We start from the raw sequence: 144,179 nt of genomic DNA on the forward strand, positions 1-144,179 counted from the left end.
TGGAAAGGCTCACCTAGAATCTCCATCACTTTGTTATTCACTCTCTATTTAATAGTTCTAACCACACATGGCCTTGGAAGTATGCAATTATGTACTTGTCCTTGCTTCATATTTGACTGTAAATGCTAGAAAAGTTGCATATAATCATCTTGACTGATACCAATATTATCTAGTATCTTCTGCACTAACTCAGTATCCAAAGAATAATCCTTTATAAATGACTTTAAGCATTGTTTCTTTGCCTTTTTAAATTTCTTCTTCTCCAAAATATTGTTTGAAACTACCAAAGAAAGAAGATGATAATAAAACTGAGATGCTTTCAAAGAATCTCTTTCACTTGTATTGGATTAAAGAAGAGACCTAAACAAAATCAACATCACAAATCAATACAACTAATTATAAACAAAGTCATACTTAATATTTTTAAAGTGTAAAAAAGTACCTTGCTGCTTGGATTCTTTTACTACAACCACCTCCTCCTCCTCTGAGACTCTCAATATTTCTAAGAGCCTTTTTCGATTTCGAAGGCCTTAAATAGTCTGCTTTCATTGATAAGATTTGATGTGTCTCTCCAACAAACGAATCCTCTATTAATAGCCCTCTAGCTTCTGTAGCAACTTGTTGTTATGTTTTGATAAAAGATGATTCTCCAATTTGAGGACATCCTTTTCTGCAACCAAGTTAAGTGTATAACCTACAAACCCATTATAACCATCACCAATGAACCTCAACAATGAAGAGCTAGTATAGAAAGGCAAAGTGCTATTTTTGCTAGGATCTTTGGGAAATAGCTTACCATCTAACCAAAGATCAAGATTCTTCTTTCCTTCAAACCTGAGTATATGTTTCGTAGACTCTGCAATAGTAATGGGTTTTGTTCTCTTCCTTATTGGTTCATATTGTAACGGGCCATAGGAACCCTCCCCTGTAATTTCAAAAAAAAGAAAAATCTATTACCTTAGTACAAATTTTTTTACTCCCCCCACTCTCCCCGCCAATAGCACATTGGGGGGGAGAGAGAGTGGGAGTGGTGGTGATGGAGAGGGAGGCATGCAACCTCCAGGTGGGAGGGGTGGCCGTGCCACGTACCTCCTCCCCTCCCCTTAGGCTTCTCCCCTCCCCAAAAAAAAGACAAAGGCTACACCCCCCTTCCTTATGTTATGTCCCTCCCAGACTGCTGTTGTGCAGGGCCCTTCGGCCTCTGTTGAAGGTCGTCTCCCCCTCCATCCGCAGTGACTGCCATCCCCCCCTGGGCCTTCGTCCGTACCCACCCATTGTCAATCGTTGTACCACCCCCCTAGCCCTCCGATTGGCGTTTTCCCCTGCGATCGCTGCAATGGCAGTCATGGGCTGACGGCTAGCCAACTGCCCACCACCCTGGCTGACGACTCAATTGCTCCCCCCCCCCCTGTGCTAGCTGGCGATGACACTCTCCTCCGACGTGTTCTGCGGGCCGACGTGTGAGGGAGGAAGAGTAAGTGAGAAAGTAGGAAGAGAAAGAAGGAGGGAGAGAGTGAGTGAGGGAGAGAGTGAAGAAGGGAAGTAGAGGGAGAGAAGTAGAAGAAGAGAAGGAGTAGGAGAGAGGTAGAGGTAGAGGAAGAGGAAGAAGAGGGAGAGAAGGAGAAGGTGAGAAGGAGTGAGGAGAGAAAAGAAGAGGGAGAGAAGGAGAAGGAGAGAGGAAAAGAAGGAGTGGGAGAGTGAAGAAGAGGGAGAGAAGGAGAAGGAGAGAAAAGAAGGAGTGGAAGAGAGAAGTAGAAGGAAGAGGGAAAAAAAAGGGGTAGAAGGGAGGAGAGGAGAAGAAGAAGGGGAAGGAGAGAGGTAGAAGAAGAAGAAGAAGAAGAAGAGAAGAAGAGAAGAAGAGAAGAAGAGGGAAGGAGGAGAAAAGAAGTGGGAGAGGGAGAAGGAGAGAGAGAGAGAGTAGAATAAGAGAGAAGGAGGAGAAGAGAAGGAGAGAAAGAGAGTAGGAGAGTAAGAGAAAAGAAGAAGAGAGAGAGAGAGAAAGAAGGAGAAGAGGAGAAAAATAAGAAAAAGAGAGAGAGAGAGAAAGAAAGAAGGAGAGGGAGTGGGAGTTGGTAAGTAACCACAACAAGTCACCCAAACCACTCCCTCGACGAAGGACCCCATCCAGTGGTCTTTTCTTCCAAACATGTCAACCCGAAACCCGTCAAGGTCCGAACTGCCCAATCTCCGCAAGGCGAATGGCTCCCAAGAAGAAAGTCGTAGGAAGCATAGGCGCCCAAGCCACCGGTAATGCTGGAGGGGCGAGTGGAACGACCAACGTAGCACACACGAATCAAGCCCAGGTTCTATGCTTTAAAAATTAATCAGGTATTATTTCTCGTGGAAGAGATGAAAGGATTGGTGACATGCACGGAACAAGAACGAGTCTTAGGGCTCTATTTACTCTAAGTACTAATTTGCATGCGCGAAACGGTAGAGTTTGGAAATCACATAAGATTTTATGCATGAAATGATAGCTTTTACTCACATAAAATGATAAGGTTATCGCCTTACTTCACATAAAATGATAGCTTTTTAACTAGTTCAGTGCATGAATAGTCATTTAAAATTCACGTTTTGCAATCATGGTTAAAAGAAACACATGAAATGTTAATTTATGTTCATGAGATATACTTGCCTCGTTAGACAAAACCGTAGACTTCCATATACGCAAGTCACATGTGATCCGGTGCATTAGAAATAAGTACTCGTTGCCAGGATTAAAGAGAGATAAAAGTCGTTTGGAGGTACAACTATACTAAATGCACAATGTGCACGATGGTTAAGGTTGATTGGAAAATCCTGCATAAAACTACACTAAGAGAATTGGAAGGATCGCATGCATCTAGATGGCATCTTGAAAGTCTAAACGAAGAATCATGTGTTGCCATGTGTGTTTTACTGAGCTTGGTTGAAATTAGAGATTAAAAGACCCTTGGTTGGGTTGCGAATAAGGCATGTCCATTGCCTTGACTAACCAGCTAATGCTTGAGTTAGGGACTAAGATACCCTAAGGTAAAACCCAAGGGAAAATGGAAAGTATAAGTCAACTTACCATGACCATTTGCTTGCGTATCTTGTTTGAAATTATTGGGATCTTTACAAGTCGCGAAAGGACCTAAGATCGGATGCTGGGAGCATCCGGGGAAAAATGTGTCACACCTTAGCAATCGGTCATACAAACGACCTCCGAAATGTTCGTGCTTGTACTTAGGTACATTAATTGATCTCTTTGCTCAAGGAACTAATTCAAGGAAATCACTTAATTCTTCAGGTTGAGTGAGTGCTAGGCGGAGCCTTCTAGACCCTCCTCCTAATGGGCTGCTACAACGTGTCCCGTAAGCGGACAAGCGGACACATGACAGTTGGTATCAGACCGAACCAACGGGATCTAAGATTTACAAAGGAACTTAACGAAGAAAGGTAAAGGAAATATGGGGACAGCCATGGGAAGGCGAGTGGAATAGAACAGTGTTTTTTGTTGAAAACATTTCCTTACTCACTTATCAATGCTGGGTTGCAGAGTCACGAAGCATGGAGCAAATTCTTGGTGTTTCAGGTCATGTTCATGACTGCAATGCATGCTTCGGATTATCGTCAGAGGCTAGACATGATGAATATTGTGGACTGCATCTATAATCCTTCACCCCTATATGCGGAATGGAGATGGACAAGAGAATTAGGAATTTACTACATAGCAGCCTATCGACTTGCGTATCTTCAGACCAACTTGAAGAGAATCAAGTGGATGGAGAATTTAAAGATCGTGAAGTTGTTCATCTTTGTCGAAGCTCACGCAAACGAAACCCTGCATGTTAGCGGTCGGCAAGTCAAACAGAACAAGTATGTATATGAAGAAGTGACTCGGGTGATCCCTGCCGACAGAATCAAAGTGCTAGGGCACTATGAGAAGAACGGGTATCAAAGGAAGGGATATCCCAAGCTTCCTATGACTTATCGATTCCTAAAAATCCATGACCCCACTCCATATTATTACTCAATCCCTGTAGCCAATTGTAACACAATCCTATGTTCTACTTTCCCAATATAAATATACTCAAAGGGCTATGCCCTCATGAATGAACTAGATTTTTACTATTATCTATCCTAATGGTAAATGTTGGCAAAGGTGTTAAGTGATTAAGTCACTTGGCTAAAAGCTGTGCAAGTTATAATAATGTGATATGGGGAACGAGTGATAAGTTGTTAACATAAAGAATCTTATTGTCCAGGCGCAACCCCAAGTGTAGGTTCCAAGTCCGACCCCTACACTAAGTACAGTTGTGATTCAAGAGAAGAAGTTCCTTCTCAAACAAATTAAGCCACCTGAGTTAGATGGCAAGGGAAGGACTGTTCAAGCTGACACCGAGATCTGGATCGAGTCCATGGGGACTATTTTGAGGCAGCAAGAACTACACCTGCTAACCAAGCTATGCTCGCCAAACTTAAGCTTACAAGCGAAGCAAGACTTTGCTGGAAACAATGGTGCAGAGATCAAGCGATCTTGGAAGGGACAGTCACTTGGGAGAAGCTTAAGGAAGCTGTGTGAGGGAGGTATCTGCCACCTGCCTACCGCACACAGAAGATGAACGAATTCTATGAATTGAAGCAGCTTGGACTATCCCTTGATGCATATTATTCAAAGTTTGTCTCTCTCTTAAAGTACGCGCCACCAATGGATATGACATAACAGATGTCAAAAAAGTTTTGTGCTGGGTTAAATCCACCCATAAACACCCGCTTGGAATCAATGCGCCCAACGGACCTACAAGACGCACTCATTCGAGCTGCACCAATAATACAGGAGGTGCAGACCAAGCCAAGGAACAAAAGGACTTGGCCTTACAAGGATCTAAACAAGGAAATGTATAGGGCTCAAACTAAGAGAGCGCAGGGTCAGAATCAGGGACAAAGGAAGAAAGCTAGGACCAATGCTATCAACAACTTTGTTCCTACACAAGGTAATGACCGCAATCTATGTTGCTTCCATTGCTATGAGCCCAGACACTTCAAGAGGCAGTGTCCCAAGCTTAGCAAGGGACATTGCCAAAGGCCATTCCAAGGAGCCGCCCATGGCCAAGGAGCCACCGTCATGGCCAGAGGGAGAACCTCCAGTATTGCCAACAAGGAGTTGGGCGATGAAAAATATCCCTCCATGGATGCTGACATTGAGAGGGCAACGGTTCACGCTGCTCTTCACAAGAAGGGTTCGAATCACCAATTCTCGATGATCCAAACTCCATAAGATTACGAAGATAAAAGCTTCAAAACCCTAATTGATTGTGGTAGTACACATTCCTTCATTTCACCGATCTGTGCAAAAAGGCTAGGGATAGCCACAATAGATGCACCTACTTTACTTGTGGAATTGGCCAATGGTCGTGAGGTCTCTTGTACTAGGCAAACTGCTAAGGTGAAATTCGTACTGGGTGGGAAGCCAACTTCGGTGAGATTCAGGATAATGAACTTAGGTGTCCACGAATGTTTACTTGGAATGGATTGGCTAATACCCAATGATGCCCACATCCACTATGGAAAGGGCCAAGTCTCCTCCCGAAATTCTGAAGGGGAACTAGTAATAACTCACGGAGAGGTTGGTAAGCCAATAATTCAACTGGCAAAAGCAACACATATAATAAAAGGAGTTAGAAAAGGCCTACCTATCTATCTGATTAAACTGAATAAGCTAGATCAGAATCAGGAATCTGGGGAAGAACCTTCATGGTTAAAGGAATGCATAGATGTATTTCCTGAACAATTGACAGAACTTCCTCCTCAAAGGGAAGTTGACCACGAAATCAAGCTGGCACCAGGAGCTGCACCAGTCTCGCAAAGAGGCCGTATAGGATGTCCATCCTGGAAGCTATTGAACTGAAAGAGCAACTCAAGCAACTGTTAGACCAAGGCTACATCCATCCTAGCAGTTTGCCATGGGGAGCTCCAGTACTGTTCCAAAAGAAGAAAGATGAAACGCTTCGGCTATGCATTGACTACAGAGGGTTGAATCAATCAACCATCAAAAATAAATACCCCATTCCAAGAATAGATGAATTACTTGACCGTTTTCAAAGTGCGAAGATATTCTCTAAGATAGATCTTAGATCTGGATGTTATCAGATAAGGATCAAGGAAGAACATATCCCAAAGACTGGATTCAGCACAAGGTATGGACATTTTGAATTCCTAGTGATGTCATTCGGGCTTACAAATGCTCCTACTACCTTCAACAGGTTAATGCAGGATATCTTTAGACCCTATCTTGATGAATTTGTACTCGTCTTCTTTGACGATACCCTAGTCTACTCTAAACAGGAAAAAGATCATGAACCCCAGCTTTGCATTGTTCTTGAAACAATGACAGCACACAAGCTTTATGCCAAGAAGAAGAAATGTGTATTTTTCAAGTGACAGATTGAATATCTGGGATTCATTGTATCACAGAAGGAATTTCAATAGATCCAACCAAGGTCAGAGACGTTCTGGAATGGCCAACACCAACTTTTGTCAAAGAAATACATAGCTTTCTTGGATTGACAGGATGGTACAGGATCTTCATCAAAGATTATGCTTTGATTGCAATGCCTCTAACTGATCTACTAAAGAAGCAAGTAGCAATTGTATGGTCACCTGCCGAATAGACCAGCTTTGACAAGCTAAAGCAAAGCTTAGTATCAACACCCATCCTGAAACTTCCTAATCTTAATGAGGAGTTTGAAGTGGTAACTGATGCTAGCTCACTTGCCTTAGGATGTGTGCTTATGCAAGAAGGTCATCCCATAGCATATTCTTCAGGGAAATTGAAGAGCCATGAAAGGAATTATGCTACCCACGATCTGGAGCTGTTGGCTGTCATCCATGCTCTCAAACTTTGGAGACATTACTTGCTAGGTAACAAATTTTCCTTAGTGACGAACCACAAGAGTCTTAAATGGATCTTCACCCAGAATGAGCTCAACATGAGGCAACGTCGATGGATCGAAGTGCTGGAAGAATATGACTTTCAAATCAAATACAGGCCTGGAAAAGAGAATGTAGTTGTCAATGCACTCAGTCGCAAGGCATTTCTAAACTCTCTTATTTTGCAAGATCCATCAACAACAAGATCACTAGCCACAAAGGTATCAATGCCAAACAACCCAATTCTTGAGCTAGCTAAAGAAGAGGCATGTCATGACCCAGTCTACCAAAAATTGCTAAGGGAGATCCCCATCAAGGATCAAGACCCGAAGCTAAAGACGAAGTATCAAGAATTCTCTGTCAGTAGTGGACTTGTCTACTTTAGGACAAGATTATGTATCCCTGCAAGCCAATCTCTCAAGCAGAAGATACTTTGGGAAGCCCATGATTCCCCTTTCGTAGGACATCCTGGCTATTCCAAGACCCTTAATGCGATCAAGAAGAGCTATTATTGGGATAGGCTCAAAGGTGACGTTCTCAAATATGTCACAGAATGTTTGTCTTGTCAATGCATTAAGACGGAACATGTCAAAATGCCTGGGAAATTGCAACCACTTGACATTCCCAAATGAAATGGGAATTCATTAGTATGGACTTTGTTTTTGGCCTACCCCAAGTTCAGGGAGGATACAACTCTATTATGGTTGTAGTAGATATGCTCACCAAGGTTGCACATCTCATCCCTGTCAATACAAGCTATAAAGCCTCAAACATCGCAAGATTATTCATCATGGAAATATTCAAATTGCATGGGTTACCCAGAAGAATCATTAGTGATCGTGACTCTCTCTTCACATCACACTTCTGGAGGGCTATCTTTGAGGCCATTGGGACTCAACTCTCTTTCAATGCAGCTTACCATCCCTAAACTGATGGTCAAACGGAACGAGTCAACCAAGTCATTGAAGATATGCTTATGGCATACTGCTGTCACGAACCCAAAAAGTGGATTCAATATTTGCCACTGGCTGAGTTTGCCTACAATGCTTCTTACCAACAAAGTCTTCAGATTGCCCCTTTTCAAGCATTGTATGGGCACGATTGTCGTACTCCTTTGAGCTTCTCGAATCCAACCTTGAGGGTAGAAGCTTGGAGGCACATGCTGGAAGATATGGATGACCAAATCAAATCAATAAGACAAGGCATCCAAGCCACCAAGGATAGACAGAAGGCTTACACGGACTTGAAATGGCAAGACAGATCCTTCATTGAAGGTGATATGGTCTTCATCCGCGTACGCCCTAAAAAAAGTTCATTGTCCTTGGGAGAGTACAAGAAGCTAAGTCCAAGGTATTGTGGACCTTCTAAGATCACTAAGTGCCTAGGACCTAATGCTTACAAACTACAGCCGCTCGCAACCCTAAAGGTTCATAATGTATTCCACGTTAGCCTATTGAAAAAGTATCTACCTAATCCGAATCATGTACTTGATGATCAACAAATTGTAATCCCTAGCCAAGGAGTCCTTGAGCTATGGCCTGATAGAGTCCTAGATGTCAGGGAGAGGCATTTGAGGTCAAGGACCTTAAGAGAATACCTCGTCCAGTGGAAAGATTATCCCGAAGAGGATGCCACCTGGATGGACGAAGATACTCTCAACCAACAATACCCCCAAGTCCTCTTGAGATGACGACATCTCGATTCCTCTAAGGGGGAGAGAATGTAACGAGCCATAGGAACCCTCCCCTGTAATTTCAAAAAAAAGAAAAATCTATTACCTTAGTACAATTTTTTTTACTCCCCCCTCTCTCCCTGCTGACAGCACGTCGGGGAGGGAGAGAGAGTGGGAGTAGTGGTGATGGAGGGGAAGGCATGCAACCTGCAGGTGGGAGGGGTGGCCGTGCCACCTACCTCCTCCCCTCAGGCTTCTCCCCTCCCCAGAAAAAAGACAGAGGCTACACCCCCCCTTCCTTACATTACGTCCCTCCCAGACTACTGCTATGCAGGGCCCTTGCGCCTCTGTTGAAGGTCATCCCCCCTCCATCCGCAATGACTGATGTCCCCCCCTGGGCCTTCGTCCGTAGCCACCCACTGTCAATCGTTGTACCACCCCCCCTGGCCCTCCGATCGGTGTTTTTCCTTGCGACCATTGCAACGACAACCGTGGACTACATCCTGGCTAACGACTCAGCCGCTCCCCCCCCCCATGCTAGCTGGCGGTGGCACTCTCCTCCGACGTGTTCTGCGGGCCGACGTGTGAGGGAGGAAGAGTAATTGAGGAAGTGGGAAGAGAAAGAAGGAGCGAGAGAGAGTGTGTGAGTGAGGGAGAGTGTGAAGAAGGGAAGTAGAGGGAGAGAAGTAGAAGAAGAGAAGGAGTAGGAGAGAGGTAGAGGAAGAGGAAGAAGAAGGAGAGAAGGAGAAGGAGAAGGAGAAGGAGAAGGAGAGAAGGAGAGAAGGAGTGACAAGAGAAAAGAAGAGGGAGAGAAGGAGAAGGAGAGAGGAAAAGAAGGAGTGGGAGAGTGAAGAAGAGGGAGAGAAGGAGAAGGAGAGAAAAGAAAGAGTGGAAGAGAAAAGTAGAAGGAAGAGGGAAAAAAAAGGGGTAGGAGGGAGGAGAGGAGAAGAAGAAGGGGAAGGAGAGAGGTAGAAGAAGAACAAGAAGAGTAGAGAGAAGAGAGGAGAGAAGTAGTAGAAGAAGAGAAGAAGAGAAAGAGAGGGAAGGAGGAGAAAAGAAGTGGGAGAGGGAGAAGAAGAGAGAGAGAGAGTAGAGGAATAAGAGAGAAGGAGGAGAAGAGAAGGAGAGAGAGAGAGAGAGTACGAGAGTAAGAGAAAAGAAGAAGAAGAGAGAGAGAGAAAGAAGGAGAAGAGGAGAAAAAGAAGAAGAAGAGAAAGAGAGAGAAAGAAAGAAGGAGAGGGAGTGGGAGTTGGTAAGTAACTGCAACAAGTCATCCAAACCACTCCCTCGGCGAAGGACCCCATCCAATGGTCTTTTCTTCTGAACCTGTCAACCTGAAACCCATCAAGGTTCGGATTGCCCAATCTCCGCGAGATGAATGGCTCCCAAGAAGAAAGTCGTAGGAAGTGTAGGCGCCCAAGCCACCGGTAATGCTGGAGGGGCGAGTGGAACAACCAACGTAGCACACACGAATCAAGCCCAGGTTCTAAGCTTTAAAAATTAATCAGGTATTATTTCTCATGGAAGAGATGAAGGGATTGGTGACGTACACGGAACAAGAACGAGTCTTAGGGCTCTGTTTACTCTAAGTACTAAGTTGCATGCGCAAAATGGTAGAGTTTGGAATTTGCATAAGATTTTATGCATGAAATGATAGCTTTTACTCACATAAAATGATAAGGTTATCGCCTTACCTCACATGAAAAGATAGCTTTTACTCACATAAAATGATAAGGTTATCGCCTTACTTCACATAAAATGATAGCTTTTTAACCAGTTCAGTGCATGAATAGTCATTTAGAATTCACGTTTCGCAATCATGGTTAAAAGAAACACATGAAATGTTAATTTATGTTCATGAGATACACTTGCATCGTTAGAAAAAACCCTAGACTTCCATATACGTAAGCCACATGTGATCCGGTGCATTAGAAATAAGTACTCGTTGCCAGGATTAAAGAGAGATAAAAGTTGTTAGGATGTATAACTATACTAAACGCACAATGTGCATGATGGTTAAGGTTGATTGGGAAATCCTGCATAGAACCGCACTAAGAGAATTGGAAGGATCACATGCATCTAGACTGCATCTTGAAAGTCTAAACGAAGAATCATGTATTGCCATGTGTGTTAACTGAGCTTGGTTGGAATTAAAGATTAAAAGACCCTTGGTTGGGTTGCGAATAAGGCATGTCCGTTGCCTTGACTAACCAGCTAACGCTTGAGTTAGGGACTAAGATACCCTAAGGTAAAACCCAAGGGAAAAGGGCAAGTATAAGTCAACTTACCAGGACCATTTTTTTGCGTATCTTGTTTGAAATTATTGGGATCTCGCCAAGTCGCGAAAAGACCCAAGATCGGATGTTGGGAGCATCCGGGGAAAAAGGTGTCACACCTTAGCAGTCGATCATACAAACGACCTCCAAAATGTTCGTGCTTGTACTTAGGTACATTAATTGATCTCTTTGCTCAAGGAACTAATTCAAGGAAATCACTTAATGCTTCAGGTTGAAGCCTGGAGGGAGAGGCTGGAGCAGTTACCTTCCGACTATCTGCCTGGCCCTATTCAAGGGGGTTATTAGCCGTGCCGGGTATATGGACCTAACCCACCGCGAGAGGTCTCTCCGTGGGTACTGCTTGGAATGGGAGGATGCCTGGGTGCCAGGGGAGGCTTTGGCTATAAGTCCCTTGCCTCCGGATCCCACACAAGAGACCGGCGTGACTCAAGATGGGATCTCGAGGCCCATGTACTAGTCAAGGGGTGAAACTTGGAGCACCAATCCGGTAGATTGTTGGAATAGCCTTTGGGCGTGATATTGGATGTACTCCAAGATTTTGATAAATAAATATCAATTATTGGAGAAAAAGAAACTTGCTTGGCATTGTTTTTGTGTTAGTGCCTAAGTTACATGAAAGAACCCATGATTAATTTGTTTAATTAAGAAAGCTGATTTTGCATGTCAAAATGTAATGTGTTAGGTAATTAGATAACTAAAGCAAACTGAGGATAGTGCGGTGGACGTGATTTAGGTCCATCCTATGGAAGGGTGGTCCCGGTTAGCTAGGAACTTTTCTCAAATGATGAGATAATAAGATACTAGATGTAGAATTTTGGGTTTATTCTGTTTTAGGGAAAAGGAATGGGACTATGCCGTATGGCAGAGAGATTGACCTTCGCATCCCTCTTGTTTCCCATTCTCCATGAACCAAGTGCAACATGAATCTGCTTCGACTCTATTATTCCTATGCAAAGTGGTACATCTGGAGCTCGACGCTAGCTCCTTCCTAGAGACTTTGTTGATAGGAAAGGAACCCTGACCTCAGGTCAATCCCAAGTGAGATCGGCTGGACACTTCCGCTCGGGCAGACTCAGGAAGACCTAGATCGCAAACCCTGTGTCATTCCCTGCGAGTGCCAGGTAGAGCTTTCTAGCACCTCCTCATGATGGGCTGCTATGACATGTCCCACAAGCGGACAAGCGGACATGTGACACATACTCACTATCCAACTCAATACGAAGATGATAGAGAGGTCTTTTACTAGAGCTACAAAGATCTTTGGATGTCTGATCCATAACTAAGGATTTGATTAGAAGTTTGGATTGAAAAACTATGTGAATTAGAAACAAGAAGAAAAACGAAACTAGTAAGGATAGGAAAGAAAGAAGAGAGTGAGAATGGAGGGAAGTAATCAAATGTCAAAAAAAATTCAAATTGAATATTGCTTTTTACTTTAATGAGGATGAGTAAGATCTTCATTATGACAGTCTTTGTCACCTTTATGGCGGCCTAGATTTCTAGGTTTGATGTGACCATGAGAATATCACGACAATGACTTATTAACAATTTTTTATATATTTACTTACAAATATAATTTTTTTTTAAAATCTAAAAATTATTTTATTTCCTAAAATATTTTCTCTTTCTAGGATCACTTACAGGGCATTTTTGAGACCTCAAAACTCCCTAATGCTTACCTAATGAATCCAAAGCATGCTCACGCCGTCAAGGAAGAGATCGATAAACTATTGAAGACTGAATCCATCTATGAGATTGAGCACACTAACTAGGTATCAGCCATCGTGATTGTCCTGAAAAAGAATGAAAAAAATTGAGTGTACGTAAACTATAAAAAATTCAATGCCACAACTAAGAGAGATAATTATCCATTTTCCTACACAAAGCACATGCTCGAGAGAGTAGCGGGAAAACAAGCCTATAGTTTCTTGGACGACTTCTCAAGCTATAACCAAGTTCAAGTGCACCCTAACAATAGACATAAGATGGCATTCACCATTGAATGGGGTGTATTTGCTTACATAGTCATGCCATTTGGGCAGACTAACGCACTTGCCACCTTTCAGCGTCTAATGTCTACCATCTTCAAGGGCATGCTTAAGCGAGAACTAGAGGTATTTGTTGACAACCTATGCATACACTCTAGTTAGGCGGAACACCTATGCATACACTCTAGTTGGGCGGAACACCTAAATAAGCTTCATGCAATCTTTGAATGGTGTAGATTATATAGTCTTTCTTTAGACCCCTTAAAGTGCCAGTTTTGGGTAAAACACATATGTATCTTAGAGCACATGGTATCTAAGAATGCCATTTCCATTGGCTTCTCCAAAATCAGGGTTATTGTCGACTTGCCACCACACCGATAAACTATAAGGGAGTTCATTGCTTCTTGGGACACATAAGGTACTTGAACTATGCATTGATTGCTAAACCACTTTATAAGCTGCTAATCATATTCAAGTGGACCGAGGAGTGCCAACGTGCTTGTGAGAAATTAAAAAAGGATCTCACTACCACACCAATTCTACAAGCCCTAGATTGGAGCATAGCATTCCATGTGCACATTAATGCAGTTTACCATGGGAGCTATTTTGTGCCAGCCCCTAGTGAACACAATCTTGACTATCCGGTGAGCTTTGCTAGCAGAAAACTCACGAATATGAAGATGAACTACTCCACAAGGGAGAGGGGAAGCCTAGCCATGGTATCTGTTGTAAAGAAGTTTTGTTATTATCTTTTGGCTAGGCTTTTCACCTTCTTTGTGGACCATCAAACTTTTCTTTATCTTGTAAATAAACCTTGCATGTATAGGACGCTGAAGTAGGAGCTCACACTCATCTTTTGAGACCCACAAACCACTTATTGCTTCAAGCGTTTCAAGGAGCACATATGGCTATCTCTCACCTAGTCGATGTGCCTTCGATTCTACAAGGGTGTATTGAGCTTATCTTGATGCCTGAATGAGTAGCCTCCTCCTTTAAGCAAGCCACTAGCTCCATGATTCGAGATGCGAACTAGAGTAACCTCAAGCATCCTCCTTTGAGATCCATCCTCCATAGACGTGCATGAAACAAGAGAAGAGGAGAGAAGAGAAGAGGAAGAGAGGAGTTGATGGAGAGCTTCTCCACACCACGGTCCCTCACCCTCACACACTCACTCCCTCACACTCCCTCTCTCAAGCACACACAAGCAAGCAAGAAGGAGAGAAGAAAAGAAGAAGAAGAGACCACTTTAGCTACACACCAAAGAATGAGCTCCTCATTCACTTTTTGAGTTTATATACAAGCCCTATATCCCTTGGGCGCTAATCTCCTTTTTACATGATCAGGCATCTTGCCAAGGTCCTCTTTGCCTATTTCCTTCTAGTTACCTTATCCCTTCACCTATAACACCATATTGTGGAATATGGGAATTTTTCATAAGTTTGGGAAGTGTGGTCAAATCTTTGGATTTGTCATAACTTAAACACTATAACTCCAAATCGAGCGTTGTACAGCTCAATAGATTCCATTTTTCAAGCGCTTTCCAATGATAGGCCGTATCATATGGTTTTGAGAAACTTATGGACATGTTATTTGGGTGCCACCTTTTCAGTATTCAAAAAATGGAAATTAGGAGATTCCCAATCTCACTAATATTGTATTCTATGCACATCTATGTTTTACCATTTACACAACAGGGAGCCTAGCGCTCTTTTACAAAATTTTAGTAGCACCTTTGCATTAAAAAATGTGCCTTTGCCTTTGACTTGACTTTTGCAATCACCCTTGCACTTTTGGCATTTCCTCTTTTATTCATTGTGCCTGGCTACCTTTTTTTATATTTTTTCATTTTTTTTCCCATCTTGTATTGGAGTTAACTGATGCATAGCTAGATGGCTACTTCTACTTTTAGAGTTTGACTTCTCTGTGGTTGTATACAAGGGCAAGCAACATTACATGGCTGATCACATGTCCCACATATCCATAGGGGAAGCCGCTGGATAGAGGACTATAGACAACCTACCTGATGCACACTTGTTTAGCATGTCCACCAGTGAAAAAGACTTGTTCAGGGGGTGGCAGACTTAATTCCATATTGGGAAAATGACATAGTCCAAATGTTGGAACACATATTACCTGAGAGACCTATCAAAAAGGCCATGCTAAAGCACCTTATCCTTAAGATTTAGCCCTATCAATTAATTTCCAACCAGCTCTATAGATTGGGACAGGATGACTTATTTCAAATATGCATGTGTGAGCAAGAAATGTATGATGTGCTAACTAAAGCACATGCTAGAATCTCTTGAGGGCACTTCCGTGGAGATACCACAGCCCATAAGGTGCTACAATCTCAACTGTGGTGGCCCATCCTATTCCTCAATGCTACCAAATATATAAATCATTGTGATGAGTGCCAAAGGACCAAGATCCTTGTTCAAAAAAATAAGATGGATTTGATCCTGAACCCTTTGAAAAATGTGGAATCGACTTCATTGGGCTGATCAGTCCCACGGCATAGTACTCCCAGGCTAAGTACATCATAGTGGCCACTGACTATCTCATGAAATGGGTTGAAGCTCAAGCCACTAGGAAGAATGACACTAGGATTATGGCTAAGTTCATTTAGAAGCAGGTGATCTCACCATTCACGGCTACCCCATCAAGCTAGTTAGTAACCAAGGCATGCACCTCATTAATGAAGTGATTTCTCATTTTCTATCCACATTCCTGATCATCCATAGGAAATCATCACCTTACTACCCTCAAGCCAATGGTGAGGCAAAATCCAAGAACAAAATCCTAGTGAATGTCCTGACTAAAGTTGTCTCTACCTCATGCAATGGCTGGGATAACAAGCTCATGGCAGCACTATGGGCCTATAGGACAGCCTACAAGACGACAATAGGGCAAACATCCTTCAAGATGACCTACGAGACTGAAGCGATCCTAGTAGGAGAGTTTTTCATTCCAACTTGAGAGTAGCAATGCAAGAGAGATGGGATGGGAAGGAGGCATGGACAAAATGCCTAGTAGAGCTAGAACATCTTTCTAAGACTCGGCTCTTAGCTTCCCATGCATTAATCTGTGAAAAAACCCAATGCAAAAATTGGTTTGACAAGCATGTCAAATAGCATGGCTTTGAGCAAGGCGACCTCGTGTTGTTGTACTCCGTTGAAGGGCCATAATCAGAAAATGAAGTTCAGAGGATTAGGGCCTTTCAAATTCCACAATGTTAGTCAAACCAGCAATGTCAAGCTCAAGACCTTAGAGGGAGAGGGCAAATGCCTCTTCAATGGTAGTCACCTCAAGAAGTATCACCCTCCAGCCCATCTGTTGCATGAGCTATACCAATGCTGCAACCCCTTATAAATGTAAGAGTGGCCTCTATCATAGAGATCGAGGATACAGATGAGGAAATAGTAGCACCTGCTTACTTGTGAATAACAGTCACTGCTCAAAAAATACACACCTTTGATATGCTTATCAATGAGGGAGCTGACTTCAACATCCTTACCAATGAGCATTAGACTCTCATTGGTCAGCCCCAATTGTAGTCTACAAATGCTAATCTCAATCCATTTGTGGGCAGTCCTACCCAATGCTGGGAAAGTGCAAAATAGTGGTCTCTATCAAGACTAAAAGCCTCCCTATGATCTTCTATGTGTTGCCTAACACTAAGGCCGTTGGTAGGGAATCGATGTTTGCTAGTTCGCGCCTTCAAGAAGCAAGTCCATTGCAATGTTGACTACGACTCACAACGCAATCTCCTTATTGTTGGTAGTGTTCGCATAGTAACGGCCTTCAACAAGGATAGCGTGGCTCCATCTATGCCCACAAAGCCATCAGTAGGGGAACCTAGTGCAAAGTTTAAGGAGGGGGTTGTGACTCGTCCCACCCCACCAAGATAAATCAATCGCAACCCAAAGAATAAATGACCCAAACCATTGAGCTGCAGTTCAAATGGGTACCTAAATGACAACCACGGTCACCTAAATCCAACCTACACAAACCCATAATTTCCGAACATCACACCCAAGCTTAGGAGACAGAGCCAGCAGTATAGAACCAAATGAACAGCCAAGCCGCAATGGGTGCCTAAAGCCATGTTGCATGCTCAAGGCTATTATGAAGGCAAAAATTGGATTTGGTTGCCTAAGATCATGAGTGGCATGCTTGTCCCCCTTAGCCGCCAATCTCCAAAACCTTCTAAGCTACTTGAACTAAAAGCCACCAAACCCATAGAGCCTCAATGGGTCTATCGACCAAAACCGCATCCTATTGTCCCTAAAGTGACGCAACCCAAAACTCCTAATATCCCTACTATTCCACAAGCAGGAAGTCGTGTAACCTTGAAGCCCCAAGAGAAGCCCCTCACAAAGTCGCTGATGAGCACTCTACTAACCAATCCATGCACCAGGCATCAATTATTAAGTTATCTAGCCCAATCAAACCCCAACCTCCCACAGGATGCCACCTTCACTATGCTTACTAAAAGCTACAAGTGATTGGACTTAGGTCTCCTAGAAGAGCCTTTAGCAACTAATGTACACACATTGCCATGCACCTAGGAAGAATCTAAATTCATATTCATTAAAGTCTCCATGGCAGCCAAAGAACTGATCGCCAATGAAATTTCTCGAGAGCAAGCTCATAAACGGAGGCTAATCACCTCCTATAGCAAGAGCAAAGTCTCTGCCACAAGCCAGGATCTAGAAGGACTTAAAAAGTTAGCTAACATCGACTCCTCTATTCTACATAAATGGTATGCTCTCCATCTCTAATGGGAACAAGAGGCTACCTAATTATGACCAATGCTAAGCAAAGATGCGCCATCAAATTGCTCAGTACGATCCTACCTATGTAGCTCCTACCTCGTTCAAAGTCTTGGCCATCATGTGCAAATGACCTTTATAGGAATATATCATGGCCCATCCCTATTTCGATCGAATCCCAACTGAGGAAGAACTACATATTGCTATAGCAGAATGAACTTTGGTGACTTCCTAGCTGATGTCCTAACCTACATTACACATGTAGGCATTCGACCTCACCACATGGACCAACATGCTCATTTGGAGTATAACCCACACTTCTATGCTTGGCTCATGCAAAAGCAACACACCACAACACATGTGCTTAATGCCCTTAACCCTTCATCCTCCAATCCTAGGAAGGATTCACATCATTCCTGAGGGGGAGGGGGTCATGGTGAAAAAGAAGACATGTCTTAAAATCTCAACCGAATTTTAAAAGCTAAAAAGATGAACAAAGGTCAACTAATGATCAAGGAAAAATTCATGAATTTTTGTTGGAATGTGTGGACTACTTGAAGCAAAAGTTTTTATTCTATACGTAAGCATTTCAATTTTCCATAGCTTGCATTCATTATCTACTTATCTTGTCACAAAGAGTTGCCTCAAGAAAACTAACGGGAGCTGTGATGTCATGACAGGAATCTGACATGGCAGGTCAAGACAAAGGTAGCAAGCTTCCATTCAAGAAAGAAGAGTAGGGAAAGTACGCCGAAGGGTAGAAATAAGGGCCTACAACCACTTTAAGTTCAAGAATATCCTAAACTTGGAAGATGTAGTCATGGAAGAACATGCTGTGAAGCAGATTGTCAACCAATGCAACTTGAGAAAGTATGTAGAGAAGGTCAGACAAGCTATGGATTAGAGCAAGTGCGTGGAATTCCTACGAACTTTTCATGCTAACAGGAACCACGGCACTGTAATGGTAAGACAAGGAGAAGAAACATGTGGTCAAAGTTGAATTGAGCCACAAAATGGTGGAAAGAGTGGTGGGCTTGGTCAACAAAGTTGGGAGGTGGCCTAAAAGAGATGTCTATAGTATGCTAGGAATGGACAAGGCCCTAGCCTGCACCAGTAACCAAGTTAGCCTAGTGGACATTCCAAACCACCATGAGGTCAGCAAGCTATAGGCGAAGACAATCCATGCTCTATTCTTCGGTCAAAGGCACAACGCTTTAATGAGTAGGGTTGGAGTACCATTGCTAGAGAGCCTCATGACAAAGTCCTTAAATGAGGTGAATTGGAATGGCTATGTGCGGAAAACCGTTGAAGCTTCAACAAAGGCACTAGCCACAAATGCAAGACCGAAGCAGGTAGGGAGTCCCCAAATTCCACAGCAAGGAAGGCATGGAAGAAACCTTTGGCCAAGGCTTCAAGCATAGGATTTAGAGGTGTGCTCACCGCAATTATCTAGGAGGCCATTGGAGACCTCGAAAAACCTAAAGTAGTGGAAGACTCCAAAGCGCTCCCCTGCCCATGAATCACCAACTCAATCACCACTACAAATGCAAACACTGGTCTCCTTCTCTACAGGAAACCTAGGAGATGAAGAAGCAGCAAGGGTGCAAAGAGAATAAGTTGATCAAGCTGCAAGAAAGAGGAAGCAACTAGGGGAGGAGGAGAGGTTGAAAAGAGAACACAATGAGCAGCTGGCCCTAGCCATGAGGCTGTCAATTAAGAAGGCCTCCCACCCTTGAGAGGTAACAGAGAGAATCCCAAGGGAAGAACTAGGATCAAGCACCACTACAAAAGAGAGGTCTTAAGAACCCATCGTGGTGGGCAAGGGAAAGGCCCCATTGCACCCACCACCTCTAGCCTTGACTAGTCACACCTATTGCCACTCAAGAGACCTCAGAAGTACAAGTGGACCAAAGCAATGCAGTGGCATGGGTGTAGTACTTGTGGAGCTCAAAACAACTAGGCCCATTGCATAGTGGTGGAGCTCCCATGATAAGGACAAAAAGGTCGGCCTTGTAGGAAACGCTAAATCTAGAAAGGACCCAAAGAAGCCCAAAGTAGAAACATCAACAACATCCATGCCTCTAGCCTTGCCACTAGTGGCTAATTATGATGAATATGTTCAAGAGCTCCAAGGATAGCTCAAAAAAATGTCAAGATTGTGGGAGAGAAGGAAGGAGTCTCACTTGTAGCTTTCTTGCTTGCACAATGGGGGAATACACACAAGGGTAGAGGCTGAAAACAGTTTTTCTCTTCTTAGTTGTGTAAGCCAAAGGAACTCTCATACAAAGAAATAGAGGAACCCTATATATGGGTCTCAAACCGAACTCAACTAACTAAGGTGGCATACTAACTAAGCCACGAACTAGAGTAGATAAGGATAGCTGTCATGTAGCTATTATTCATTTGTACCAACCGCATCTGCAACTGACAAGTCGGTGACATAAATGCACAATGGTCACCTAGGCATATCACGAGTGGAGCTCGATATCTCAACACTCCCCCTCGAGCTCAATCCCAATTCCTACACACCAAGTAGGTCTCTGAACTTGCGCAGCTTCTCTGCGCCCAATGCCTTCGTGAATATGTCAGCTACCTGATCCTCTGTGCTGACATAAACTAGATCAATAAGACCTAGTAAAACCCTCTCCCGCACATAGTGATAATGCACCTCAATGTGCTTTGTTCTAGCATGATAGACTGGGTTATTTGCCAAGTGTATACTACTCATGTTGTCACAATAAATGACAACTGGCCCATCTGTAGGCTGATGCATATAATAAAGTAGCTTATGCAACCAAGCTACCTCACATGCAGCCATTGCTGCGCCCCTGTACTCAGCCTCTGTGCTCGACAAGGCAACTGTAGGCTGTTTCTTGGTGCTCCAAGTGACTGCATCACTCCCAAAAGAGAACACATATCCACTGGTAGATCATCTATCAGAAATACTACCAGCCCAATCAGCATCAGTGTATACATGCAACTGTATCTGAACCCTAGTCTCATAAAGTAGTCCATATTGCAATGTGGACTTCACATACCTGAGTATGCGCCTAGCTGCATCCAAATACGGTTTCCTTGGAGCCTGCATAAACTGACTTACCAGTCCAACAACATAGCTCAAATCTGGCCTGGTAATAGTCATATAAATCAAGCTTCCTACTATGCGTTTGTACATAGTAGGGTCTTCCAGAAGCTCACCTGCATCTGCGCTCAGCTTCACATTCTGCTCCAAAGGAACTAAAATAGGCTTACAGCCTGTCGTCCCATATTTGGATAGCATGTCCAATCCATACTGCCTCTGCAAGAGCTGTATCCCACTTGGTGATCTAATCACCTCAATGCCCAAGAAATAATGCAGCTCTCCCAAATCCTTCATCTCAAACTTCTGCTTCAATAGCATTTTCACATGAAGGATATCTTCATCACTGTCACCTATCATAATCAAATCATCAACATAAATGACAAGTAGCATAATACATTTCTCTGTTTTCCTCACATAAAGTGAGAAGTCTGCCTTGGAAATCTGAAAGCCAATAGTGACAAGATACTGTCCTATCTTGTCAGACCATGCTCTAGGTGCTTGCTTCAAGCCATACAAGGCTTTCTTCAACCTGCAAACAAACTCAGGACGAACAGCATGCACATAACCTGGTGGCTGCTCCATATAGACCTCTTCTTGCAAATCACCATGCAAGAAGGCATTCTTTACATCCATCTAATGTAAAGACCATTCCTTTGATGCAGCTATAGCAATGACTACTCTTACGGTTGCCATCCTTGCAACCGGACTGAATGTTTCTTCATAGTCAATGCCATATGTTTGTGCATACCCCTTAACTACTAATCTTACCTTGTATCTGTTCACAGAACCATCTGCATTGTGCTTCACCTTATAAACCCACTTACAGCCAATTGCATTCTTACCTTTAGGCAAAGGTACCAATTCCCATGTAGCATTTGCTTCCAAGGCACCCATTTCTTCATCCATGGCTTTCTCCCATTTTTCTTTTCCCATGGCTTGCTCAAAAGAAGTGGGTTATGGTTCCTGTATCACTTTGACCATATATGCATAGTGAATAGCTGTAAATCCATCATATTTCAGCCTATCCACAGGATACCTAGCTCTCGTAGACCTGCGCAAAGTAGGTTCACTCCCAGGTGCTCCCAAAACATCCCTGGTCTTCCTTACTCTAGGTGTAACAATAGAAGGAATACCCAACTCATCATCAATGCTCTGTTCTGAGCCATTGGATTCACCATCCACATAAGAGTGACCTGCATTCACATCAAACATGGGCTGATCTACATTCTCTTTTCCTTTTCGTGATACTTGCATACCACTATCTACATTGCTTTGAGAAGATTCTCCTGATCTCAATCTGCGTGTCCATGGCGAAGAATGTGAACCACTGCTAGAGGACGCTCCAGGTCCACTAATATTTTGTGACTGCTGCTCTGAATTCTGTGCAACATTACCACTTTGTGCATCTACATCATCAATCACATTTACTGGTTTATACCAGCTACTCATCTCATCAAAAACAACATCTCTGCTCACTGTAAACTTAGGAGTAGAAGGGTTATAGCATCTATACCCTTTCTGCTGTAGAGAGTAACCAATAAAGATGCACTTCTCAGCTTTTGGATCCAACTTGGATCTCAACTCATCTGGCACATGAACATAGGCAATGCAACCAACAATTTTCAAATGAGAAATATCTGGTTTCCTACCAGTATAACTCTCCTCTGGAGTCATCCCATGTATTGCTGTAGTGGGAGTCCTGTTCATTATGTAGACTGCTGTAGCAACTGCTTCAGCCCAGTAAAAATCTGGCAAGTCTTTTTCGTTGAGCATGGCACGAGATACCTCTCCAATATGCCTATTTTTTCTTTCTGCAATTCCATTTTGCTATGGGATATGACTGCATGAATATTGTTGCTTTATGCCATGCTCTTGCAGGAACCTTGCAAACTCATTTGAGAGGTACTCTCCCCCTCCATCTGACCTTAGACATTTTATTTGCAGGCTTGTTTCTTTTTCAATCATAGCTTTAAGAGTTTTGAAATGCCCAAAAACTTCACTTTTCTTTTTCATAAAATACACCCAAACTTTTCTAATATAGTCATCAATAAAAGTGACAAAATAATGACAGCCTCCAAGAGATCCAGCTTTAGTAGTCCACACATCAGAGTGGATTAATTCCAATGGCTTCTTACTCTCTTGAACATGTCTAGGAAATGGTTTCCTTGCCTGTTTTCCAAACTGACAGGCTTCACATACCTTATGCATTTCTGCAACCTTGAATTTAGGCAATCCTGCAACAATATTTTGGGCCTGCATTGATTTAAGTCGATATAATTAATATGACCAATGTGTTTATGCCAGATATCAATATCTGCAACTACACCGGTCCCATGTGCAAACATTGCTGCACTCAATTCAGACATGTCTGCATCCAACGTAAACATTCTGCCCTTCTTCTTTCCTTTTGCTATCAAGCGACCTTTATTTTTCATATCCTCAACAAAGCATCCATGAGGATTAAATCTGACCTGCAAGCCCTGCTCAACCATTTGACCAATAGAAACCAGATTCTTGGTGATATTCGGGACATGAAATACATCGGACAGGTATTTCTTTTTCCCATCCTGCATAGACAAAGGAATTTTTCCAATCTGCACAATAGGATGTGCAGTATCATCACCAATCTCCACAAATCCTGGTTTTTCCATTTTCCTTGCATCCTCCATCCATTCTGCATGACCTGTCATGTGGTTTGATGCACCTGAGTCAACATACCACACATCGTTGCTTTCTTCTGCACTTGTCACAGAATTGTTCATGTGCTGCACCATAAACAAATGCTCATTTCTGTCATCACCCTGTCTACTAGAAGATGCATAATTCCCTTTTTGCAATTTTTCATTCATGATGTCATTCTGCTTTTTATAGCAGTCTTTAGCCATATGACCCATTTTACCACAGTAGTAGCATTCAACATTACTGTTTGCATTTTGGCCTCTTTGCCATCCACCACGACCTCTTTGGCTCCCCCTGCCTCTAGAGTTACCACATCCTCCTCCATAGGACTGGTTTTCATGAGTTTGCTGCATATTCTGATTTCTATCACGGCCTCCAAATCGGCCTCCTCTACCTCTGCCTCTACCTCTTCCAGCATTTGAGTAGAAGACAGCTTCTTTTGAAGTTCCTCTTGAAGAAGATGCACCACCATTTCTCTGCTCCTCAGAAATTAGAAGAGCAATCAACTCCTCAAAATCAGGAAATCTTTCACGGACAGAAATGGATGTTCGGAACTATGCATAATCCTTTCCTAGACCATTCAAGGTCACTGAGACTAAATCATCATCTTCCACTGGCGACCCAATGGAAGCAAGTGCATCTGCAATCTTCTTCACCTTCATGTGGTAGTCATTGATGCTCATACTTTCTCTTTGCACATTGTGCAACTCTTGCTTGAGCTACATTTTCCTGGCTTGCGTATTTGTGCTATACATTTTTGACAAAGTATCCCATGCCTCCTTTGGCGTACTTGCATCCTGAATATGTACAATCATAGAGTCTGAAATGCTGATAGACAGCCAATACATAACTTTCATGGCTCTCTCATGCCATGATTTAAATGCCTGCATTTGCTGTTGATTGGGAACATCAGGAAGAACTGGTTCTTCTTTATTTCCTGCAACAAATTCCCAATATCCTTTTCCCATAAGGAAATTCGTCATTCTAAACTTCCATGCTTGGAAGTTGTTCTTGTCAAGCTTTTCAGTGACAATCTGTGAAAGAGAATCAGATGCCATTACAGAACACTGCAAAAAACACAGCTTCACCCTCATAAGGGCAAATCTGTAAAACTGGTGAAAGTGGTATTTGACCACATAGTCACTTCCTAGTGACGATTTTGCATAAACAAGAACCAAGGATGATTTTGTAACTCCCAATGTCTCTGCACACAAGCATACGATGCAATTTCTGTGGTAACTTTTCACCGACCTGTAGAACAGTGGCTGCACAGCATAAAACTGGGCCTTTTCCTGAGTGCGTGCAGAAAACTTTCGCCTCCAAAATAGGCCCCGAAATGGCCTCAAATCAAAAAAATAGGGTCGCCAAGGGCTAAAGGTCTTTTCCCGTAGCATATACTGCCCTCTTGCTTCACCGCGAAGGGCGTCTCAACCTAAGACAATGCACTCTTGCAATTTCCGGCTGTGCTACCTGCAGAGATCTGCTCCCAAAACAGAAAATGAAAGCAATACTGCTCCTCTTACCAAAACACCGCGAGCTTGGCTTGCTTTCTTGAGCTCCTTACCACGAACAAGGCTCTGATACCATGTCAAGATTGTGGGAGAGAAGGAAGGAGTCTCACTTGTAGCTTTTTTGCTTGCACAATGGGGGAATACACACAAGGGTGGAGGCTGAAAACAATTTTCCTCTTCTTAGTTGTGTAAGCCAAAAGAAATCTCATACAAAGAAATAGAAGAACCCTATATATGGGTCTCAAACCAAACTCAACTAACTAAGGTGGCATAATAACTAAGCCACGAACTAGAGTAGATAAGGATAGTTATCATGTAGCTATTATTCATGGGGGGTGTACCAACCGCATCTGCAACTGACAAGTCGGTGACATAAATGCACAACGGTCATCCTGGCATATCACGAGTGGAGCTCGATATCTCAACAAAAAATAAAAGAGGAAAGAAATGCTACTATGGCAAAGCTGGAGATTGAAAAGGAAGCATTCACTACCTATTAACTTGAGAAGACAAAGTAGTTGATTATTTATTAGCTGAATGACCTGAAGGAGTTAGAAGCAAAGAAGGAGGTGGAGGTGAGAAAAGAAGAAGGCACACAAGAACTTCATTTGCAAAGAACAGAAGAGTAGTCTGAGGAGCTCTAGTTGGAGAAGGTAGAGGATCAGCTTGGAAATGGGATTTTCAAGTCTCATGTAGGGACAGAAGGACATGGAAGAGATCCTTGAGCAACAAAGGAAGACCGCAGATGATCTCACAGAGGAGGTGAAAAGAGTAAAGACTTAAGCTCATGCACAATACCATAAAGAGAGAAGGCAAAAGAAACACATGCTCAAGGAGTTGCAGGAGGCCAATGCCCAAAAGGACAAGGAGTCGACCAAAAAGCTGCTAGAGAGGCAGAGAGCTGACTCCTTGAGACTCCCCAAGAGTAGGAAAGACTAGAAGAAGACTTGAACTGCCATAAAGAGAAATCTTGGAAGGGTCAAAGACCTAGCTGAATGCCTTGCTCTAGCACAAAGTGGAAGGATCATGGCAAAGGCAAGGACTGAAGCAATAGAGGTGGGGCTAGAGGTCCAACAACAGGCCTTCTTAAATTCTGTGCTTCATGTAACTCAAGCAAAAGATGAGGATGACGTAGAAGGTCTAAAGAAGAAATGGAAAATCATAAGAAGAGCCATAAAGTATGGGCTTTAGGATCACACCCCAGAACCATCTCAAGCCCAAGTCTAGAACAACAAAGATAAATTCTGCTACAAGCAGAGCTCTCTAGAGAAGACTTAGAGGAGCTAAGAATTGGATGCCAAGGAAAACAGGAACAGCCGACCACAACCACCCAAGTAGAACCACCAACAGAGGATGGCCCTAATTTGGAGCCACTTGATGACCCAAAAGGGAAATTTGCTAAACAAAGCCCACCCCCACTTCCATCAATAGAAGTAGAAGGCCAAGAAGAAGACCTGACTGCCATGGGAAAAATAATCTAGGCAAAAAGGAAACGTAGGGAATTTTCTTATCTCACAAGGAGAAAATTTAGTGCCATGCCACAAGCAACACCCGATGTCCAAATGATGGGAGAATAGGTGCACACCATTCAAATTTGAATTCTTCTACCCTGATGCTTTGAATAAGATTCTACCTCCACAAGTGGTTGAAGGGGCCATACACATCTCCAAGAGGCTAGAAAAGTGGTGGCAAGATAAGAGAGTTAAAAATCCCACATTGTGGAGGAGAGAACCTACCCGATATACTAGGAGGATAAGGTGATGGAGGAGCCAAGAAGAGCCAAAGTCTAGGAGTCCCAGCCTAAATGGCACCAAAAGATCTGGGACAACAATTTTGAGGCATGGACTCTCCCATATGAAAGGAATGATCCCACCTACATGGCTTACCCAAAGTGCCATGGTGTGGATTTTGACATGGGGAAGCATGTACGAATTCCCTTTGATCTATAATGTCAATGCCTCCAGCCCTGAAGAGTGTCTCATTTTTTGAGCTCGAGACATCCGACCCTCCATCACTCACTTTCCAGATGAATTCATAGCATGCCCTGGCCCTGCCTTCCTTACCACCTATAATTACCTCCGTCTCTTGCGAATCCTATTAAAATAGAAGCCAATACCATAGGAAGAGTGCTTGCCATTGCTCTACTTTGATGTCAATGCCGGAATAGATAGCTATGCAATGACTCACCTCATGCTGAGGGCCGCTCTCTCTGCCAACATTTTGCATGAGTCTCTTAGAAGATATGAGTGGTAGTAGGTTCTTGAAATGTAACCATCCTTTTCTCTCTACTACCCCACTCAATATAAGGATTAATCAGAAGGGCTATGTACTAAGCCATGCATTCCTTAACAAATCCCTTAGGCCCCCTCGTGAAGCTCCTAAAGAGCATGAGGATGACATCTAGCTTATCTCCTCCTACTTGTATCAAAAAGAAAAAGAAATGAGAAAATGAGAAAAAAGAAAAAAGAATAAATGAATTCCACTATAACATCAAAGTGCCACAACCACTGCACCTACTAGGGGTTCTCAAGTTAGGTGCATCATGTGGCCTCAATTGACCATCTCCATGCCTAACCCCCTAGCCCCTTTTGTTCCCCCACTTCACACTTAGGGCTCATCAAGGGCAGGACGACACACCTAAGGAGGTTACACTCACCTATGGTTAGACCTATCTCCCTAAGCTACACCCACCAAACCTCCATTTACATGAATTAGGTTCTCAAGTGTGGGACAACACCCTAGGCTTGCAACCCAACTCCCATTTCCTCTTGCATGGACACAATGCACTGTACGGCAAGGTAGACACACCCCCTAGACAGTGCACCTTATTTTTCTTTTCAAGTGAATTCGACTAACCATGATAACCCATCAACTTCGAAGGCCCCATCACCAACTCAATCCACTCTCGGCCTCCATAACCCACATCCAATCCCCACAAGGCCCCATCATCAACCTCCATGACAACCCTTCAACCACTGAGCCCTCATCAACAAAGTCCACGAGTGCTATGGGACCGGCACCCGACTAGGAGGGGGATAATGTTAACCTCAATTCAAGAAAGGAAAAAAAAGATTAAAAAAAGAAGTAAAAGAAAATTTTAAAATACAAAAAAAAAATGGAAAAAGGTGGTCCAATAGTAGAAATAAGAGGAAAAAAGATCAAAAGTGTAAAGACACCTTAAAAACCCAAGGCGAGTGTAAAAATGGAAGAGGCCAATTTGAAAATGCAAAGGCACCCCTAAATCTTTATAAAAGATCGCCAGTCTCCCTCCTGTGTAATTTGTAAAGAGTAGATGGGCATGGGTGAAGCCACAATATAAAGAGAAGGGAATAGGAAAAGAGGACCTAGGCTAAAAGGGCTGGTCAAGTAAAAAAGGGGTGGGTACCCAAAAGGGATTAGGGTATGTAAAAGGGCTTGAGGATTGATCTTGCTTGAACCTTGCACTTGGATCATGGAGCTACCGGAGTGCCTAAGGGAGGAGGCAACTCGATCAGGCATGGAGGTAAGCTCACTATACTCATAGGTGTGAGAGTGCGTACGGCTATGTGAGAGGTAGCTATTTCACTTGGCTTGAAACACTTAAAACAATTAGCAGTCCATGGGTCTTGACTATTGAGTATGAGCTCCCACAGTCATATGATTAGATACACTTGAATTGACATATCATACATCATCATCTACCCCTTTCCTATAACAGCAATCATCATATGCTGCATAACAAAAAGATGCTTATTTTTATCTTCATTCTATCATGAACACTATAAATTTGAAAATTTTCCAAGTTTCATTTTTAAATAAGTGATAAATATTTGACCACGCGGCTAAATCTTAATCCATATTTGAAAGTGGGATTTGAAAAGGTAACTTATATAGCATTTAGGGTAGACTCCATCTTTAAGTAAGACAATAATATTTGACCATGTGGTCAAATAATAAAGGTATTGGGGGTTCCCAAAGTGCATGGAAATTCCCAAATTCCCTAATATAGTGTTCATGAAGATGATGCATAGTTTCCTTATGCAATTTACCACTACGGATATCATCATTCTTTGCATAGCAATGGTGGACTGCAATATGACCAATTTTTTCACAATAATGACAAACAATACCAGAATTTCTAGAACCTCTATTCTTCCATCCACCTTTTCCTCTAGAGCTCCCCCTGCCGCTAAAGTTTCCACGACCTCCTGAAACTTCTATTTCACTGAATTGTTGATTTAACCTATTTTACTAGTTATCACCGAAAAAACTTGCATTTCACCAAATTTCTTATTCAATCTGTTTTGTTAGTTATCACCAGTAAAACTTGAATTTCATTGAATTGCTAATTTAACCTATTTTGTTGGTTATCACCAGCACGTCTCATACCACAACCTCTCGAAGAGGATCTGCCACATCCACTTCATGAACTTGAGTAAAATGCTTGGACTTTTTTACCATTTATTTTAGATGAGTCACACTACATATTGATCTCTTCAATAATCATAGTAATCATGAGAGAGACCAACTCGTCAAAATCTGAAAATGGCTTCCGTACATATACGGAAGTGACAAATGATTTTCAAGCCTTCTCATTATTAAGGCCACCCAAAGTAGATAAAACCAAATCATTATCATCGAGCATTGCATCAATTGATATTAAAGCATTTACAATGCTCCTCACCTTCAAAATGTACTCATTAATAGACATTTTTCCTTTGTTCAAGGTATTCAACTCTTGCTTGAGTTGAATATTCTGTACCTTTGTATTTACTGAAAACATGTCCTCAAAAATTATCCAAGATGCATGTGACGTTTCTACATTCCTGATATATCCAAGCATAATATTATCAATTACTGTATATAGCTAATACGTTATCTTTTTATCCTTTGCATTCCATTCCTTCCATGCCTTTAATTCATCTATAGTCATAGGGTTACTCAACTCTAGATCCTTTTCTTCACATGAAACAAACTCATAAAGGCCCTTTCCAATAAGAAAGTTCGTCACACGAAACTTCCATGATGGATAGTGGTTATTGTTCAGCTTCTCAATGATGGAATTTCCACTATTCTCTGCCATTATCACAAAAATGATACAAAACAGCAAGCAAGTCTTCTGTAACCTTTCACAACAAGTGCACAACAATACACCAAGCAACCATTTTCGCTATGACTGCTCAATAGTACATGTAATCTGTGACCTATTTACAAATAAAAACTTATGTTTCCTTCCTAGAAAACACCTCAAAAATTACATATTTGAAATCTACAACCTGTACATCAACTTTCAATCGACACAGTCGAAATCGCCGTATACCTTGAAATTGTTGTTCATAACCTTGCAAAAAACAAGGCTCCTCAGATGTCCAAAAAATCAACAGGAAAGTGCTAAAGGATACATCTGCAGAATATACATTGCTCTACTCGCACACCAAATCTCATGGCAATCTAAGATTTTCACTCTACTACTCTGCTTTGGTGCTCCACAAGCACTATCTAAGAGAAAGAGTGGAAGAATGGGAGAGCTTCTTATCCATTGCTTGCTTTCTCGAATCCTTACTTCTTCTCCTTCACTTCAACCTTCAAAGCTAGTCTCTCTCAATGGCATCGCTCTGATTCCATGTCAAGAATCGGGTGGTGGGGGGACTTGCTTGATTTGCAGCACCAAACACACACTATACACACAAGAGAAATCTCACTCAAGAACACAAGAAGAGAGATGGAGGCCAAAACATTTTCTTGCTAGTTTCTTCTTATTCTTCTACTATGCACAATAAACTAGCACTATAATTATACTACTTGTAGGTAGGTGCAACAAACTAAATATAATAAGTGATAAGTCAGTGGCCATGTGAGAATTATAATGACCACTGACGTATTAAGTGTAGACTTGCGGACCCATCTAGCCAAGCAGTCTATCATCAATATCCCCACGTGCTGAGATTGCCATCTCAACATGTTTTCTTTGGTATGCATAGCATGTTATCCAATATAAAGTTTCCATCCCTTGTGTGGACCAAACTCCAATGCTTTCCTTTTCAGCAAAGTATGGCCCATGCGCCTCAAGGATATGCTATAAAGACACATGACATACATGGATAAAAATATGCTCAATAGTTTATACAATTCATACACTTCTAAAATCTTGACTTAGTACACACCATAATGTGTGATAAAACTTTTACCCAACACTTGTACCATTTTTCGTAGAAGTCGTTGTACAACATAAATAAATTCTATTATCTCCATAGTCAAACACCATCTTTCAAAACAAGGGAGCCAATTTATTGAGATTCATCCAAACCTTGGCTTTTTCCAACCTTATTTTTGCTCCATTACTTTAATCAAGAACCACAGCATGTAGCTTTCTTTACCTGTCATAGTCTTGCAATCTACGAACTATGACATTCTCTTCCTCATTTATAGATGCTCAAAGAAACTTTCGAACCTTCACTCCTCCAAAGCAAAGATTTTTTGGCAAGTGATTACATTTTCTTAATCTCTTGTATTCCTTTTTTATTATTACTTGATGCTTGTGTAGCCCAATCTCTAATAGCACTCACTCCATATTCTTGCATATTGCAATGGCTTCTTTTTTTTATTGCATCCTATATGGAAAGCAAATATATCCATTTATAATTTTCTTTATAATTCTAACAAAAGTATGCAATTGAAAAATCTAAACACAATCCAATGGGATTTTAAAGATGGGCTTCCAAGTGGGATCTTCTTTATCACATGTTGATGCAGCAATTGCCACCCTTTTCTAGCTCTTCTTCCCATCCTTTCCTTCCACCCTCTGTGTCAAGCAATATAGACATGGATATTTTGCATATACACCATTGGAGATTCCACACATGTGTTTTAAATTTCAATTCTCCTGTAAGATGCCATTCAACTAAGTACTCACCATACCCTTCAATTGAGAGCATCTTGCCATGTTCCTGATAATGGATGATATTTGGAATACTTGTGTATGTAAAAAGTAATTGTAGCATTTCAAATGATTGCTTCAAAACTTCACTCATTATGAGCAAGAGAGGTCATGGTAGTTCACTGTGTAAGGAGGTTGCATAGACACAAAGAAGTCACAATAGAGCTATGAGAGAATAATGAAATAGAACAAATTAGTTTAGAGAGAAGAGAGGTGCAAGAGCTTTCGAGTCTTAGAAAATTTAATTTTACATCCAATAACATTTTCAAAAAATGGAAAATTTGACCAGCATCTTTGTTTTTTGACCAAAATTCATAATATATAGAATCCCCATAATATCTTTAAAAGAGCTCTTGAAATTTTATTTTTATCATTGTTGATAATAAAATGAGTTTCTTTGTATTTAGTAATCATTTTGTATTGAAAACCAACCACACTCCTATAACTAACTCCTTTTTTAATATAAAATTTGGTTGAAAAAGGATTCTTGAATGAGAAAAGAGAAGGGATCTAAGGAAATCCTTTGTGGATAATATAAAGAAGGCAAAACAAGATTACAAAAGTGGAGAGAGAGAGAGAGAGAGAGGATTATTTTACTATTCTTCTTTCCACCTTTTCTTGGTTTAAGGGGGGGACTAAAAGGCTCATTTCCAAGTTTTTTTTTTCCTATTGGGCAACTTAGCGGAAGTCAATATAAAATCCTTACAAAAGTCATAAAAACTTCTTGAGCATTAACTAAAAAGAATTACTTTCCAATGTTTGGTTGTTTGTCTTGTGGCTAAATTACATGTGATGATATGTTCTCACACTGTGGTAACATGCTTTGCCTATTAGATAATTAAAACAAACCATCAAGAAAAATGGAAACTTTTAATCCAGACGATTGAGCATCTAAGGTTGGGTGGACCCAATCAGTTAGATGGCTTTCATACACACTAGATAGAGTTGCTAGAATATGACTCCCCTTTTGTAAGATAAAACCCCCATCTTAACACCATTTTAGAGGATTTGAGTATAGTTGAGTACTAGTCCTAATAGTCGTGGAAGTTAAAAAAAAGATATCCACTCTCTTTGAGCCACATATTATGTAAGCCCACTCTCATCATTAATTGGTTACGAAGTGACCCTTCTTAAGTGAATATTTAGGAGGCCTTTGTAGTTCAAGAATCCTCAAGTCAATCCTTTTGGTTGATTCCATGACATTTTGCCTACAAGGAAGACTTAGAGTCGACCAACTAAGTCCATGTATTTTATGGAGTCCAGACACTACTACTCATAGAGAAGTGATCTTATAAACATCAATATAACCATAGTTAAACTCTAAGAGAAGAAATTCCTTCTTAATAGATAAAAGTGATTAACTTCAATGGTGAGGGTACTAAAGTCAAGGTGGATGCAAAAGTTTGGATTGATAATATGGATAATTATTTGTTTGTTGTTGCTAGAGCTAGTGAAGCTAAATTATGGCGGAAACAATAGCATCTTGATAATATGGTGTCAAAAGGATCAAGGACTTGGGACTAAATAAAAATTGTAGTAAGAGGAAAGATACCTTTCGCCCTCTTTTGAAACCTTGAAGATGAATAAATTCTTTAGCCTCCAACAACTTGACCTAACACTTTAGCAATATTACTTGAAGTTTGCCACCCTTTGAAGGTATGATCCATGCATGTCCACTACCCAATAGATTGCAAGGTTTTGCCAAGGATTGAATTTTCCTCTTAATCACTATCTTGAATCAATGGGGCCTGTCATTTTAGAAGATGACTTGATATGAGCTAAGTCCTTGGTCAAATAGATTATTAAAGATCATGGGAATGCTTACATTTCAAGAGGGAATGCTAATTATTGTGGTGCAAGATCTACCTCACAAAGTGGTTATGTTTATATGGTAGCAAAGACTCAAGGGAATCGCCAATGCTACATTTGTGCTAAAGTGGGTCACATCAAGGTAAAAATCCCAAAAAGAAGATGCTACAATTGCAATGATCTTAGCCACTACAAGTTCAAATGTCCCAAGAGAACTACCAATTTGGAAGATTTTCTTGGAGGGAAAAACTCACCTAATAGACATAGTATAGGCTATATTATAAGCTTACACCATCATTGTAAAGCTAGGAGCAAATTGAACCTTGGAAGATTAAGTTAAATTTTTATTATTGGCTTACTTAAGTGTACATCCTAGATCATGGATATGTTGGAAGTATTGGGCTAATTGTAATGCCTCCACCAATATGTACTAGAATATTATACTTGTGGTTGTCTTTTTAATAAAGATATCAAGTTCTTTTTTAAATCACTTTGACAATGTAATGGTAGCCGGTAGCCTTTATTGAGATAAGAACATCTTGATTTCTTTGAGGGGGGAGAGGATGTGATTTGTCTAAGTCTTATGCATGTGAACACCCTTCTATTAAAGAATTAAGCCTTAGCAATCAAAGTTGATATATTAAAGTCATCACACACATGAGCGCATACATCCTTCATAATATTTGATCACCTCATGCACAACAAAGACTTCAAAACATTTGAGATCACCTCCACTAAATTATAAGCCTTATTTATCTAATATATTACATTTTTTAGGCTTGAACAAAGGAAAAACTATGCAATATAGCTCACAAGCATGAAGTTCTAGAAATTACTTACATTCAATTAGTTAAGAGGCATGTAGACTGCTCAACTAGTAAAATCCAAATTGTACTAGATATTACTTTATTCTACTCTTTAAGAAGTAATATTGAAATGCTCATCTAGCAAAGTTTAGACCTTTTGTAATACTTGAGCAAATACTATAAGTAGCTTCCCATACTAAATCTCCCTTTCAAAGATTTCCAAGGATAGATTGTAATCTTTGTAGCATATTTTACTAGGTACACTAATTTGTAGTAATCTTGTAAATCATAGGGTTTATTTGTAGCTTAAGATCGAGCATTGTAATGCACTTCATTCACATGGCTTTAGGTTATGTAGCCAATGTATTTACATTAACAATCAAGTTACTTATTAAAAAAAGGCTTACATTTACTTACAAGAGTATTAAAGCTTAGATCCACATAATACAAAGAGGGCCAAAAGTCTATCTTGTTGCTTAAGAATCATAAGAAATTTCTCAAAGCAACCTATAAGCTACCCATGCAACTCAAACTAAAGGCATCTTTTCCTTTAGATACATTTGTACACAACATTCTACACGAAAGATGTCCTATGAAAAGTTGAATTTTTCATATATAAATATCATTTCCATATGGTATTTGTATCTTAGCCTTCTACTTTACTATATACATTTTGATAGAGGCAACAAATTGTGATTTTGCAAAGTTTGTGAAGATGTGCATGCTATGAAGCACAACCCCAAGGTAAGTCATCAACCAACCTGATTAAGAATTAAAAAACTACATTCTTAACCCATCAAAAGACAATCAACCCACAAGTAGTACAAGTTAAATTTAAGTGAGCTCTTCACAAATTCAAGGTTTAAAGAAATTATACATGTTCCAAAATTATAAAGTGAACTACCCAATAGGTGCATTTCCATTCCACATTTCCTTCAAGGGATACTTATATTTCTACAAAACTAATTCATGAAAGATGGGCTAGACCCTTAATAAGTAGTCCAATAATAAACCTTTAACAATACTAACTAGTCAACTAAATTGATGGTATGTGAATTTACATAGAAAGTTCTTATGCGGGTTGCAAGCTATGTCTCTAGCATCGTAAGAGACCAAAAAGAGACATGGTAAAATAAATGTACTCTACGTAAATTTAGATTATTAGATGTCTAAAGAATTTTATACAATACAAATTTCCTAAAGAAGGCCAACAAGAGCCTAAGGGGGGCTATAATGCAATGGTTACATTATTGCAAAAGAATAGACCAAAGGTCTAAAGTATACTATATGAAATTTAAAACATCCCTTCCACAAGTCTATAAAGGTCATGCCAATAGATCAATGCATATAGCAATGCAATATATGATTGCAATAATCAAACCATATAAGTGGTTAACCTATTGTAAGTGTTTAAGATGTCAACAAGGCTCTACTTATGGAACTCGTGTTGATTTGTACCTATGATATTAGCATAGTTGCACACAACCCAATATAGTTTTGGATTTGTTATTCATAGACAGCTACACACAAATGTATACAAAAAATAATAGCAACCAAATTTTTAGTAACCCAACACAAGATGGGAAGGATCGGCTCATTAGAGTAGCAAATGACTGAAGAAAGATTGGGCATATCCACTTACAACCAGCTCTATAATGATTTTTACGTAGGTGTGAAGGGCTACAATAACTCAAAACTATTGCAATTGGCCAAAGATACATAAGAGATGTACATCGAGTCTTTATGAAACATTTTTGTGCGATTGTGTGTAAGATATTCCTCAAGGAGTAGCCCATAGTTTATGCAATATATTCCAAAACACATAAATAGATGCACTCTCAGTCGAAGCACCAAACACTAGATGAATAATGATGTCTCTATTAAATCTAGCTACATCAACCAATGTGTCATACCTAGTTGCAAAAGCAACAATGATTACACTCATTGTATAGCTGCACAACATGGTGAGACTAATCATCTACAAAATATGTCACATCATAAATTCTACAACAATTACAAGCATAAGCATCACATCTTGGATCTATATTTCACCTTCTTTTGCAGTTAATCACCATTAAAAATACATAGGAGCCTTGAATTTGCTACGAGACGTATCACTTTGCCACCACTCATCAAGCTATTGGAGCACATTAGTATTGATCTAATGATAAGCTTAACCTTGATCACATTTAAAAAAGCATTAGCAAATCTTTCATGACCTAAACGTCCCACTAAGAATACAAGTAGATGTAGAAACCATAAGATAATAAGACTAGATTAGGTGTCAAAATTCCTCCTCTCTTAATGAGTGGTTCTAATACTTCACATATTTAGAAAAGGTGATCAAAAGCCTTTAATGCAAGTCCACATGAATATTACATATTTTTAGACCTTCAATGAATATTTTTTAGAGCAACCAATTGACTATTAATATTTTTAAGAGCAACCAATTGACTAGTATTAAGTGTGTGTATTTGTAAGTGTATAAGTGCATGTAAGCATTTTTCACAACATAAATAGCAAGCTACAACCACTACTCCAATACTAGTGTCCATGTGCATACACATGCACGCATGTATGTATGTTTATTTTTGTGCCTCAATCACAACAATTATTAGCAATGTAAAGGGAGAGAATTGGGTCTACTAAGTCTATGCCATATAGACCAAAGTTCAATTCCAAGTGTATGTATATGTGTAATGGAAGTGATGAGTGTGAGCATATGAGTAAGTCCGAGTAAAGTGACCGATTTAGGATACGATCTACAATAGCCACTATTTCAACTCATAGATACTAAAGTGTCCCTATCAATGCTCCATCATAGTCCGAGCAACTCGATCACACTCTTATTCTTCCACTCCAATATGCCATTCTCTTAAGAAGTGCTGATGTTCACATACTCTTGATGAATTACTTAATTCGCACAAAATCAAGCTAATTCATTGGAGAAATCTCATTGTCTTAAGCATCCACCTTGAACAATTCTCCTCGAAGATGAGCCAAATCCTTAAAGCGAGAGAGTGCTTCATATTTCAATGCCAAAAAATACTCCCATCACATCATGCTATAATCATCCATGATCAACATAAAGTAAAGACTTCCCTTAAGGGACTCCATCCATATAGGTCCATACAAATTTATAGAAGCAAGTTCCAAGGGCTCCTTTGCCCATGTTGAAGCCTTACTAGAAATCGCATCTCTATGTTATTTACCCTAGATACACAATACACACGGCAAATGGCTTGCCACAATATATTGCAATCTATACACGTAAACTACCTTCCAAAGGTACTCACAGTTGAGATGGCTAATTTAGGCATGCCACAACTTGATCCGAGACTAAGAAGTGAAAAGAAAACCAACAAGTGCTAAAGAACTCTACATCTTGCAAACACCATTCTCCTCATGCCCCTAGCAAAGGACATGTTTAATCTTTCCATCAAGAACCCAAAAGGAATCCCTTTTAAACTCAACACCAAGTCCATAAATCTTACTCATTGAAAAGAGATTATAGCCTAAGCCTAGAATATAAAGAACCTCTAATGGCCAAGTACTGCTATACCCATCTACGATCAACTTGGCCTATATCGAAATGGAATAACTTTCAACACTAATCAAAATCTTTCCATGGATCAAATGCATATGGGCAATGCCATGTAAAGAAGGGATAATAACAAGAAGTCCCATTGATTGTAATCCACTCAAGGTTGTGAGGCCATCAACACTACATCAAACAAATCCTATATAGAAGACTCAATCACTTCTAAATGTAGAAAGACTACTAATGAAGGAATAACCACTGCTTCTAAGTCCTTTGTAGTCTTCTCCTCCTCCTTGGTATTATTAACCTTATCAAGGCAATCTTTCTTCCAATGACATGTCTTACCACAAATGTGGCAAGTGGACTTTTGATCCTTCTTGTTCTTGTCTTCTTTCTTCTACATCCACTTCTCCTTCTTTTGAAAAACTTGACTTGTAAGAGCCTCAAATTGCTAAGGGCATGTATTCTTTCAATTGTTCCACCTGGGCCAAGACCATAAGAACCAACTCATCCCATTTAAGAGTCTTTATCTGCCCTAAACCAATCAAGGTAGAATAGAATGCATTGAATTGAGAGAGACAACTACAACAACTAATCCCCGTGTCCTTGGAGGCCTTCACCTTGCTTGCATTCTATACTTGCATCTGCAACTATTCATATACCTCCAAAGAACCCCTCTTTGTGATATCATCCTACTATAGAGTTTATCCAACTCCAACCATATCTCATGAACACTAGTCTAATGTCAATCTCAACAATCATGGCTAGGTGCAAGAGAAAATAAGAATGAACTAAAAGTATTCAACTTGTCCAAGTGAACATGTACCTTCCCTAAGCCTACTTTTCATAACCAAGAAAAGTTTGGAAGAAATCATTGAATGGCCTCAATCACAAGCTCTACCAAATCATTAGACTCCAAGATAGAAAGCATCATCACCCACCAAATGTGGTAGTTCTCACCATCTCACTTTTCATCCTATGGAAGAGCCAGTAGCACCGAGACCTTACAATCCATGATAGCCTAAAATTGCATGTCAATTTTTGAAGACAAGATTGCTTGAATCATCTGCACAAGAAAATGGGCAACCCACTTTGAAAGATAGCTTGCAAGGGCTTCCTCCGCTCATCCCAAACTTGCAATAGCCACCGAAGGCGATTAAAATCTGAAATCTGCTGCAAACAGCTGAAAACACAATCTTACTCCTTACAAAACAGCAAATCCTACACAAAACCAGTAAAATCACTTCCTTTCCCACGCATCTCCACTCACTTCAGCCTTGTGTCGATGTGCAACCCTCGTTTGCCCTAGAACGCTGAAAACCTAACTTTTGTGTCATGCTGAAACCTGCTCTTCAAATTTGCCCACCATTAATCAACCCTTCAGCATTTCTCTAATACCATGTCAAAGTGCAACAAATGCAAGAGTATAATCAAATTGAACTAAAGAAGTGAACATTAAGAGAAAGAGAGAGAGAGAGTCGAAAGCTGAAGATAGCAGAGAATGAATGTTGAATCATAAAGCCAAATATATACAAGGGTTGTGTGAGTATGACCAGCCAAAGATCTCTATCAACCTGTATGAAAACTGTGTGACCAAGGGTAGGCCAACCTAAATAGGCCAAAAATAACAAAATAATCCAATCAACTTGGTTAGTCAAAACTGGGCGACTGCTGCACATACAGGCCAACTAAAAAGAAAATAATGAAACGATGAAAAAATGCTGCGACAAAATGTAATGTGCCACATGGAAGATCTGTCCACCCTGCCTCTCTTAATCCCCCTATCCAAATCACTGCCCAAACCTGTAGCAAGTGTCCAACACTGCTGCCTGATGTACTTGTATACAACACAATGTTGTATAAACTGCCCTAATCTGCCTTGTACATGCCTACGCCCATCATGAAGGTGACCAGATCTCTAACAGGATCTGTCTGAGTTACATGCCAACATTTTGATGCTTCTAAAAAGCCTTAGGAAAACAGATCACGCCCATAAGGAGGCTCTAGCCTGTTTCAAAAAAGTCCAACTGTAAAAGCCTTACCCAGCCTGGATGATTTTAAGTAATATCTAGCCTATATGCTTTGGAGTTTTCTTCTGGAACTTGGCACTATCCTCTACACTTAGGATCCATAAATACTTTCATTAATATAAATCTTACATTATTAAAAAGATTGTGCACCTATATATTTGGACCTTCTACCCACTCAAGAACAAGTTCAACAACACTGTTGTAGTTATATCATTTAGAAACAATGGCAACTGACATGACATAAATCTATTTATTAAGTATCAATAGCAACTTACTGACATGCATCAACTGGGTAATGACAGCCAAAACATCAAAGACAAAAGCCAGAAATCTGAAACTCTCAACAAAGAGGCAATTGCAGCTGCATCTCTTTTGGAAATCATATGCAGGTCAGGCAAAGAATTGGCATGCATCCTCTGGTTGGAAGATAGTGACATTATCCAAAGTAAAAGCACAAATACACATTCTTCGACCAAAAGATGGCAACAAAATCCAAATTTTAAAAAGGCACAAACCCACACTCAATAATTAACAAGAAGACAGAATAGAAACGCCCACAACTATCTACTTTAAACAGCACCTTTACTTGGTATTAGCATTTTTTAACATCTCAACCCAAAGAGAGTAATGGTTCCTGATTCACTCATTACTCCTGATACATTTCAATACAAACGCTTCATTACATAGCCAAGAACATGGAAGCATCAGTAAGACTTTTTTGAGTATACAACTGAGATAAGAGCATCTCCAAAAAAAAAAAACAGTGCTCATATGATTTCCTTTAGAACCTGTAGCTCTTCAAAATATGAGTTCTCCGATATGTAGGTGCATCATGTTCCCTTGGCTAATTCCACACCATTAGGTAGTGGATCAGAACAGTCATGCTGAATTCTGGAGTCTCTAAGACCTGCAACCACACAGATAGTCTTTACTCCTCTTTATACATCATACTGTCCAGACGCTAACATCTTTGCTTCGTGCACTACCAGAAAAACCAACAGTGCAAACAAGCCTGAGTCCAAAATGGGAAATTGCAAAGTCTTGGCGTCTCTTTTTTGTTGTCTGTGTCAAGTGGAGTGGACAACGTAAACTGTTGGCATAATTGTCTTCTTTTCTCTTGAATATGGTTTCTATAATCTTGTCACGTGTGACATCAGTGTCTCTCTAATACTGTGAGCAAATTAGACAGTTGCAAACTACTCACATACACATGGATACAGCTGAAAACTGTACATTCAACAAGTTATGCCATCTATAGCAAAACACAGCTTTCAGTACATAATCATAGTTGAACAGAAAATCAGCCTTTGCCAACAAAAATAGTACTGCATGAAGAACCTCTCATGTCACCAGTTCCCTTGAATAAATATCTGCTTGTTCCGACAGCCTACACTGCCCGATAGTTTCCCCCTCCCCCCAACCCTCCACTGTGCAGCAAACGCAACAAGCCAAAATAGTTGAATCTAGCAAGGGAGAGCCCATGCACAGACCTTATCAGAAATTGATGGGAATTAACACATCCATGAGTGCATAAAGAGCTATATTTGCCATCACAAAAACAGAACTTCCAGATCCAGAGCGTGATAACCAAAAGGAGGGCAGGCAATAGCCCTTCAGAAGGAAAAGCTACATTGAACATAATTTCCTATACTACAAACCATGACATTCAAAAATGTTACATTGCCTTGAGCATATACTAATAGGTGTCTGGAGGCAAGTCTTACTATATCGATGACATAAATGTCCTAAACCAGCATGTTTTTGATTTCTCCATTAAGTTGCTGGCAATGGTGGCTAAAAGCCTAGATCTGCAGATGTTACAGAGCAAATAATGAACCTAAGAAGATTAAATCAGACAACTTTCTCAGAAGTTCTTCAAGCAAAAGGTGAGCTGGATATAAGTACTATAATATGGACAGAAAGTAACTTGTAGAACCCTTCTCTCCAAGAGTGTCCCTTAGCATGCCCTCAAGGATAGAAAACATAAAGAAATTTTCTGCTGTCCTTCAAAACATAAGAATGGAATGTTTACCTTTCAAAAAAGCATGGTAAATTCGTTTCTCGTGGAGGCCAATGTCTGATGGAATCAAACCACCCTACAACACAAAAACAAGAACTTGAATCAGAGAGGTGTGTACCATGAGCTACAAGCATCTACTGCAGGTGCAGGCCTTTACGCTGCTTTTCTGCAGCTAAATTTGATATGTGTCTGCAAATTCATAGATCAAAGTTCATGCACACCATTAACACACGTTAATAAGTAAAAAGGAATACTCACCTCCTTAGCCATTAACTTTCTAACATTGTTAGCATAAATTTTAGGATCTGATTTTTCTTCTTCGCTCGGAACATAAACTGGGAGCCATGTGACTTCCAAAAAGTTTATGACTTGGCATAGGAGAAGAATTACATGCCTAACCTGCACATATTCATTCAAAATCATATTAAACCACAGCTTGATTATTAAACCCGAATAGTTCTAGCAGACACTTCAAAGACCAATTATTATTACCCCTGAAATGGTATCCCAGGCAGGACTGAATCGGCTGTATGGATACTTCAAAATGACTGGCTGTACAGGAGTCCGAGCTAGGAATGCTCCTGTCTTGAATGGAAGCAAATAGAAACCATTTGTTGTTGTTCCCTCTGACTCACAGAAACATTCCTTTGAGCTTGCAGATAAATGTCAATGGGAATGGCTATAAAAAACAAAGACATACTGATTTACAATAATTGTAAGAAAACGAGACAATAATCCACACAGCTTACCAGGGAAAAGAAGCATCAAAGGCGCATTCTTATCATGGTGAGCTGCTCGTATCCGTTCTGTAATGATGCCTGAAATCACATGCATGCAGATCATATGACATAGCAAAGCACAGGTTTTCAAAAACAATGTCTGAAAAACGTTTTCCTACAGTCAACAGAAATAGCAAAAATCAATGGACCTAGCACTCAGCTACATTAAACATGTAAAGAAATAACTATGTTCATTCATTGCCTACGCAAGTAATAACCAATTTTCACTATGTAAGGCTGGAAAAATATCAAACTTGAAAGAAACAGACGTTACAATTACCAAATTCACTCATGACACTACAGCACAGGATTAAATAGATAAGTTTAAAACAATCATACCAATAACCTGCTAATTCAAACCTACTCACGACACTACAGCACACGATTAAATAGATAAGTCTAAAACAATCATACAAGTAAACCTGCTAATTCAAACATGGAAAACACAGCGAAAGTGTCAAGTACTTCAATGTTCAAACATCCAACACACGATATTGTAGATACTAGACTCTAGAACCAAATTTGCAACTTTAAACACAATCTTCAGGGTTGCTTTATGAATCCTAGCACAGAGCTGAGAACCATTCCTGGTTTTCTACTCATGTTACCAGAGTTTTCTTTTTCATGGCCTTGGATGGATGGAAATGTATTTTGTATATAGGAAATCTTTTGCATGTTTACTATGTGACAGAGGCATGTTACTGTGTCACAGAGGCAGCAGAAAAAAAAAAGAGAATGCTAAAATTTGATATTGATGTTTACAATCCTCGAGAGCTTGGGCATGCAAATGGTACATCATACAATGCCCACTGGCAGAGTACTTCCCGACACGGCAGTGAACCGTACTCTACACGAGCTAGGCTAGGGGCAAAATCACACAAATCATAAAGAGGGCTGTCATAATCTGATCACAGTCAATCTCTCTCCATAGGGATATTAGAGGCTCTATTCACCATGATTTACAATATTTCATTGGGTTGGTCACTTTGAGCATCTCCCTATGTTCTCATGTCTTGTACATGTGTATGCCCAATACACAGACACACATAGTCCATTGTTCTTTGGCAATTTTGGCCATCTTCCTCCATGAACAGGCAAGTTACAACTCTCATCATCACCCTCATCCTTACCACCATTGTATCTCATGAGTCCTAATTATTTTTCAAATACATTCATTGCCTTCATTCCCTCATCTAGGGCTTTCCCACCACACAAGTGCACATTCAAAACCCATTGGGCAGTCATCCACACTCTGAATTTAGATGTGTGATGTTGAGCACCATCACACCATAAGAAGTGAACATCCATGGCATAACAAGGATCATGTCCACATTACCTTAGGGTGCAAATTAGTATGGTTGTCATGTCAATACCCTATGCCAATTTCTAGGCACCCTCTAAGAAGGGGATCAAGAAGGGTCCCTCAATGATCATCTACTCCTAAGGATAACTGGCCAACCAAGCAGCTCCTTTGACATCTTCTTTGAGCCATTTGGACAAGCCTCCTTCAAGTGACCCTTGTTTCCCAATAGGATTCAAGTCATCATCCAACTTCTACTCTACTGTGACTATTACTGGAAGTCCTTGAGAAGCCATGGCTAAACCAGCCAACTATATAGTATAGTCCATGCCATATGATGGAAAAACTAGACTAGAGGCCCAATTTTCCTCTAAAGCATTTGGATACACAATCTCATGCTACCAATAAAGCAAAAGACATATACAAAATTTTGTTCTTCTCTATAAGGTCCAATGCAAATTTCTAATCCATGTACTTCTTTAGTTCTATTACATCGTTGTCTTAAATACATATACTTCTTTAGTTCTATTACATCATTGTCCTAAAAATGTAGCCTTAATTTTACAAGTAGACGAAATAGTTTTAAGTTGCAATTTTCTAACTACATTTTCTAAAATAAAGCTATGCATACTTCCCTCATCATGCAAAACAGTCATTTCATAATTAAAAATTTTACATCTCATTTTCAATAAAGCATGGATAGAAATTTTACCAACAAGTTCGTCAATGTAGAGTTTTCTCCCATAAGTGTAGCTTCATCAAAATCAAACATTGCTACAAGGCCTTCAATTACTTTGTTACTCCAAGATAATTTAAAATGTGCAGTGAGCTTTTTCCAGTCAAGTGAAGGAGTGAACATATGCTAGGTTTTCACAAACGAGTAAAACACAATAGCTCAAACAAACACACAAAAACCAAAAAAGAGAGAAGAAGTAGAATCTAATGAATGAATGAATGCTCGATATGAAAGAGTGAAGAAGATGATACAGATATGATGCTGAAGGAGCAGAAATGTCCAACAACCATTGACACTCATGGAATTGAGCTACAAAAGAACGTTAGAGAGTGTCATCCTTGTACGGATCCCAAGTGCGACAGTACCACCAAATCTTATGAAAATGCACCTAACTGCAGCCAAAGGTGATGTCACACAGCAACGGAGGGCCAATGCGAGTCAGAATAATGTAAATCTCATGCAGAGTGACTTAAATCTGATCAATTACCTGCTAGATGGGGCAAAATGTGGATCATCCTGAGAAGAATGAAAAATGCAGCTGCTGATGATGAATGCACAGATCAGGATGATATCACTTGGCTGGAAACAGATCACAGATGCTGCAAAACAGATCACCTAGCTAAGAAACTAGTCACAATAGCAATAGGCAGGTTGCCTAATGTTACATCCTTCAACGTCTGGATGGGCGCTAGTAGAATTGGTCATAGTGGTCATGAAGTGGCTTAGTGCAAATTGCACTAAGGGCACCTAAAACTCAAGGCCCTACTATGCACATTATTGTGTGATCACCACTATTGGACCCGAACACCAAGACAGACTGGGCTAGTGGTGTGGGACGCCAACCGTTGGGATGCGGTCGTAAACCCAAAGTGTTGCAAGCTCCCAAGCTAGGGGGTAAGCCCATTTGGCTCAATGGCTAGGAAGTGAGTCTGACGTCCAGTCCTTTATGTTTGTGGATATGGCTTGCGTCCTATCTCATGCACATGTTGATGGGAGGCGTTTCATTGGTATCAGAGCATCAACTTGCAATTGGACACAATATCGGATGACGTGCACAAACCACTTTTTCTCACAAAACCATGATGGTTTACACCGGGCAAGCATATGCTTATATCTCATTTTTAGGGTGATATGGGGCATTGCTAGCCAGAGAGATGTGCACAGGGGGCCCATGTTGTGGATGGTGGGTACGACAAGGTATGTTTCTTGTCCGATAGTCGTGCTCAGTTTTATGTTGGGGTGATGTGTGTGAGTTTTGGTGGTACTAACAAAGGAGCCCGAGGAGCTGCCACTTCGAGGCTATGGCAAACCGTCACCAATAGCCAAATCTGAAATTAAAATTCATCTCTTGGTTATTGATTTGACATTTAATGTTAGTGTTATCATCCATGTTAATATTAATGTAACATTAAAATGTTGCTATGGCTTTTTAACATTTAACGTCAATATGATGGTACAATTAATCATAATACTAACATTGTTATTGATCAACATCTATTATTTCAAGGGGGGGAGAGAATGTTTTTTATGTTAAGAAGAGAGAAAGACAAAGGAGTGAAATGATGATGTCAAAGATAAAGGATTTTCACAGAGAGAGAGAGAGAGAGAGAGGCAAGTTGCAAGGACCGTGGACTGAGCGAGGGAGGCGACTATGGACCAAGCAGAGGGAGGCAAGAATGCAGGCTGCCATGTGGGCACTCCTAGATGACAAACGTAGCACCCACTAATCTCGAAGGGGAGAGAAGTGTTTTAATTGCATGAAGGCCAACCTGAACCGTTGACCTACGTGGTCAAAGTGTAGCATATCCCTCTCACAACACGTGGGGACCACAATTAGAAGAGAAGGAAGAGAGAAGTAAGAGCCCAATGCTCGATATATTTTTCCTCCTCCTTTTCTTCTTATAAGCCTTCTCTTAAAACCTTCGATTTTTTAGAAAGCTATGCCCTTGCTTCCCTTTATTTTTATTTTTGTTAAACTCACCATTCAAACTTGCACTTAATACACTCTACTTATAGTCTTGTCTCCATTAGCACCCTGACTCTCTCTCGATTCTAAACAACACAAACTCTTGCCCTCAATCTTTTTACTTTCTCTTGGTCTACTTTTTGTTTCTTGTGGAGTATCTCCTTTAGACACACCTACGAGCACAAGCACAAGTAGCGTCCCAAAGCATCTTCTTTCATTAAATATGATGGAGATTCATCACTAGTGGCGATTCTCCAAGCTCAATTTAAGAACATGCAACAGCAATTAGCCAAGATACACACTCCCCATATTCCATTTGTGGTCATGAGGACATTGCCTCTTCAACTCCAACCTAATCACTTTAAGGGAAGAAGCAGGAATGTGATGAGACAAACATTGAGGCTGTCCAAATGGACGGCTTACTTTGATATATATCGATTCAATGATGCTCAACATATCGAATAGATATGAATCATGTGACAAAAAAATACATATATTGATGACTAGATAGAAAATTTCTATAAATTGTTTGAGTTGGATATGGGAAAGAAGACCTTGGATGCATATTCACAAGACTTTAAAGTTCTTTTTACACAAAACAAAATCCTTGGACAATCCTCAAGCATTGCTCTACATGTGATATATATCTTTTTGGATTGCCACCGAAACACCAAAATGAGGTGTTCCATAATCCATTACATTCACTGAAGGGCATCTACAAGTATATAAGAAATTTTGATAATACTTTGGCTACAAGTAAAGGGAGCTAATCGATGAGTGGTCCCCATTGAGTTGCCTCCATCTTTAAGCCGACAAAACATTCTACCCGGTCAACAACTTATCAATCATCTTTGGAGTTGTGTAAGAAAAAAGACGTAAGTGCAAAGTCACTCGTAGCAAGGATCACTCGAAGGCTTATTACATTGCCTATCATCAAACAAGCCACTTTGATTGAGAGTGTCTCCAAAATAAGAAGGTGAAGTCCACTTCCAAGGCTCTAGTAAACACTATTGAAGCTCCAGGTATTTCTTCTGAATTTTTATCAAAATACTATTTTGCTAATGCAAGTAGTTGAATGGTTGCTCCATGAATAAAATTGCATTTGACTCACATGCTCGTTTAAAGGTTAACGAGCATATTAATGGCCAAGAAGTTACAATTTTGTTTGATAATGGCTCTACTCATGATTTCCTTTTTTCTCGATTGGTGCAAAAGTTGCAACTCCATGTGATAACTGCTGACTAAATTTATCATGTCCGTTATACGGAGGGCCCTACTACGGATCGCAAGCACTAGATGGTATCACTTTGGATCTTTCAAGTTTCAATCCAATATCACTAAAACTCATGTACTCTCTATTGACCTTGATTGTCAATATCATGTAATCGAGGGTTGTTTACCCTCCAAACTCAGAGAAATTGATGTATATATAATTTCAGCTTTGAAATTTAGTAGATGTTTTTTTGATCCAAATATTGTTACTTCTATTTGTTTCGTTGAAAATGTTCAATCATTTAATTCGCAATGTAATTTATATCCTTTTAATCATAATATTAATATGAATTCAAATGTGTGAGAATATTTTGATCCAACTCTATATGAAAATACTGATGTCTTTTCGTCTAGATTACCTCATGGACTTCCATCGTCTCATAATACTTTAGAAAACAAGATCAAGTCATTGTCCAATAGCAATTCCGTCTCTTGGCAACCTTATAGGCTTGGCCAAAAAAGGAGGACAAGATAGCTAAGCAACTTCATAATTATCTAGCTAAGGGTTTTATTGAGCCAAATATATCTCCATAGGGCACACATATTCTTCTCGCTAAAAAGAAAGATGGCACAATGTGCTTCTGTGTTGATTATAAAGGTCTTAATGAGGCGACCGCCAAGAATAAGTATCCCTTACCTAGGATGGATAACCTTATAGATTGACTTTGTGCTGCACGATATTTCACTAAAATCTATCTTAGATCCAATTACCATCACATATAGATAGCCTTCAGAGGATGTCCCAAAAATTGTGTTTCGAATGTAGTATGGACATTATCAATTTTTTCTCTTATCTTTTAGATTAACTAATGCTCCGCAACTTTTCAGCAAATTATGAATGATTTATTTCATCCGTATCTCAAAAAGTGGATAGTCGTTTTTCTTGAAGGTACCCTTTTTTATAGTAACTTATTGGAGAAACATACAAAATATTTGCATATCATCTTATATCTCGTAAGACAAGAGCAATTGTTTACAAGACTATCCAAACGCAAAAAAAATTCATAGAAAGCTATCGTATCTTGAGCATGTCATCTTGATTGATGGCATCTGCATTGATCCCGAAAAGCTTCCAATAGCACTTGATTGGCGTATTCTAAGGATCATAAGGCAAATAACTTCTTTTTACGTTTTACTGGATTTTTCTGAGAGTTTATAAAGGACTATCCTTGTATTACTAAACCCTTAACATATTTACTTAAGGATATGATACATCCAAAGTTAAAAAAAGCACATTGATCCACCAATGGTTTAGACTAGTGAGTGTCAAGATATGATTAATAGAAGAAGGGGTGAAGAATGAAGTGGTGTATGAATGAATGAAGTGACTATCTATTTATAGACATAAACTATCTAGGATGCCGCACCACTGAGGGAGCGGCCACTGACGAAATGACCAAATGTGAACACCAATTCTTTTTGGGACTGTCAATGTGAAACCCTAATTGAAGTGTGTAAACTAAAGAATTGGTTTCTTAACACCCCCTCTCAAGCCCAAAAAGGGAGGAAGAAAGAGGAGCGAAGAGAGAGACGATGAAGATGTAGAGGATCTCGGAGATCCAAGATTTCCTCCTGAAAAGTAGCCTGTAGTAAGGAGCAGCAAACAGATACCCAAAGTTATTGTCTTATCCTTCTTCGAAATTTCAATTGATTTCTCTCTCTCTCACAAGGGCACTGCCCTTTGGTAAGATTTAACAACTAGTTAAAAAGAAATCTAGTAGCCTAGGAATCTTTGCCGGTCCAGATGCTCAAAACCTGGCTACTAAGAGAAAGATGGCTGAAAAATATTACATTCGTAATGGATTATTTTTTAAACAAGGTAAAGTATGTGTTCCCAATGATCAAGATATCAGCAAGAAAATTTCATACGTGTGTCGTGATGCACAGAGCATTGGACACACTAGCATACATCAGACTTTAACCTAGGTTCCAGATTTTAACCTAGGTTACTCGCTTCTTTTATTGGCCGCACATTAAGACTATGGTTGATTCTTACGTGCGTATGTGCTCATAGTGTCACCTTAATAAAGCTGAACAACACAGACAATCAAGGATGTTACATCCTTTACAAATTCCTGATAGAAAATGAAGTAGCATTTTTATGTATTTCATAGTAGGATTATCCCATATGAATCGAGGTCATGATGTAATCCTAGTCATGGTTAACCAATTGACGAAATTGGCTCAATTTATTCCTACAAAGACAACTGTGAAAAGCCGCAAGTTGGCTTATCTCTTTGTTGAACATCTTTACAGACTTGATGGTTTGCCTAACAAAAAAATCAATGACATGGATCCTAAGTTCACTGGCCATTTTTGGTAAATGGCTACTGGTTATATTCTGTTTATGCTTATTATGTACGGTTATGAGGCAAAACAATCAATTGCAATCGAGCTTAAGGGGGCGAAAATGCAATCCATAAACGACTTTTTGCATGATATGTAAGAAATAGTGATGATTGCTAGGGAAAGCATTAAAACAACCCAAGATTATGCTACATTTTATGCTAAATAACATTGTACTCCTCCAAAGCTCCAAGAGGACGTGTGCATTTATCTTAAATCCGAAAGGACTCTAATTCGATAATTACCAATAAGTGCTATAAATTATCTTTGAGATATTACAATCCCCTTTAAATTAGCAAGAAGATAAGTACTATATCCTATGAGTTGGATTTACGTTTGAAAATTCAAGCTCACTTGATGTCCCACGTTAGTTGTTTGAAAGAACACTTGGAACAAAGAACTAATTAGAGTAGATACATTCATCAAAGAGTCATTTTTCCCACTTCATTCCCAAGGACATTGTAGAGGATGGTAATCATTCATAAGGGAAGTAAGTGTTACATCCTTGGACATCCATATGGGCTGTGGGAGCTTTCACTCAACCGCCAAGACCCACGGACCGCTTATTGTTTCAAGCGTTTCAAGGGAGCTCTAATGGCTCTCTCTCACCTAGCCGACACGCCGTCAATCCGACGAGTGTAGTGAGCTTACATTAATGCCGATTTGAGTTGCCTTCTCTCTCGCACACATCGGTAGCTCCACGATCCTAGATGATAGCTCAAGCATCCTCAAGCCTCCTCCATCTCCAAGCTCCATCCACCATAGCCGCGCGCACAAGAGAAAAGAAGAGAAGAGAAGAGAAGAAGAGAAGAGGAGATGATGAAGAGCTTCACCCTCTTGATCCCTCACTCTCACACACTCACTCTCTCACACTCACACTCCCTCTCTCAAGACCACACACAAGCAAGGAGAGGAGAAGAAGAGAAAAAGAGAAGAGCTCTTGTTAACCACACCCAAAAATGAGCTTCCATTCACTTTTTGAACTTTATATACAAAACCCTAAATTCCCATGGCCACCCATCCCTTTCTTTTACATGACCGGCCATTGTGGCAATGTCCTTTGTCTATTTCCTCCTTCTAACCTTGTGCCTCTAGCCTACACCCATTTAATACTTTACAATTAGCATAGGAGGAAGCCTGGCGCTCTTTTACACGAACTTTTGGAGTTTTTTGAGGCGCCTTTTATTTAAAATTACGCTTTTGGCCCCAGCTTAGCTTTAGAGGCCGCCTGCGTGTCTTTGCTATTTTTCCATCTTCTTTCCGCTTTTTCATTCATTCTTCCGCCTTCTTGACTTGGGTTTAACATTACCCCCCTCCGAGACGGGTGTCAGTCCCATGACGCTCTTGGTTGTTGTTGGGGTTTAAGAGGCAGTTGGCAAAGTAGTCGTGTAAGGGTAGGGCCACGTGTAAACTCGAGTGCTCATGGAAGGTTGGTGACAAGGTTGGTTGGAGAAGCCAAATGGATAGCAAGTGGGTGACAGGGGCCTCTGAAGTCGATGGTTTGTCGCCTTTGTGATACTTGGAAGGAAAAGATATGGTGCTCTACCTAAAGCGGGGGGGGTCGATCGTATTGTGTAGTGTATTATGCTCGTGCTGGTGGAATGGGGAGTTGGATCTAACCACAAGCTAGCTTGGGTGATGTCCCACACTTGAGGACCCCTTTCGTGCAAGGGAGGTGTGGTGCAAGTAGCTTAGGGTGACAGGTCTAACCATAGGCGAGTGGTACCCCCCTAGGTATGTCCTGTCCTTAATGTGCCCTAAGCGTGAAGTGGGGGAGCAAAAAGGGCAAGGGGGTTAGGAGCGGGACCAGTCGACCGAAGCCACCGGGCATGCCTAGCATGAGGCCCCTAGGTGCAGTGATTGTGCTTCATGTGGTGCTAAGTGTTTCTGTAAGTGAGCTGTTTTGTCCATTCCATGCGTAATGTTCCTCTTGCTCTTCCTTGGATGCTTGTTCGTTTTCTTTTTTCTTTTTCTTTTTTTTTTCTTCTTCTTATTATTCTTCTTCTTCTTCTTTTTGAATAGTATTACAATAGTAGAACGACAACCTATACCTAATTTTCCTCGTCTGATTTAGGCGGAGAAGGGGATCGGATGGATTTGCTCAGAAATTGATGGCTTTGCATGTATCCTTTGAGATTCATGCGGACGTGGAGGGAGGTGGTGGAGAGGAAAGGATGGTTGCATCTAGTGAACTGGTCGTCATTCATATCCTCTAGGAGAGCTAGGCAAAAAGAGGGAAGAAGGCTAGCCCTCATCATCAAACGCGCCATGGCACAGCTGTCGATGGCGTTAGGGTCAAAAAAGAGGGGAGGCAGGCCACGTTCTTGTGGGATCGAGTCCTGCTTGAGTAGTAACTTAAGTAACCTAAGATAATTACATGTAGTTACAAAGGCTGGATCAGGGTATGAAGAGAAGCCCGCGAGGAAACGCGTCATGGAATCATTTACGCGAGGAGGGCATGTTTAAAGCAAGCAGCATTCGAGTTATAGATGATAGAAAAATCATGACGCCCATGGAGGGTAGCAACAAAATCCACACCTACCCTACGAGGATACATCATGAACGTGGGGTCATTCCTCTCATAGGACAGGGTATTACAAAAAGCCATCCAGGCGAGCATGCTGATGTAGCACACTCGCCTCCTCCATAGGGGTTGGCAGTTGTATCCCTGTACAGTATGTAATATTTCAAACACCTTGTTTTGCCAAAACTCTGCTTCTTCCTTTCCCCACAGAGTGGGGGTCCTCTCCCTTTCTTCCAGCCACTTCTGTACTAGTCGGCTGCTAGTTGCGATCACCTCTTCCATCACCTTGAGCAGTAGGATCCTCCGCAGGCTGTTGGGCATGAGGAAGCTAAAGGTGAATGGGTCTATTTCTCTTTCCTGCCACTCCCACATCACCAACTCCACGTGGAATCCAATAGGAAGGTCATCCGGACACAGTGGGAGGGGTACGAACGGCTGCACGACCGGTTTGGCTCTTAATTACTTCCTGGTTTCTTCAACTAACTTTCTCCGTCTCTCCCTTAGTGCGGCTTGTTTCTCCGCAGATGGATCAACCTATTGATGTTCTTGGACACGTGGCGAGGGGGGTTGTGGGATCACCTCTTCTTTGAATCTCCCCATAATGAATTCAAGATCAGCGTCCTCCCCTTGCCGATCTTCTTGTTGTGCTCCTTTTTCAAAGCCCATTGCATCCATTTCCTGGGGGGTTAGGCCGGCCAATTGTAGGTATTTCCGTTGCTCTTGTAGGCTCAGCCTAACCTCCGCAGGTTGGGGTGGCATCTGCAGCCCTGCATGCAAGGCTCTGCATGCGATGCTCGGTTTTTTCTGTACCACCTTCAATGACTCCTTTCCCTCTGGGCGGGTCGTGTCCAATAGTGTGTTAATGAAGGCCTTTTGCTAGGCACTGAAGGCTGTCTGGGCGGCATCTGCTTTACTCTCTGCAATGATTTTTTCTTTCTCCACCAAAGCGAGGCGCCGTGCCAATGTCTTCACCCTTTTTTTGTTCTACGCTGCCCATTCCTCTGCTCTCTTATTCATTTCTTTCATGCTTTCTCCCTGCTTCTGTACCAGGGTTATGAGCTTCTGCTCTTGGGCTTTCAGTTCCCTGCTCATGTTCTCTTGCTCTTCCTTTCCCAAGTGTAGTTGATCGGTCATAGACTCGATCTCCTTTTGCTACTGCTCCCTCTCCTGCTTTCTCTTCTCTTCTTTGGCATTCAATTCCTCCATCATTTGCTCGATGTTGATAGTTTTCATCTCCAATTCCCCATGTTGCATCAGGAGGAGCTTATACTCTCTCTGCATCTGCACCAATTCCTGATTCTTATCCTCGAGCCGCTGCTTGTAGCTCTCCTCCATGTCCTCCTTGGCCTTTAATTCCTATTGAGGTCAAAGATCTATCATTGCTGCATGGCTATTCTGCGGGTTTTTTCAAGCTGGAAAGCGGCTACCAACTCTCTTTCCGTCACCAACTCAGCCACAGTCATCTTCTTTTCCTCCTTAGCCTTCTCCAATTGGGAGAGCAACTCAACGATGTACTCGTCATAATTGGCTGGTGGCTTCACTATTGTGTGGATTAGGGTGGTCGAGGCTTCCACTCTCTGACGCTTCTGGTCCTGTCTCGACTCAACATCCGCGGCTGATCTCTTTTGCCCCATGGCCGTGGTCTCCGTGCTCTTTCCCTGGGTCATTTCTTTATTGATAAAATATTGCATCCATGCCATGAAGTTGGAGACCTCTACGCTGGTGGGGATGCTAGGGGTAAGGGTGGTTGGTTCGGTGGGGAGGCACCATGAGGGTGGAGATAGGATGGAGAAGGGCCTTGCCTTTGCCTTCAAGGACAGCAGGCGGTGTGACTTTTGGTACCTGCGTGCTAGAACTAGGCCCTTCTTCCCTCAGTGGGCTCCATGCTCCCAAATCATCGGCCCTACTTTGTTGCGCAATGAACTGTCGTGTGGCTTCAGCCAAGTGCTCCTCCTCCTTCCTTCTTAGTTCCTCTTCTTCCTCAGCAGCTCTTTTTTGTCTTTCTTATTCAGTTTTCCTGTACTCTTCCTCCAGTTCCTCTTTTTCTTCCTGTTCTTTCCTTTTCCTCCTCTCGGCCTCTTGTTTTGACATCTTTTTAGCCCTGTTGACTTCTTCCTTTGCTTTTTCTTCTTTCTGTTTCTTCTTCTTCTCCCTCTCCTCGGCCTCCTTGAGGGATTCTCTTTTTGCCTTTTCCAAATCCTTTCTCCTTCTTGCCACCTTCATCCGGCTTCTTTTTCTTTTGTGCCATCTTCTTCTTGGGTTTCTTGGCTTGCTTTTTGCCTGATTGTTCTTCTTGTTCCTGCCCTTCCTTATCAGTCTCGGTCCTGTCGCTGGATCTCTCTTAGTCCTGGTGAGAGGGTGACCTGTCAGGCGTTTCTCCTTCCCCTTCTTCTACATCTTGTGTCTCCTTCACTGCCTCCTGGATGAGCGCAGTCAAAATGCTTCCATAGGCAATAAACGAGGACTTCTTTCTTTCCGTGGCCTTGGAAGCTGGGGACTCCCCTCCTGCTAGTGTGCTTCCTAACGCTACTGCTTTAGCCGCCTAGTCGATGGTTTTACGTACATAACCGTTCCAGTCGACTTCATGCAAGGTGTGAGCCGCTACGTTCTCCAGCACAAGCACGCTAATTCGATGCATTAAGGCGTTGTAGCGCTGACTGGAGAAGAGCGCGTGTACTAGCTTCGCTTGCAATGTGATTTCCGCATCAAGAATGTCCTGGATGTTGATGCCGTCATTAGTTAGCACATCCTCCTTTTTCATTTTCGGCATGACGTACACATCCCTCTTCTGCTTCTTCTCTATCTTTGGCTCCAATCCCAACGCCTTCTCCACCGAGGCACGGTTTAAGTAAACCTGTACATGTTTAGCGTTTTCTCCCCTTCTTACTGTGACGGTGCCGCACTCATTGTCAGGGTCGTACGTCCTGAGAAACTCCACACACTTCGTGTGGTCAAGTTCTTGTGCAAATTTCTCGAGGTACTTGGTGAGGTTGCATTGCTCGATGACTCTTAGCCGCTTCCTCCTTGGCCACCACACCCTCTATGTTGTGAATGGTTTGGAACTTGAGCTGGTTGTAGGCGCAGCTTTCAAGAGTGATGCGGTATTGCACTCTTTTCTCCTCCATGAACGGAAGTTGGTGAGCGCGGTCTTGCTGTGACATCTTTTGTTCCTGTCATAATCCCAAGTTTCCATTAGTGCTTCCAAATTAACAATTCGCAAAAAAAAAGTCATAGTTAAAAAGAAAGACTCTATATGTTTATTGAATGAAAGCATTAAAATCCCATCCAATGTAGAATCTTCCCTTCCGACTTTAACTTTTTGCCCTTTATTTCAAAGTTCTCTTGTCATTTTTCTACCTCGCTTGTTGTTTACGTGTTTATGCATTTTGCTTGATTTTCCTTGGTTTTAATTTGATTCACCTCACTCCCCTCCCCTCCCAGCTCGAGAAGAATCATTCCTAGGATTGAAGGTTTTGGAGGTCAAGGACAGTTTGCAATGGGTCTAGGAGTTACCGGCGTGGGATCCAAGTGTAGAAATTGGGGTTGTACTCTAACTTAGCTTCGCGGTCTAGATCAAAAGGTCGAGTGCCCACGTGTGTGATGTAAGTAAGAACATCCATTAGAAAGTCACCGAAGGCGAGGCGGCTAGCAATATGTAGCTCTTCCTCAATTAGTAGGCGATCGAGATAAGGGTGTCCCTTGATGTGCTCTTCCAAGGGTCGGCCACGAAGAGTAGTTAACACTCTATACGAGGTTAGCACAACATAAGTGGGATCGTACTCTGCTGTTTTGATTGCGCGGCACTGCTCAACATTTGTCATGACTTGGCACCCTTCTACTTCCCATTGCAATCTAAGAGTGTACCAGTGCCTCAAGAACGGGGATTCAGTCTTAGTAAGTTTTGATAATTCTACAATTTCTTGGTCAGTGATGGCAAAAGAGGTTCGTTGATTATATGACGTGATGAGGCGTTGTTTGAGGGCTTGCTCTTTAGAGATCTCGCTGTTGAGCAATTCAACAGCGGAGTTAGCTGCCTTTGCGAAGGCAAGTTCAAACGTCTCCCAAGAACAAGGCATCGTACGAACTTCGATTGCAAAAGGCTCGGGCAACAAGTCTAAGTCCAAGCGGTCGTAGCTCAAAGCTAGCTCTCTGAAAGTGACATCTAGCCAACTAATGCAATTAACCACATCATCCCCCGTGTCTTCAGCTAGATCTGAGGCCAGTATCAAGAATGATTTCCGCTCGTAGGAGAGTTTGAGACGTGCTGGTAGTTGGGGTTTGATAGCACTAGAGCCTTTGACAATGAATAGTTGTGGTTGCGGGTGTTCTTGAGGTTGCGGTTGGACTTCCTCGCTTAGGGCTAGGGAAGTAGCAGCTACTTCTAATGGACTGCTGCCTTCAGAATGGATCATTGTAGTCGGATGGGCTCTAGTGGGTGATGGCTCATGTGAAGATGTCTGTCGTTTGGGCTAATAGGCTTGTTCGACTCTCTTGGGCATGTGCGTGGATGAGCTTGATGGATGTGGGCCTGGGGAGCACTGCGGTTTATGGTTTTGAGATTCTATGGGACTTGGGATAATCAAGCTTGGGGGCGGCGTACGAGTGGTGCACTTGGCCGTGTGGGCTTTAGGGATCCATATCCAGGCATTCCCCTCATAGTAGTCTTGCGCGTGCAAGAGGGCTTTAGAAACCTACGTTTACTTGATCATGCGCCGATTTCTGTAACTACGCTTTGGTTTCCTAGGTTTAGAGCTTCGGATCTTATGAGATTGTATGCGTCGGCTCCTAGACGTTGGTTGCAACTGTCTAGGCCTCCATTGAAACCTAGGCTGTTGGGCCTTAGCTTTTGCTGCCATGAGCAACGGTTCTTGAGAGGTGATGGGTGGTGGCCAAGCACTACCCCTTTCCTTAGATTTGGCTGCTAATATTTCTACCGGTGGCCGTGCGGACTAGGGTGAGATCGCGCAGCCCTTGCTGAAAGCTGTAACAATGCGGATGTTGCCTATGGCGAGGTGAATGCGCTGCACCTCTTAATCAACATTGCAACGAGTTTGCTTTTTGAAGGTTCGCCCTAGTAGCATCTTCGTGCCTGCGTCCTTGGCGTCTGGCAGCACGTGGAAGATCATTGGTACAGTCTTAGATTCGATAGAAACGGCAGCCTTGCACTTGCCGAGAAGTACGTATGAGCGGCCCCCCACATGGACTTAATTTGGCGTTAGTGGGTTGTAGTGATGGTTTGCCAAGTTGGGTCCAATGATCGTGAGTCAAGACATTGAAGTCCGCTCCCTCGTCAATCAGAGCATTGAAAACGCATGTTTGCTTAGCAGTGACTGTGATATGCAGGTACGCAGGTTCTACAGTTTCCTAATTCTCATCATCGATTTCGGTGATGGTGGCTACTTGTACTTTGACAGGCAGTTCCAACATTGGTGGCTCCTGCAAAGGATGCGTGGAAGGATAGTACTTCTTAACATGACTGCCATTGAAGAAGCCTAGTCCCTCATCGTGTAGAGTCTCGAGCTCGACATTGCCCATTCGGCTGATTGCACGGACTTTGAAAGATCCAAGACCCCTAAACTTCATTTTTTGCTTATGCCCCTTAACTGAGTATAGGAGCATTAAGTCGCCCTGTTCGAAGTCGCATTGCTTGACGTGCTTGTCACACCAGCTCTTGCATCATGCCTTCTCACATATGAGTGCATGAGTGGCTAGAAGGCGAGTCTCCGAGAGGCGTTTGAGTTCAACTAGTCGTTGCATCCATGCCTCCTTTCCTTCCCATCGCTCCTGAAGTGCAATTCGCAAGCTAGGCACGAAGAATTCTACAGGGAGAATTGCTTCGGTTTCGTAGGTCAACCTAAAGGGAGTCTGGCCGACAGCCATTTTATAAGCTATGCGGTAAGCCCACAAGGCTGCCATCAACTTGTTATCCCAGTCACTACGCGAGGCAAAGACCACCTTGGTTAGGACGTTGACAAGAATCTTATTCGTGGATTCTGCCTAGCCATTTGCTTGAGGGTAGTATGGAGAGGATTTCCAATGGATAATTAGGAAGGTGGATAGGAGATGCGCTATCACTTCATTGATGAAGTGTGTCCCCTAGTCACTGACTAGTTCGATGGGACAGCCGAATCATGAAATCACCTACTCCCACAAGAACTTGGCAGTCGTTCAAGCATCGTTCTTTCGTGTTGCTCTCGCCTCTGCTCACTTCGTTAGGTAGCCTGTGGCCACAATGATGTATTTGACCTGCGAATACTATGCGGCGCAGCTGATGGGTCCTACGAAGTCGATTCCCCATTTTACGAAGGGTTGTCGTACAATGATTGGAATCAACTTCATTTGATCCTTGTGAATCGAGACCTTCATCCGCTGATACTCGTCACAATGCTTAACAAATCGTGCGGCATCACAGAACAGCGTTGGCCACCATAGTTGAGATTGCAGCACCTTGCGGGCCGTCGTGTCTCCGCTAAAGTGTCCACCAGCAATACCATTGTGTGCCTCTAAGAGCACGTCGTGCATCTCATGCTCGCACACGCATCTGCGCAACAATCTATCTTGCCCTAAGCAATACAGCTGTCCTACTATCAACTGGTAGGGTTGAATTTTGAGAATGAGTCGCCTCAGCCTTGCCTTCTCTATCGGTCGTTCAGGTAGACCGTGCTCAAGCACTTGGACTATGTCATCTACCCAATATGGTGTTAGATTGGCCTTGAATAAATCTCTCGTTGGAGAGATTAAAGAGATGGGCATCTGGCAATTCGTCGGTAATGCCTTCTCTAGCGGCTTCTCTTGTGGGGATGTGTGGCATATAATCAGTCATGTACTGTTGTTTTCCCTTGCGTACAACAAGTTTATTCACTAGATATAGCAAGGCTTGATGGTCCACAAAAAAGGTAAAGGATGTAGCCAACAGATAATGCCGAAACTTCTTTACAGCAAACACCATAGCCAAGCCCTCTCTTTCTGTCGTAGAGTAGTTCATTTCCGTCTCAGTGAGTTATCTGCTAGCAAAACTCACTGGATAGTCTAGGTTGTGCTCGCCAAGTTGGCACAACACTGCTCCCACAGCAAATTTAGAAGAATCGATATGCACGTGGAAAGTAATGGTCCAAAATAGGACTCGTAGAATTGGTGTTGTGGTTAGGGCCTTCTTCAACTCTTCATATGCTTATTGGCATGCTTCAGTCCATTCAAAGACAATCAGCAGCTTGTATAAAGGTCTGGCTATCAATGCGTAATTCAGCACAAACCGCCAATAGTATCCCATATGGCCTAAGAAGCATTGGACTCCCTTGTAGTTGGTTGGGGGGGGAAGGTTGACAATAACCCTAACTTTCGAGAAGTCAACGGCAATGCCGTTCTTCGACACCACGTGGCTGAGCATCCATGCTTCACCCAAAACTGGTATTTCAAGGGGTTCAAGGAGAGACGATATAGGCGACACCGCTCAAAGCACATGAGACGTTGGAAGGTGGCAGGAGCATTAGTCAATCCAAAATGCATGACTATGTAAGCAAAGATGCCCCACTCGGTGGCGAAGGTAGTCTTATGCATGTCGGCAGGATGCACTTGCACCTGATTGTATCCTGAGAAGCTATCCAGAAAACTGTAGGCCTCCTCGCTCGCCACTGTTTCAAGCATATGCTCGGTGTATAGCAATGGATAATTGCCCCTTTTAGTAGCAGCATTCACCTTCTTGTAATTGATGCACTCTAATTTTTCCATTTTTTTCATCACGATGACTATGGATGATACCCAGTTCGTGTGCTCAATTTCGTAAATGAATCCCGCTCTCATCAGCTTATCAATCTCTTCCTTGACAGCATGAGCGTGCTTTGGATTCATTGGGTACGATCGCTGCTTCACCGACGTTGCGTCTGGTGTCATGGGTATATTATGAGTCACTACACTCGGATCTACCTCTTTAAGCTCTTCCAAGGACCAAGCGCATACGTCTACGTACTCTCGCAAGAGAGCGACAAGACTCGTTTCTTCTTCCTCAGTCAAGTCATTGGCAATGAAGGCTGGTCGGAGTGTCTCCTCTTCCTAAGCTAGATTCACCTCCTTGACCTTGGCTGGTCCCTCGATTGGTTCGCTCGTTTGGGTGCCCAGACCAAGCGAATACGTCTACGTACTCTCGCAAGAGAGCGACAAGACTCATTTCTTCTTCCTCAGTCAAGTCATTGGCAATGAAGGCTGGTTGGGATGTCTCCTCTTCCTTAGCTAGATTCACCTCCTTGACCCTGGCTGGTCCCTCGATTGGTTCGCTCGTTTGCCCTTGCCGTTTGGCACCTGACAGGATCACTATCCTATCTCCTTTCTTGAATTTTGTAAGTCTTTTAGGGAGATCCCGCAGTTTTCGTTGTTCATCTGTTTGTGTGTCCCTGGGTCGTTTGGCCCTTTCTTGCTTCAATCGTCTGCGTCTCAGGTGGATAGGTAGGTCTCCATTGGTGCGTCGGGTCTTGGGCAGCCTAGGTATTTTTAGGTCACTATCCGAGCTTACCTCCGACTCAGAGTTAAACTCGCCGTCTTCGCTAGACGAGGGGGTCTCCCTTGGTAGTCGCAGTTCAAATGGTGATTCTGTCCTAAGCATCGGTATCGCTCCCGGTTGGGCTAGGCCTGCTTGCTCAAGGTCTATGGCTCCTACGTGTTCTAACCAAGCGCGATCACAATCCATGCGCATGATCCCTCGCTCTATCTTGTAGACACTCCTTTTCTATGGCTTGGAGTCCATCCGTATTTGTTCTATCTCATGTCCCTCAGTGTCGTACTCTACTGTGTCTATCTCACCCTCCCTTTTGTCACTGAAGGATTGGCAATCTTCGTACTCGTTATCAGAGGCCTCTGCATCAGACCGCTCGTCATCTCCTAGGGCTTGGTATATCTCTTGCCGTTGATCAAGGACTAGGGCTCAGTTGTACATAAGATTCACGTCATGCACCCTGGTCCATTGCCACTTGGATTCGCCTAAGAGATCCTGGAGTGGTTTGAAGTTTGCTGCTGAATTGTCAGCTAGCTTGTCCGTTAAGTATTCCAAAGCCTCCTGGAGTTTTCTTTTGTTGCTTGGCACTTGGAAGGTGACAGGCTTAGGTCTCCCAAGAAGGGTTTCTTCCATCATGCAAACTCGTACAGAGGGCGTGCCGTCAGACGTGCCCATTATCTTGATGGCTTGCTCATATGCCTCTTGATCCGAGAACGGCAGGTGGACTGTAGCAAGGACATGCATCCAATCTCACTCATCCTCTGGGCATGGGATATACTTGGTCAAGGGCCCATAAGACTTCTTGACTTGAGCGTTACCCTTGAGCATCGCGGAGATGGCATCCAAGTCGACTAGTGAGGTCTTCCAAGTGTCCATCTCTACCCTCACAGCTTCCGTTCTGTTGCCTAGGAAGATCAAGCCGTTACCCCAATCTTCAATAGCTCTAGCATTGCGCATCCAAGATCGGCCTAACAGGATATCTAGTTCACCCCCTTCATGACTATAAAGTCGACAGAGAATGGGACATCCATGATTTTCACCGGCCAGTTTTTAAGTACCCCAAATGGCTTCACTCTCATGCCGTTTGCTAACGTGACATTAAACCGCGCGGTCTCAACAGGTGGGTTCCCCCAGGTCTGTAGTATTGCGTGGCTCAGCACACTAACCCCGGCTCCCGTGTCTCGATCCCCTTTCTTGTTGTGTCCCCTAAGGCTAGGGCTGATAATACTGCATGCATCTCAATGCCTTCCCAGAAAGCATTAACGTGCAAGGATTTTGACACAGAGTGCAGCATTAGACTCGGTTTTTGTGTTTCTACATCATGATCGTGCAGATCCGCAGCTTATTCTCATAACCCCTCAACCCACTACTTGAGGTCTTGCCATAGGGTGGAATACTGCTTAAGCAGGTCTCCTAGGCTTGACGTCAGAGGGGTGATCACTAGTATGGTAAGGAGGCTGTCGGCTGCTCGTCTCTCTCCTAAACCGGATTGTTCTAGCCAACGGCTGTGACTGATTTGCGGGCCTGCAACATCAAGGCTTGACCTAAGCAGTGCTGTCTTCGGTGAGGTTGCATCTCCTGATTTTGGTCGAGGGGGTGAGACCGCCGTGCTTATGCTGGTGAGATCATCGATCTCGTCCTCTAGGATGGGCTCAACATCCCTTAAGTGCTCTTGGGCCTCTTTCACCCAGTCCTTCACTTTCTCTATGGCCTCGAGTCGGCGCTTCGGATGCGGGTATTCCCCTACCTTGGCACTTCCCTTTTCGGCCGTCTTGGGGCTGAAGTTTCTACCTCTGCATCCGTGACCTTCTTTCCAACAAGTAGAGTCGTAGCACTCTCAGTTTTCAATGCGATCCTATCTTCCAACCTCTTCTTCCTTCGCTTGCAGCTCTTCTTCCCTATCGAGGCTGCATCGAGGTTGCTAGGTCGTGGTAGTGATATACCGGCCTGCTTCCTCTAGGTACGGGTCATGACCCGCAACGGGATAGGTGTGGCCTTCCCATCGAGGTTCTCAACATCAAACAGCCCCAATGGAACAGATGGTACGTTGGCTGAACTTGAAGAAGGTTTCCGCTTTGGGCAATCGACGAAGAGATGGGTGATTCCGCACTCAAACGCACCTTAGATCAGCTTTATCTCTGTTCTGCTTTTTCCTCTCGGGGCAGCGTGATGAGACATGACCTGGGTGACCACAAGTCCAACAGATTATTGGATCCTGTGTCTGCCCTCCTAGGCCTCTACCTCGTCTTCTCCCCAACGCTATCACCCGTACTGATCGATAATCCATAAAAACTGCCTTGCCCTCGTCGTCGTGAGAGACATAAGGGTATAAGTAAGTCTTTTCCTCATTTGGCTCTTCCACGTAGTGGACTGGAGCGTCACTCAGTGGATGGATCACATAGGGACCAGGCGGTCTAGGTACGCCTGTAGGGTTTATGTCTACCCTAGGGACAGCCGGCTTAATGTCGTTAGGCATAGGAAGGGCCAATGAGACTTCCCTTCCAAAGAGTGGCTACGGCCTGTTCGCTAGGTAAGACTGGCCGTATGGTTGGGAGTACAGAAGTCTTCCGGGCAATCTGCAATGCACGATATCGTGACCGAACCTGCCGCAGTTAGCGCAAGGTCTCGACCGAGGGTCTTGACACTCGGCCAGCAAATGGTTTCCGCCACAGTACACACATTGGACGTGTGGGCGCATTGGTCGTCTCCACATGTCTTGCAGCTTGGGTATCTCCATCTTGACATCAGCCAAGTCTTGGTTCGTCTCGGTGGCTTTCCCCTTATCTTGGGATGATGGGGCTGGTCGTTCACTAGAGGCTGACGCTCTCTCTGAACTTCAAGAGTTGGTTTCTTTTGAGTTGGAGCTCCTAGAGCTCCGCTCTTTCAGCTGATTATCAACTCTGATGGCTTCCTCAAAAACCCTAGCTAGCGCGTCTCGCTGCAAGCTCGAGTTGGCTGCCAAAGCCTTGTACAGTTCCTCGTTTCGAATTCAGCTGATAAACATAGTTGAAACTGCTCTTTCAGTTGGTTGTTTGCCCGTAGGGATTCTCTTCAAGAGACTCCTCACGTGGGTTACGTAATCGCGAATGTCCTCTTTCTGCTTGACATTCATCAGTCGTACTAGCAGATTATCGGAGTATCCAAGCTCGGCAAATCTCTTGATGAAGAGATTCTTGAGGCTATTAAAATTTGCTCGCTCTGCGACATCTAAGCTTGTATATCAAGTCCTGCCCTTGTCACCTAAGCAGAGCCCAAATGCTTGAGAGCGCTCAGTCAGGTCGCTGAGACCGTTGGCTTCACAGACTTGCTCGAACTGCTCTACAAAGCTGTATGGATCGTCGTGGGGTTGGTACATGTCGAGCTGCTTTGCGACTGTTGGGATTTTAGACTGGCTCTTAGAGCCTTGGGTTGCTCCTAATCATGCCAGTAGTGAGGTCGCCAATGCTGCAGCACTTTGCTCTACTGCTGTGTTGTCTAGTAATCGCTTTATAAGAAGCTCGCTCAGCATTAAGCCTCCTTCTAGAGCTCTCTTGTGATCCGTTCGGTTTCTGCCGGCTAAGTTCAGCACTCGCTGCACCTCACGCAACTCCGTACTTTGCCTTTGACTCCTGGCTTGCTGGTCTCTATTATATGCGACTATGCTTTGCAATGCTTTGTCGGCTAGCTTTCTCTCTTCTTCTAAGTCTACGATGATAGCATCTGTTGTTCAGCCGCGTGCTCATACCGGGTGTGCGCATCGTAGCTGCTAACCAGCTACTGGATAGCCTTTGGGAAGACGCCTAAGTCGAGTTCCTCGTTAGACCTACGATCTCAGTTTTCTTCTACCATAGTCGAGTTCTCGTGCTCCCCCAAGCTATTCATCAGGATGAGTAGGTTTATCAAATCCACTTCGTTTGCGCCGCTTACTTGGTCCTATTTCGCATGTTGGTGGTTTGTCTCCGTCTATGGGTTCTCTCCTATTCGTGGGTTCCTTGAGTGGTTTATCAAAGTGAGTTCCTTGACTTATTAAATACAGTCCTCAATCTATCTCTACTCAGTGCGTGTGTTCTTTCTAGTGCACTTGTGCTCAATCACGCTTTCAATTTTTCTTAAGTGCACTTCAAGTGTGGAAATTCAAGGTGAGTGCGGCAAACAACCTTTAAGCGTCTTACGCACCCTCGCTTCATGTTGGGCCTGATAGGCTTTGTCGATCAATTCTCTGGCTGTCTTGACGGAATTTAGGGCTTTTCAGTTATGTTGCCTTGCCCGTTTTTGGGTCCAATCAGGGTTTTATGGCTTAGCGGGTTGCCTCTAGGTCTCTAAGTTTCTAGGTCTTGCAACAGCCCATTCAAACTGCTAAGCAACTACGCCTTACGATTTTGTCTATTCCGCACACCAGAATCAAGTTCTGAGCGTCAGGAGGACTTGCAACAGATTGCACTACTGAGCTCCAATTGGGTCAGGTCAAATTTTTGAAAAGTTAAGGCAAATACACACTCGATCCAACTGGTCCGAATTGCAGGGGCCGAGTGGGTGACTCAAACAGGCCGAATCACACTGATCCGAGGACAAAAGCTTTTCGCGGGCCAAGGTCCGAGTGCCGTCACTCGAACAGGGCGAGTCAGGTCTCAGGCCGAGGACCGAACTGGTAAGTGGGGCCGAGTGGACTACGAGCCGAGTGTCGAGTTGGTCAAAGGGCAGAGTGCCATCACTCGGACGGGCTGAGTGGACTATGGACAGAGGGCCGATTAGGGTTTCAGGGTCAAGCCAGCCAAATGGCAAGGTCCGAGGGCCGAGTCTGAGACTTAACCTAACAACGGCCGCTCAGACAGGCCAAACGCGACGCAACGAATGCCGCACAACAACGATTTCGATCAAATCTCACAATTTAGACAATCACTCCAAGCACAAACTTCCAAATCCCAACTAAGACACCAAGGGAAGTGATTGGTATACCTGAGGTGAGCGGTAGACTCTCCAATGACGAGATCGAATCGAATCTTAGCGGGGGCTCTCTCTCTCTCTCTCTGTGTGCAGTGGTTGCAATGAGCTCTCCCTTGGCCTCTTGGCTCTTAAACCCCCTCCCGGGTAAGGTTTTGATGCTCCCAATCACTCACTTGCCGACATTAAGCATTCCAAGCAAGCTTTTTGCCAATTTTTGCATGATTCATGCATTGTTTTGCCTTGTTTTGCAACAGTAAACCCTACCCTTTCCCGATTCGATTTCCTAATCCTATCCTACACTAAATGTAACAAGAATCAAAAGCAACAAACTAAAATGATTTCTCCATGTCTTCCAATCATCAAACTAACTAACTAACCCAAAATACTTACTTGTTTTGAAGATCAAAACACCCAACATTCCTACCTATCTCAAGCTCCGTTTCGGGGATAAATCCCTTACTTCGATGCTCAATATGAGGCGCGCAAGCGCTCAAGCTTAAATCCGTTGGTCCGACAACGGAACCAAAATGTGGAAGCTTTCGCTCAACCGCCAAGACCCACGGACCGCTTATTGTTTCAAGTGTTTCAAGCGAGCTCTAATGGCTCTCTCTCACCTAGATGACACACCGTCGATCCTACGAGTATAGTGAGCTTACCTTGATGCCGATATGAGTTGCCTTCTCTCTCTCACACACCGGTAGCTCCCCGATCCTAGATACTAGCTCAAGCATCCTCAAGCCTTCTCCATCTCCAAGCTCCATCCACCATAGCCGCGCGTACAAGAGAAGAAAAGAAGAGAAGAGGAGATGGTGAAGAGCTTCACCCTCTTGATTCCTCTCTCACACACTTACTCTCTCATACTCTCACACTCCCTCTCTCAAGACCACACACAAGCAAGGAGATGAGAAGAAGAGAAGAAGAGAAGAGCTTGTTAGCCTGCTCTTCTTCAGTCTCAGTCTGTCATCTCCTGGTTGTGAGCTCCTGTCAGAGTCTGACAGGAGACAGAGGAGCTCTGTCAGGACATTTTTGTGGCTGCCCTAGTCAGCATGCAGTCCTGGGTTTGTTACAGCCCAAACTGGGCTGTTTTTGTCCAAACTGCCCATTTTTCTGGGCAGTCGGCCAGATCTGGCCAAAGTCGGCCAGATCTGGCTGGTCGGCCAAATCTGGCCAGGTCGGCCAGTTTGGCTGGTTGGCCAGTTTGCTGGCCTGGGGGCTATTTATAGCAGCCCCCCCAGTCAGTCCAGCATTGTTCTCTGCAGGTACAGCACTGCTCCCTCCGTCTCCGTCTCCGGCATTGGTGCTGCCACTGCGTCCAGTCTGTCCTGGTTCCCTCACTGACACTCCGGGCTGCGTGCAGGGACTGTTCTGTCCTTTCCAGTGTATTCAGCATTCATCTCAGTCAGTGCAGACTTTCTTCCTTCATTCTCTGCTTTCTCTCTCCTCTCCTCCGTGTTCGTGTTCTTCTTCCGTTGCGCACTCTCACATGGTATCATCGCCTGATTGAGAGCACGGAGGACACACCTTCAGGAGAGAAATACCTTACTGCTGCTGCCAACAGATCAACCACAGCCGGGCGACTTCATTAGGAGGCTGTACAGCCTGCGTTTGCTGCCCACGCTGACTGCAGAGGCTGCCACGTCATCCAGTGACGCAGCAACCCTGCGTTTTCCACCAGGCGGCCTCTCCTGCTGCTGGGCGACCTCCCTACAGGCTGCGTTTTGCTGTTTTGTAGGTCGCTTCCACCTCAGGCGGCTCTTTTCCTGCTGGCGACCTCTGTCCGGGCTGTTTTCCTGGTGCTGGTGGTCTCTTCTCTGGTGTTCGACATCAGTTCTCTTTGCGTTTTGCAGATCCAGGTGTTTGTAGGCACTCTCTGCCTGCGTCTTGGTGGTTGGTGACCAGATTGCTGGTCCTATTTCGACAGCGGCACAACTTTCTTTGGTATTTTGCAGATTGGAAGATGTCTTACCAGTTTTCAGGCCTTGAAGACTCAGAGGATGAGCTTCTCTCTCATCATTCCTCTGAGCGGAGGCGGGATTATCGCGAAGTTCGACATCGGGAAGAACCTCCTCGCACTCGTCCTTCTTCAGTCCATGCATCTCAGAGGGTTCCATCTACTACGAAGGTTTCTTCAATGAAGACTGCTTCAGATGTGCGGATGCCTTCCTTGATTCCCTCTATACAGGTGCCGATTCTCCCTTCCTTTCCGAAGGAAGATAAGTTGGATGGTTCCAACTACTCCCTATGGTCCTGCAAGGTGGCTTGCATCCTTGATACCTTTGACCTTTGGGAGCTTGTTTCTTCGCCCATCGTCCGACCCCCCGTGGATTCGTCCGATGGCACTTCTATGGACCGTGCAGCCTTATGGGATAGGCTCAACTCTCGAGCCCGTTCCTTTCTTTTTATGAGTCTACATGATTTTGTTCTTGTACATGTTCACAGGTTACAGACCGTGGCGGAAGTGTGGACAAAGCTTGCGTCTTTGTATCAGCACAAGACATTTGCTCACAAGATTTCCCTGGAGAAGAAGTTGCGGATGCTCAGTCTTGATGGTTCTTCTTCCATGAAGGAGCACATCACGAAAATAGAGGATATGCGAGGCGAGCTAGCCTCTCTTGGTCGTCTAATATCGTCTGAGGATATGGCGATGATTCTGTTGACTCAGCTGCCATCACCCCGTTATGATGTCTTCTACACCAGCCTCATCACTTCGAGGACCCGTGAGACACTCCTATGGGAGGAGCTTTCCCCGCTTGTCTTGGAGCATGACGAGCGACTCAAAGAGGTGGGAGCCAGTGGCTCCACCAAGGCATTTACGGCCGGCACAGGTGGCGGCAAGAAGAAGAAACAAAAGAAGGAGAAGGCCAAGGACAAGAAGGAGGAGGACAAGAAGGATGCGAAGGAGAAGAAGCCCAAATGTCCCCATTGTGGGAAGGGCACTCATCCCGAGGAGAAGTGTTGGCAGAAGTATCCCCATTTGAAGCCTAAGGAGAAGGACTCGAAGGCAGCCCCAGCCACAACAGAATCTACGTTTGTGCATCTCTTTGTTGAGGAAGACACTGCCCTAGCTTCTACCACTCAGGAGAAGCCTTGGCTCGTCGACAGTGGAGCATCTTCACATATGACCTTCCGTCAAGATTGGCTTCAGGATCTTCGTTCCAGGGGGGGTACAGTCACCATTGGTGACAATTCTACAGTTCCTGTTCGAGGCGTGGGGACTTTACCTATGTTTTCTAACAGGCGGTCTTCCTATGCCAAAGTTCTCTATGTCCCTGATTTGGGTTTTAACCTATTATCTGTGCATGGCCTTACTCAGTTAGGTACCCGAGTCATTTTTCACAGGATGCAGTCACAGTGGAGGATGCTTCTACAGGTGATGCTCTTTGGACAGGTACACAGGAGGGTGGGCTTTATACGCTCACAGCCTTGGCTGCGCGGACTTCCCATGAGCTTGGGCTGCTTTGGCATGCTCGGTATGGTCATTTGAACCTCGATTCTCTTCGCCGGGCTTCTAGGAGGAAGATGGTGGAGGGACTTCCTGATTTCCCTCCTCTTCACACTTTGTGCCCTAGCTGCTTGAGGGGCAAGCAGCACCGGCAGCCTCACCCGCAGGTTGCTTCTAGGCGGGCTACTTCTCCGCTTGAGTTGGTTCATACCGACCTTTGCGGACCGATGGGCACGGCCTCCCTTGGGAAGGCTAAGTATTTGATGCTGATTGTGGACGACTTTAGTCGTTATGTGTGGCCTTATTTCTTGGAGTACAAGAGCGAGGCGTACTCCCGTTTCTGTGAGTGGCAGGTGTTTGTGGAGACCCAAACAACTTCCAAGGTTCGTGGTGTTCGAGCTGATCACGGTGGCGAGTTCACTTCTCACCTTTTCTCTCAGTTTTGCAGGGATCATGGTATTCGGGTGGAGTATTCCCATCCGAACACACCATCAGAGAATGGTGTGGTGGAGCGTGCAAATCGGACCATGATTGAGATGGCCCGATCTATGCTGGAGCATAGGAGTCTTCCTCATTTCCTTTGGGGTGAGGCGGTGGCTACAGCGGTGCATATTCGCAACCGCTCTCCGACTTCGGTATTACAGGACATGACTCTGTATGAGGCTTTCTTTGGGAAGAAGCCTTCTGTGTCCCATTTTCGCATCTTTGGGTGCGATGCTTTTGTCCATGTGGACAAGAAGAAGAGGAAGACAAAGTTCGACTCTAAGTCGCAAAAGCTTATCTTCGTTGGTTATAGTACGACCACGAAGGGATATCGGCTCTATGACCCGACGACGCGGACGATTGAGGTGAGCAGGGATGTGATCTTTGATGAGGCTTCGGCCTCTGAGGATCCGATTGATGGTTCTATTACAGATGGTTCTTCATCCTCGACGGACCCCCCCCCCCCCCCACCTTCTCTCCCTTCCCTTCCTTCCAGGATGCCCCTTAGCACCCCCCCTATTCCTCCTCCTTCGGCTTCCCTTTCCCCTTTGGTGGATGTGCCTTCGTCTTCTACGAGCTCTTCTACCGCCACTTCGGGATCTTCACGGGATATACAGCCTTCTTCAGATGCGGAGGATCTACCTTCACTCGGTGAGGGGGAGTCCCTCTCCGATATGGGTGCTTTACAGGTTCCGGAGACCCCCCGGTCTCCCTCACAGCCGCAGGAGTCTCTCAGGGTTCCTTTATGGTATCGCCGGCTCATGCAGGATTCAGGTGTTACTCACTTTCCTGCTTCTTCTTCAGGTCCACGTCGATCAGCACGTTTACAGGCCCAGCGGGACAGTTCACTATGTGTGAACTATGCTCTTATGTCACAGATTCTTCAGGATTCCGAGCCTTCCACTGTGGAGGAGGCTCTTGCACAGGATATTTGGAGACACGCTATGCAGGCCGAGCTCGATTCCATCGAGCGAAACCATACGTGGGAGCTTGTTCCGCGTCCCGCGAAACGGAAGGTGATTGGTGCCAGATCTGGCCAAAGTCGACCAGATCTGGCTGGTCGGCCAAATCTGGCCAGGTCAACCAGTTTGGTTGGTCGGCCAGTTTGCTGGCCTGGGGGCTATTTATAGCAGCCCCCCCAGTCAGTCCAGCATTGTTCTCTGCAAGTACAGCACTGCTCCCTCCGTCTCCGTCTCCGGCATTGGTGCTGCCACTGCATCCAGTCTGTCTTGGTTCCCTCACTGACGCTCCGGGCTACGTGCAGGGACTGTTCTGTCCATTCCAGTGTATTCAGCATTCATCTCAGTCAGTGCAGACTTTCTTCCTTCATTCTCTGCTTTCTCTCTCCTCTCCTCCGTGTTCGTGTTCTTCTTCCATTGCACACTCTCACAGAGCTCTTGTTAGCCACACCAAAAAATGAGCTTCCATTCACTTTTTGAACTTTATATATAAAGCCCTAAATTCCCATGGGCACCCGTCCCTTTCTTTTACATGACCGACCATTGTGGCAAGGTCCTTTGTCTATTTCCCTCTTCTAGCCTTGTGCCTCTAGCCTACACCCGTTTAATACTTTACAATTGACACATGAGGGAGCCTGGCGCTCTTTTACACAAAACTTTTGGAGTTTTTTGAGGCCCCTTTCATTTAAAATTACGCTTTTGGCCCCAGCTTCGCTTTAGAGGCCGCCTGCATGTCTTTGCTCTTTTTCCATCTTCTTCCCACTTTTTCATTCTTTCTTCCGTCTTCTTCACTTGGGATTAACATGGGTACTAGTAGAATTGGTCACAATGGTCATGAAGTGACTTGCTACAAATTGTATGAAGGGCACTTCGAGGTTAGTATAGCCAAGTTCTATTTATATGACTCAAGTCCCTATTATGCTCATTATTGTGTGATCACCACTCTTGAGACTCTTGGCCCATTGATCAATGCATCCGTATACTGGGATGGTGTGGGCTGGTGGTATGAAATAACAACCCTTGGAATGTGATTGTGACCTAGAGTACTGCTAGCTCCTAGGCTTAAGGGTGAGCCCATTTGGCTCTATGGCTGGGAGATAAGTCTAATGTCAAATCCTTTATATTTGTGGATATGGCTTGTGTTGTGTCTCATGCACAAATTGGATCCTAGGGGGGATCTTTTACCTACTATTTGACAGTGATGTGGATGCTATAGACCAAGACATAGCAATTACAGCAAGGTGAGCAAGCCTCTAAATAGTAGTAGACTAATAGGTGATGTGGATAATGATGACAATGACAATTGTGGATGCAAAGGATTGGAATATGATGAAGAGTGAGGTCCACATTGAGTACCTTTATAGAAACTATTGGAGATAAAAGAATCTTATGTGTCGCACAAAATCACTCATGCATTTTTGAGTCCGTTGTGGATGCAAAGGATCGGGTTATGAGGGATGAAGAGTGGGGTCCACATTGAGTCTCTTTTATAGAAACTGTTGGGGCCAAAAGAATCTCATGTGTCACACAAAATGGCTCACATACCTTTCTAAGGCTGAATGAGTCGAAACGTGCTAAAAAAATATGAAAAATTAGAGGCAAATTTATGTACCTCAACAAAAGCACATTTCAAAGTCCTTGTTGTATTAACACATGAGACTTATGATGCATATCTAGTATCATCCACGTATTCTGAGCACATAAATGCTTGCAAAAGTGCAACCTAAAGATTCTCGCCACAACCCAAGAGCTAATAGAGCAAACAACTACAACTAGGCATGGTCCCTCCAAACTTGAAGAGAACTCTATCAAGGAAAGCTACAAGGAATCAAATTGCCTATCAAAGTATATCTCATGCACTCAAGTGCGCACTAAGACACCTGTTAGAGAGTCATTCCTTGTACAGCCGTGGGCAGAGCACTATGGCAGTAGTGCAGTCGCACAGGATGCCACGTCAGCTGGTTGGACAGGGTGCCACGTGGCACAATTTGCTGCAGTCGGTCGTTTTTCTGCAGTTTTCTGCAATCGGCTGCATTAATTGCAACCGACCTGGTGCTAGGAATTTCCTATTGTTTGGCTATTTATAGCCAGTTCGTGGCACACTCGTTTTTATTCATTATTTCAGATTCTGACCTTGAGATCTGTTAGCTGAGACAGACTGTGCTCGGGCTGACGGAGATCGAGGTCATCAAGTCAGATACATACGCAGATATTTTCTCTGCCCCCTTGTGTATTTCTGCACTCTTAAACAGCATACTACACCGCAGATTTTCTGCATTTACACAATCTCCTTTTCTCTCTCTCTCTCTTCTCTCTGTGTTCACTCTCTCTCAGTCTTTGTCCTACGCTTCCGCATCGTTGCACTTTGACAACACCTTCATGACTACCTAATATTCTCATGCACTCAAGTGTGCACTAAGACACCATCACGACTACCTAAAAAAGTAAAAAACTTCTAAGCTTCAGAATCTTATTGCACTCTAGAATTACTTTGTAGTATCAACTAATCAATCACATGTGAAGTGCTAATGAATTTTTCCTTGAAGGGGCAAGACATCCTTCAAGAACTGCAAGGGTCTCAAAAAGCAGTGGAGATGAAAGACAATGAAGGAGAGCCCATGTAAGTGCTCCACTTTGTGCTATGCTTTTCTTTTTAATCACCAATGCGTGAATGTAAGCTAAGAGAAATAAAAGTTTTGATGGAAAAAAGGTGAGCCATCTAGAAATGACAATCACAAGCAAAAGGAGGTCGGTGCCAAGTTGTATCACAATTGGAAGCACAATGCCATCAACATAGGTAAGGTCAAGACCAACATGCAAGGGACGCCATGTTCTAAGTCAGCACACGTAGTGGCAAAAACAATGCAAGAGAGAGCTCATAAACAAGTCAACCATACCAATAACATCAAAAAACAAGGTCTCATCACTATTAGAAGCACCAACCTTAGAGACCATAGCCAAGTTGCTACTTATTTGTCAATAAAATGCAAGACCACAAGACAAATCCATAGACTCGCAAGGCCTACAACACATTAGAGTTGTAGAAGCACAACCCACATATTCATTGCTTGAAGAGCTACTAGCCACCACTACCACCCCACACTTAGACTATTGATATGCTGCCACTCGCAATCTAGTACTACCACTACCAAGCAAGGCAAGACAACAGCAAACGAGAGAAGTAATGGATTATGCAAACTCTACAATCCTACTTTGATACCATTAAGACAATCAAGAAACAAGGAGAGAGGGGAAGAAAGAAGAAATCACTAACCACCATAGATCAATGTATCCATGAAAAGTATGCCATAGATTTAATCATGTGTTTTAAAAGTCACAAATTGTAACATACGAAAAACAGTGACAAGTTTGACAAGATGTCTAGTAAGAGGCCAACAAAAGCTCCATATATGATAGAACTTTGCATCACACAAATCTTCAAGCTCTGTCGAAAGTCAATTGCGGACTGGTCTCAAAAGCATTCTTCAATAGTTTGCAAATCGAAGGGGATTTCAATTATTTTTGCGTGAAAGGCCGTATTTATGTGAGAAACTACTAGCAAAATCAATGGGAAGAAGTGGGAACTAGAGGGAAAACTGATCAGTTGTCACGTGAAAGGTTAGCAATATTGGCAAGTACAGCTGGCAAACGCACATGAAGATAAAGTGGGACTAATTTGGAAGTGGAAGGATGGAAAACTCAGGGCAAAATCGAGGACTGATTTGCAACTGCTACAACTACGGTTTGCAATGGGGCAATGTTTGGTATATCAAAAGTGATTGGTCACTAGCAAAATTGATCCTCAAGTTTAATCAGCTGGGCAATCTGCATTTGTAAAGGTCTTCAATAATCATAAAGAAATACTGCAAGGACCTTCGATAATTTTCCTTATTTTAAGCTATTTTTTTACTTGACTTAGCATATTGCTAATTTTAGGCCATTGATCACATCTATTTCATTGTCACTTCAAGCTGACCTATTGTAGGTCAGCTTGAAGTGATCACATCTACTTTGCCATCACTTCAAACTGACCTATTGTAGGTCATTTTTTGTGAATTCACGTTATAAACAATCGGCCTTCATCAATCCTATGGGTGCTCCTCAAGCACCTCCTCATTCTACAATCTTTTCTACTTTTCGATTGTAACATGTGCTTTTCATACATGAAGCAACTACATGTGACAATTTCAGCCATGGTCAACAGTGGTGGCCAGCATCCTCTAAAGTAGAAGATGATTTCTTGAAGTCTTGGTAGTGTAACCAAGAAAAACACAAGAGTTGACACTTGAACTCATAAAAGGTCAGTATTGAGGGTAAAGAGAAAATTTGTCGCATAGAATTGAACTACTTTGAGACAGCTTGTTAAGAAATACAGTACTTAATCCTCGTCCAACTTTGGAAGACCAGTTTAACAGCTAACTGTCAATATTCTATCGTCTTGAAAGTCATCACTTCCATAACATTTAAATCCTAGAACTAGACCTCATGATCCGGATTGATACGTTGCTTGCCACATAGTGGTTGATAAGATGAACCCAACAAGAAGATGCAATGGACAAGTGCTCTAACTGGAAGTGAGATTCAGGCTTCAAACACTGTATCAAATTAACAATTGCCATAATTTTTCCTATTCCAAGGAAATGGAGTCAAAGTGAACTATTACTACGTTCATCTCTGCTGCACGTATTGAGTATATGTTCAGATGCATGTATTCCAGAATGGAGTTAAACGTTCAATATTCTCAAGAACAACAAGATAGGATTCAGGCAGTACCCAGACTTAAATTTCCTAAATCAGTTATACATATCAACCAAATTCAACAGAAAATGTCCCAAATCAGTACCTGAAACACCCTTAAAATCAGTCGGCTTGTCTTCACGTTGTACATAAACACAGCCTAAGCACTTGCTGCCAATAGAAAACACACAAAACAAAAACAAAAGTGTACATAATTCAGCACTTGCTGATTGTCTTACACACAGTTTCAAACTGATCTATCTCATGATCTGAGTCAATAATATACGCACCTGATCAATCCAATAAGAGGTAGCCTTGCTACTGATCTCTTTCAAAAGGGTAAACATCACCAAGTGAAAAGCAGACAAGTCAGAGCTTTTATGCAAGGTCACAAAGTATTAAGATTTCCAATCATGGTAACATAAAACAAATGGCAAACTAAAATCAAAAGCACTGCATACCTTGGCAACAAAACTTGGAAAGGATGCTGACATATGATAAAGTATATCTATGTAAGATATGTGGTTAGATACAATGACACCAGGCCGAACTTCTGCACATTCTTCCTCCTGTATCACTAGTTTAAGTATGTAACTACACTTTAACCAGTGACAGCTATGGCATCTGTGTTCATGCATGTTTTTAATAAAAAGTAAGGAATATATTCATAGCAATGATGCCAGATCTTACCTTTAGCAACCGCATACTGTCCTGATCAGTTACTTTAATCCAGTAGAATCCCAAAACAAAGAGCACTGCCCTTGAGAGGAAACGGCCACTATATACAATGATTGACCTACGCACTCCAGTCATATCGGCATAGTTTTCCTGAGGCTGAACTGCAGCAGACGGCTCACTACCATTGGAATTATTATCTTCACCCTCTGCGCGAAGTGGAGAGGTGCTCGCTTCTTCTTGGCCATCCCCATTGTGGTATGGGGAGCGAAACAGAGTGCATACTCTGCAGATGATGTAATAAGTAACCACAATTGCAAAGATCAGAACTACTTTGACCGGCACAATAGTCAGAAGAGCTAGAACCAGACAGGCCTTTTCCCAGATGGAAATGTCTCCTCTTCCCATAGTCCCATAGGTGTCGTGGCGCACATAGGCAGCATACTTCCTCTCCATTTCTTCTAAAGTTTCTTCTAAATTTTCTTCTTCTGCGTCATCAGAAGATGGTGTCTCTTTCGTGAGCAGGGGAGCATCATCAGCCTGAGATTTGGAAGCCCGTTCACTGGCAGAATCTTGCCCGCCATTCCGATCAGTCGCAGAATCACTAGCCATCTCTGCCCCCAGCGGCAAGAAAGGCGAATCATCTGACACCTCCGGTGACATTGAGCTATCACCTTCCCTTAAGCCCGCAAAAACTCAGATTCCATACAATTTCAGACGCTGACGAGTCCAAGAACATCCTCAAATTCATGCGATCGCTCCTTCTCAGCACACCTTCCAGTAACTCTACTTATATGCAACCGGCTAGGGTTTGGAAGCAACCATAAGAAAAGGCAAGGCGATATGACTAGTCCCTTTCTCTTCGCCTACGGCATTGCCATGGTTCCAAAGAACCGGTGAGGGAAAAGGTACCTGAGAGAGAGAGAGAGAGCTTTTCGTCTCGATCAATAAATACCTGGAAGAGAGCTTTCCCTCTCAGACATGCAGCTAGATCAAGAGAAATATGTTGATGCCACTGGAAGCGCTTCCTTTTGAGCCGTTGCTTTCACCTGCGCCGTAAAGAAGAAGCCGAGCGGAGGGGAAGAAGTGCAAAGGAAGCTGGATACACAAGGGAAGAAAGGAAGAACTGCAGAGGAAGCTGGATACACGAGGGAAGAAAAGAATAATGGCGGACTTGTTTCAGATTTCTACAAGGGAAGCTGGAAACGTAAGGGAAGAAAGGGACAATGGCGGACTGATTTCAGATGGTAATGTCGGGGTCCGACTGAATCAGCCAGAAATAATGAATGTGTGTGTGAGAGAGAGAGAAAGAGAGAGAGAGAGACCTTGCATGCATGCTCCCCCTCACACAACACACATAGGCACGCCAACGCACACACGATCCCCGCCAAATTTAGCACTGCACGGAGAAAACAGCAGGGGTTTTTCGCTAGTCCAACCGCCAAAAGTAGCAGCTTTTCGCCCACCATCTGGTCAATGTTGGACCAAAATAAGCGCCTCTCTGTCCAAAACCATCGTGGTATCTCCTAGATCTTTGAGAGTTAGGTCACATGCGTATGCCGGCTACTGCATTCAAAGAGCACCTCGCAGCCTAGATGTGGTGGCAAATGATGCAAAGCCCTTGGCACATGAAAGATTTCAAGCAGTCTTAGAATATGAAGTTGCTAACATAGCGGCAAAAAGTGGGTGGTCTCCCAAAGCAAAAATCAAAACAATGGAGAAGCTACCTCACAAGGCCTCTTACAATGCACCAACAACAATGGGTAGTGCCTGTTGAGGGCAAATAACTGCTACTCCTACCCCTCTTGCCTAACTAATTCTCATATATTGGCATGTACACATATCTCCAATAAGGTCCAACCTATCTCTTGCATAGTCCGATACACATATGCGGCTCTGTTTTCGTCTCACGATCAACCAAGTTGATAGTTGAAGGCCACGAATAGCCCCATGTGGCCAGGGTGGGAGGCACACACCTATGTAGAGTCTAGACCCACATGCATCAACAAGCTAATGAAATCAAGTGTTGCATTGCCTCCCACAATTTAGAGGATGGTTGTTAGAGGCACACATCTTTAAACCCATGATCATAGTAAAGAGTTCCACGAGAAAAAAATTTGCTTCCAAGCCATCTGGTTGGATAAGTAAATTGCGTACTCAACCCATCTCCTTTATTGGATTGACTCTGAGAATGATGGTGAACTTCATCATGTTTGGTTCCATGCTCCAATCCCCATGTTGATCAAGTTGGCATCCACACACTATGGGATCCCCACGTTGATGAAGCTGACATCCACACGACTCTAGGAAGAATATTGGGCTCAACTCTAAATTCATGTCCTAATAGACCTTGCATCACATCAATGCTTACAACTTGCTCATCAAACTAACAACCCCAAAGCCTATGTATCACATATATGATTACAACCTTCTTGTTATTAAAAAAGCAAGGCAAACTAGTTATTGATGGAAGACAACACAAGCCTAGAGTCAACATTCTAGTTATTAGCTCTTGAGTATTGGTTGTATGGTCTTAATTTAGTTTGCTCAAGCTCCTTGAGGTGCTATGCTTGACTTGTTTGGGCATTCTTATGATGTAAATAGAAGGCACAAACAATCATTATCTCATCCATTGTGTAGAAATGTTCTAGAGTTGGAGGCAACATAACAATGTCATAAAACATATTTCTTAACCTAAGTAGTTGATTGTTTTGGGTAAATTCGCATGTTTGTGGTAGTAGATGTGGATTAGAATATAACTAGCAATATGCAAATTCAACATGCATGCTATGCCACATGAACCACAAGGGATCTTGAGAAAACAAGTCCCCATTTTCCCATCTCTATGTGACCACTTAAAATGCAGTTTGTGTAGGAAATAGTTAACTTTTTATACAAGTCATATACAAAATAAATTTTACAAAAGCGTCACTTCAACTTAATATATAAATGTGATCTCATGCCCCATATGTACAATGACTTATATAATTGACTTTTTATACAAGTCATATACAAAACAAATGTTACAAAAGTGTTACTTCAACTTAATATATAAATGTGCTCCCCTTCTCATGCCCCATACGTATGATGAATTAGGTAGGCCTAGCAATTCTATCGAGGTATGCTTCTTTACTTCAAACAATCAAACTATCCAACCTCAAAGTCCCCCCCCCCCCCCCCCCCCCCGCCCTTTCGGACTTCTATATAACCCCACTCTCAAAAAACCCCTACCCATATGCAACAATTCACATATGCATAGTGAATGCGCTAGAGGATCTTTCCTTGTTTCGCTTCATCGAACAAACTCAGATACATGCATGTAAAGGCTCTAATGCACTTGGATCCAATGTGTTGTTTCAAACCTTGCATTTCTATTGTGTCAACCTACACATTCACCTTCTCCTTGGTACTAGTCTAAAGTTAAAGTTTGCTATTTACTTAGATGGAGGCAAAATCACTAGTTAGCGAGTTAAGGAGGTGGAAGATCATTATGAAGAGGTTGGCAAGCCTCACGCAAAATTGCTTATAGAAAATAGCAGTTGAGTTTTTTGTCATGTTGTTTGTGCAAAATAAGGGTTAATATAATGTAATACTCTAAAATCATAATTCACACTATTTCCTAATGATGTGATTTCATAAAACCTTAGGGATTTCTTCTACCTTTACAAAAATATTGCCATAATTGTTAGGTTTGCAAGTAAGTTAATATGCAAGATAGACTTGTTATCTACGATTGTGATTGTTACTCATAAAGGCACAACTTCTCCTTGCGATGACATTAAGCTCATTTTTGTGCTTCTGTATCATAAGGAGCCTTGGATGTAAACCTAAGATATCCCCCATGCCATGCAGACTAGTTCCCTCAATGGGACTAGCGATGCATTTTGAAGAAAATATGAGTCTTATAAACTCATTCTAGTGTGATGATAAACCTACAATGTATGTTCAATGTGTTAAGCTTAGGCAAATGATAGCATTTGGACTTAGCACCTATTTTTTAGGTGACTCTTTAGAAGTTCTCTACTCATTTAAGAGTTTATTTTTTGCATTGCATTCTCTTTGCTTGAATACAGAAATTCATTTCTACCCCTCCATAGCCTAGTAGTTCTAATTTTCCCATGAATTGTGTTATGATATCAAAGCTATTCATATCTAGTCAGGCTATAGGAGAATTAATTGGGTTAGAATGCCTTGATTGTAAGGGCTTTCTTCTCATTTCCATGTTTTTTCATTACCCAAATTATCAATGTGATAGTAGCGAATGTGGGAACCAAACCCACCTTAAGCTTGCTTCATTAGCATTCCACTGTTTTGAAAACTTATGCATATGCATACCATTGAGACTTCATACTTGCCCTAACAAGTAGACACATATAATGGAATAAGGAACTTATTTCTTCCTTAAGGTATACCTAGTAGCATCAATCAATCAAACTTTGCTTGGTTTATATTTGTTAGCAAGAATTTAAGACTTCTACATGTCACGTTAATGAGCATCGTCTATGCCATGCTATTTGCAAGAAATAACTAGATGCTCTTGAGCCATGTCGAAAATTATTGATGTTTGCAAGTAACAACTTCAAACTATCTAGCTAAAGTGACAAGTTAATTGTACTTGGTTTCAATGGCTTGTAGATCTAGCTACAAATATTAACATCAACTCACCACTAAAGGACCTAAATACTATCTTATTTCTTTCTAATAACTATTATTGTGTATATACAAGCATATTTTAAGACCTTATAACCCAAAAATGAGTGAGTTTGAGCAAATATCCAAGTTTGATAGTGAAGGTTTTCAAGCATGGAAATATCACTTGATGCAAAAATAATTATGCGATCCATTTCAAAATGTTGAATACATTGAAGAGGACTCAATCAAGGGATTTGGAGGAGATTAACTCAACCCTAAACATATTCAAATCAAAACCAAGGAAAGGACAAAAGGATATACTCAAGTACTAGGCATTATCACTTGGGGCATAATAGATGATGTAATCACAATATTTTAGATCTAGAACGCTATAATTACATGGGAGAACTCGATAAATTGTTTGGTGCATAGCAAATGACACCAAATCTAACTTGGTTGCGTACCTTTATAGATTGGGTAACTGAGGGCTACAAGATGAATAGATTCAAAAGTATCAAAGCATAGCTAGCCACAATCAAGGAAAATATAGATGAGAATGAATGCATTGCTATTTGCTAGTGTGAACTTTGAATCTTGCAATAATCTCACATCTCTATTTCGAAAGTGCTCCTAGTTTGACCCTTAAAGATGTTCAAACTCTTTTGTTTGATTCGAAAGTAAAGGTAAAGCTAGAAATTTCAATAGTTTCTTGGAGATTATGTATTGTTCATAAAAGGAAGGTTTGCAACTATAGGAAGAACCGACACCAATAACAATAATATTTTTTGTGACTATCATGAGAAGACAGGACACACGCCTAGTGATTGCTACTGTAGAAAATGAGTTCATGAGTTCAAAAACCAACAGTACCAGAACCAAACTTGGGTGGAAGAAGAAGAGCAATCAGAAGATGCCCAACTATAGAAAAATAGGATTCTTTTTTAATGCATTCCCATTAACTAGACATTATGCCTCCTTAATGGAATTTTTGAATTTCCTTGCCCAAATTTAAATTAGCAAGCTTTAACTTGTCTAGACTACCTAAAGAGCAAGTCCCCTAATCCATGCTTACATGAAGGAGATTCAAGTCCCAAAAAATGTAGGAATTCATGATTTCAAAGGGAATATAAGAAGGGCCAAAAGCTCACTACAACCGTATTCTCCAAGCAATACTACCGAAGAAGTCACTCTCTTGAAAGTTTTCTACTTGTTTAATGTCTTGATCTCATCTGCTATGGATTCTCTTCGCTTGAGCATATGCTTCATTCACTTCTATGCTCCATAGCCTCTTAACTCCTCTCTGAAATGATGTTACCAATAGTAAGGCTTGGGTCAAGTAGCTTTTACCACTAATCAATCCCTTTAGAATGGTGGAAATGCCTTTTGAATAAAAGCTTAGTCTTGTAAGCCCATGATTGTACAGTGACAAACCCACTACATGTTGGGTGTTCCTTTCATGAGGAATTGGAGGATCACTCATCAAAACATTGAGAATGCAATACATTGGCTTGATTCATTGTTGAGTGCCATGGCAATATCACATGGTCCCAAAATCCTATTGTATGGTGGAAGGACGATGTCTAATTGCTATCATGATGTGTGGTCTAAATGAAAGCTCCAATAGAAATTATAGACCATTCGAGTTCACCCAAAATTTTGATAATAATAATTACAATATTTGACTCCTAGAAAATCACTTTCATATCAACCTTTTGAGACTGTGCAAAGGACTCATATCAACTCTTCCTCTTATTGATGACCCACCTTTTATAGATGAATAATTTAAAGTTGAACAACCCAAAGCCAATGTTGTCCATTGAGATACTCAAAATCATAGTGGATATATTCATAACAAGTTGGTTGAGACAACAACTATCATAATGAATGCATCAAATATGTTCCTCCTACATTTCATAATTGTATCCTAATCGTTTGAGAATATATTGATTAATATTGCACCTTGATTATTTGACAATCTATTGATCAATATTGTACCTTGATCGTTTGACAATATATTGATTAATTTGGTCGAGTTAAATCAAGATCACATTATATTATACACCATTGTTTAGCTTTTGTATGTGGTATTTTGTAAGGCTTAGGCCAAAACATATGGTGGTATTAGAGCACTCTTGAGTAGAGGCAAGCCATTAGTTCAATCTCTTGATTTCGTTGTTTACTCTTGATCGATGCATCATCTCAATAGTCAATTACTCAAGGGTTTGCCATTGATAGATTAATCTCAATTATCTCACTAAACTAAGGTGTAATCTTCTTGGTGTAAGTTCACATAGTATGCATACATGTGATTCCACAATGGGTGTTCCATAAAATCAAATTCATATTAGTGTGTTTTTATGTGCTTTGTGAGCTTCAAGTCAAGAGTTCATTGACCTCATATCCATTTTTGGCTTTTGAAGACTACAATTAGACATCACCTATGTTTTAAATAAAGTTTTGTGATACTTACTTTTATTTTCGTCATACAATAAATTTTTTGGTACTTACTTTTTCCCAAGATTTTTTGTTACATAATTAGATGTTTACGGTGATGATTGAGGGATTCTAGAGGACAATTCCATATGATGTTGATGATGAACATTATGTTTTTTTACAATATTTCTTCAATTGCAATCATGGGCACCTGCTTATTTGACTAAGAGGACTGCTCTACAGATGTGGCAAATATTGACAATTTTCATTATGAAAATAGTAAATATCAATCAATTATCGTCAAGTTTTTCATTGCATCATTCAATGGGATATGCACACATTTTATGTGTGACATCCATCTGATTTGTTCTAGGCCTTAAATTCATTTCTTTTGTTAGAGAAGGGTTGTGAGAATATAGAATTCACTTTCATATCAACCTTTTGAGACTGTGCAAAGGACTTGTATAAACTCTTCCTCTTATTGATGACCCACCTTTCATAGATGAATAATTTAAAGCTGAGCAACCCAAAGCCAATGTTGTCCATTGAGATACTCAAAATCATAGTGGATATGTTCATAACAAGTTGGTTAAGACAACAACTATCATAATGAATGCATCAAATGTGTTCCTCCTACATTTCATGATTGTATCCTGATCGTTTGAGAATATATTGATTAATATTGCACCTTGATTATTTGACAATCTATTGATCATTATTGTACCTTGATCGTTTGACAATATATTGATCAATTTAGTCGAGTCAAATCAAGATCACATTATTTTATACACCCTTGTTTAGCTTTTGTATGTGGTATTTTGTAAGGCTTAGGCCAAAACATATGGTGGTATTAAAGCACTCTTGAGCAGAGGTGTGCCATTAGTTCAATCTCTTGATTTCATTGTTTACTCTTGATTGTGCATCATCTCAATAGTCAATTACTCAAGGGTTTGCCATTGATAGATTAATCTCAATGATCTCACTAAACTAAGGTGTAATCTTCTTGGCGTACGTTCACATAGTATGCACACATGTGATTCCACAATGGGTGTTCCATAAAATCAAATTCATATTACTGTGTTGTTATCTACTTTGTGAGCTTCAAGTCAAGAGTTCATTGACCTCATATCCATTTTTGGCTTTTGAAGACTACAATTAGACATCACAGGATGGAGATAAGCGGACTCGAACCGCTGGCATCCGCCACAGGGTAAGCCGCCGCCTATCAGGCCTACCCTATGTTTTAAATAAAGTTTTGTGATACTTACTTTTATTTTCTTCATACAATAAGTTTTTTGGTACTTACATAAGTTTTTTGGTACTTACTTTTCCCCTAGATTTTTGGTTACATAATTAGATGTTTATGGTGATGATTGAGGGATTCCACAGGACAATTCCATATGTGTTGATGACGAACATGATGTTTTTTTACAATATTTGTTCAATTGCAATCATGGGCACATGCTTATTTGACTAAGAGGATCACTATAGATGTGGCAAATACTGAAAATTTTCATTACAAAAATAGTAAATATAAATCAATTATCTTCAAGTTTTTCATTGGAGCATTCAATGGGATATGCACACATTTTATGTGTGACATCCATCTGATTTGTTCTAGGCCTTAAATTCATTTCTTTTGTTAGAGAAGGGTTGTGAGAATATAGAATTCCCAATAAATGCTCTTTTGGAAAAAGAGAAGTAAACTCTAGATCTCTCTCCCATGCAAGCCCGAACATGTTATGTGGTCTCTTCTAGTGGAGAAGGAATTTCAAAGAGAGCTCAAGTATTATACCACCAATATAACATGCTTTTATGAATAATGGAAGAAAAGAGAGAAGATTTGGGAGAGAACCCACTTGTACTTTTGGACTTGAATGTTGCAACATGGAGGTATAATGCATCCGTTATGTGATGGTGGGGGACGATTGTTGTATTATGCTTCCTCTTTGTGTATGTCTACATCATCATTTATATATTTTATGTATGCAAATGATCAATAAACTTTCAATTCATTAGCGAGTTTGAGTTTTAGTGCAAGTAATTGGAATTTTAGCTTTAAAATTTTATGCTTATTCATTGAGAATTTCAACACCTACAAATGTCTAATGTGCATCATGGATTTTCCAATCACCAATTTTCTAGGATTGTGTCTCTTCCCCAATGTGAGTCATAGTATCCCCCTAAGGTCTCCCTTGATTTGTAGGCGATGTCCTATTCTAGTGAACAAAACCCACATCAATGCTCTCCAATGGTTCTCATAGGGCTTATTTGAGAACATGATCACATCTCCATATTGCATGGTTAACCTTTGGCCTAATGTTGAACACAAAGGTACGGCTTGCCATTAGCTTCCAAAATTGACCGGTGTCCACAACTTTCGATGCATCCTTCAACAAAAGCTATCGCTCATTCCCTTAGTAAGACAATTGCCTTATGCTCATTCATGTTGAATATCTTCAAATTCTCCCCTTGCATACATTCATTAGAGAATGCAAATTTTGATAAGTCACTAAGAAACATCAAGGCCCTATTAAAAATGCATATGGCCCAAATTTTTTATCTCGAATTCATAATTCAATATCATCCCAACTTTTGTAGTCTTTACTCATGAGATTAATTCATCTACGTATGAAGTCACCACTACATACTTCCCATCCTAGCTAAGCATATGGAAGTTCACAATATAGAAATTAAACGTTTGGCAATTTTCTCTTCCTCTCTTTCTTCTCATTTTTACATTTTTTTGTTGGCTAAAGTGAATAGGCACCTCATGCCTAGCTTTTGATGCTTTCTAGTTAGAAGATAATCATCTTATGTTGATACATAACAAAAAGAGCCAAAAGCATGTAATTAACTTGCTTGTTGGGGGGCAAGAATCCTATTGTGTCCTTTGCAATCAAAGTATTTAATTATAACCTTGTTGTTTTATGCTATAATATGTATTTCAAAATTATATTTTGAAGGATAATTCGTCATTCAAATGTGCATACAAGTCAATAATTTACTATAATAATCTACTTTTAATACTAATGCGCAATGCAACTACTTTTTGATCTTTAAAGGATAAGTAGAACTACAAGTACTTGAGTATGTCTAAGTGTCATTCTTAATTACCATTATGCAATTATTACTTATTTTATGCAATTGTCCAATTTTTTCTAATAAGACACGTTGTTGTGTTTTCAATGTCCATAACATTATCTATTATTAAAAAAAGGTCAACACTAGAAGGTAGCCACTTTCTAGAAACAAGAATCTTCATACTTCTTCCATGTTTTGAGTGTTTATCCATGTGCTCTTTGACTTGAAAGTATTTGTATATTCAACAAAAGTATACTAATCATAAAAAACAATAATAGTGTCAAACTTTTTTTTAATCTCTATATTTCAACTTGCTTTATGTTGTTTGATAATAAATCTAACCTCAATTATAGCTCAAACTTTATGAAAGAGCTCATAATTTTGCCAAAATTCTTTCTAGAAAATCTAACCTCAATTATCAATCTTATTCTTACAATGGACAAGTTTTCTTGTATGTTGTTTATCATTTCTATAACATCACTTATCAATCTTATAGGGTACATGCTTTCTTTTATGTTGTCTATCATTTCTATAGTCATTTTCTTTTAACTATTCAAACTCAAAGGCTTTATCTTTCATTTACTTCAAATAACTTGGTTGTGGTAATTTTATATTCAATATGTAGAAAAACATAATGGTAAATTAAAATCCCTTTAGGTGATAAATCCGCTAAAGGGTAAACTTCACCCCATTTCAACATTAGGCAAGTTTGATGATAGGTTAAATAAGAAATACCAATTTTTCAATGTTTAGCTTTTTGAACATTGATAAGACAATGATATGTAAGATTCAAGGTTTTGTTTATTTATTGTATTTTAAATTGAATTTATTATTTATTTTTTTCATTTGAATTATGTTTATAGGATTCATGCACCGCATTTGTTTAGATGGTAAATCTAAATATTTTCGTTATTACTCTAACTAGTTTTGTCGAATTCATTTGATTCGGAGATAAATGATATTTAAGCTTCTTTCCATTTTAGCTTTTCCCCCTTTATATCATGCATGAAGTTTGTTTAGATTATTAACATTGTAAATCTTATTACTCCGACTAGTTTTGTTGAACTCTTTTGATTCGATAAAGTTATATTTAAGCCTCTTTCCATTTTAGCTTCCCCCCCTTATATATTGTTCTATAGTAAACTAAATGCATTCTCATTAAAATTGTAGTAACACTATATAATATTATACTTGTTGGTGCCACTTTTTTTGTTGATATATTTACAATCAAGACTCCTGGTTGTGAATATCTAAGAAATATGTATGTTCTTGACATTTAGCATCAACATCATATCCAAACTTGTGATTGCAATCAATATCTTAGGTTTGATTTTTTAGTTACTCTAGGCACCATTACATGATTTTCTTATCATTGCACATCCATCAGATTGGAATCTTCTGTATATAGAAAAAGTGGCTATATGGCACCCTTTTGAGTTATGTAGTCTTCTTTTATTATTAAAAGGAAAAATTTTGACTTTTTGATATAATTTGATTTTCTTGACTAGCTTATTCATCCGTTTAATGTTTAAAGCCATTTTTTCCCATACTATTGATCAACAAGCAATTCATATGTGTAAATGGGTGATCCTTGTTGGCTTCCTCCATCAAAGTGACACAACCAAGTATTGTTGGCTCTCTCACCCATCACTATCATTGTTTCCCCATGGTTAATTATTAATGCATGCAATGAGTTTAGAGAACTATAGCATGGAAAGTAGGAAGCTTTAACCATTATGGAAACATGCCTTATAGGTCTATGGTATTGATTTGTGAGACAACACTACAAAGGAAATAGTAGGAGTGCAAGAGAACCTTTCTTTCATTAATTGAAAGTGACATTATATATTGCAACATAGAGCATTTACATCACCCCATGGATATAATCAAGCTTCTTCTAAATCTCATTACACCTTTCAAAAACTGACTCATGCCTTACATTCCAAATTGTCATAATCACAAATGCCCTCAAGATCGAGTAAACCTTGTTCCCAAGTAAAGCCCATTTTTAGCATATATTATGATGTTGACCTAAGGACTCTACTTCCTTCATTACCTTTCTTGATAATATTTTATCCCTTGCCACTTCCAAAACAAACATTTAATATCTTCTTTATGCTTTCCCCAAAGCAAGCACACATGTCAATAATTTTTGCTAAAACTTCTTATATCTATTTTTGACTAGTAATTGATTGGCCACCACCCTCTAGATAAGGACATTTAGTTTGTGTGAACAAAGTATCCTCCCATCAATAGTTCTTCATGCACCATAGCAAATCTTAGCTTCCTCTATCCAACAATGGATTCACATACACCCTTGTCTAATTCTCAACTAAAGCAATTAGCAAGGATGCCAATGGACACCCTTGCCTAATTCTTCTCTTTTGTTTGAAGCCTTTAGTAAAAGGCCCATTGATGCACATCGCTACAGATGCCTTTGCAAACACGTCCTTAAGCATGCAAAGAAAACATGGGATCAAAGTCACATTTCTATAAGAATGCAAGTACAAATTCCTAACAGACTTGCCCCGATTATAAACTTCATCTAAGTCCATGTTGATTTGTGAATAAACGCAGTTATGATTCATGACATGATCCATTCCCAACATCAAGTTTAGAATTGCATCATGTATCTTATGACCATTAATAGAGCCATGATTTTTGACATGTAATAGCCTCAAGAATATGTATTTAACTCTAAGAGCAAGTTCTATTGCCATAATCTTATAAGGGACATTGAACATAGTTAGCGGCCTCCATTGATAGACAGTCTTCTCTCAACTTTTTAGGGATAAGCTTAATTATATCTTGATTTATAAATTTAGCAATGGCCCTATCTATTCAAAGCAATTTAGAAGATTGCAATGGTCTTGCACACATGCAAACCAAATAGCCAGGAAAAACTCAATTGGGAACCCATTTGGGCCTTGCCTATCCCTTCTTTATGCACTTAGCTACACACTCCAAGTTCTATATAGTAAATGGTCTATCTAGTAATAAGGTAGGGCATCATCCTCTTTACATTCATAGGCTCCTAGAAAGTTTCAAGAGTTTGCTAATAACCCCCTTTGATTTCAGAAGGCTTACTCATAATAGTTGACAAGTGCTTTTGATACATTGTGGCATTAACCTTTTCATCCATTGATATAGCTTTGTCATCATTATCTTCAATCAATATTGGTTTCTTTCTTTAGCTTGTTCATAAGGGATGCAAAAAAAGAGCTAATAAGGGCCTCATCTATCAGATAAGCATCGGCCCTCACTTTAATCTCAATAGTGTAAGTTTCCAATTTTTATTATAGTCTTTAATGTCCTAGAAGGCACAAAAAGAAGAATGCCATTGATAGGCATGAGAAAAAGAACACCGAGAATAGAGATTCTACATTACTTAGTAGAATCCACCTACCATTAGCTCAGATAAGCTTTATCTCTCCCATGTCTCTTGTTACATAGGCAAGTTATCCTCGTTGTGCAAGCCTCCTAGCTATCAATAGTTTTATTTGACTCTGCATGGGCAGACAATCAACACAGTTGTAGCCAAGCAACATTTTTTTCACCTAGAAGGAACAAGTTGTTTAGTTTAGAGGTGGGGCCCTTAAATGTCCATCTCAAACAAACTAGTCTGAACATAATCATAACTTGGACATGGTTTGAATCTAAGGATTTAAGCATAGTCATGTACCTTAACTTAGGAGCTATCCAACCCCCCTCATTGTAAGGGTGGAAGTGGTCTCATTGCATGCTGTTCCATATTTCATAAATTTGATGATTATGTAGTAAAGGTTCTGCTCCTATCCTCTAGCACACAAGTAAGATGACATCAATGAGATAATGCATGTTACATAGAGACTCTAGGTCTTTCACATTAAATGAGATAATGCATGTTACATAACAAACTCTAGGTCTTTCACATTAAAATGTGCAGCCCATGCCATGTGTTGGGGGTGAAGGTGCATGTGCCTATGCTACCTTGTATTTACTACACACACCGTGACCACACACCTATACATTGTAGGTGGTAGGCACTCCTCATTGTCACTTAATTATTTATTCTTTTAGAAACTATTGAATAAGGGAAGGTTGGTTATACATTGTGAAGAGCTTCCCACATCTTAGCTTAGCCTTGTCGAGTGCTTATTGAGCTAAGAAGTAGCCGTTCTATCCATTTTGAGTGGATATTGAGCATGCTGAAAAAGTCATGGACAGTTATGGCAACTTAATAGTACTTTCGTATAGCTAGAAACAAAGAGCGAGACAATAGCTATAGATCTCAGCCCTCATAGAGTTGATTTTGTGCAATTTTTAGTTCGTTGTTTTACATAGATTGAAATAGTTTTGGCTTGGATAGGAAGTATTTGATTGGTTTATACTCTATAGATGCTTATGGGGAATGTTTATAATGCTCAAATGATGCATTTATGCTTTGAAAAGGCCTTTGGCCTAATTAGGGCTTGATTAGCTCAATTATTGAAGTGTTTATTACTGTAATAATAGTTTGGGCAGTAAGCATACAATAGTGAGCTTCATGTTTTGAATGTCTATTATGCCTACATGTGTATTTGTCTATCATTGATGTATGAGCTCAGATATAGTTATGACATGCTTTGACACTTGGATTTGAGCTACATTTGATGTACTTGGGCTTTGGTTAGTTACTTTCACCTTCCATGCTTACTCACTTACAAGTATTGAAGCTTCATTGGACACTTATGCTCTTGGATGTATTTCAGATATAATTGGGCTTTCATGTCTTGAGCCTTGCTTACTCACTTTGCATTCTAGATTCACTTCTAGTGGTAGACACTTATACTTAATTAGCAGAGCTTGGTTCTTTGGGACAGTGGAACTCTTGGTTCATGTATATGCTCTCTCTTGTATACTATTGGATGTAGTTACTCTTGCTTATGTGTTGATTTGATTTCGTATGCTTTAGACACCAACACTTACCTTTGACAACGGTTTATTAGCAATGTACCTACTTATGGGATTCATGGTGTACTAATACTTTGAGTTTTGTGACAATTTTGATATCAGTCATATATGCTTAGTCATTACTAGTTGCATTCTTTATATCTCGATTACTAGTCAAATATCCTTGTCAATCAGAGCTTTATTTCTTTGCTCTGCACCCATAGTTGGATTGACATATATTGTTGCCTTTATTCTAGCATTGTTGTAACTATAGTTTTCAGCATTATCTTGGAGAGCAAACATTATACTTTGGCAGTCTATTGCTTGTAGTTGATGGATATCTTTGTACTTGGGTATTCCCTTCTATTTTGCCCTTATTTTGGCTAAGTTTTGGGGGCTGATTTGTAGTCATTTATAGTAGCCCATTCTCTTGGATTTTGCATTATTATACTATCATTATGACAGATTGTTCGAATAATAGTGCTATGTTCAATATTGAAAAGCTTGATGGCACAAATTTCACCTATTAGAAGACATAGATATGGCAAGTATTCGTTCAAAAGAAGTTGGTTAGGCTATTGAAAACCAAGAGCGTAAAGCTCGAAAGTATGGATTAAGATGATTGGGATGATTTGGATGAGCTATGTAAATCCACCCTAATGCTATCATTGTCTAAACATGTTTACTTCATTGTTGTTGCACCTAGAGATAATGCCTAGTAGTTATGAAAAAAGATATGTAATCTTTATAACAAGCAAAGTCTTGTTTTTACTCAAGGTACCAAAGCTGGAAACCTCTATCCTTTATTTGTATCTAGATTCCTCCATGTTTTGGTTATGGTTAACATACCATAGATAGACACACAACTCTCACAGGAAGTTTGGCATTACGCATGTGGTTGGGTCTCTAGCTCTTGTGCATTCTAGTGTCTGTGGTCCGATGCCCTTTCAATCATTGGATGGCACAAAGTACTTTGTTACGTTCATTAATGATTGCTCACATAAAGTTTGGGAATATCCTATTACGCTAGATTCAGATTTCCTATCTACCTTTTAGCATTGGTTTGCTCTTGTTGAGAACGTTTGGATATAGGCTAAAATGCCTAAGGTCTAGTGACAATGGGGTGAGTATGTTTCTAAGGCATTTCAGTAGTTTTATGATGAGAGGGGTATTAAGCCATGATGGCCCCTCACAAACACATCGACATAGCAAGACCATCAAGTAGCTATGATATTGAAATTCTAGTCGTTCATATTGTCAAGGTATAATATATTATTCTTTAGCATTGATAATTAGTCAAAATAATATCCAAATTTTTAGAAAGAATATGTTAAAATTAAAAATGTTTTTATATTTCATTTAAAAATTAGGTTTTTATTAACTTTAATCATATGAACTTCTTTAAAAATAATAAAATAATTATTATATTATTTTCTTAGCATTTTCATTTAAAAAATCAAAATATAACCAAAATAATATTATTTTAAACACTAAATATGATAAATTGAAATAAAAGAAACAAACTAGATTAACAATTAAAATTACTTATGTATGATTAGAAATGGTAGTTTTGAATATTCAAATAATAAAATTACTTTAAAATTCTTTTAAATACTTAAAAGTGATGTAAATTCATAGAAAAGTCTTATTTAGAATCTAAGTTGGTCGATTATTGAATTATTAAAGCATAATTTTAATTCTCTCTCATAGATTAAAAATTAATTTATGTAAGAAATGTAATTATTTAAAAAGAAAGAGTTATTTTTATTTATATTATGTAATTACTTACATGAACTAGGGTAAATACATATTTGAGCTTTTCTTCTCTATTCATCTTCCTTCATGGTGAATCCCATATGGAAAGTAAGACACATGGAGTACGGTCCCTCAAGGCATCACATTTCCCTTTATCTACATACCACACTCTCTTGTGAGTACTTTGCTTGTATACAATGATTTTTCATCACTTAGTCTTACTATGTGACAATTGCTCTATATCAAACCCCTTTCCATCCATGATGTATACATAGTTCTTTCCAATAAGTATTTTTTTGATTGATGTGTAATTTTGAGTCAATAATTACAATGCTCATGCAATTCAATCATTTGTTCATTCCATCCTAACACTCTATGCATCACGATGATCTTACACATACAAATACAAATGGTCTCCCTAATTTTATTTAACATCCAAGTTAAAAAAGAAGACGAGTTTCTCTTTCAATCATTCTAACCCAAGTCCTAGCTATTGTGCACATGTTTCAAAGTTGGTTTTTTTGTACTCCTCATATTCCTTCATGCAAAGCATTCAAGTGACCATGGTTTTGATGTGTCCATGGTCCCAATAATGAAATAAAAATGTTGCACTACACAACCTCAACAATGGGACTTTGGACATCCTCGTATTTGTTCAAGAGGTTAAACCACAAAACATGATGACTATCTCTCACCTAGCCTCTCACATGCATCATGAATATCAAGATTTGCTTGTACTAAGCCTTCTTTCAAGCATGAAGGACACTTTTTCAAAGCTCCATAATCCATGAGTGCACTCCTTTCATTCTCAACTCTCTATGACCTTAGCATGCAAGGAAGAAGCATGAGAATGGGCATGAGAGAGCATTCAAGAGAAAGAAGAAGAAGGCTTTACCTAGATGGCCCCTTACCCTCACTCACTCAGTCACTCTCAACTTGCTCAAACTCTTAGTCTCTCCCTCTCTCACAACAAGCAAGAAGAAAACTACACAAAATTTACACACACATGAATAGTCTATTCTATTCTTTCTCATCCTTTAAATATATGAAAATTAGGGTTAGGTTTTCCCATCTCCTTTGGGCATGTTGCCCCTTTTCTGGTCCTTCCAAAAGGTCATGGCTTGTTTTACATGCAATAAAACCTTAGTCTTGATAAAAAAAATAAATCTAACACAAGTTGTGATTAGATGCTAAGCTGCTAAATACAATTTGCATAGGAGAGAGCTCGATCATCATGAAAATAATGGCATAAAAGTTTTACAAAAAGTGATTTTTGACCAAACATTTGTAGGCTTCCTTTCTTTGGCTTCTTCTTGTAATTAACAAGGGCACACTATCGAGTGCAAGACCATTACCCTTCTATTCTTTTTTTCTTGCTTTTTCTATAACATGTCATGACTTAGTAGGCCACACTAATGACTTAATCACTGTGATTATATTGTGTGAACATTGTGAATATCTAATCATTACAAAACAAAGCACAATATGCACTATGCCATCAATTTTAACTCCTTTATGACACAAAGGCTATATCTAAATTGCATTTTAACTATAGTATGATAAAAAGGGTGTGAATTTTTGATATAATTCCAAGCATTTGTGAATGTGAATATCTTTATCAAATTTTGATTATTAAAGGTAGTTTTGCCAGAGAAACTACCTTGGAAGATCATGAACAACTCAAAGAAGATTATGAACAACTCCATCAATAACAATGTCACCAAGGCCAAACATGGTAGAGTAAAAATATTTTGATCAATATAAAGACCTTCACCCAGAGTTCTTATTCTAAGATGAAAGGAAAATAGCTCTATGTACCAAGATGACATTAGTATGCATTAAGCTAATGGTAGACACAAGTGTCAAGTTTTGCTTACAATGACGAGCAATTCATGTGGCATTGAATCAAGCAAGTTTTAAACTCAACTCTAAATGTCAAGCATAGACTTCAAGAATGTTAATGGCAATTAGTACCCTAGAAGGGCCAACCACTCCTCAAGAATGTTTAAGGAAATTACTAACCTATGAGGGCCAATCATTGTGGAAAGGAGAGGCACAAGGTTTTGGGGCGAGGGCAGGGAAACAACACACTAGCAATGGTTTGACATGATAATTCAATTGGAATTTCCCTTAGTTAAATTATGGACTCGATTGCTTGACTTGTAAAAATAATTGCCAACAACTCCTACTACATAATCCTTGTAATATGGCCATGGTCCAAAATTCTTGTAATATAGCCATGATGCTAGACTATAATGTGGTTAATTTAAGGGTGCAATCTTTTTGTTGTCCTTTTTGAGGCAATACATATGCAACATATGCCTCCAAAGTGATTAATGTTATAATTTTTAGAGTACTATAGAGTATTGACAATTGTGTCAAGCATTTATTAGGGTAGTCACAAAACATATGTTTCCACTTCTATGTACGGGTCTTATACATCTAATCCTCTTACGTGTAGAGATCTTATTTCTTCGAAATCTTATCTTGTAATTTTTTTTTTCTACTTTGTTAACCACTTATTTGGGTAATTGCAATGACTCTTTTGCATTATATGTGGGGCTCTTGTATATTTAAATGCTCACACTTGTAATTGTAGAGATCTTATTTTTTTCCCCCTTGTTCCCCTCATGTTTCATTCAATACTTTTTAGATACCTTTGTTTTCTTAATACTTAAATTTTATATATTGCTCTGTAAAGAAGCAAATTCCCACAACAAGTTAAAAATACTAAAAATAAAATAAATACGCTAAAATGAAAAGAAAGCCATAGCCAAGGTAGCTAGGTTGCCATGAAGCTTGTTACCACTTGAATATAAAGGCTGAGAATCATTCGTGAGAGGTTGCAACATGATATCCTCCTCATGCTATGGAGGGGCATGGAATCCACCCCAATGCTATGGTGGCCAAAGAGCATGCACCCTCAATGGATGGTTGAAGGTGGAAACCTCAAACAAGAAATGTTTACAATGGGCAAAAGTTGCTCAGCAAGTTACAACTTAGCCTTTTATATCTGACTTTAGACCTAAGGCTAAATATTGGCTAAGGTATTAATTTTTATTTATTACAAGCCATCTCGACATAAAAGAGCTTTGTTCTCAAATATGAAATTGGGACAAATTATAAATGAAGAGTACAAGGGTAGCTCGAAGCATATGGACTATGTTGAATTGAAACTTCAAGTTGAAGAGTATCATGTAAGTTGATGAAGGAGAAGTACATTTGGTGAAGAAACTACTGCAGGTTGTCCAAAATAGGTTGAAGTACAATTTTTCCATAACTTGAAGTAGAAGTGTCAAATTTCCATGTGCAAACTATAGAAATGTAGAGGACAATATGTAGTATCTAGCCATGCTATCAAAATCCAAATTTGATGAAGATAAGGCAATTAATTTTTGTATAGAAATTTAATACAACTAGCTATTTACTAGTCATTAAGGAAAGTATCCTCTTGAAGTAGCCATGGAAATTGGTCTAAATATGAAGCATGTTGCCAAGAAGTCTCTTCCATAATAGGTGAAACTTTCTACTTAATAAGACATTCCACAAGAATTCAGTTCCTTAGAACCTTCTCCCACTTGCCAACAATCTTTTCATGCTCGTAAATGATTAAATCGTCTTCATCAAGGGGAGATAGTTCTTCAAGAACGTGAATTTTAGGGCCAACATACTTCTTAAGTTGAGGCATATCATTAAGATTGAAGGCATTTTCACTCTCTTGGACACTTGAATGTATGATATCTTCTTCAATTCTTGATCTCCACCAAGAATTAGAGCTTCTTCATTACTCAAAGGCTCTTCTCCTACGGTGATTGAAGTCATCTAGCCAAGCATGGATTTCTAATAATCCATTGGAGCACTCTTCATTAATACAAGCTAAAGACATATTTGGGCAAGCATTATCGGACCAAATTTTGGTTGAAGCTGAATCTATGGTACTCAATCTTGATCAGTTTGGGGATGGATTATATAGAGGATTGATCGGTTGAAGCCCATTCAATACTCTTCATTAGCAACAAGAGGTATTCCTACTACTTAATGCTTTTAATATTTCTTATTATCTCATTGTTGAGTTGATCCTATTATTGGAAAAGGGAGATTAAGAGTAATTGATCATCAAGTTTGATATTGAAGAGCATATGGAGCCTAACATAGAGCTGATTGTGACTGTTTCATAATTCTTCATCCTATCCACTCAAGATTAGCATCAAAATAGGTTGCAAGCATTGATTCATTGCCTACATTTTATACATAACATGGAATTTGACTTGTTGACCAATCATTGATGCTAGATGATTGAAAATAATAGTGAAAATGGTAAGTGGAATACATGTAATACAATGAGTCATTGCAAAAGGGTAATACCCTATCCTTAGCTCATTTCAATTCATTCAATTTCTATTTCCCACTTGCATTTCATTAAAGGATTAAAAGAGTTTTTAAGCTAATGCATAGCATCATTGTTTTCTTAGCCAAGTAGCATGTACCTCGCCATGTTCATTCCCACGAGAAAAAAGTGGATGCTAAGCGAGTCAGGAAGACAATAGAGAGGTGACCTTCCCTTCCTGATTATGACATTGGGGGTGCATCAGTAGGCTTGAGGAGGAACTTGGCACACCTCTCAAGTCTCAAAACCCACACAAATTTTAAGTTTAGGTGTAGCTACATCATCCTTAGCATTGGTTGATAGTAGTACAATAGTATCTTAGCCCATTCAGACATGGGAACAAACAATGGATGAGGAATAGGGTATTTCTCTTAATACTTACATGTTCCTACAAGTCTTATGGTTTATATAGTAGGTAACCATCATTTAATAGGTCAACTTTAATCCTCACTGGTTACCTAATAAACCCGTGAATGCCTTGTTTATTAGGTCCAAACAGGGCATTTACATGTAGTAGATAGGGTACAAGAAACTTTTGTACAAAAATGAATATCTTATTATAGAAATTTTTATATTAATCCATAATTGAAGCTTGATAGCTTGATATGTAGAGGGGATATTCAACTCCATTTTGAATCAAAAATTTGATTGATATGATATCGGGAGCTCAAGTTATTTCAATTTTACTAACATGAGGTACAATGGGACAACACTTGGAGCGGATAAGAGATACAAATGATGTACTGATAGGCAGTCCACTATTACATCACTCTTCTTTCAATGGCCAGGAACAAGAAGAAGGAAGAAAGATTGAAGTAAGAATATCTATGAGAGCTTATGGGGAAGCTTGAGAGAGAGAAAGGTAACTCTTGATTAGTGTAAAGCAATTCTATTTAAGACTTTTCATAATCTTTATTAATCCCACTTATACTAAGTGCCTCTAAAATGGGCCTCTTCTTGACCAAGAGCTACTAAAATGTCCAAGATCCCACCATTTCCACTTTAGATATTCTCCAGGAGCTCTAAAATTGGTCAAGGCTAACTGTAGGAAACCCTCATTAATCATAGTTTGAACTATACCGGGTCCTATAACCAAATCTTGAGACACGATTACTTAGAATGGTGCTAGTAACTAGATCTCGACTTGAAAATGACCTTGCCACGAATCAAATTCAAGGCTTTGATACCATTGTAAAGAAACAGATTCCCACAACAAGTTAAAAATTAATGGAAATACAAGAAATACATTAAAATGGCAAGAAAGCCATAGCCAAGGTAGCTAGGTTTCCATGAATCATATTACCACTTGAATATAAAGATTGAGAATCATTCATGAGAGACTACAACATGATATCCTCCTCATGCTCTGGAGGGGCACGGAATCCATCCCAATACCATGGTGGACAAAGTGTATGCACCCTCAATGGATGGTGGAAGGTGGAAACCTCAAACAAGAAATGTCTATAATTGGCAAAAGATGTTTGTCAATGTACAACTTAGCCTTTTATATCTAATCCTAGACCTAAGGCTAAATATTGGCTTAGGTACTAATTTTTCTTTATTACATGCTCTTACTTTCATATTTCCAAAAGATCATAGCTCACCCACATGGTATCCAAATAATATTTCTTTCCTCAAGAAAAAGTGATAATGATAGAATGCAGAGCCATCATATGGCATCAAGATACTATTTTTCCTTAGGAAAGAGTGATAAGGGTAGAATGCACAGCCAAAGTGGTGGTAAAATAATATGCAGGTCAATGTATACGATGCATCTTTCCATCAACTTAGAACTTCTTCCCCATTATCTCAAAGGAGTGAAAATGTTAATTATTTTGACTTCAAATACAAAATGTAGAAGGATTCTCTACAATATGCTAATCCTTGCTTAGTAAAAGCAACTATAGCTGTAGAAGCATTAATGAGGATTGAAGAGGTTTCAATTGTGCTATCCATAAATCCCTTGAGAGGAGTTGTTATTGAAACTATAAACATCCTTCAATGCAAACCAACAACTAGTTGAGTTCCATTGACAAGAGACTTGTTTAGGTTGTTCTCTTGTATCCATCTAACAAGCCATGTCTAAATCTAGTTAAGGACCACAAGTCATTGAACACACATGAGCTTTAAACCACAAGATTTCAATAGCACATGTACATGATATAATGGCTTGGAGAGGATCACTATGAAGCTTAGATTTTGCAAGAGTTGTAAGACCCTTCAAGACTGTACTTTTCAAATGCTTCTTCTCAAAGTACTCTACAAAAGAAGCTGCATCTTGAAGTGGACCTACTATTACTGCAAAGACCCAAGGATTAGTTAGTGACTGAGCTATAAAAGGTTGTACAACATTTATTCCCCTACAATATCAATTTTCCACTACAATGAATATGGTTAATCATGAAAGTCAATCAATTATTGCCACTTCAAGCTTCTCATTTTACTGCAGAAAGGAAAGTAGGGGAAAAAAAGTGTTCAAACAAGCATTCAATTGAATGTCACACTTTGATCTATTGAAGGAATTATATTAGATCTCATTTGACTACTTGATAGAAAAAATAACTAATCTCATGCTTTGGCTCTTTGCAAGAACTATTTCCATGCACATTTTGTATTGCATTGATGCTATGTAGTGCTCATAAGCTATTGCTACATAATATTGAGTACTTTCATTTCAACAATGCTACAGATTTTGATGTTTATAATGAGCACTCACTCGATCCATTTACATATTTATCAATTAGTAATAATAAATTAAGCATTAAAATATTTGGCAAGAAAAAGTCAATGTTAATAACAATTGATGGCCTTTACTGCTATAGATGAGTAAGGAGCACAACCCATGTAAATACTAGTGCCATTTTGAACCACTTCAACATCTGCTTGAAGGCAACAATCAATGTGGTTTTGCTAAATAACTACACACTAAACCCTTCAAAGATAGCATTGAAGTGTTCATTTCACAGTTACATGTAGACCTATTTCCATAAGGAATATTGAAAAATTGCATACCCTCTAATAGCTCTAATAATGCCAAATTGTATCTCTTTTTCTAAAGCACAACTCAAGGGTGTAACTTTTGAATTTGCCAGGGATGGGTGACTAAATTCCCAATTTTCCTATTTGCAAACTGTGGGTTTCAAAGTTTGATACAATCTCTTTTTGGTTCTGACTTCTGTAAACAGATATACAACTAAAGAACCCACATGCCACAACTGAGCAAGAAAAAATGGTTAGAGAGCAAATTTCACAACAAAAAGAAAGAAAAATATATGAAATTAGTAAGGCACTAAGATGTGAAAGTTTGCAAGAATATAACAAATAACACAACATCATCTACAACAATTATGTGACCAAAAGGGGAGTTAAGTAGCATCATTATCTTCACAATCAATCTAGTATTGCTTAAGTGTGACTAGTTGGGCATGACAACCTCCATGAGCCTTAAAATGAGTTATGAATCCACCAAAGCAACAACTTTGCATCATGAAAGCACATTGTCTATCATCGTTTCTTCGACCTAGCCTACCCAAAATAATTCACTAAGTTGCTAGGGAAGACATTGCATTTTAATGCCCATGTGGAGACTTGTTGAGAATGCATATTTGAATATGAATAAATTTTCATCAACCATTCTGATTGTAAGACTCAATAAACATTCTCATGAAGAGAGGTACACTCATTCTATAGCTATTGTTGTATCTAGATACTTGGCCCTAGTTTCTTTTCATTCTTCTTCTATACATGAGAATCTTGTAATTGCCAAAATTGACACAAATCATGTTGCTTGGTGGCTTAAGGTAGCATACATGCACCTTGAGTAAACACAAGTTCAACATTCTATACGAATTTTGCATAGGAAATGATTCGCAATAAAATCCTTCTCTTTTGTTAAGCTACACTTGCTTTAATGCTTCATGATCTCTTTTTTCCAAATTGAAAGGGCCATAGCTGTGGGGGCCACAACCCTCACTCATGGGTGACACATTACCAAAAAGTTTCATGTAAGAGAAAGAAAGAGAATACCTTGATGGTAATTCACCTTTAGCTATCTATGGATCAGTTGGACCAACGATGGAAATCCACTATTGTATGGCATTTCTCTTGCCCAAGACAAATGCATGGATAGTTTGATTGGACGTGGAGGTGCAAAACAATGTGAAAGGAGAAGGAAAAAGTGTAGATTTAAAAGTTAGAGATTATTTGAAACAAGAAAAGTAAAGTTATTGTGGAATTTGTTAAATTTTTAAGAAAGCATGTAAACTACTCACATAAGGGTCACTTCCTTCAAGCTTCAAAGGTGCTCACAAAATTCCTCAACTCTTGACGGGAGTGAGCACAAAAAAATCATGCTAAATCAGAAACAAACATAAGCTACCTCTCCAAGTGATGCACACTCAATTGCACAGAGGTTGCGGATCAGGTGGGATGTGTGCTTGTCCTTGAACAATAGCTTGGCCTCTAACCCATGCTAAGGCAATGTGTGGGCTTAGCCTATATGACAATCCATCACCTAGTTGCTATTCATGGTAGCTAGGGGGCTCACAAGTGGATGGCACATTAGAGTTTGTAGTTAGCCTCCATGCTTTTAGCCTATATGGCACTGCTCTTGCTACTATTATTTTGCAAAATCTGTCAAAATGTGCTACTTCTCAAACCTACAAATTGTTTGCTACTTGCATGCATTTATAATTGCTGCTACAATTTTATACCTTGCTACAAGTATTACCAAATATAAACTGTTAAATCCCTTGTTGCCTATATAGAAATTCTACCTTATTATCCAATATAAACAGTTTAATCAAATTCAAATTTGCTTGCTATTTATAGGTCATATACCAAGTATTATGTATGGTTTCCCTCCTTGTGAGCATTCTGATTCCAAAAATTGAGTTCACCATCTCTATGTCATACTTTTGTGTTTTTATGTTCCAACTTAAGTTAAGTCCCCCTTGAATCTAGTTAGCCCCAATATGGCCATCATTATGTCATCCTCCACTTTTTTCTCACTTTGATTTGTTTGCATTTTCCTATGACTTTGGGTCATCTCATTCTCTATGATCTTTGTTGTACTTGGCAATATACCTATGAGTGTTGCAGACAAATTTGTTTGTGTTGCAATCATAAAGTTTCAGAGTATCAAACACCTTGAATTATATTGATCTTTGTAAAGCACAACATTAGACCAAGCTTAATGTTACCCACAAAGAGTTATGCAAAGTTTCCTTGTAGTGTGTCAAGAGCTTGACACATTATAGGCATTGGCAAGGCAAAGCAAAAGGTTGATGTGATAGAATTTGTAATCATGTTTTACAAGTGACATTGCTATGATATATATTCAAGAATTGTTGTTAGGTAATGAAATTGTTTGTTTGCTAATAAAATGGTAAACTGGGAGTATTGTTGCAATATCATCACTAGGCCTAGAAAATAAGCATTATTTTTGCATATAGCATGGCAATAACTTTTGACATGACTATGTTACAACTAGGATGCTATCCAAGCATTCTTCATATTATGGCTCCCTTATAAAGCCAATGATTTGAAGCCTATGTGAAAGCTAGAATATTTGGAAACACATTTTGAAAATTTATATATTTACCTATTTAGGTGGCTGGTTGTAAAGGCTTCTCTCTTCACAAAGAAAGTTACATCTCCCTATACAATACAAGGCCAGAACATTGGGACATGCATGGCCTATGTGTTAGTCACAAAAATAGCAACACAAAACCTCAAATCAGGCCATAGTGGGAGAACATCCAATGTGAAACACAATGTGGGAACAAGTGGGCTAGGCACTTTACAATCACCCTAGCCTAATGCAGGGGGATCAAGTGAGCTTGCCACTCTATTTGCCCCATCCCATACTAGATTTATCTAACCCCTTCACAGCCAACTAAACGCAAGGATGGCATTCAATGCCTTGATTATCTATCTAGGAAAATAAATTTTATCGACCAAGCACAAACTACAATAGAAAAATGTCTTGTTTTAAGGAGCACTTTTCATAAAGTAGTAGCAATCTAACAATTGTGCCTCCTTGCAGTGTTTGGATTACATGACTCTAGGATTCATTTAGGACAATAAATCCCTATAGTCAGATAAGGGTATTTCACCTTATTCGACATTCAAATCTACAAAAGAAATTTAGCACAATTTCCTATCATTATTTTCTCGTAAACATGGCCAAGTAAAGAGCTAAATTAATGGCTCAAACTGTGAGAATGTGTAATTAAATGATGATTGCTTCCACTATTCACTACAAAGTGAAGGAAGTGGAAAATGAGGCATCAAGAGGAAAAGTGCAAGGCAAAAAAAAGGAAAAGGTGCCCTACAAGAGAGTGGGCATGGGAGAAACCTAAAAGCATGGGAACAACCACCAGGAGTACAAGACACAACCATGAAAGTCGCAAGAAGCCAAAAGCAAGAAGGCACACCTTTAAATATAAAGGCATAGCCAAAACCTCTGTAAAAGAGCGCTAGGCTCCCTCCTGTGAAATTTGTAACCATGAATGGGCGGTAGGACTAAGTTAGGAAGAGAGGAGAATGATGGGAACAAGGGCCTAGGCCACAGCCCGGCCATGTAAGTAAAGGGGGATAAGGGGATAACCGCCCAAAAGGGATTTAGGGTTTTGTATATAAAGTTTAAAAAGTGAATGAGAGCTCATTCTTGATGTGTGGTAAAAAGCTTCTTTTTCTTCTTCTCTTCTCTTGTTTTCTTGCTTGTGCTCAAGTGAGGGAGTGTGAGAGAGTGAGGGAGTGAGTGTGTGAGAGTGAGGGATTGAGGAGAAGAAGCTCCCCATCTCCTCTCCTCATCTTCTTCTCTTCTCTTCTCTTCTCTTCTCTTGTCTCACGCGGCTATGGAGGATGGAGCTTGATAGAGAGGGATTGAGGTTGGTTGAGCTTGCCTCAAGGATTGTGGAGCTACAGGTGTGCAAGAGAGAGGAAGGTACTCAATCAAGCATCAAGGTAAGCACACTACACCCCATGGGTAGGGATACCACATCGGCTATGTGAGAGGTAGCCATGGCCGCTCGGCTTGAAATGATTGACCAATAAGCGGTCCGTAGGTCTTGGGGGTTGAGCTAGAGAGCTCCCTTCATTTTGGTTATGTTGCCGGGACAAACAGATTCGAGCCTTGAGCGCTGTGTGCTTCGAATCAAGCATGGAAGTAGGGTTTCATCCCCAAACTGGTGCTTGAGGTAGATAGGAGATTTATGCATTTTAATATGCGAAACAAGTAAGTATTTTCGGTTTCTGATGTGTAGACGAGTAGGATGATTCAGCCCAAGCATTGTCTTGTGATTTTTTTTTGCATTAGGGTAGGATAGGACTAAAAGATTGTGAGAAAACAGTAGGGTTTTGCTGCTATAAATAGGGCACAACCAGGAAAGAGCGGAAAAAGATAGGCTTCCAGGCCTAATGACCAAGGAGGGTGAGTTGGGAGGTAAGGACTGAGTAAGGCAGGACCCTAAAACCCCAAGGATAGGGGAAAAGAGCTCATTTCTGCACATTGAGAGTGAAAGAGAGAGCTTGAGAGAGTGAGAAGGATGCAGGTCAAGGAAGAGATGACGCTCGTTGATTCAAAGCTTTTCGACCACCCTAGGTAGATACAAACTTTTATTGATGTGTATTTACTCGATCTGGAAAGTCTTGTAGGTAGCTGCAACCATGTGTGGAGAAATCGACCAAGATACATCGTGATGTGCCATCAGGTTCGCAGTCGGGACCACTGTCACTTGGTTCGACTCCTAGAGTTGGGGCAGTCAAACATTTGACTGGGAGAATCTGACCATCCGAATCTAGGAATCGAACCACCACCCTGGGTTTGATCAGACCACTTGTCCAGTGGGACACACTTTGACACTCGGGACTAAGCCCTTTGGTCCGATCAGACCCACCCATCTGATTGGACACTCACTCGTCCAATCGGACAACCTTCCCCAATCAGACCATCCAACTTGTCCAGTCGGACCACCACTCAATCGAACACCCAATTGCCACTCGGACCAAACTTTGAGTTGGACTAGCTTGGTTTGTTGATCCAACCATCCAATCGGACGTACCAGTTGGACCGTCTAACTCCCAGAGTTGAACCACCAGAATCGGACCGCGTTTGATTCTAGGAATCAGACTAGTTGGGTAGAAGACAAAAGAGCTAGGAATAGGACCACCCCCCAGGTTAGGACCAATTGGGACACATTCCTGAACACCCCTAAAAACTCGACCCGACTTGTCGAAGCCAAAGACCAAAGAAAACCACAATGACTCAGTCTAGAAGTAACCTCTAGTAGCTTGTTGGCCAAGAGACAACCTGACTTAGAGCCATACTAGCTCGTGGACAAGCCAAGGGGGTAGCCATATTCGTATGATTGTTTTGTTTTGTTTGTGCACCCCACAGTGACTTCTTTTACATAAGTGCACTTAAAGGATGGAATGTCTGAATTTGCACCGTGCACAATAGAGCACCCAGCACCACTAAGTGTACATAAGTTGAGGACTGTTTTCAATAACAAGAAACACACTCAGACATAATAACTCGAAGGAACCCACCAATAAGAGGAGACCCCAGAAAACAATCAGGTATCTCAGAGCCCCATTAATAGGACCCTCGAAGATGGTAGCAAGACAAAAAGAACATCAAGATTGAGGGCAAAGCACTACCAGAGCTACTTGGATTGATCGACAACCTCATGGAGCAAGAAGCAGGAATGATGTTAGGAGCAAACACAAACTAGGGAGATGATCAGCTGGACTTGGGGTGAGTTCCCAGTTGCGGTCCAAGTCATGGTCAATGAATACGACCTGCTGACTAGAATAGTAATCCACAATAGGCCAGTAGAGGAGGCAGTGGAAAGCCTAGAGGAAGAGAGGAAAGCACTACAAGGCATAGCGGCCTACAACCGTGAGTAGAGAGCTAGGAAGTTGAAGTAGGACATAGATGTGCATGAAGCACAACGCATGCTAGTCTTAGTTGGCAAAAGCAAGGCGGGACCAAATGTGGAGAGTGAGAGCGCTAGAGGCAGACCTCATGCTGAGTGAGCTTGTGACCAAGTGGCTCATGGACAACACGGCTACTGAATAGAGTGCAACAACACTACGACCTCTCTACTCTCAAGCCTCAAGGGGTGAAGAGCCAATAAAAAATCCATGTAGTAGCTAAGCAGCTGGACAAGTACCATCCTAGTGGCAACTCGTAAAGTTTTGTAGAGCAATTTGAGCAAGTTTGTGAGACCAATGGTCTCATAGACCTTGCATAATGCTCCCAGGCATTTGGGCTCTACTTAGGTGATCAAGGCAGGACATAGTACACCAGCCTTAGACATGGTGGACCAGGCAAACTTTTCTTGACTAAAAGATCTCTTCATTAAGAGATTCTCAGAAGTAGGACACTCTGATAATCTCGTAGTCCACTGATCGATGAATGTCAGTCAAAAGGACAAGGAGGACATAAGAGACTACGTCACTCATGTACGCAACCTCTTCAAGAGAATCCTCACGGATGAGTGGCCCAATGAAAGAACTGTCTCCACTATGTTCATGAACAGAATCCACAACAAGGAGTTGTACAAGGCTTTGGCAAGTAACTCTGGCTTACAGCAATGAGATGTGTTAGCTAGGGTCTTTGACGAGGGAATTAGGGTGGATGACCAATTGAGAGAGAGAAGCTCTCAAAGTTTGAACTGTGACAACCCCAAAAAAGGGGTCTTAGAGAGGGCCACAATCTCGAGCAAGGGATCAACCCCTAGCATGCAAGACAAGGAAAAAAGTGTAGATCAAGGCCAGGAGCTAGCTGAGGTGAGAATGGAGCTAGCACAATTGCATGAATTGGTGAGGAAACCAACGCAACCACATGTCCAATGTGTGCATTGTGGCAACAACCACCTTCCAGCTGAGTCTAGGATCCTAGATCTAGGCCTTGCACAAATTGTGGTAGGTTTAGCCATGATGCCATGCACTGTAGGTTTCCTAGGAGATTCCCCTATGCCCAACTGGCGCTCCCAGCACCAAACGATGCAAAACTAGCCATCCCTAGGATGGAGATCAACCCGACTGGCATAGCCAGGCCACCATTACCCGATGTGGCCCATCCATCGAGTGATGCTCTAGTCCGTTATGTGGAGGAGCCTAACAAAGACAAAGCCTACGTGAAACCTTATGTCTCGTATGACAAAAAGGGAAATCCACTCCTGATGGACTATCGACCAGTATCGATGATGGCGTTAGGTAGAGGTAGGGGAAGAGGATTCGCAGGGCCGCCGACCCAAGATCCACGACCCAAGATCCAATCTTGTGTTGGACTTACGGTCACCCAGGCCATATCTCATTGCATTAGGTAGAGGTAGGGGAAGAGGATTCGCAGGGCCGCCGACCCAAGATCCACGACCCAAGATCCAATCTTGTGTTGGACTTACGGTCATCCAGGCCATATCTCATTGCGCTATCCAGAGAGAGAACAAGCGAATAAGGAAAAAGTCGACCTCAGATGTGTTGAGTGCAGCATCACTCATCTCTTTATTGATTGCCCTAGATGGAAGCCATCCCTAGATTGGCAATCGTGCCATTAGTACCCTTTGGGATGTTCAGAGTCGAGACATTCAACATCAAGGATACACCCATCCCTCTGCATATCATGACTAGAGCACATATGAAGCAGGCATGCATATCATTGCCAGGTCCTAACAATTTAGATGTAGCCTCAATAGGAAAGAAGAGCCGAAGGGGAAGGAAGAAAAAGACTGATGCAAAGGTCACACTTAAGACTGAGAATGCGACAATGCTAGTGACCAGCAAGAAGGTCATGGATACAGAGGTAGAGACTATTGCTCCAAAGATGACAGAGAAAGGAAGTGCCAAGGTAGGGGAGTATCCTCATCCTAGGTGCCGACTCAAAGAAATAGCCAAAGTAAAAGAGTGGGTAAGGGAAGCCCAGGAGCACCTCAAGGATACTGAGCCTATCCTACAGAACGAGATCGATAATCTCTCTAGCATGAGCATGCCAGTCTCGCTTGCACGACCAAGGTCGAGAAACACACCCATGCCACAAGTAGCCCCTTCGAGTCCAAGTTTAGATGCTATGGACTAGCCAGTCTGTCAAGACCAATGGCCAAGAGGCACAATACTAGGAGAGAGACAAGCAATCAGCAACCTCCTCACGATGTTGGTAACCACTTGAGTGACTCTGAGTATAGGAGACTTGCTCAACAACACCCCACGCTATGGCAGGAGTTGAAACACTGGGTGGAAGAACTGATGGAGCATGCTCCGTTGACTTGCAGGATCACAATGCAGTCATGCAGATACCCAGCTTGATTTTGCAGTCAGTGCCAAAGTCACTACACATCAACGCCTTTTGGAAAGGCAATGAGATGCATGCAGTCTTGCCTATCCTAGCCCTAGGAGATGTAACACGGAAGGGAATCGTAGATACTGGGGTAGGAGTGAGTGTGTTGAGCCATGTTGTGCTCCAGGCTTGGGGAAATCTGCCTATCGAAATAGCTAGGTTCAATGTCACTCTAGCTAACAGAACAAAAGTAAGGCCATTTGGAGTCTTGAAGAATTGGCCAGTGAAGATTGTGGGGGTCTAGTTCTTTGTGAACTTCATTGTCATGAAGGGAGTGGACTATGAGGAACGCTCGAGTCATTGAAGATTGGGGCAACGGTTTAATCTTCCTAGGAAACCGAATGAAAGTAATAAGGGTTGAGATGGACACTTGGAAGATGACCCTTGTCGACCTAGATGCCATCTCTGCCACGCTTAGAGGTGATGAGCCAGTAAGGAAGTTGACCATTGATCTTCCATTCTCTGAGGAAGAGGGGATGTACAAACAGGCTGTAAAAACTGTGAGCGCGTCGAAGAAGGAGCCCCCAATGCCACTCTGCATGATGGCCAAGAGCTCAAGCAGCCGACCAAGGTCTATCTCTTTCCATGTTCCTAGTAATAGGTTAGAACTTCAAAAGATCCTTGAGTATCTGACAGGAAAATTGACTGGCAACCTCGCTGCTAATCTCAAGCCTCTTAGAGACCTCCTGGACGAACCTAAGTGGAGATGGACCAAGGTGCATGATTTGAACTTACTGTACAATTGGGCTTTAGTCATCATTGATGAGGAAGAAGCTAGATATGAGAGTCTAGGACATGATGAGCAGTCAAAATGTGGCAATTTCGATGATGAGTATGAGGACTGCCTCTCGGTTAGTGAGGAAAGCAAGGAAGAAATAAACACCATGGAATACGACACCGAAGGAAGGGTAATGGAGCAGATAAGAGTAGACTCCAAACCCCAAAGAGGGAATGCCTGCAGGGTTGAGAGAGGAGTCATGCGGATGGAGTGCGATCGTGCCAAAGAGGAGGCAACTCGTATCGGCATCAAGGTAAGCTCACTACACTCATAGGATCTACAGCGCGTCGGCTAGGTGAGAGATAGCCATTAGAGCTCGCTTGAAACGCTTGAAGTAATAAGCGGTCCGTGGGTCTTAGCGGTTGAGCGAAAGCTCCCACATTTTGGTATGTTAACCCCAAGTCGAGATGGTAGAAAAAGGAAGGAAAAAGCAGAAAAAAATGGAAAAAGAGCAAAGACATGCAGGCGACCTCCAAAGCTAAGCCAGGGCAAAAAGCGCAATTTTAAATGAAGGGCACCTCAAAAAACTTGGAAAACTGTTGTAAAAGAGCGCCAGGCTCCCTCCTGTGCCAATTGTAAAATATTAGACGGGTGTAGGCTAGAGGCATAAGGCTAGAAGAGGGAAATGGAAAAAAGACCTTGCCGCAAGGGCCGGTCATGTAAAAAAGGGATGGGTGCCCATGGGGTTTTAGGGTTTGTATATATAAAGTTCAAAAAGTGAATGAGAGCTCATTCTTTGGTGTGTGGCCAAAAAGAGCTTTCTTTTTCTTCTCTTCTCCTCATCTTCTTGCTTGTGTGTGCTCTTGAGAGAGGGAGTGTGAGAGTGTGAGGGAGTGAGCCGGTGAGAGTGAGGGATCAAGAGGGTGAAGCTCTCCATCTTCTCCTCTCTCCTTCTCTTTTCTTCTCCTCTTCTCGTGCGTGCGGCTATGGAGGATGGAGCTTGGAGATGGAGGAGGCTTGAGGATGCTTGAGCTCGCATCTAGGATTGTGGAGCTACCGAGGTGTGCGAGAGAGGAGGCAACTCGTATCGGCATCAAGGTAAGCTCACTACACTCATAGGATCGACGGCGTGTCAGCTAGGTGAGAGATAGCCATTAGAGCTCACTTGAAACGCTTGAAGCAATAAGCGGTCCGTGGGTCTTGGTGGTTGAGCGAAAGCTTCCACATTTTGGTATGTTAACCCCAAGTCAAGATGGCGAAAAAAGGAAGGAAAAAGTAGAAAAAACATGAAAAAAGAGCAAAGACACACAGGCGACCTCCAAAGTTAAGCCGGGGCAAAACACACAATTTTAAATGAAGGGCATCTCAAAAAACTTGGAAAACTCTTGTTAAAGAGCACTAGGCTCCCTCTTGTGCCAATTCTAAAATACTAGAAGGATGTAGGCTAGAGGCATAAGCCTAGAAGAGGGAAATGGAAAAAAGACCTTGCCACAAGGGCCGGTCATGTAAAAAAGGGATGGGTGCCCATGGGGTTTTAGGGTTTGTATATATAAAGTTTAAAAAGTGAATGAGAGCTCATTCTTTGGTGTGTGGCCAAAAAGAGCTTTCTTCTTCTTCTCTCCTATCTTCTTGCTTGTGTGTGCTCTTGAGAGAGGGAGTGTAAGTGTGAGGGAGTGAGCGTGTGAGAGTGAGGGATCAAGAGGGTGAAGCTCTCCATCTTCTTCTCTCTCCTTCTCTTCTCTTCTCTTCTCTTCTCGTGCGCGCGGCTATGGAGGATGGAGCTTGGAGATGGAGGAGGCTTGAGGATGCTTGAGCTCGCATCTAGGATCGTGGAGCTACCGGGGTGTGCGAGAGAGGAGGCAACTCGTATCGGCATCAAGGTAAGCTCACTACACTCATAGGATCGATGGCACGTTGGCTAGGTGAGAGATAGCCATTAGAGCTCGCTTGAAACGCTTGAAGCAATAAGCAATTCGTGGGTCTTGGTGGTTAAGCGAAAGCTCCCACATTTTGGTTCCGTTTGCCAGGACCAACGGATTCAAGCTTGAGCACTTGTGCGCCTCATATCGAGCATCGAAGTAAGGGATTCATCCCCGAAACAGAGCTTGAGATAGGTAGGAAGTTTGGGTGTTTTTGATCTTCAAAACAAGTAAGTATTTTGGGATATTTTGTTTGTTTGATGATTGGGAAACCTGGAGAAATTATTTCAGTTTTTTGCTTTCGATTCTTGTTGCATTTAGCGTAGGTTAGGATTAGGAAATCGCACCGGAGAAGGATAGGATTTACTGTTGCAAAGCAGGGCAAAACATGACAAAAATCATGCAAAAAATAGTAAAAGGCTCGCTTGTGATGCCTAAGATCGGCAAGTGAGTGATTGGGGGCATCAACACCATACTCGAAAAGGGGCATAAGAGGCAAGAGGCCAAGGTAGAGCTCATTTGTGACCATTTCAAAGAGAGAGAGAGAGAGAGAGAGAGAGAGAGAGAGAAGAGAGAGAGAGAGAGAGAGAGAGAGAGAGAGAGAGAGAGAGAGGGAGAGAGAGAGCCATCGCACGATTCGATCCGATTACACCATCGACGAGCCTACGGCTCTATTCAGGTATACAAATCCCTTTCCCTATCCCCCTAGATAGGATTTGGAGGTTTATGCTTGCTACGATTAATTAAATTGCAAGAATCAAGCGAAATCAAACTCTCATTGTCAACGTCGCGCCGCGCTCGGCCCGTCTGAGCGGTCGCTTTGGGTTCGAGTCCCATAATCTGCCCTCGGTCCTTTTTCATTCGGCCCACTCGGCCTAGACCTACTCGACTCGTCTGAGTTGACCATTCGGACCATTCGGCCCTCGGCCCGGGCCCTTGGCCCATCTGAGCCAAACCATTTGAGCCATAGGATTCAACCTTGGCCATGTGTAATATTCAGCCCTCGGCCCCCGTCCGAGTGACCTCGTCCGAATTGACCACTCAGCCTATCCGAGCCAACCTGTCCGAGCGACTTCGTCCAAATTTGAGCCTCGGGCCGTTCAAGTCTACCTTGTCCGAGTCGCGAATTCGGCCCTCGGCCCGTTCGACTGGCCCACTCGGACCCTGCAATTCGAACCAGCTGGGCCAGTGAAAACTTTTATCAAATTCTCAGAAATTTGACCTGACCCGGTTGGAGCTCAGTAGCGCAAACTGTCGAAAGTCCTTCTGACGCTCAGAACTTGATTCTGGCACATGGAATAGACGGAATCGTAGGGAGCAGTCGCTTGGCAGCTTGAAGTAGACAGCAGTGAGATCCAGAGACCTAGACGTAAAGTGATGAGCAGTTAAAACCTGATTGGCCAAGAACAACAAGGCAACACACTAGAAAGACCCTGAACCCTGTCAAGGTGGCCAGAAATTTGACCAACAAGCCTATCAGGCCCAAAACAAAGCGAGAGTGCATAAGATGCTTCTAGATTGTTTGCTGCACTCATCTTGAATTTCCGCACTTGAATGCACTTAAAGAAATTGAAAGCCCGATTGAGCACAAGTGCACGAGGAGCGACACACACACTAAGTGACCATAAATTGAGGATTGTATTCAATAACTGCAGGAACTCACTCAGATAAACCATTAAGGAACCCACCAGTAGGAGAGGACCCAAGACGTAGACAAACCATCAATGCGCAAAGTAGGACCAAGCAGGTGGCACCAACGACATGGATTTGACAAATCTACTCAACCTGATCGACAGCTTGGCAGAGCACGACAACAGGATTATGGCAGAAGAAGGCTCAGATTATAATTCTAATGAGGAACTCGAGTTAAACGTCTTCCCAGAGGCTATTCAACAGCTGGTCAGCAGCTACGATGCACACGCCCAGTACGAGCACTGTGGTAGGATGGCAGACGCTATCATCGCAGACCTAGAAGAAGAGAGGAAACTAGCCCGCAAGGCTTTGCAAAGCATAGTCGAATACAATAAGGACCATCAGGCTAGGAGCCAAAGGCAAAGCACGAAGTTGCGTGAGGTACAGCGAGTGCTGAACTTAGCAGGAAGAAACTGAATAGATCACAAGAGAGCCTTAGAAGGAGACTTGACATTGAGCAAGCTTCTCATGAAGCGGTTGCTAGATAACAAAGAAAAGTGCTACGGCACTAGCGACATTGCTGCTCGCAGGATTAGGAGCAAACCAAGGCTCAAAGAGCCAGTCTAAAATCCCTATCGTTGCCAAGCAACTCAACAAATACCAACCCCACGACAATCCATACAGCTTTGTAGAGCAGTTTGAGCAAGTTTGCGAAGCCAAGGGCCTCAACAACCCGACTCAACGCTCTCAAGTGTTCGGGCTCTGCTTACGTGACAAGGGAAGGACTTGGTATACAAGCCTAGATGCCGTAGAATGAGCCAACTTCAGTGGCCTCAAGGATCTCTTCATTAAGAGATTTATCGAGCCTGGATACTCTGACAATCTACTAGTATGCTTGATGAACATTAAGCAGAAAGAGAAGGAGGACATTCACAACTATGTAACCCACATGAGGAGTCTCTTTAAGGGAATCCCTACGGGCGAGCGACCAACTAAAAGAGCAGTTTTGACTGTATTCATCAGGGGAATTTGAGATGAGGAGTTATATAAGGCTTTGGCAGGCAATTCGAGCTTGCAGCGAGACGCGCTAGCTAGAGTGTTTGAGGAAGCCATCAGAGTCGATGATCAGCTGAAGGAGCGGAGCTCCAGGAGCTCGAACTTAGAAGAGACCAACTCGCGAAGCTCAGAGAGAGCATCAGCCTCTAGTGAGCATTAGTCCCATCATCCCAAGATAAGGGGAAGGCCACCGAGACTTGGCTGATGTAAAGATGGAGTTAGGCAGGTTGCAAGACATGTTGAGACGACCAACGCGCCCACATGTCCAATGCATATACTGTGGCAGAAACCACTTGCCAATTGAGTGTCAAGACCCTAGGTCAAGATCTTGTGCTAACTACGATAGGTTTGGTCATGACATCGCGCATTATAGATTACCAAGAAGACTTCCGTACTTGCAACCCTACGGTTAGCCTTACCTAGCAAATAGGCCGCAGCCATTCTTCGGAAGGGGAACCCCATTGGCCCTCCCTGCGCCTAACGACATTAAGCCATCTGTTCCTAGGATGGACATAAACCCTACTGGCATACCCAGACCACCTAGTCCTAACGTGACCCATCCACCAAGCGATGCTGCAGTCCACTACGTGGAAGAACCAAATGAGGAAGAAACTTACATATGCCCTTATGTCTTGCATGACGATGAGGGCAACGTTGTCCTCATGGATTATCGCCCCGTGTCGGTGATGACATTAGGAAGAGGACGAGGCAGAGCCCTAGGAGGACAGACGCAGGATCTAATCACCTGTTGGACTTGTGGTCACCCAGGTCATGTCTCATTATGCTGCCCTGAAAGGGAGCAGCAAAATAGAGACAAGGCTGACCAAAGGTGTGCTGAGTGCAGAATCACTCATCTCTTCGTCGATTGCCCAAAGCAAAAGCCGTCCTCTAGCTCAGTCAACGTACCATCTGTCCCATTGGGGCTGTTTGGAGTTGAGAACCTCGATGGAGAGGTGACACCTATTCCATTACGGGTCATGACCCGTGCCCAGGCAAAGCAGGTTGACATATCATTGCCAGGACCTAGCAACCTTGACGCAGTTTTGATAGGGAAGAAAAGTCGCAGGCGGAAGTAGAAGAGGTCGGAAGCTAAAATCGCACTAAAAACGGAGAGTGCTACAACTCTGCCTGCTAGAAAGAAGGTCTTTAACGCAGAGGCAGAGACTTCAGCCCCTAAGACAACCGAAAAGGGAAGTGCTAAGGTAGGGGAATACCCGCATCCGAAGCGACAGTTAGAGGCCATAGAAAAAGTGAAGGAATCGGTGAAGGAGGCTCAAGAGCATCTAAAAGACGCTGAGCTCATCATAGAGGACGAAATCAATGACCTCTCCAGCATAAGCACGCCGACCTCACCTCCTCAACCACGATCGAGAAAAGCAACTGCACCATAAGCAGTGCCGCTAGGGCCAAGCCTTGATGCTACAAGGCCGCAGATCAGTCACGGCCATTGGTCAGGATGATCCAGGTTAGGAGAAGGACGAGCACCCAATGATCTCCTGACCACGTTGGGGTGACTACCCCTATAACACTTAGCCTAGGAGATCTGCTTAGATAGGATCCCACCCTATGGCAAGATCTTAAGCAGTGGGTTGAAGGGTTAAGAGAGTAGGTCACGGCAGACCCTCATGACCATGATGCAGAGATGCAAATACTGAGTTTGACTTTGCACTCTATGCCTAAATCCTTACATGTCAATGCCTTCTGGGAAGGTTCCGAGATGCATGCAGTCTTGTCGGTTCTAGCCCTAGGCGATACAACGAGAAAGGGAATCGTGGACATGGGAGCTGGGGTTAGTGTGCTTAGCCACGCGATGCTTCAGACTTGGGAAAACCCGCCTGTAGAAATTGCTAGGTTTAATGTCACATTAGCAAATGGTATGAGAGTCAGGCCATTAGGGGTGCTTAAGAATTGGCCAGTGAAGATCGTAGGTGTCCAAATCTCTGTGGACTTTATAGTCACGAAGGGAGTGGACTACGATATCCTATTAGGCCGACCCTGGATGCGCAACGCTAGAGTCATCGAAGATTGGGGTAACAGCTTGATCTTCCTTGGCAATAGAACAGATGCCATGAGAATAGAGATGGACGCTTGGAAGACCTCACCAGTCGACTTAGATGCCATCTCTGCTATGCTCAAGGGTAACGCCCTGGTCAAGAAGTCCTATGGGCCCTTGACCAAGTATATCCCATGCTTGGAGGACGAGCGGGATTGGATGCACGTTCTCACTACAATCGACCTGCCATTCTCTGATCACGAGGCATATGAGCAAGCCATCAAAACAATCGGCAAGTCTAACGACACATCCTCTGCACCAGTCTGCATGATGGCAGGAACCCTTCGTGGGAAACCTAAACCTGTCAACTTCCAAGTCCCAACTAACAAAAGGGAACTCCAGGAGATACTGGAATACTTAACAGACAAGCTAGCTGGCAATCTAGCTGCAAAATTCAAACCACTCTAGGATCTCCTAGATGAATCCAAGTGGCAATGGACCAGAGTGCATGACTTAAACCTCATGTATAACTGGGCCCTAGTTCCTGACCAACAACAAGAGATATACCAAGCCCTAGGAGACGACGAGCAGTCTAACAAAGAGGACTCTAACAACGAATACGAAGACTGCCAATCCTTCAGTGACGAAAGTGAGGGTGAGGTAGATACCGTGGAGTACGACACTAAAAGGCAAGAAATAAAGCAAATACGAGCAGACTCCAAGCCACAGAAAAAGAGTATCTTTAGGATAGAGGGAGGAGTCATGTACATGGAATGTGATCATACCTGGTTGGAACACGTAGGGGCCATAGATCTTGAGCAAGCAGGCCTAGCCCAGCCAGGAATGACATCAATGCTTAGGACAGAGTCGCCGTCCGAACTGCGCCCACCAGGGGAGACCACCTCTTCTAGCGATGGCGGGGAGTTCAACTCTAATTTGGAGATTACTTCGGATAGTGATCCAAAAATCCCTAGACGACGCACCAAGGGGGACCTACCCGTCCACCTGAGGCGCAGACGATTAAGGTAGAAAAAGGCAAAACAACCCAGGGATACACAAACGGAAGAACAACGAAAATCACAGGACCTCCCTAAACGATTTACGAAATTCAAAAAAAGGGATAGGGTAGTAGTTCTGTTAGGTGCCAAGCGTCAAGGGCAAAGGAGCGAACCGATCGAGGGACCAGCCACCAAGGTCAAGGAGATGGACCTAGCACAGGAAAGGGAAACACCCTGACTAGTCTTCATTGCCGATGTCTTGACTGAGGAAGAAGAAATGAGTCTTGTCGCTCTCTTGCGAGAGTACATAGACGTGCTTGCTTGGTCCTTAGAAGAGCTTAAGGGGGTAGATCTGAGTATCGTGACTCACAACATACCCATGACGCCAGACGCAATGCCGGTCAAGCAGCGACCGTACCCTATGAATCCAAAACACGCTCATGATGTCAAAGAGGAGATTGATAAGTTGATGAGAGCGGGATTCATTTACGAAATTGATTACACAGACTGGGTATCACCCATAGTCATCGTGATGAAAAAGAATGGAAAAATCCGAGTGTGCGTCAATTACAAGAAGATGAACACTGCTACTAAGAGGGACAACTATCCATTGCCGTACACCGAGCATATGCTTGAGAGAGTGGCGGGCAAGGAAGCCTACAGTTTTCTGGACAGCTTCTCAGGGTACAACCAGGTGCAAGTGCATCCTGCAGACAGGCACAAGACTGCCTTTGCCACTGAGTGGGGCGTCTTTGCTTACATAGTCATGCCCTTCGGGTTGACTAATGCCCCTGCCACTTTCCAACGCCTCATGTGTACCATCTTTAAAGACATGCTTCGTAAGGAGTTGGAAGTCTTTGTCGATGACCTCTGTGTCTACTCGACTTGGATCAAACACTTAGACAAACTCCGCGCGGTCTTTGAGCGGTGTCGCTTATATCATCTCTCCTTGAACTCCTTAAAGTGCCAGTTTTGGGTAAAGCATGATGCATCTTAGGGCATGTGGTGTTGCAGAACGGCATTGCCACTGACTTTTCAAAAGTCAGGGTTATTGTTGACCTTCCACCCCCAATCAACTACAAGGGAGTTCAATGCTTCCTAGGCCATACGGGGTACTATCGACGGTTTGTATTGAACTATGCATTGATCGCCAGACCTTTGTACAAGCTGTTGATCGTCTTCGAATGGACCGAGGTATGCCAACGAGCATATGAAGAGTTGAAAAAGGCTCTAACCACAGCACCAATTCTACGAGCCCCAGATTGGATCATTACTTTTCACGTGCATATCGATGCTTCTAAGTTTGCCGTGGGGGCAGTGTTGTGCCAACCTGGTGAACACAACTTAGACTATCCAGTGAGCTTTGCTAGCAGACAACTCATTGAGACGGAAATGAACTACTCGACGACAGAAAGAGAAGGATTAGCCATGGTGTTTGCTATGAAGAAATTCCGGCACTATCTATTGGCCACACCTTTTACCTTTTTTGTGGACCATCAAGCCTTGCTCTATCTAGCAAACAAACCTTGTGCTACAAGGACGCATAGCTTGATGGCTCCTTCTGCTCTTGGAATTCGACTTCTTTGTGGTTGTACAAAAAGGAAAACATCACTACATGGCTGACCATATGTCACGCATTCCCATGGGAGAAGCCGCTGGACAAGGCATTGTTGACGAATTACTCAACGCCTATCTCTTTAACCTGCCCAGCGAGAGAGATTTATTCAAGGCTGATCTAACACCATATTGGGCGGATGACATAGTCCAAGTGCTTGAACACGGACTGCTTGATTGACCGATAGAAAAAGCTCGACTTAGGCGATTAATCCTTAAGATCCAGCCTTATTAGCTGATCACAAGCTAAATCTATAGGCTGGGGCAAGATGAATTGCTGTGTAGATGCGTATGCGAATATGAGATGCACGGTGTGCTCTCAGAGGGGCAGAGCAGCATTGCTGGAGGGCACTTTAGCGGAGACATGATAGCACGAAAAGTGTTGCAATCTCAACTGTGGTGGCCCACACTTTTTTGCGATACAGTGTGATTCATCAAGCATTGTGACGAGTGCCAACAATGGACAAATGTCCCGATTCGCAAGGATCAGATGGAGTTGACCCCAGTTATCGCACGACAATCCTTCGAAAAATGGAAAATTGACTTCATAGGACCCATCAGTCTTGCGGCCCAGTATTCACAGGCCAAGTACATCATTGTGGCCACGGACTACCTTACGAAATGGGCAGAGACAAGAGCAACACGAAGAAACGACGCTAGGATGACTGCCAAGTTCTTATGGGAGCAGGTGATTTGACAATTCAGCTGCCCCATCGAACTAGTCAGTGACCAAGGCACGCACTTCATCAACAAAGTGATAGTGCATCTCCTGTCCACCTTTCTCATCATCCATCACAAATCCTCGCCATACTACCCTCAGGAAAACGGTCAGGCAGAATCCACGAATAAGATTTTTATCAATGTCCTGACCAAGGTGGTCTCAGCCTCACGCAATGACTGGGACAACAAGCTGATGGCAACTCTGTGGGCTTACCGCACAGCTTATAAAATAGCTATCGGTCAAACCCCCTTTAGGCTGACCTATGGAACTGAAGCGGTTCTATCGTTAGAATTCTTCGTTCCTAGCCTGGGAATAGCACTTCAAGAATAATGGGAAGGGAAGGAGGCATGGACGCAACGCCTGGTCGAACTCGAGTGCCTCTCAAAGACTCGCCTTCTAGCCACCCATGCACTTATATGTGAGAAGGCCCGACGCAAGAGTTGGTTTGACAAGCATGTCAAGCAGCGCGACTTTGAATAGGGCGACTTAGTGCTCCTCTACTCAGTTAAGGGGCATAAGCAAAAAATGAAATTTAGAGGTCTTGGACCTTTCAAAGTTCGTGCGATCAGTCGCACAGGCAATGTTGAGCTCGAGACCTTAGACGGTGAGGGCATAGGCTTCTTCAATGGTAGTCGTGTCAAGAAGTACTACCCTCCCACCCATCCTTTGCACAAGCCCCTGATGCTAGAACCGCCTGTCAAGATACGAGTGGCCACAATCACAGAGATTGATGATGAGGATGAGGAAGCCATAGAGCCCGCATACCTCCATATCACGGTCACTGCAAAACAAACATGCGCTTTCAATGCTTTGATCGATGAGGGAGCAAACTTCAATGTCTTAACTCACGATCATTGGACTTAACTTGGCAGACCACCACTTCAACCCACTAATGCAAAATTAAGCCCATATGGGGCCCATTCCTATGCACTTCTCGGCAAGTGCAGAGCCGCCGTTTCTATCGAGTCTGAGACTGTCCCAATGATTTTTTATGTGTTGCCAAATGCTAAAAACACAGGCACGGAGTCGTTACTGGGGTGAACTTTCAAAAAGCAGACTCATTGCAATGTTGATTATGAGTCGCAGTGCATCCACCTCGCAATAGGCAAAGTTGCATTGTCACAGGCTTCAGCAAGGGCTATGCGATCTCATCACTGTCCGCAATGCCACCGGTAGAAATATCCGTAACCAACTCCAAGGAGGGGGTTAGTACACAACCGCCACCTCCTCCCTAGATTTCATGAATCACAGCCCACAATAGCAAAACCTAAGGCCCAACAGTCTAGATTTCAATGGCAGTGTAAGCAGCTGCAATCGCTGCCTAGGAATCGACGCTCCTATCCTCATAAAACCAAAAACCCTAAATCTAGGAGGCCAGGACGCAGTCACAGCAAGCGCCGCATGCTCAAGAAAAGATGGGTCCCTAAAACCCTCTTGCATGCGCAAGGCTGCTACGTGGGCAACACCTGGCTGTGGATCCCTAAGGCCTACATGGCCAAAGGCACTACTCATACGCCGCCCTCAAACTTGATCAACCCAAGTCCCATAAACCATTCACGAAAGAGGAGAGAGCGCAGTACAGCATCACCCTGGAGAGCCGCGCCTACAACCAACTAAAATTCCAAATTATTCATAATATAGAAGGATTAGTGGCCAAGGAAGAGGTGGCCAGGAGAGTTGTTGAAAACTGCGACCTCACCAAGTACCTAGAAAGATTTGCACAAGAACTCGACAACACAAGCTGCGTGGAATTTCTCAGGTCTTACGACCTCGATAATGAATGCGGCACCATCACAATAGGAAGGGGATAGAATGCCATGCAAGTGTTGGTTCGCTTAACCCTCGCCTTGGTGGAAAAGGCGTTGGGACTAGAACGAAAAATGGAAAAGAAGTAGAAGAGAGATGTGTACGCCATGCTAGGGATGAGAAAGGAGGACGTGCTAACAAACGACGGCATCAGCATCCAAGATATCCCCGATGTAGAAACCAGATTGCAGGCAAAACTGATACACGCGCTCTTTTCCAGCCAGTGCTACAATGCATTGATGCACCGAATTAGTGTGTCGGTACTGGAGAATGTGGCGGCTCATACCCTGCATGAAGTCGATTGGAACGACTACGTACGCAAAACCATAGACCAGGCGGCTAAAGCGCTGGCTTTAGGAAGCATGCCCGCAAGAGGAGAGTCTCCAGCGTCTAAGGCCACAGAAAGAAAGAAGGCCTCCTCCAAGGCCTCGTTCATCGCCTATGGAAGCATCTTAACAGCACTCATCCAGGAGGCCGTGAAAGAGACGCAGGATGCAGAAGAGTGGAAGGGGAAATGCCTGACAGGTCACCCCCTCATCAGTACCAGGAGAGGTCCAGTGACATGACTGAGACCAATAAGGAAGGATAGGGGCAAGAAGAGCAATCAAGCAAAAAGCAGGTCAAGGAAACCAAGAAGAAGGTAGCACAGAAGAAAAAAAAACCGAATGAAGGCCGCAAGAAGGAGAAGGAAGATTTGGAAAAAGCAAAAAGACAATCCCTCAGAGAGGCCGAGTAGAGAGGGAGGAAGAGGAAGCAGGAAGAAGAAGAAACAACAGAGCAAGTCAAGCGGGCTAAAAAGGCGTCAAAGCAGGAGGTTGAAAAGAGAAGAAGAGAGGAGCAGGAAGAAAAAGAGAAACTAGAGGAAGAATACAAAAAGGCTGAAAAAGAAAGGCAAAAAAGAGCTGCGGAGGAAGACGAGGAATTAAGAAGAAAGGAAGAGGAGGACATGACCGAGGCTAGACGCCGGTCCAGTGAGCAACAATGCAGGGCGGATGATCCAGGAGCCTGGAACCAGCTGAGGAAAGAAGGGCCTAGTTCTAGCACATAGGCACCAGAAGCCGTGCCACCCGCAGACCTGGAAGGCAAAGGCAAAGTACCCCTCCATCCTATCCCCACCCTCATGGCACCCTCCACTAAACCCACTATGCTCACCCCTAGCATCCCCACCAGCATGGACGTTTCCAACTTTGTGGCCTGGATGCAATACTTCATCAGTAAAGAAATGGCCCAAGGGAAGAGAACAGAAACCATGACCATGGGGCCAAAAAGGTCGGCCGTGGATACAGAATCAAGGTAGGACCAGAAGTGTCCTCGTGTGGAGGCTTCAACCACCCCCACCCATGCAACAATGACGCCACGAGCGAGTTACAACGAATACGTCACCGAGCCGCTCTCCCAATTGGAGAGGGCGAAGGAGGAAAAGAGAATGGCGGTGGTTGAGTTGGTGGCAGAGAAAGAGTCAGTGGCTGCCTTCCAGCTGGAGAAAACCCACATCATAGCCATGCAACAATGTCAAATATTTGACCTCAAGCAAGAATTGAAAGCAAAAGAAGACATGGAACAAAGCTACAAACAACGGCTTGAGGACGAAAATCAAGAACTTGTGCAAATGCAGTGGGAATACAAGCTCCTCCTGATGCAACATGGGGAACTGGAGGCAAAAACTGCCACCATTGAGCAAATGTTAGAGGAACTAAACGCCAAAGAAGAGGAGAGAAGACAAGAGAGGGAGCAACAACGAAAAGAGATCGAGTCCATGACCGATAACCTACACCTCGGAAGGAAAGAGCACGAGAATATGAGCAAAGAACTCAGAGCCCAGGAGCAGAAGGTCGTAACCCTAGCACAAAAGTAGGGGGAGAGCATGGAAGGAATGAACAAAAGGGTCGAGGAATGGGCCACCCAGAACGAGAAACGGGTGAAGGCACTGGCGCGGTACCTCGCTTTGGTGGAAAAAGAAAAAATCTTGGTAGAAAGCAAAGCGGACGCTGCCCAGATAGCCTTCACTACCCAACAACAGGCCTTCCTCAACACATTACTGGACACGACCCGGCCAGAGGCAAAGGAGTCATTGAAGGTGGTGCATAAGAAACTAAGCATCGCATGTAGAGCCCTGCATGTGGGGCTACAGATGCCACCCCAACTTGCGGAGGTTAGGCTGGGCTTAGAAGAACAACGAAAGTACCTGCTATTGGCCGGCCTAACCCCCCAAGAGGCGGATGCACTCAGCTTTGAGGAAGGAGCGCAGCTAGACGACCAGTAGGGGGAGGACACTGACATTGAATTTTTCATAAGAAGAACCAGTGAAGAAATAATCCCACAACCCCCCTCGCCGCATGATCAGGAACAACAACAACTCGACTTGTCCCAGACAAACCATGCTCAAGGAGCAATGTAGAAAATTAGTGGAAGAAACCAAAAGGAAGTTGCAAGCCAAACTAGTCGTGCGGCCATCCGCATCCCTCCCACCATGCCCTGATGACCTCCCAATGCAATTCCATGCGGAGTTGGTAATTTGGAAACAACAGAAAAACAAAAAGGACCCTTTTACTTTCAGTTTCCTCATGTCTAACAGCCTGAGAAGGGTCCTGCCAATTAAGGTAATGGAGAAGGCGATCATGACTGGCAGCCAACTGGGCCAAAAATGGCTGGAAGACAGGGCAAAGACCCCCACTCTGTGGGGCATGGAGGAATCAGAGTTTTGGCAAGACAAGGTGTTCGAGGTACCACACACTGTAAGGGGCTACAACTGCCAACCTCTCTGGAGAAGGCAAGTATGCGATATTAACATGCTTGCCTGGATGGCATTTTGCAACACCCTACCCTACATTCATGGCGTATCCTCGCAAGGTAGGCGTGGATTTCATGGCATATCCTCGCAAGGTAGGTGTGGATTTCATGGCATATCCTCGCAAGGTAGGCGTGGATTTTGTTGCTACCCTCCACGGGCGGCATGACTTCCCCATCATCTACAACTCCAACGCCACCTCCCTTGAGCATGCCCTCCTTTTTGATTTAGGAAGCCTAAGTGACTCCATGACGCACTTTCTCGCAGACTTCTCCTCTTGTCCAGATCTTGCCTTTATAACTACATGTAATTACCTTAGGCTTCTTAAGCTATTACTCAAGCAAGATCCGACACCATAAGAGAATGGCTTGCCCCCCCTCTTTTTTGAACCCAATGCTATTGATAGCTGCGCTATGGCACGCCTAATGGTGAGAGCTAGCCTACTCCCCTCCCTTTGCCTAGCCCTCCTAGAAGACATGAATGACAGCCAATTTACTAGGTTCAATCACCCTTTCCTCTCCACCACCTCTCTCCACGTTTGCATGAATCTGAAAGGATACATGCAAAGCTACAAATTTTTGAGCAAATCCATCCGACCCCCTTCCCCTCCTCATTCAGATGAAGAGAATTAGGCCATGGATGTCATTCCACTACTGTAACTTAAAAAAAAAAAGTGAAGAAAAGAACAACACGAAAAACACTCTCCACTGGACAACATAGCCCACTTGCAAAAGCACTTACCACCACATAAAGCACGATCACTACACCTAGGGGTTCTCAAGTTAGGTATGCCCGATAGCTTTGGTCGACCGACTCCACTCCCAATCCCCTAGCCCTTTTGCTCCCCCACTTCACACTTAGGGCACATCAAGGGTAGGACATACCTAGGGAGGTAACACTCGCCTATAGTTAGACCTGTCACCCTAAGCCACTTGTACCGCACCTCCCTTGGCACAAGTGGGGTCCTGAAGTGTGGGACATCACCCAGGCTCACATGCGGCTAGACCCACCTCCCCATTCCACTAGCACGAGCACAATGCACTAGCATGATGAGGTAAGCACTCCCCTTAGGAACATCATCGCACCTTCTCCTTCCAAACATCACAAAAAGCAACAAACCACCGACTTCGGAGGCCCTGTCAACCATGCAATACCCATTTGGCTCCTCCGACAAAAAAAAATTCATAGCTTCCACAAGCACCTAAGTCTCCAAGTGGCCCTCACCATTGCACCACTTGGCCAATTGCCTGTCAATCTACAACAACACAGAAGTGCCATGGGACTGGCACCTGTCTAGGAGAGGGGTAATGTTAACCCCAAGTCGAGATGGTGGAAAAAGAAAGGAAAAAGCAGAAAAGCGCAATTTTAAATGAAGGGCGCCTCAAAAAACTTGGAAAACTCTTGTAAAAGAGCACCAGGCTCCCCCTTGTGCCAATTGTAAAATACTAGATGGGTGTAGGCTAGAGGCATAAGGCTAGAAGAGGGAAATGGAAAAAAGACCTTGCCACAAGGGCCGGTCATGTAAAAAAGGGATGGGTGCCCATGGGATTTTAGGGTTTGTATATATAAAGTTCAAAAAGTGAATGAGAGCTCATTCTTTGGTGTGTGGCCAACAAGAGCTTTCTTCTTCTTCTCTTCTCCTCATCTTCTTGCTTGTGTGTGCTCTTGAGAGAGGGAGTGTGAGAGTGTGAGGGAGTGAGTGTGTGAGAGTGAGGGATCAAGAGCGTGAAGCTCTCCATCTTCTCCTCTCTCCTTCTCTTCTCTTCTCTTCTCTTCTCGCGCGCGCAGCTATGGAGGATGGAACTTGGAGATGGAGGAGGCTTGAGGATGCTTGAGCTTGCATCTAGGATCGTGGAGCTACCGAGGTGTGCGAGAGAGGAGGCAACTCGTATCGGCATCAAGGTAAGCTCACTACACTCATAGGATCGACAGCGCGTCAGCTAGGTGAGAGATAGCCATTAGAGCTCGCTTGAAATGCTTGAAGCAATAAGCGGTCTGTGGGTCTTGGTAGTTGAGCGAAAGCTCCCACAAAAACCCTAAATTCCTTTTGGGTGGTCATCCCCTTATCCCCTTTTTTACATGGCCGGCCGTGGCCTAGGCCTTTTTTCCCATTGTCCTCCTATCTTCCTAGCTTCCTTCCTACCATCCATCTACCTTTACAAATTTCACGGGTGAGAGTCCGATGCTTCTTAAATTAAATCATGATGCGCTTGCGCTCTTTTACAAAAGTATTGGCTTGCGCTTTTCCTTGTGCAGATTTTTCTCTTATTTAGGACTTTTCTTTTGCTTCTTGTGTTTCTAGATTTTTCTTGGCGCACCTTTGTCTTCCGTTTCACTTTTCCTTGGCCTTTGTTTTTTGCTTTAGTTTTTCTAGATTTTCCACCTTGTTCGTCTAAAGGTTAACATTAACCCCCTCCTAGACGAGTGCTAGTCCCATGGCACTCACCATGGTAGGTAGTAGGCTTTGGCATGCACTACTGAAGACATGGATGGAAGGGACATTGGTGGTTGCCGTGGAGGAGTGTTGGTGGTGGTGTGGAAGAAGGACGTTGGGGGCACGTTGGTGGCCTAGGTGGCTGGTAGTAGGGTTGTTGGGGTTGGTATTAGGGCTGTTCTTTGTTGGGATTGCACTGATGGCCAGCACAAGCATTTGTTTATTGGAAATTTTGCACATGAAGATTCTTGGCAGGCTTGCAGTATGATAAAGGATAATAATTCAGAGTTGGGTATTGATGAAGAGTGAACGACACTTTCGTTGGAGTCTTCAATACCTGCAATTGAAAACCTCTCATAGGTGGTCTCTCCCTAGGAGTACTGCTAGTCTTCTCTATCGTGCACAAGACATAGTTCAATTAGTTTGGGAGAAAGATTGAACTCTAAGCAAGCTGAGAGTATTGTCCTGCACTTGAGCACCCAAACTGTGTATATATTTCAGTGCAAATATTATGTGAGTGCTTATGCATACTTAGATATTACGTAGTTAGAAGACCGCGGGTTGGTTTCTCGTAACAATGTGTGGATGAAGCAAAGTTGTCCATGTTGAGAAGAAGTACATGTGAAGGTGTATGAGACATCCTTTGCATTGTGACTGCACGACATAGCATAATTGAACACAGGGACACCGCACTTTCGATAACTGGGAGCTATTGGACTTGCTTGATGAGGACGGTGTACTTTTCATGGCCATTCGTGCGCTGCTTACCACGATTGATTGCAATGGTATTAAGGTAGAGTGCAAGAGCGAATCATGCGAATGGGTCAGAGGGACAGGTCTAACCATGGGAGAGACAAGCTCCTAGGGTATGTCTCGTCCTTGATGTGCCCTGAACAATAGTGGATGATGCGAAAGGGCGAGGGGACTAGGGATGGAGCCAGCCGACCAAGTCACTAGATGTACCTAATTTGAGGACCCCTAGGTGTTGTGCTGTGATTGTGGATGCTTATTTTCTTTTCATCTCTTTTCTTTTCTTTTTTCCCTTTCTTTTTTTGGCTCTTTTTGGTTGGGTCCCTTTTGAGACTTGCCTGAGTACAACCAGTGCAATATGTTGAGGCTATCAACCTTTCAATGGGTTGGAAGATGTCGAGCTTCAAAGGCTCAGGAAATGGATATTACAGTGATGATTATACCCTAGCCTCGGTGTTAGAGAAGCAGTTGTTGAGATGGGGAGATACACTTGAGATATTGCAACCCTCTTTGGAATGTGCGATGTTGGTACAATTGGGGTAACAGTTGCCGTGAGTGCCCAGCGTAGAGTGTAACCCAGAAAGAAGAAGTGGTTAAGATCATGCTTTGGGCCATGTGACATGGGTACTCACACGGGTGATTTTTACTTTCGGCAGTATGGCTTTGTCGCAGCTCTTTGTGGGGTCGGTGGTCTTGCGATGACTTGGGCATTGAACACTTTTGCACAAAGACCTGCGTCATCCTGCATCGTCTTGTCACTTCATGAGAGTACATGCATGGCATATGTTGCAACTATAATAAATCAGTGCAACGCCAGGAGACATCACTTATCTGAATTCCATGGTGTTGGCTTAGATACTTATCACCTACGCTTGATTAGCTTTTTCTTTTGCTAAATACGTGAAATATATTAAACGCAGATATGAAAAGTTTGTATAATTGGGAAACATGTCAGCACTTAACCATTGAAAGACAAAAAGTCATGGCCAAGTAGCATTTGATAAGCCTTTTATTCAACATGGGGCTATTTGTACGAGGCGGGGCGAGTTTGGGTGGTCGGGCGACTGAGGCTATACTGGTGAGGGGCTCCTGTGAGGCTGGGTGGGAAAAATGTCGGCTAGGACCCGAATGGTGTAGTCCCTAGCCGCAACTGTTTCTAGAATGCTTTTGAACAATGCATCGAATTCTTGCTTGTGTCGAGCTGCCCTCTCCTCTTTCGAGCACCTGGTGCCCGAGCGTCTGGTGGGGGCCATCACAATAGGTGTTTGCCACACCCCGTGTGCTTCCTTGAGTTTCTATTCCCCTGGCCTAGGGATATTTTTGCCTACGTTCACGCCGGTGTCGCTTGGGGCCTTGTTTCTTTGCATACCTTTTAAGGGTAGGTACGTAGCGTTCCGGCGGAGGAGCTTGTGCTACATGCTCCCTTCGAGGATGGATAGCATCCTTGCAAGCCAACTGCACTGGGTGCTCCATGTCAGCTACCGTAGGGGGACTTGAAAAATGTGAACCAAGGATTAGGCCTTGAGGCAGGATAAAACTATTTTCATGGAAGGGATTATACATTGGGTTATCAAGCGCATATGATGAGGAGGGGAGAGGTGAGGCATGCATTGTTTGTTGTAGAGGGATGGCCCCCATGATGATGTTTGTTTTGCCTCCATCCATTAGCAAATCTTGTCTTACTCTAAGTTGCACAGAGTGGTTGTCATGGAGTGGAGCAGGGCTCATCCCTGGAAGGATAGACCGAAAAAGGGGAAAGGTGTATAGAAAGGGATGGTGCCCCATCTACACCATCAGAGATGTTGGTCAATGCTTCCTATGGCGATAATGAGGGTTGCATGCCCTCCAATTGGAGGTGTGAATGGTCACACGACTTCTAAATGTGTGGTGAGAGGAGGACATGAGGAGCTTAGTCTGTCAAACCTAACTCTTCTCCCTGCGCTTGACTATCATTACTTATGTGTGTTGATATTGTCTATACAAGGTCACAAAATCCATTGTTTATTTATGTACATGTTTACGAATCCATGTTACTTTATGAGGATAAAAACCAATTGTAGAACTCAGGATTGTACTGGAGTGTGGCACACGCATCCAGTAGTCGTGGCATCCTTCTTAATAACATCAGGTATTTTACAACGTCAAGTATCATGGTACCTTGTCCGAGTCTACCGGCAACATGTAACTCCTCCTCAGTGAGAACCTTATTAGACAGAGAGTTCTCTTGGCTAGTTTCAGCTAAGTCTGTACCCCGAATGGCAGTCAACACTCGAAAGGAAGTTGGTGCCACATAGGTTGGGTCTCTTTGAGACCGCCATTTGGCCAATCGCTCCTCTGAGATTGTCATAATCTGGGCTCCTAATTCGACCATTGCAACACGGTTTTCAAACCAATGTTTTTCAAATTGACTTCGACCCTCTGATTGTCGCTTTAGTTGCTCTATCTCTAAGAGATTTGGTTGGCAGAGCACATCATTGAATGTTACAGTTAAGCATAGTTCGTCGGCTTCCTCGTCAGAGATGAGTTGCATGCATTCATGTAGGAGCCTGTCATAGTGCTCGTTAAGAAGTTCTTGCTCTTCCCAGGATAGGGAAAATGGCAAGTATTCTTCAAGCTGCTACTTAGGGAATACGCCCATGTCTGCCAGGACGACATAGACACGTGCAAATACTTTGAGCTTAGCATCCAAATCAGTTAAGCATTCAGCGACACTTCTATGTTCAACAAGGGCTTGCTCGGTTGCTATCTCATGCAAGGTTCTAGGAGTTTTCCTAGGCTTTAGCATAACTGGGGCTCATGCCTAGATGAGCAAGATTGGTCAACACTAGGATCGCTTACACTCTCGGAGTTTGTGCATTTTTCCTGAGGTTTTACTGCTATTTTGTCATGGTTCTCCTTAGATGTGACTGGTATAGATTTGTCACCCTGTTGTGAGACAGCGTTGTATCCACTCTTGATTGGTTAATGTGAATTCTGTTGTCGGTGGATTGGGTATTGCAAGCAACCGTTGATGGTAATGGCTGCTTTGAATTTTCAGAGCACACAGATGTGTCTGAGATTTCACCACTATTAGGAGAGACATCAATGGGTTCATTGGTGGGTGGACTCGATGCTTTATTCCTTAGCTCTCCAACGCTCTTGGTCTCAATGTTCTTAGGGTCCACAACCACCTGTAACTGCTATTGTTTTCGTTGTTTTCTCCTCTTTTTCTTGGTCAGTGAAGGTGCATAGCTTAATGACTTAGGACCCTGAACTAGGTCAGCCCCGTTGATGTGCTTGGTTGGGCCTCAACATTCTCTTTATTTGGTGTGTCCTCATGGGACCTAGTTGCACCCTGTTGGATAGCCTTGCTAGGTTGATTGGTCAGATGCGCCATCTCCTTGGCCACATCTTCGAGAGGTTTCTCCTCAAGCCTAGGCTTTAGGTGCTTTGGAAGTGTTGGAGTTGTCAAGGATACTAGTTGCGGCACCTCCTCCCCAGGTGAACTGCTGAGGACACGTTCCGCAAGGGGCGTTGTCATGGCCAAGGGCTATGACTGCTGTGATCCCTGATTGGAAGTAGTAGTGGCTAGTCCAACTGATTGGCTACTCTTGGTGGATTGCGGTGTCAAGTCCCTAGGGCGATCGAAAGTGGTCGTGTCTTTTGTTGCCCTTTGAGCATTCACCTATGTAGATCAAGAATGAGTTGATCTCGTCACATTAGGTTGCACAGGCATATCCTTGGGCTGAGAGCTATGGATGGTGTCATGTCCCACCTCTTGGACATTTGGAAGCTTAGATGGAGATAGGGATTGGGATTGAGCAGCCGCCCTTGACGACTACTGTTGTGCTTCCTATGTCCGTTTGGGAAAAGAGGGTGTAGGAGATCTAGGACTCTTAGGTGGACTTGGCACTAGCTGAATGATTTGCTCGAGGCTATTAGACAATTGTGCCATTTGCTTTTTTGAGCAATCCGCCTTCTCACGAGCAACTTTGTGCCTCTAGTGCTCATTATCCTCTTGGGGAATCAAAGGCTCCTTGGGCATTGGTGGCTTTGGTGTATCCTGAACGATTACATCTAATGTCTTCTTGTCAAGCACACTAGGCTAAGGATATACCCTCCGATTAGTCCCGTTTGGTTTCTTGATTTCGACCGTGAGGGACTCAGTCACTCCAATGTTTTTGACTCGAGACCTGGTTTTTCATTTAGATCTCCTCCTATGCTTCTTTGCTCTTGATACGATCTGGCCTTCAGTCTCGACAAAGGAGGTTTAGCAGGGGGTTTTGACACCCAAATCCATCGGTTACCTGCGTAATACCCTTGAGCACGTAGCAATGCTTTTGATATCCATTGTGGCATTGTGCTGATCCTCCCTTGATGCCTTTGTCTATAAGGCTTGGGCTTCTTTTGGGGTCTTCTACGATATTTGTAAGTCTAAAGCCTAACCTTGGCATTGTCTCTTGACCTTCTTGTTTCAGGCATGGCCTCACTCACACTGGTTCTCGTCATTCGACCTGTGCTTGTATCAACTCTTCCAACAAGTCCTTGCTCTCATTAGTAGGCTTGACTGTTAGGTTAGCACCTTCTTTGCCTTTCCGTCGAGGGTCGATGAGGTCACCCTTGCTAAAGGTTGTGACTATCCTCACTCCCAGTAGTGTCAGGTGTATCCTTTGTGCTACATAGTCAGCCTCACACTTGGTTGCTCTTTTGAAGGGTCTTCCTAAGAGGGTTTCCTTTCTGCAATTAGCACTATTTGTAGGAACATGAAATAGGATAGGCAAGCTTTCAGTTTCAATTGTCGCAATGATTTTGTACTTCCCTATGAGTGCTTGTGGGTGTCCCTCGTAAGAGCTAAGAGTTGCATTAGTCTGTGTGAGCTCTGGTTGGCCTAGTAGGGTCCATGCTTCATAGGTCAAGATATTACAATTTGCTTCTTCATCAATCAGAGCATCGATAGTGTGCTCTCTTTTCCTAGTTAGTTTGACCCTAAGATAAGCAGGTGGTACTATGTCTTTGTCTTCCGGGTTTTGGCTTGTAAATTTAAGCCTTCTCACAAATGCCCTTGGGTCCCCAACTGCACGACCAGGTGTGGATTCTCCACTAATGTCTTGGATCGTTTGTGCAGTGCTATTCAAGAAGCATCTATTGTTAGGACTGTCATATCTAGTCATTCTCACTGTTGTAGCTTGATGTTGTTGCTTTCCACTTTGACCAGATGCAGTCCGAATGCAACACGTACGTGTTTTTGTAGTGTAGCCTTTTTTCCCTTGTTGGCTAGATTGGCTCATTGAGGTTCTAGGGTCTCTGTTTGTCTCTGTTTGGGTATGGGATTTTGGTTGCTCTTTTGCAAGTGAGAATCCATGCTCGTGTAGAGCTATTACTACACTAGGGTCCAATTTGGAGGACCTGTCACACGGTGTGCATTTTCTCTCCAACCTACTTGGGGGAGGTGTGGAGGGGACAGAGCCCCCTCTCTGCGGGGGTCCGGGGGGGCATTCCCCCCGGCCCGTAGGGCCGTTATGGTAAATGCTATACATGATTTGAAAGACCGTTTATAGCCAAATTTTGAACTACTTGCTCTAAGTTTCAGCCCAGTGTTTGATCGATCTATGATATAGTTTTGGCTCTATATGGTCTCTTGGTTAGTTTCACTATCTTCAGGCTAAAATGTGAAGAAATCTAAATTCGGCCCAATAGGTTTGAATAGCAGGGGCCGAGTACCCGATTCGATCCGTTTGAGGGCCGAGTAGAAAGGGCCGAATGTAATTGGTCCGAATGTCAAATTTGGCCAGTTCGAGTCTGGTTGTGCGAGGGTCGAGTGGATCGAGGGCCGAATTTCAAAGTTGGTCCGAATGCTCAATTCGGACGGGCCGAGCGGTGGGTATCCGAGTCTAGTGGTCCGAGTGATAGTGGGCCGAGGGCCAAATGGCCAAGCGGTCCGAGGGTCGATTCTGGGACTCGACCCAGAATCACCGTCACTCGGACACGTCGGGCACGGCACGTTTTTTCACCGGACTTCACAAAATTCGCTGCGCCGAGCGTTGAAGGCCTTCCCACTGGTCAAGCAGCTCCAGATCCAACCTACTCATGTAGGGGAAGGTGTAAAAATACCTAGGCTAGGCAAATAACTCCTGGATGGCCAGATCGAAGCGGATCCACTCAAGGAAGCTTTCTTCCTCTCTTCTACTCTCCTGAAACCCTGCAATGCACAATGTGGCATTTCTTGCCACTCTTGGCCCCTTATCACCTTGTCCGGGCCTGCACTCACCTTAATCCTGCTTCCCTTACTAACATTTAACCCAAAATTTCATTTCTTGCCCTTCTTTTCCCTGTTTCAGCCTGTTATACAGCAATAGAAAACCCTATTGTTTGCTCCAACATTTTTCTTCTATCCTTTCCAATTGCAAGAAAAAACTATAAGGAAAAGACCTACACTACTCTCTCATGCTTTCCCAAGTCCAAAAAAACAAAAACCTACTTCCTAAGGAGATTGAATACCTCTTCAAACTCCTTTGCTTTCTACCTATCTACCTCAAGCACTGGTTCAAGGAAAACCCTACTTTGATTCGAAGCACGCAAGAGCTCAAGGCTTGAATCCGTTTGTCCCGTCAACGGAACCAAAATGTGGGAGCTTTCACTCAACTGCCAAGACCCATGGACCACTTATTGTTTCAAGTGTTCCAAGCCAAGCACTAATGGTTACCTCTCACATAGCCGACACGCCATCCATATCTATAGGTGTAGTGAGCTTACCTCCATGCCGGTTGAGTTACCTCCTCTCCCGCGCACTCTGGTAGCTCCACGATCCAAGTGCAAGCTTCAAGCAAGCTCCATCCTCAAGCTCCAAGCTCCAAGCTCCAAGCTCCAAGCTCCAAGCTCCATTTCCGCAAAAGCAAGACAAGAGAAGATAAGAGAAGAGAAGAAGGGAGGAGAAGATTGAGAGCTTCTCCTCCTCGGTCCCTCACCCTCACACACTCACTTCCTCACACTCTCACACTCCCTCTCTCAAGCACAAGCTCAAGCGAGCAAGAAGAAGAAGAAGAAGAAGAAGAAGAAGAGGAGAGCCACTTTTGGCCACACACACGAATGAGCTTCTCATTCACTTTTCAACTTTATATACAAAACCCTAAATCCCTTTTGGGAGGTCATCCCTTTATCCCCTTTTTTACATGGCCGGCCGTGGCCTAGGCCCTTTTTTCCATTGTTCTCCTATCTTCCTAGCTTCCTTCCTACCGCCCATCTACCTTTACAAATTACACGGGTGAGAGCCTGACGCTCCTTAAATTAAATCATGACGTGCTTGCGCTCTTTTATAAAAGTATTGGCTTACACTTTTCCTTGTGCGCATTTTTCTCTTATTTAGGACTTTTCTTGCGCTTCTTGTGTTTCTAGATTTTTCTTGGCGTGCCTTCGTCTTCCGTTTCACTTTTCCTTGGCCTTTGTTTTCTGCTTTAGCTTTTCTAGATTTTTCACCTTGTTCGTCTGACGGTTAACAATGATCATATAGATGTATTTGGAGGTTATTAATGCTTCTTCTTGGCTCTGGAATGCTTTTGAGCTTGGATTAGGCTCCGACTTGATCGTTCTTCACTGGCATTTGGCTTCAGTTGGCATGCTTTGGACCGGTCTATGCCTATTGTCATTGCTTGGCATTTAGGCTTCTTGCATTTATGCTTTTGTGAGATATATATGCCACTTGGTTTGCCCATGCTTCATAGTTACTTGGAGCTTCATCTTCAGATGTATTTGAGCATTTTGGATCTACTAGGCATTACATCTGGTTGTCAGTTACATGCTCTTTGAATGCTTTCAAGCTTATGCTTTACGGGTCTGAGATAGCTTGGGATTTATGCTCCGGACGTACCCTACTGGGATTTGGCATGTTTGATGCTATGTATTCGATGTATTAGAGCGTTGCTTGCTCTCTTCGCATCTGACTTTACTTCCAATGGGAGCCTCTTGGTATATCCAAATGTACACAGAGTCTTGTTTACACTTGAGCTTGAGATTGTGGGACATTTATATGCATTTGCTCTCTTGAGAGCTTTATGTTTGCAGTTAGTCTGTAGTGGGATGATTTGATATGCCTATTGGGACAGGCACCTATCTCTGTCACAGGTTTGTCAGTTTTGTATGCATCTTGGATGGTTATGTATTGAGCTTCTTGCTCTATCAGTTGTGCTTGTGCTTGGTCTCTTCTCTTACCTCGAGACCCATTACATGTATGACTTCTAGACCTATGAGATGTCTCTTGCCTGACAGGTGATTAGTTTGATAGTTCTTGGTACCTTCTTGTCCCTGGACACTCATTGTTGGATGTATCGTGCTACCTGGCAGTTGCAGTGACATATGTATTAGTGATTGCTTCATTTTGGGATAGTTTTATATACTGATATCATTTATTACAGCAAGTTGAAATCTACAAATTTTGAGCACTTCTATGAGGGTAATGCTTACTATTTGATGTTATCTTGGTCAGATTTGGTGGACAGGTGCTTCTCTTGGTGAAATCCACCCTTTCAACAAATTTTAGTAGTGTTAAACCTGAGGATATGGATGATGATGTTTGGATGGAAGTTGATGAGCTATGTAAGTCTACCATTATTTTGTCACTCTTAGAAGAGGTCCATCATAATGTTGTTGAAGATGAAAACTAGAGTGCATGGGATTTATGGGAGAAGATTTAGGAGCTCTATGCATAGCAGAGTCCTGTGTCAGAGATGTATTGGCTGAAGCAGTTAATGGACCTTCGCATGAAGGAGGGGACCTCCCTTTCATCTCATTTCAGCCAGTTTCATGCTATCATGAAGAGTCTGTTGTCACAGGGTATTGAGTTCAAAGACAACTTGCACCTATTGTTTTTGCTTGGCACTTTGCCTGAATCATGGGATGTCTTCTGTACTGCCATGCATGGGCTAAAAATCAAAGATGTTGAGAGTGCTTTATTGATTGAGGAAATCAACATGAGAAACAATGATGCTTCCCGCTCTTCACATGCATTGACCATTAGAGGTGGCAGACATGGCAGGCATGATAATGATCATAGGGGCAGGGACTCTCAGAAGTCCAGGTCCAAGTCTTGTGGTCGTAGTAAGTCCTGTGGATGGAAGTTTGATCTTACCTGTCATTATTGTGGGAAAGCAATATATATTAGGCCGCAGTGCCATAAAATGCATGATGATAAGCGCAAGGAAAAGGGAAAAGAAAAAGTGTAGGAAAAGTTTTCTGAGCGCAGTATTGTACGTGCAAAGTCTAGTGTGAAGATAGAAGAGGTTAATGTCATGCAGGTCACTGATTCAGATGATGATTACATACTTGCAGCTTCTTCATGTGATGTCTTACATACTTCCGAGATACATTCTATGTATGCACAGTGCTGGCTCTTGGATTCAGGTCCGTCCTTTCATGGGACACCCTATCAAGATTGGTTTCATACCTATTGTACCATGTCTGGTTTTGTGCGTCTTGGTGATGACAGGTCTCTTGACATTGTGGGCATTGGAGATGTTATGTTGCAGTTTCCTTTTGGTAGTTCTTTTGTTTTGCATGATGTACGCCATGTACCTGCATTGACTCGCAGCCTTATGTCAGCTGGATAGCTTAATGATGCAGGGTATTTTGTGTCTTTTGGAGACTCTGCATGGAAGATTACTCGTGGCAGGCTTGTGCTTGCAAGAGGTGCCAAGTTTGGCAGCCTCTATCCCTTACTTGTATCTGGAGCTACATTCGATCATGTTTTGTCTGTGGGTTCTATTTCCCACGTATCCCTTTGGCATGCTCGTTTGGGGCATATGTCTCTTAAAGGAATGAAAATGCTCCATGCTTTGCAGTATCTTCCGCTTTTTGACTCTTCGCATTTTGATTCTTGTGATTATTGTTTGTATGGCAGGCAAACTAGAAATACGCATAAAAAGTCTAGTAAGAAACGCATGGGTGAGCCCTTGGCTCTTGTACACTCAGATGTATGTAGGCCCATGCCCTCTCAGTCACTTGGTGGAGCAAAGTACTTTGTTTCTTTCATAGATGATTACTCACGTAAGGTTTGGGCTTATCCCATAAAGAGAAAATCCGATGTCTTAGACACATTTCAGTGTTGGCTTGCATTGGCAGAGAACCAGTTTGGGAAAATACTAAAATGCCTAAGGTCAGATAATGGGGTGAGTATGTATCACATGCTTTTGAGCAATTTTGTGATGAGTGGGGTATTAAGCATCAGTTGACTGCCCCTTACACCCCTCCCCAGAATGGTATGGTTGAACGCATGAATATGACTATTTAGGAAAGGGTCCGTAGTATGCTTAGCCAAACTGGCTTACCGCAACACTTTTGGACCGAGGCAGTTACTATTGCAGTGCATCTCATTAACAGGTCGCCTAGCAGTGGCATTGACTTTCAGGTTGTAGAGGAGATACGGGCAGGCAAGCCCCCCTCTTATGATCATTTGCGTGTCTTTGGATGTGAGGCATTCTGCCATGTGCCCAAGGACAAACACAATAAGCTGGATCCTAAAAGTGTCAAATGTATTTTCATTGGCTATGGAGATGCAAGAGAGATGGGTTACAATCTACGGGATCCACAGGCGCGGAAAGTGATCCACAGCCATGATGCCATCTTTCATGAGGACAAAATGCATATGCAACCTCAGAAAGTGGTTGAGGTACGTAGAGTTATCTTTTAGGAGGAGCCACTTGCTCCCATTCATCTTGCTCCACAGCCAGCTAGATAACGTGCAGCATCACCTGATGCTCATGGCCCAGATGTTAGACATGTTGATGTTAGGCAGGATGTCATTTAGGCAGCAGAGCCTGGGTTGAGGCATTCTACTAGAGATAGACGACCTCTTGACCGTTTTGCGCCTTCTATGTATTATGTACTGGTTATAGATGTAGGATAGCCTCTCACTTATGATGAGGCTATGCACAGGGGTGATTGTCACTCTTGGGAGAGGGCTATGCAGTCTGAGTTTGACTCATTGCACAAGAATCAGACTTGGGATTTGGTTTCTTGGCCTCAGGGTAAGAAGACATTGCCATGCAAATGGGCATACAAGTTGAAAAGTACCCTTGGACACCCCAAGCCGGCATACAAGGCTCGATTGGTTGCTAAGGGTTTTAAGCAGGAGCATGGTGTTGATTTGATGAAGTCTTTTCTCCTGTGGTCAAGATGACCACCCTATGCTTAGTCTTGGCCTTGGTTACATAGCTTGACCTGGACTTGTACCAGATGGATATCAAGACCGCTTTTTTACATGGGGACTTACATGATGAGATTTACATGGAGCAGCCTAAGGGCTTTGTAGACCCTGGCAGGGAAGACCTAGTGTGCAAGCTAAAGAAGAGTCTATATGGCTTCAAGCAAGCACCTCGGGAATGGTACCATAAGTTTGATGCATTCATGCAGTCACACAGGACTACAGCCACAGTGCTATGGATCCGTGCTTATACATGAAGAAAGCTCGTGATGGTTCTTTACTGATTTTGGTATTCTATGTGGATGACATGCTTTTAGCAGGACACCTCATCAGGAGCCAGATGCCCTTAAGGCTCAACTCAAGAAGAACTTTGAGATGAAAGATCTAGGACATGCCTCTCATATACTTGGTATGCGCATTACGCGTGATAGATCTCAGGGACTACTCTATCTGTCACAGAGGGAGTACATTCATAAAGTCCTTGAGCACTTCCGCATGTAGGATGTTAAGCCTATTGGCTGTCCATTACCTTCTCATGTGAAGGTTTCACAGGCCGATTGTCTGCGGACAGATGAGCAGAGGGCCGAGATGGCCAAGGTTCCCTATGCATCAACCATGGGTAGTCTTATGTATGCCATGATAGCCACACGTCCAGATATTGCTTTTGCAGTTGGGGTTGTGGCATGTTATATGGCTACACCTAGCAAGAAACATTGGGATGCCATGAAGGGTATCATGAGGTACCTAAAGGGCACAATATATATGTGTCTTTGTTATGGCAGCCATGATATAGGAGTCGTGGGGTACACTGACTTTGATTATGCAGGACATGTAGATAGTAGGAAGTCCACTTCTGGCTATGTGTTCACTTATGTTGGAGGGGCTATCTCTTGGATGTCCAGGGCACAAAAGTGTATGGCCCTTTCTACTATAGAGGGCGAATATATTGTAGCCATAAAGGCTTGCAAGGAGGCTATCTGGTTAGGCCGTTTGATTGTTGACCTTGGTATGACAGATGCTATGCCTACATTGCATTCGGATTCTATGAGTGCCATTTAGTTGGCCAAGAATCCGGATTTCCATGCGAAGATGAAACATATTGAGGTGAGGTATCACTTCATTCACGAGGTCATTGAGGACAGGTCTGTTGACCTTGTCAAGATTCTAACTGAGCAAAATCCTGTAGACTTGCTCACGAAGAGTCTCACTACTGAGCACTTTGCCTTTCTCGAGAGATTGATGGGCATTGGATGAGATGACGCCTTTTTCCTCATCCTGTTGTACGTGTGTACATATTGTACTGTCTTTTCTTTTTTCTCTCTCACACGGGCATATTCGCCATTAAGTGGGAGGTTGTTGGGAGTAAAGGCGCCTCCGCCTAGCCGCTCATGTATTACTACACTAACAGTACCCGCCACTACACACTGCAGGTGGCGGGCACCTGCCACAGTCACTTATTCTTTATTCTTTTAGTGACAATTTGAATAAAGGAAGGCCACACATTGTGGTTGTTTGAGCTCCTACTTTTGAGTCTCTCTCTCTTGGCTCTTGCTCTCCATCCGCCATAGCTCTCACCGCTAAGCTTCTTCCTCTTGGGTTCCACTTCCCTTTCACATCCACCATACCCTCTAGTTCTAGGTCTGTGTTTTTCAACATTGTATCAGAGCCATGGCTAAGCTAGGTAGCCAGTGGCATGTTTTCTTCGCTCCTATGATCGACAACCCTAACTACAAAGGCATCTGGAAGCCCCGTGAGATCCCCAACCCTGAATACTTCCACTTGGACAAACCTAATCTAGAATCTATTTCTACAATAGCCATTGAGATCTTGACTATGCAGAGTGGTATTTTGTTTGAGAACATCTTGTTGACTGAAGATGAAGACCTAGCTAAGGATTATAGAGACAAGGCATGGAAAGTTAAGTTTGACCCCAAAAAGGAACAACAGAAGAAAGAGGAGGCGAAGGAGGCCGCTAAGTCTGGTTTTCTTGTTAAGCCTCAGGATGGACTTTTCAAGTTCTTGTACAAAGTGGCTAAACTTCCCTTCCTCAAATCTCACAAGGACAAGCTAGAGGATTTGATCGAGAAGGCATAAGTGAAGCCGATGATTGCACTAGGTGTTGCAGGTGGTTTGTGTAACATGTCCACCTGTTCCCTTTCAGAACACGTCTTAGCAGTCCATCGAAAAGAGAGTCTAGAAAGCTCCGCCCGGCACTCCCATGGAATGTTACGAGGCTTGCGATCTAGGACTTCCCGTGTCTGCCACGTAGCGGAAGTATACCGGCCATTCCCACTTAGGACCAACCTGAATCAGGGTTTTCCCTAATGGTCACTTTCCTAAAGGGCAGCTAGCGTCGAACCCCAAGTGAACTACTTTACGCAGAAACGCCAAGGATGAAGCGAATTCATGCTGCACTTGGTTCAAGGAGAATGGGAAACGAGAGGGATGCAAGGCTTGAACTCTTTGCCCATAAGGCATAGTCCCATTCCGTTCCCCTAAAACATCATAAATCGGGATTCTAGTAACCTAAACTCTAGGTCAGCGCCCTTGCTATTCATTCCCTTTGAGAAGATCTCCTTGCCATCCATTTCGATTGAGAAAAGTTCCCGGCCAACCGGGACCACCCATCCGTAGGACGGACCCATGGCCACATCCACTGCACTTTCCTCAAGGTTACTTTAGTTGTCTAATTACCTGCCACATTTAGTGGGACATGCATCAAGCAGCTTCCTTAATTAGCCAGTTAGACACTGGTTCCTTCACGTAATCTTAGCACTTGACATAGAAAAACAATCTCAAACAAGTTTCTTTTCAACAGGTTATCTTATTTATCTTTGGAATACATCCATAAAGTCCAGCCCGCAGGCTAATCCATAATCTGCCCGAAGGCTATCCAGCAATCCACAGGGATTAGTACTCCAAGATTCCGCCCGTAGACTAGTATGCCGGCCTCAAGATCCAATCCCAAGTCATGTTGGCCTCTTGTGCAGGGCCTGGAAGGCAAGGGATTTACGGCCAGAGCCCCCCTGGCACCCAAGCGTCCTCCTGCTCCAAGTAGCGCTCAACGGAGAGACCTCATGCGGCCAGTTCTGTCCACGTTCCTGGTACAACTAACAACCCCCTTGATTAGGGTCAGGCAGATAGTCGGGGGTAACTGAAGCTGCCTCTCCCTTTAGGCCTTCAACCTGAAGCATTAAATATCTTTCCATCCTTTAGTTCCTTGAGCAAACAATGCAAATAGTGCTCCTAAACTATTACAAGCACAATCAATTCCAGTGGTCGTTTATTTGGCCAACTGCTAAGGAGTAAATCCTTCTCTTCGAACGTATCTAGCATTTGATTCGGGATCAATTGCAACTTGGCAAGATCCCCCCAAGGGTTTGTTTGTTCACCCTTTTGTCCTTGGGTTAGGGCCATACCATGTTAATCCAACTTAACCAATACATTAGATTTCATAAATTAACAGTAACTCCTGGCGACCATGTCACTTCAATTTGATTGATCCTTTGCTTCCAAGCAAATACCTAACTCTCCTTAACTTGGCAACGTTTCCCAAGAAAGGTGAGGTAACAGGATGACTATTCATCCTCTTGCAAGTTAAACTTGCGCAAGAACCTGCCAACCTCATTCTAAGGAATAGCAAAACTCTCTTGTGATCAAATCGCAAGGCCACGCGACGTTGCAACTTGTTGTACAAGTGTCGCATCTATTCCAAGGGATCATTTCACCCATTGAACAACGTTTTGTGGTCAAGGAATTATGATTAGACAAGAAGCAGGGTTTAGGGTGTCTTCTTACCCAACCCAATCCTAATTGCACTAGGCCAACAACGTTCGGTTCTAGGGATTCCATCTCAATCCAAGTTTCAACATTTGAACGAATGATCCTTAGGGTAGAAACCCTAGATCGTTACTTGCATGAGTGTCCTCTTGACCCTACATTCCATAAATGTGGGTTGGACCTTTGGGTATGAGGGTTTCGACTTGGCAACAAGTGCGAAACTAGGCCAAATCCTTAAGGAGCTAAACCCTAGCTAGCGCTTGGGGTATTTATCGTATCATGCCTATACGAATCCCTTGCGGGTTAGGTGATTTAGATAATTCGATCTACTTGTCTTGCGACAAGGACAAACCATTCCTAGAGATGTTAACTTGATCTAAAGGAGAAACTAGATGCAACATATCACAATACACGTAAACACGTGATTCATTGCTTCTTCGTACCACCCTCACAGTAGCACGGCGGCTTCTTCTTGCACGGCAGCCTCCTGCAGCCTTTTCTCCCCCACGTAGTCTTCTTTTTCTCCCTACTCCAAGGCTAGGGAGGGTTTTTATAGCCCAAAGGGGTGGGGAGAGAAGTCCCCCCCATGTGGGCAATGCATGGCTCCCCCCCCCCCCTCATGCAGCCCACATCTCCCACCTAGCCCATCCCCTTCCCTCCAGCCATGCATCGGTTGGGCGGAAATTAGCAAAAAAAATTTGCATTAAATTGAGCATTATCCACTTAGCCCCCTCCCAAGAGGGTGTTTCCCTGTGGTTATGCGGATTTGAACCCCCGAGCTCGATTTGCCAATGCGGAGGTCCCATTTTCACGCATGCCGGTTATGGATTAAACTGTCGGCACTTACAATGCGGAAGATAACCTTGCACAAGGTTTACGTGGTGTGCGAGGAGTCAAGTTTGGTAATATTTCGAGTGGGAATATTACATTCTCTCCCCCTTGGAGGAATTGAGATGTCCTCATCTCGAGAAGAACTAGGGGTGTTGTTGGTTGAGAGTGCTTTCTTCCATCCAAGTGGCATCCTCCTCGGGATAATCTTTCCATTAGACGAGGCATTCTCTCAAGGTTCTGGATGTCAGTTGTCTCTCCCTAACATCTAAGATCCTGTCAGGCCATAGCTCAAGGACTCCTTGGCTAGGCATTACAACTTGTTGGTCATCAAGTACATGGCTAGGATTAGGTACATCTTCTTCAGTAGGCTGATATGGAATACGTTATGAACCCTTAGGTTCTCAGGGAGTTGTAGTCTATAAGCATTGGGTCCTAGGCACTTGAGGATCTTGTATGGTCCACGATACCTTGGACTTAGGTTCTTGCAATCTCCTAAGGATAGGGAACTCTTCTTTGGGTGTATGCAAATGAAGACCATGTCTCCTTCATCGAAGGTTCTATCTTGACGTTTCAAATCCGCGTATGCCTTCTGCCTATCCTTGGCGGCTTGGATGTCCTGTCTTATTGACTTCATTTGATCATCCATCTCTTCTAGCATGTGTCTTGAAGTTTCAACCCTCAAGGTTGGATCTGAGAAGTTTAAAGGACTTCGACAGTCATGCCCATACAATGCTTGAAAAGGGGTCATCTGAATACTTTGTTGGTAAGAAGCATTG

The 144,179-nt window shown here is 42.5% G+C and overlaps 1 protein-coding gene and 1 pseudogene across 2 annotated transcripts; one reads left to right on the plus strand and one right to left on the minus strand.

Annotated features, from left to right (window-relative positions):
* Positions 1-40,565: 40,565 nt before the first annotated feature.
* LOC148017179 (Phospholipid/glycerol acyltransferase family protein) lies at positions 40,566-78,165 on the minus strand. Of its 2 annotated transcripts, XR_015687867.1 has the most exons (10): positions 76,663-78,165; positions 76,434-76,541; positions 76,263-76,300; positions 76,079-76,143; positions 42,770-42,838; positions 42,513-42,646; positions 42,279-42,419; positions 42,033-42,096; positions 41,725-41,808; positions 40,566-40,907 (listed from the first exon to the last, which is right to left on the minus strand). XR_015687867.1 is itself a non-coding variant. In XM_087662855.1 (9 exons), the coding sequence occupies exons 1-9, from the start codon at positions 77,308-77,310 to the stop codon at positions 40,831-40,833; spliced, it is 1,344 nt and encodes a 447-aa protein (XP_087518981.1). In that variant the 5' UTR covers positions 77,311-78,157; the 3' UTR covers positions 40,566-40,830. The 2 variants fall into 2 exon arrangements, 1 of the variants encoding a protein (XP_087518981.1); XM_087662855.1 differs by lacking the exon at positions 41,725-41,808 and having other exon boundaries at positions 76,663-78,157.
* A 62,295-nt stretch (positions 78,166-140,460) lies between these two features.
* Positions 140,461-140,886, plus strand: LOC148017180 (calnexin homolog 2 pseudogene; annotated as a pseudogene).
* Positions 140,887-144,179: the final 3,293 nt, after the last annotated feature.

Source organism: Lygodium microphyllum, chromosome 22 (genome assembly GCF_053477565.2).
Source record: "Lygodium microphyllum isolate KBCC chromosome 22, Lygodium_microphyllum_v1.1.10, whole genome shotgun sequence".
Classification (NCBI taxonomy): domain Eukaryota; kingdom Viridiplantae; phylum Streptophyta; class Polypodiopsida; order Schizaeales; family Lygodiaceae; genus Lygodium; species Lygodium microphyllum.

Bases quoted from the DNA above. Each gene is read 5' to 3' on its own strand.
- LOC148017179 (XM_087662855.1), bottom strand. From the start codon at position 77,310: ATGTCACCGGAGGTGTCAGATGATTCGCCTTTCTTGCCGCTGGGGGCA. The intron at 76,301-76,433 runs GTATGCAGTGCT...CCCTTTTGAAAG, and splicing joins TTCCAAGTTTTGTTGCCAAG to AGATCAGTAGCAAGGCTACC. The intron at 76,144-76,262 runs GTGCGTATATTA...TTCTATTGGCAG, and splicing joins CCTCTTATTGGATTGATCAG to CAAGTGCTTAGGCTGTGTTT.